The sequence below is a fragment of the Mesoplodon densirostris genome, chromosome 13 (assembly GCF_025265405.1).
Source record: "Mesoplodon densirostris isolate mMesDen1 chromosome 13, mMesDen1 primary haplotype, whole genome shotgun sequence".
Lineage (NCBI taxonomy): Eukaryota > Metazoa > Chordata > Mammalia > Artiodactyla > Ziphiidae > Mesoplodon > Mesoplodon densirostris.
Window position 1 is genome coordinate 3,947,970 of NC_082673.1, and position 144,179 is coordinate 4,092,148.

At 43.0% G+C, this 144,179-nt stretch overlaps 2 protein-coding genes and 1 long non-coding RNA gene across 5 annotated transcripts in view; all 3 read left to right on the top strand.

Moving 5' to 3' along the window:
• The first annotated feature begins 19,143 nt into the window (after positions 1-19,143).
• SOX17 (SRY-box transcription factor 17) lies at positions 19,144-21,548 on the top strand. The gene is made up of 2 exons (XM_060115886.1): positions 19,144-19,649; positions 20,236-21,548. Exons 1-2 carry the CDS (start codon positions 19,343-19,345, stop codon positions 21,162-21,164), a joined length of 1,236 nt encoding a protein of 411 aa, XP_059971869.1. The 5' UTR covers positions 19,144-19,342; the 3' UTR covers positions 21,165-21,548.
• A 7,107-nt stretch (positions 21,549-28,655) lies between these two features.
• On the top strand, positions 28,656-97,448 carry LOC132500987 (uncharacterized). 3 transcript variants are annotated; one of them, XR_009534105.1, is made up of 6 exons: positions 28,656-28,741; positions 79,159-79,336; positions 88,769-88,837; positions 90,662-90,801; positions 96,185-96,272; positions 97,195-97,448. It is a non-coding gene; the product is annotated as an uncharacterized LOC132500987 (long non-coding RNA). The 3 variants fall into 3 exon arrangements; XR_009534106.1 differs by lacking the exon at positions 96,185-96,272; XR_009534107.1 differs by lacking the exon at positions 88,769-88,837.
• A 42,054-nt stretch (positions 97,449-139,502) lies between these two features.
• The window catches only part of RP1 (RP1 axonemal microtubule associated), a 9,369-nt gene continuing 4,692 nt past the window's right edge, over positions 139,503-144,179 (top strand). Inside the window, exons 1-3 of the mRNA XM_060116243.1 lie at positions 139,503-140,141; positions 140,807-140,981; positions 143,087-144,179. The exon at positions 143,087-144,179 is cut by the window's right edge and continues 4,692 nt beyond it. Coding sequence (XP_059972226.1) covers positions 139,503-140,141; positions 140,807-140,981; positions 143,087-144,179 — 1,907 coding nt within the window. The remainder of the gene's footprint in view (positions 140,142-140,806; positions 140,982-143,086) is intronic.

Sequence of the window (144,179 nt, forward strand, 5' to 3'; positions counted from 1 at the left end):
CAGTATAGAACAGAATTCTGTTCTCCTGATATTCACCCTATTTGAATTAAATGTTATCTGATGCTATTAAGAGGCTTTGTTTTCTGAGATTAGGTATAAGCTTTAAAAAAAATCTGAATAACCAGAATAGTGTAGAGAGCAATAATTATGAAACCTTCCTCCACCAATTAACATTCTGAAATCAGAAATGGAGAGACTCTGTATATAATAAGCACATGTGATAGCAAATTTCTAACTTAATTTTTAAACTCAGATTTTTCACTGTGGATTTTTTTTGTTGGTTTGTTTGTTTTGTTTAAGAAACATAAAAGGAAAATGTCTTTTCTTGGATATTAAATTTTATTCATAATGTTTTTCTGTTTATGGTAGGAATTAACTGGTTCTATAAAAGTAGAGAATTCCATTTTTATGGGAAGAGGAAAAATAGGTTAAAGTGGGTAAAGGTAAATCATCCACTTGGTTATTGAGAAATCTTGATTCTTTTAAAGGCTGCAGCCCCCCTTTTTTTCCTGGCCAAAAATAAAAGTGACTAAGTTCCCCAAAGTGTGGGGTAATAAAAGAACCAAAAATGAGTAAAATTTTCATTCTGACTACAGTATACTGCTTGTTTTGATAGGAAAAAAACCCACAGATTTCAAAACTGAATAGTAAGCTTTTGGTTTGTTTACCAATAGAAGAACTCTTGTTTTATCTTCTAACAAGTGTTCCCAAACAGAAAACTTACCACAATCCATTTTAGAGAAATATTTCTCTTTGAGGCAAGAAGGACAAATGTGATGTTTAAACAGCAGCCGGTAAAGACCCTCGGTGTGGAGGAAGGAGGCCGATGTTCCCCACACCTGAGACGCCTCGCTTCACAGTGAAATGGCCGTGTTCTTGCACCCATGTAGAACCCTCTAGAAATTCCAACGTTAGGGCATATTGCCACGGACACCCATGCTTAAATCTGAAAACACTCTGGTTAGTATAGAGCTCGATTTGTAGAGAAATAATTATTCTCTTTGTCATTTTGAGTCCCCAGGCACCTAAAGAAAGCCTTTTCACCCAGAACATGGTCATGATCTTTTAAAATCCATTTGTAAAATTATTTCACTTCTTATGTAAAAAGATAAAATATTGACTACGGATGAAAATTTCCTCCTACACAAATATTTTTCAAGCTCATTTACCACCCCCCCAACCTTACTTAATATCACTAAACATTAAACAAAATTTTTCTGAAATATTTCATCAAGTCCCAAAACGAACAAGTGAGATTGGGGAAAATCACTAACCAGCACATATTAGAGAAGGGAAAGAAGGTTGTATGTTAAAATTTCTTGCCATTCCTACAATTACAAGTGTCATTTTCAAAAATTTAATCTTTATTTTATATTGGAGGATAGTTGATTTACATGTTGTGTTAGTTTCAGGTGTACAGCTAAGTGATTCAGTTATACATATACATATACATATAACCATTCTTTTTCAGATTCTTTTCCCATATAGGTTATTACAGAGTATTGAGTAGAGTTCCCTGTGGTACAGTAGGTCCTTGTTGATCATCTATTTTACATATAGTAGTGTGACAAGTGTCATTTTTAAGTTGATTAACTTAAGGTAAACTTATCTTTTTTCTCTTTTTAAAGTTCATCAGTGTTCCCACCACAAACCTTAACTGCCATTTAATCTTAGTAAGACTGAAAAGAGAGGGTGAAAACTCATTTTACCCATTCCAGGCAGGAGGGTGGGAGGAGAGGAAACATTTAGAATTCTGAAGTAGATTTGTAGAATGCTTTAAGGAAGCTCCAAAGTACCAATGAATTCAAGCTTAAAATAAGACATGAAATAGTAAAGTTTAAAAGCAAACTTGTCAGATGATAACATTATCCTGACTAATCATAAATCAATTAGTTTATGTGCTGGAGCCCTTTTCTATCAACTACCCTGGGAGAGAAGCTAATCCATTCATTGCCAAGTGGAAATGTGTCTGGGGAGGAGAACTGTCCCGATTGGTGTTGTCTAACATCTTCCAACCAGTGTTCAATTTCAAATAAAACGTTTAATATCTGAGTCTTTTCCAGATAGTCCCTGACTTCTAATTTTTTAAGCAAGAGCTTTATGGAGATATAATTTACATACTATACAATTCACCCATTTAAAGTGTACAATTCACCCATTTAAAGTGTACAATTCAGTGGTTTTTAATAAGTTCATTGTGCAATCATCACCACAATCAAGTTTATAACATTTTCATCACCCCAAGAAGAAACCCCATTCCAGCTCCTTTATTACTCCCCCCTCCCCAGCCCTAAGCAACTGATAATCTATTTTCTGTCTATGGAGTTGCCTATTCTAGACATTTCATATAAATGGAATCACACAGGATGTGATCTTTTGTGACTGGCTTCTTCACTCAGCATAATGTGTTTTCAAGGTTTAATGTCTAATTAAATAAAATAACTTTCACTTGGGAAGAATTTCAAACTTACAGAAGAGTTACTAAACCAAAAATTGTACAAAAAAGGGGGAAGGGAGTGGGAGAGGGATGGATTGGGAGCTTGGGATTCGTGGATGCAAACTATTATCTATAGAATGGATAAACAACAAGGTCCTACTGTGTAGCACAGGGAACTATATTTAATATGCTGTGAAAACCATAATGGAAAAGAATATGAAAAAGAATTATATGTATAACTGAATCACTTTGCTGTAGAGTAGAAATTAACACAATGGTGTAAATCAACTATACTTCAATAAAATAAATTTTAAAAAAATTGCACAGAAAAAGTCCATAAATCACTTTTCCATATTCATCTATTGTTAATCAGATGTCTAAAGGCTTTATGTGTCTGTTACCACAGCAATAAAACCTTTTTTTAAAAAGTTATATTTATTTAATGAATGCTTATAAATAATTTGGATTGACATTTTGAACCTTCTTAACATGACTTGAAACCCAGGGGCTAACTGAGTGGTAGACATGTGCTTGATACAGGCCAACCGATTTTTGTTATGTGCCCAGTGGTACATGAGATTGTAAGACTTTATAAACTGAAATGAACTGAAATGAACACACAAGAAACAGGATTTAAGGCGGCCAGGAAGATACCACGCCCCTTCCCACCATTCTTATCAGATTGGACTTACAATCAATCAGCATCTAGTAAGCATCTTATTTTGTGTCCCAAAGTGGTATAAAGTGATATAAAGAGGAAGAAGCCAGGTGGTCAGTTTTCACAAAAATAACCAACTGCACTATACTGTGACCTGAACTCTGTTAGCAAAATTATGAAAAATAGCTATGGGAAGCATAAATAATTAATTCTTTCTGGGAGGAAGATGCTGTAGGAATCACAGAAGGGGATGTACCTCAAGAAAGCTCTGAGACAATTTTTTTCCTACTGGCCAAAGGCACTAAAGATGGCCCAGGCTATGTCCTTTTATGGAAAAAGCGATAAGTTAAGTAGGTCTTTTCCCCTGAAGTTTTATTATTTTACAAATAATCAGGGAGCTAAGAACCTAGGGCAGCTTTTTTAGTTTGTGTTTTAGGAAAAATAGTACTCAGGGTACCCTAAATGTAAAATAGCATACATTACAGCCTTCCCCTGTGTTGCAACAATTCTAGTGCACACCATTTGCAGTTTACTACTTTTAATATGTTAAAGCAATGTTTCCCAGCCCTGGAAATGGCCCCAATGTTTCCCAGCCCAGGACCACTTGGATGCTTGTACTACAAATTCCCGGGGCCATCTCCAGGTTGAACAGAACCTCTGTTGAGAGAAGTCTGGGAGACTGTTTGGAACATGTCCCCCTAGGAGTTTATGATGATAAGCTAAATTTAGAATACTGTGTTACTATGTTCATTACCAAAACTTAGTTTATGGACATGAAAAGTGTTACTACAAAAATATTGAATAAAAAGCATGTTGTTCTAAGTCTTCAAGGCAGGCCGAGTACTCTAGTAACCTAAGGGAATTGAAGGCCTTTCCCGCAGTGCAGGAATCATCAGTGGCTAAAAGGAAGATGGTAGAGTGGCGTTTGTGCATGTGTGAACCGTGTGGACAGTGTGGAATGGTGGAAAAAGCATAAATTGTGGAATCAAACGATCTGGTCTCCTAGATTTGTGACTCTCATGAATCATTTCATCTCTCTGAACCTCATTTTCAGCTTGTGAAAAATAAAATAAAAGAAAGAAGTTTACAATAGCTAGGACATGGAAGCAACCTAAATGTCCATTGACGGAGGAACGGATAAAGAAGATGTGGTACATAGATACAATGGAATATTACTCAGCCATGAAAAAGAACAAAATAATGCCATTTGCAGTGACACGGATGGACCTAGAGATTATCATACTGAGTGAAGTAAGTCAGACAGAGAAAGACAAATACCATATGATATTGCTTATATGTGGAATCTAAAAAAGTGGTACAAATGAACCTATTTACAAAACAGAAATAGAGCCACAGATGTAGAAAACAAACTTTTGGTTACCAGGGGAAAAAGGGGGGAAGGGATAAATTGGGAGATCGGGATTGACATATACACACTACTATATATAAAATAGATAACTAAAAAGAACTTACTGTATAGAACAGGGAACTCTACTCAATACTCTGTAATGACCTACATGGGAAAAGAATCTAAAAAAGAGTGGATATATGTGTATGTATAACTGATTCACTTTGCTGTACAGCAGAAACTAACACAACATTGTAAATCAACTATACTCCAAAAAAATTAAAAAAAAAGAAGAATATTATAGTAGGGTCATTTTGAAGATTAAATTGAAGTTTTTATATAAAAATACTTTTTGAAATACTGTATAAATATTAATTATTATGTTATGTAAAACAACAAATCACTTTTCCACATTCATGTCCTTTAAAAAGCAATACTAACTTTTTCTTTTAAGGAACCAACACACCACTTTAAATGTACTATGCAAGTCCATTATATCTGAAAATAAATCTACAGAAGAAACAATTTTTCTTTTTGGTGTATTACTCCAGGTTGTAGCAGTTTTGATAGTGTCACAATTTTAGGTCTCCTCCTTACAGAAATTTCTTGCTCTAAAAGACTTGAAGACATTTGCAGATGCCTGGTTTAGAGAAAACCTACAGATACATGAAACAGTAAAATAAGAGAATCTGAAGCTCATTTGAATTCAAGAAAGCTATTTAATAAAAAATTTAAAACTGAGGGAATACCGCTAGACAATTCAAGCACCCTTGAGAGCCCAGCTAATTGCAATTTAGAATGGAAAAAATTTTGGAAACAGTATCTGCCTGGAAAATACAAATTCCCCTCAATTAACGATTTAAGACCCTCTGTCTGAACAAAGGCCTTAGTATGGTAATAATATATAAGTGATACCAAAAAAGTCAATATTTTATTATATGGAAATATTTTCAATACATGGAAACTTGGGATCACAGCTCTTTGTCGATAGGGACGGGAACAAAAGGAAGATGAGGACTGGAGGGGTTTGTGACAGCCAGGATTCCAAGCGTACTGGCCAAGTTAGAAGTCAGAGTGAGTTGGGGAATGGGGTGAGCAGAATTTGGCCAAAAAGCCTGATCCCGTTACAAGACGAAGGGCACCCCACAAGTCAGGGAGGGAGCCCGCACCGTCTACAGGAACGGCACTCTGCAGCCTGTGTGTTGTCATAGTTGCAAACACTTTAGGTGAAGGACTGCAGGCTTCAGCTTTGGCTTCTGGTACCAGATGCCCCAAACTGACTCTTAGAAACTTCAGTTTCTCCATGGGTAAAACAACAACAACATTGTGTATATATATATATGTATAGAAATTGTACTGTATCACAAATATTATATCCCATGTATTCTATTATCTACATGATGCGTGAGAGTAGTTACAGCTAATAATATAGCTGGCATCAGAAGAAAGAATTCACATCGGTGACTTAGAAGCAGGTCACCGAAAGGTGACGTGACCCTAAGAGGTCCAGCTGCCCGTGCTTTCCTCTTCGCCCCCAGTTCGCTCGCCAGGCTCCCTCTCCTGCCCAGACACTAGCCCCCAGCTGCGCAGCTGAGAGCGTGCATCCCCACTCACCACCGCGGCCGCAGGTCTGCCTGTCAAGGCAAACCACCCCGCTGTTCAGCAGTGAATAATGTCAATAAACGGCTTATTGTTGACTTGGTTCTTTACCAGTGAGAGAAGGTCTCGTCTAATAGCACTCTTATAATCCACTGAGTGTCTCCTTTAAAAAAAAAAATAAGGAACTGGGGACCTAAAACGGCTGAGTGAGGAAGGTGCTGCGGCTTTAAGGCCGGTTCTCCCTGGGGGTGGGGCGCGGCGCTGAGGTCTGCAGCCCCGGGTGTAGGGGGGTCGGGGCTGGGATGCAGGATGCGGATGCGGTACCCTGCCTGGCGGGAAGCAGCTCGGAACTTTGGGAGCAGTTTGAGGATAGGTTGATGTCTGAGGACCCTCGTAATAAAGAGTGTGAGCTTGTATTTTGCATGAGTTCGTTAGTTTATTTTTTTAGTGATTTTTTAAAAAAGTGGTATTTTAAAAATATCAACGGGTGACAGATTGGAAATAAAGGGAAAACCGGATCCTTCTGCACGACTACTTTGAGAAGCCCTGCTTTAGAGAACGGTTCATTTTGATCAGCATTTCAACAACGGAGTCATTTTCTCCGCAGACGAGTGACCCCGGGCGTGATGGGAGGGGGTGGGGAATGGGCGCGGGTACTCAGATCTCCCGCCTGTTTGCGGTGGGCGGTGGGATCTTTCTTAGTGAACCTGCAGGTGGCTGCGCAGAGATTCCTTCCTCCCAGCTCCTGGCTCCAGGTGAGCGAGTGGTCTCATCCCTTCAGCAAACACCTTCAAAGAGCCGGCTGCAGATATGAAGATTGGCCTTCTCCAAACACAGCGAGATCGGGGAGGGGGGAGGAGGTGAAAATCATATTCTTAATCACAAACAAACACAATTAACTGGCAACTGGATTAAGATACCTAATCAGTCCAAATTATCTAGAGGCTCTTATAACCATCACCCTTCTTTTGAAAGTTCTTAGTTACTCTGGGAGATAATGCTCTGTTAATGAAATATGTGTCCAGAGGGAACATTCCTCTTCTTAAAGTGACAGGATGAGGCTTCAATAAAAGCAATATGAACTCTAAGAGAAAAGAGTGTTCTCCAGAAAAAGACATGACAATGCACAAAGACCAACCAGCAGTCAAAGCGTCCACAGTTTTGGTCCCACTGAGGGCAGGGGGAATCCTCTGATGAGCTGTCTCAGGCCATCTTTCATTCATTCAGCAAATCTTGTTGAGGTCCTGTGATGTTCCGGGCACAGGGATCCAGCAGTGCACAGCACAGATGACATTTCAGGGAGCTGGCATTGTAACGCGGAGAGGGAGAGACAACAAACAGACAGATATACAATATGATGCCTGCTAAGAATAGGTGCTTTAGGAAATTATAAACCAAGTGGGAGAAGAGAGTGTGAGAAGTTTCTGGAGGCGGTGGCAGACATTGGCTGTTTTAGGTAGGATGGTCTCCCAGAGTAGGTGTCCTCGGATGAGGGAGCTAGCCATAGGAAAATCTGGGGGACCTCGGTTCCATGCAGAGGGAAGAGAACATAGGTTTCAGGAAAGAAAGAGCTTGGCATGTTTTAGAAGCAGCCAGAGGCCAGAACATAGCAGAGGTGGAAGAGAGCAGTGAGAGGTGAGAGTAGAGAGGTAGGAAAGAGCCATTGTATGTGGGGTGTATAGGGGCTGCGTGGGCTGCCATAATGGACAGGTATTTACACATGATTGAACTGGCATTGGTGATTATGTGTCATGTATGTGCATTGGAAATGTTCACTATTAAAGTGTATCCAAATCAAAGGCCAGGCAAAAGTTGGAAAGTATTTACTAATTATCTTTATAAATATCCTATTATAATTCATTTGTTAAACTGAATAAGTATTGGCAAAATCAAATTAGCAGAGGTCTTTGAACTACTGAAGACTTAAACTGCTCAAGAATTAAAGCTTCAGTCTGAACAACCATCCTGAAACTGAACTGGTATATTAGATATGTTTTGTAAGTCTCACTACATACAATGCCCAAACCAGTTAATACACACACGTATGAGTAATGTTTGTTAAAGCATTCATGCTTCAAGTCTTTGCCTAACCAGAGGCTGCCCCTTCTAGCTCTGGGATGTTTTATCATCACCCTTTCTGTAGAAATGACCCAGTAAGATTTTCCTGTTTTAGTTTTGGAAAGGGAGGAAAGCTATGCCAAGGAGAGAGGAGCTTGGTAGGTGTCCTTGGCTGTCCATGGCAGCTGAATTGGGACCTGCTCACTGGCAGGGTTTCAGGAGCTGCCAGGGGTGCATCTCCTGGGCTCTGCAGAGAGAGAGCAGCTATGGAGGGGGCAGTGTTTGGGGGTGCCGAGCCTGACTTGGAGGCTCAGGGGTTGGTTTTCATATTAATACAGCTCCACAGAACTCTCTCTCACGCCGAAGATGAAAATGACTCATGGGAATTCAGTCATGCATAGAAGCAGTGTAAATTAGATTGGCCAACCTCTGAACTTGGGGCAAGTCATGAAATCTGACTTGGTATGCATGAGTTTCTTCGTCTAAGATCATGGAGAGTAATGTGTGTGGGTGTGGCTGACAGAGGGGAGAGGCACTGTACTTATGAGGTATTTCCTCAAAGCTGCCACAAACTCTATGAACGCTTCTGGAAAATATTGTTTAATCCTTACTCCCCTTTCTTCCTTATCGTTTTCAGCAAAAGAAAGCCTACTAGGTCAAGCCCGTCTCTAGTTTGGCTCTAGCCATGACTGAACGCCCAAGAAACACTTTTTGGTACAATCTTGTACTTTCAAAAGTATGGGTGACCCCAACCCCAAAAAACAAAAATAGTGCCTTGGTTTTTGTGTGTGTGTGTCTTTAGTTGACTCCTGAGGAATTTGCCAGCAAGGAAAGATAGTAAAGAAGGAAATTTTGATACTATAGGTTATGGTCACATTTTATACTTAAAATAATTTTACAATAAATTTAAATGAGTCATTATTATTTCTTTGCTTTGCTTTTGAACATGAAAACAGTGGAGCATTGCAGGAGATCCGCACAGAGGTGCTGGTGTGCCCGGAAACCAAGCAAGCAGGTGGGGTAGCTGGGAGACGGATTACAGCCAGCAAATAACAGATATATTGAGAATAGTGGCAGCCGGTTCCTTACTGTCAGAAAAGGGATTTAAAAATACGGAAAGGAAGCAGGCTAGCGAGAATCCTGAGATGTTGGATTGGAATTGGAGGTATCTTCAATTAACTCATGGTTTTAATAGATATAGAAATAACTATAGATATATGTGCGTATGCATGCACACGTATGGATATGTTTCCTAGCTCTCTCTGCTGAGAGTATCTAGAAGCGATGATACCCCAGTACCAATGAGAACCCAGATTTTGGTTTCTAAACACCGTCCTTCACTAAAAGATGCTTTGACTCCTTGGAGAAATGACTGAATCAGGGTTGAGGCAGGAAAAATAAAAGATGAGCCTGGAATATCTTGTTATGCCAAAAACTAAGGAAATAGTCAAAGGATGATAAGGACATATCAAAAGGATACAGGAGCCATCTTGTAAGTTGCCCGACTGGCCAAATCAATGACAAGCAGACCACCCAAACAAATAATATAAGTTAAGGCTGACAAACCACTGAATAAAGAAGGAATCCATGAGCCCATACTAATCTAAAGGAAAGGAAAACTTCCTTACAGTAGAAGGAATACATAAATACAGAGGAATGATGGGAATACAAAACCACCACTCCTCACCCATGCAAGCAGATGCTAAGGCAGGTGGGTGGAGGCTTGATGAGGATATTAGCATAATATAGAGCAGAGTTCTCCCTACAGAAAACATTTATCAATTGCATAGGGAAAAATGGTGGCTTGAAGCTGGAGAAACTGGGCAGATACCAACCTGACCAGATGGTCAAGGTTAACTCAGCAGTGATGATGGGGCTGACAGGTAGCCCCCCTTATCATGCCCTGGGAAGGGCACACCACCATTTCTGTGGTTCTCCTGCCAAGAATGCAGGAGCCCATACCAGACAGACTGGTCCTGGGACCCCATTGGAACAAAACCCCTCACTCTTTAAAACCATAAAGGAACTGTTTCAGATGCAAACCAAAAGAGACATGATATCTAAGGGCAATGTGTGATCTTGGATGGAATGCCGGAACAGAAAGAAACAGTCTTTGTGGGAGCAGTTTGCAAACTTTTAATTGGGCAAGTGGCTCAGCTGGTAGTGATGTATGGTAGGAATGTTAATTTCCTGACTTGTTTGGTTATTTGATGTCTGGTTATATGGGAGAGTGTCCTCTGGAATCTTTAGAGTGAGTGAGACACCATGTCACAGCCTGCTCTCAAATGGTTCAGAAAAAGGCTAATGACACACATACAGACATACATACACATTTTTTTTTTTTTTGAGGTACGCAGGCCTCTCACTGTTGTGGCCTCTCCCGTCGCAGAGCACAGGCTCTGGACGCGCAGGCTCAGCGGCCATGGCTCACGGGCCCAGCCACTCCGCGGCATGTGGGATCCTCCCGGACCGGGGCACGAACCCGCGTCCCCTGCATCGGCAGGCAGACTTTCAACCACTGCGTCACCAGGGCAGCCCCATACACATGTTTTAATACATAAGACATAACATATTATAAAGATGTATTACATATTTATGTAGTGTCTACAACATATCGGTATATGTTAATATGTTCTATGATTAATATGATTACATATTTATATTGTTATATCCATTTACATATTTTTAGAAAAGGAGAGAGCGAAAATGTGGGGATTTTTTTTTTTTTTAGATTGAGATGGAGCAAAAGAGGTAAAATGCTAAGAAATTGAAGAGTCTCCTTGAAGGTGATACAGTTCTTTATACTATTCTTGCAACTTCTCTGTAAGTTTGAAATTATTTCAAAATAAATGATTTAAAAGAATGCTGTGTATTTACATAGCTGTATGAGTAACAAGTGCTGCATTCATATATTAGTGTAATATGTGATATTTCCTGTGTAAGGCATTCCTGTGTTTCCAAACTCTCACTAGGATAATTTTACAGAACTTGAAAAGCAGAGATGGGTTATCCCTGTGCTATACAGTAGGTCCTTGTTGATTATCTCTTCTATATACAGTAGTGTGTATATGTCAATCCCAATCTCCTGATTTATCCTTCCCCGCCCCTTAACAGCCTCTTTATATCCTCGAGCACACACAGTCCATTGGCATGTAATAAATGCTCAGGGATACTATAACGGTTGTCTTTGATCCGGTCATGCGGTCATCTTCTTTGGTGGCAAGGTGCTAAGAATTATCTCCACAGTTCTTTTCAACCCTAAGATTCCATACATGTCAGGTGAGTTCGATGGAAATGTTACATCATAAGAAAGTGTCAAAAAGAATGGGTTGTCTATTTGTCTCCAAATTTCAGTTTTAAATTAACCACTGGGGGAAAAAAAGAAAGAAAAAAAAATTAACCACTGAAATAATCTATATTTACTAAAATAATGGTTATTCAGTAAATCTATAGCCTTAGTTCGTAAAAACAGAATCTGATTTGCCCTGGATCAAAGGTGGGACCCTGTGTGCAGTAGTTTTTTAAAAAGTTTTTGCTCTCAAAGCAGCAGCATTCCATTATAACCCAGAGCAGTACAGTCTTCTTTACAATCCCTATTTTCATTTTATCTCAATTTGCTATTTTAGTTTCTGTACAAAGAATCTTCTCTAAATGCATATACACCCAGACATCTGCAGACACACACACTAGCCCAGTTTCACTGAGCACTTTTACTTTGCAGAACTTCGTGTTTATTTATTCTCTTCTTTATCTGGAACAGTTGGGAAGAGATCGGACATTTTCTTCTTCCTTTTTTGAGAAAACTGAGGATGAGACAGTTTACGTGACTGGCAGTTTACCTGGCAGCGAGTTACTGAACAACCAAGACTAGAATTTGGGATCTTTTCACAATGAAAGATCTAGACAAGGTTTGTACATTTGTGGGTTATTCTTCCTCTAAACACGAGTCCCGGCCATAATTATCACGATTGGACTTTGTCTCTATGCCTTTAGGAGAAGAACCTAACCTGACCCAGGTTAAATGCTCATCGCAAGGTGTCTTTGCATTTCAAAGATCTTTTAACGGAATACCGAATGCTCCACAATTCTATGTATTTGTTTCCTGGCCAGTCTTCACAGAGTTTTAGAAGGTTGACATGCACAAAACAAAGATTTTTATGTCACCACCAAAGTAAAAATGTTGACATTCAAATGTAATTAGAAAATGCACAATAGTTTACAGACCTCTGAAAAGCTTTTGCCAGTGTAACAGATAATTTTGATTAAAGCATGATAACATTAGTTATTACTAGTTATCATAGATGTTACAACATTAAAATATTCCATTAATTTTTTCCTTGAAAACATTTATCTGTTACAATGCATTAACCTTCAGTATCACAGTAGCCTTTTCTTATTTATTCTCCCAATATGTCTTCATATGCTAACATGCATTAATTTAAATTTTATTTTATTATTAAATACCTGGGTAATGCTTGCTATGTGCCAGGTCCTATTCTAAGCAGTTAATGAGCAATTAACTCGTTTCATCCACATAAAACTCTCTGAGGTCATTGTTATAATTACCCTTCACTTTACAGAGGAGATACAGAGAGGTGTAGCAATATGTCCAAGGATGCATAGCTGGTAAGCTGCAGAACTATGATTCGATACCCAGCAGTTTGACTCCCAAATCTGTGCCCATAACCAATATACCATGCTGTACTGAGCCGCAGACTTACAGGCGCTGGGGATATTTGTTGGTTAAATGAATAGATGATTATACTGATACTTGTCTCTTGTACTGATTTGAAAACATTAATCAAATTACCCAATTGCTCTGTGTCTCAATTTTCCATTCCATAAAATAGAATTGATAATATTTGCCATCCATTTCTCTCCCAAACGACAGTACAAGTGGAGCAATTTATTTTACCTAGCTGCGATGTGTATGTTTTTATGCACCCAAAGACTTGGTCAGTGGTACATCTAGAGGAGACCAACAGCACAGATCTTAAACATGTGACAAGACCACACAACTTGGTGTAATTAACTACATCTCTTTCAGTCTGAATGAAGTACAGGGGCAGAGTTTCAAACTTCCTTATATGTGAACTTTATCCCCATATAACTTTGGACTGTTTTCATTTTTTCAGCTGAATTAGAATTTGTAAAAAATAATACTCAAATTGAATGAGATGTCATCTACGGCTTAGATTATATGATCTAATAAAAATACCTAATTATAGATCTTCTAAATGAAAATGCTTTCTTGTTACAGCCCTGTATCTCTGTTACTAAAAAAAATTATTGTGACCTGGTTAGGAACCACACTGGAAGTTTCTGTGCCAAGAGTCCTTAGTCCATCCCTACCTGCCTGCTGGCTTTATTGGGTTCCTACAAACCCCTTCAGGTCCTTCACTGGTTACAGACATGGCATGGAAAGAAATTCAAAACAAGGCCCACCAGTATTAACAGCAAGGGCAAACAGGTGATGCAAGCATCCTGGTCATGTGACCTCAAGCAGGTGACCTATTCTTTCTCAGTTTCAATCTCCTCTTCTGAAAAATGGGGATAATAACAAAAGCTGCCCTGCCTACCACCAGGGCTGTGCTGAAGCTCTGACGAGTTAACGTACATGAAACTGCTTTGTAAACTGTAATCTATGAGTACAAACAAATTAATACTAAAGGTTTTGTTTTTGAAAAGTCCTCCAAAGATAGAAATTTATTTATGCATATAGCCACAAGAAAAAATTTCCATGTACATTCTTGGCGTGGACTTCCATGCTGAGTGGGTTCAGCAAAGCCAGAGGACTTGAGTTAAACCTCCGAAGAGGAGAAATTTCAGGTTCTTAGTGCCTGGACACTGAACCTCTGGGGAAGAAGAGGATGAGAGAGAATAGGGTAGGTCTGAAGTCTGATGACTGCCTGTCTACACAGATATGTCTTAGATGAGAACAGTCTTTACTGAGGTTTATGGAGATAATTCTTAGCGCCTTGCCACCAAAGAAGATGACCGCATGACCAGATCAAAGACAACGGTTATAGTATCCCTGAGCATTTATTACATGCCAATGGACTGTGTGCGCTCGAGGATATAAAGAGGCTGTTAAGGGGCAGGGAAGGAGATCAAGAGATTGGGATTGACATATACACACTACTGTATATAGAAGAGATAATCAACAAGGACCTACTGTATAGCACAGGGAACTCTACTCAGTACTCTATAATGACCTATATGGGAAAAGAATCTAAAAAAGAGTGTATATATGTATGTGTATAACTGATTCAGTTTGCTGTACAGCAGAAACTAACACAACATGTAAATCAACTATATTTTAAATAAATAAATAAATAAATAAATAAATAAATAAAATAAAGAGGCTGTTAAAGAGTGTTGACAAAGTTGTTGGCAAGGTTAAGAAATGGGCATAGAAGAAAATTCAGGTAACAGAGGTCAACCAAACACTGACTGCAGAGGAATCCAGCGAGGATTCCTAATATGTTCTCTCCTGTTTAGAAACCTTGGAAGCCAACTAGGGTACCATTTCAAAATCTGATATGCTTGTGGTTCAAGTTGCACAGAAAGGTGGATAATGAGTGTGTCAGGAGTGGCCTGTCCTATGACCTATTCACTTTGATCATTTCCATGATCACAGAATGCACACCTTGCCCTAACCAACCACCTGGCAAAATCCAGCCCTGCTGACAAGGGAAACTTGGCAAGCCAGAGTTTCCAGGGTAGAAAGGCCACCTATTACAGTACTTGTACTAGAAAAAAAAATATCTCAAAGCGCTTGGCCTCCTGATGTGAGGATCACCTTTACTTGCCAGGAACAAATGATTGCGGCACAGGGGGCCTAGAACCCCCGGCTGGACGTGAATCAATCGGAGAGGAAGGCTACTGGCACCGCGCTGTGCATTCCTCCGACGCAGGGGCCGTGTCTGCTCCCCTCTGGGGGGACTGCAAGTGTTCTGCTCACAATGGACATGTCGCTGATAAGACTGTCTGCTTAGTTGACGACACGACTCTACAAGGAAAGCCCTGGCCTCTTCTGGGTGCGAGGAAGGTGGGAAGGTGGGAAGAAGTGGGTGCACAGAAGCCGCTATTGAAATTCCCTTTAGAGTTGAGAGGCCGAGATGGAGGGGACGAGCAAGCCAGTGTGTGGCTGTAATCGGTCCTGGGGACGAGCTGGGCTGCCTCTCCTTCACCCCCAAAGCCCTCTCCCCGCAGAAGTCTGAGGTTCCCTACGTCGGGGAATAAAGGGAAGGAGCCGACACTCCAACCCCGGGACCCGAGCTGGGGCAGGAGGCGGGTGCAGAATATAAGAAACCCCCGCGGACTAGTTTCTGAGCAGGAAAGTGGACCGGGAACAGCGCATTTCCTGCTTCGCCTGTGCAAACCCCAGGCGGGGCCGAGCGGGAACAGGGTTACGGCCGAGGAGTCGCCGGCTGCCAGGGCGGGGTTCGGGGCGGCCTCGAGGGGGTCCGCGGACCAGGGCGAGAGGCCGGGGCGGGATGCAGGCGGAGGGCGTGGGAGCAGAACGCACGCCTCCCATCCTCGTGCCGAGCGAGCGTCCCCAAAGACACTCTCGGCCCCGCGGGAGAGGCGGGTGCCCCGAGGGGCAGCGTCGGACGCCAGATGCGGGGTCCGCGGGGCTCCGACCCGCGGGGGCCTCCCGGGCCGGAGCCGGCGGCCGCGATCTCTCGGGCCCTCCTTCCTCCCCACCTCTCCCATCCCGCCCGCGACTTTGGACCTCTCATCCCGGACCCGCGGGGACGGGGAGGAGACGCGCGAGGTACGCAGAGCCGGCCCGCGGCCCTACCTGGGCGGTGCGGAGCCCCGGGCGCGCTGCGTGCCGCGCGCCGCCTTCCGCTAGGCTCCCGGAGGCCGCCGCGGGCGCGCGACTTACAAACGCAAAGGCCTTCTTATTGTTCTCTGTTCCGGGGATACCACTGTCTGTCCGTTCACGGCGTCGGCGGCGCGCGCTCCCTCCCCGCTCCCGCGCACTAGCTCTCCGGAGCCGACCCGGATCTGCCCTGGTGCCCACGGCCTTCCCCGGCCGCCAGAGTGTCCTTCGTCCGGCTCCCGCTTCCCGAGCACCGAAACACAAAAGCCTGCCGGAAACCCCCGGCCTGTGCCTGGTCACTCAGGGGTCCGAGCCGCGGCTCGCCACCTACCCGGGTTCATTTCTGCGCCCGCCGGCCACGGGCCCCGAGGGGCAACGGGCACGGCTTCGTGCCGCGCTAGTCGCGTCCTCGCCCAGCCCTTGAGCCTCGGGTCTGGCCTGGGGACCGGGCGTGCCATCAGTAGCCAGGCGCCCAGAGATCTCGGTCCGTGCACTGCGGGCGCGCCCGGCCGGCCGCGTATACACGGCTCTTCCTCGCGCACTTGTTTGCCCCCCTCCCCCCGCGTAAATCTCTCGTGATGAGAAAAGCAAGGCTCGCAGGAAGCCACTCCGGATGTTTGCTGCTTTTCATGTGGCATTTGTGGCTGGCTCTGATAACGTCCTGAGCTCGACTTCCAACACCGCGTTTAGTAAAGGGACCGAAATAGAAGAGTCCACACACTGCGCAGACCGGTCTGCGGCGCCGCCGGCCCCAACACGCTCCCCCCAAATCTATGACAAGTGAAGGATCAGAAGAGATTAGATACAGGTAACGGTGTGGTATAGAAGGGCCTAGTCTTGGAAAGGCACCACAATTCCTTCCTGTAAATATAAGTAAATTGCTACTTCATAACTCCCAGGGAGGGTGTTATAAGCAGTAGGGGGAGGGGCGCTGAAATGTGTAGCTCCAGCTCCATCCTATGGATCCCGTGCTCTCACTTGAATTCTCAGTATCTTACCCAAGAAAAATCAGTTGTTAGTGTCCAGGAACAAGTGCAAATAATAATGGGGAAAACTGCCCCCCCCGTTTTTTTCCCCATCACTTTCTCCACCCTTGTGGCACCTCTCCCTGCAATGAGGTTCCGAGGAGGAACACGAGGGTGAAGAAAGCGTACAAGGGTAAATCCGTGCATATACATTTTTTGGACGCACACGTGGATTGTATTTCCTGTACCCTACGTTATTTTTTTTATGGAATTAGTCATATAGATTCATCCAGACAGATAAAATGTATTCTCAAACAGGGATTATTTTTGTTTGGTTTTCAATCTCTATTCTGAGAAAACTCCTATTTGTTCATAAAAACTTTTGCGCTGATAGAAAGTCCTGCTTTGAGATCTCTGAGAAGATATTACTTTGCAGCAAAGTTAGAGAAGATCACCAAGAAAACAAGCAGCCAGGCGCTGCGTGATAAATCTGTTCTCTCTACTTCTATAGTTTCCTTATCAGATAACCAGTTGTAATGCAGTCTTGCTTAATTTTCAAGCCCATATTTTTCTTTTTCAGAAAAATAAACTCTTAAAGGAGAAGTACATAATCAGTTAAATGTGTTTAAGATTATCAATTGCTTCAAAACCACCAATTAAAAATAACACCTCTCTATTATTTCCTTAAGCAGATTACTTTTTAAATTCTTGTCTGAAACTCAGCGACCCAGGAACTAGAACCACTTTCTGGCCGCTGAAGGTTAGGGAGGGCAGCCAGTGTCACAGATCCTCACGGAGTTCAAGCTGGCTTAAAACAAGTGTGCAGAAGTTCTTTGGAGAAATAGCAAAGTCAGAGAAACCGAAGGCCAAGTGTTTTCCAAGTTTCTGTTTCTTTGTTTTTATGAATGCCACTAACAAGCGAACTTGATAGATTACTTGTCGCTGTAATATCACACTAGAAGCTGCAGCACTTACCTCCCAGATCCCGGCTGTAAGCCCTAGATTTTCATCACCCCTTCACAGTAAACAAAGTCTGTTGTAGAGAGTGATATATTGGTTTCTTTGCAAAGTTATCTAATTACGCAGGAATGGCCGTGTTCGTTGCTGTAGAAAACAACGCGATACACAAACAAGTACACGAATACAACAGCTTGGCTTAAAGGTTAAGAGCTCCAAGTCTGAGGGCAGACTACTGGAGATGAATTCTACTTGCCCTGATCTTGGGCAAGGTCCTTAACCTCTCCGTGCCTCAGTTTCCTCTCCTGTAAGATATAATAGCCTCTACCTCATAGGGTTATAAGGATAAACTAGTTTGCTGACGTTTGGAAGGATGGTGTGCTGTATATAAGAGCAAGATAAGGGCTTGTTTACAAATCCCACTCAGAAGGTTTCTCAGATTGACACAGAAGTTTAACGGTCATTCAGATTTTCATCGCAGTCTAGAGAAACATAGAGGAATCCCCCAGTCATCTGTGAGGGTCACCACCTCAAGCTGACCCTCCGAGCTACAGTTATTTCGCTCCTCAGGAGTTGCTTTCTTTCCTCTAATCGGCAGGCATTTAGATAAATATCACTGCTGTCTTTACCACATTTTAGAAATCAAAACTAAGCCTTGCCTCTTTTACTGAACACATATGAGAAAACTTTGTTTAGTTTACTGTACATTTCACGTACAAATTGTCAAGGGTCGGTTCGTCTTTTTGGGTAAAGTTTTTCATTTCTTCGGAATGACGTTTGTAATCTTGTTTTAGAAAGTAGAATTTACCTCGGACATGGCATTTTGAATATAGTACAACAAGCACGTTGAGTCCTTGGGAAGAGAAAGTATTTTTCAATTTGAAGGCGTCCGTAGGTCTCTCGGAAGAAGGCTAGGTCACCCACGGCTGAAACACCCTCAGCTCCTGGTTTAGTGGATGCTTCGTGTGTTGATCCGAACTGCCGGGGGCCAAGTGCTTCTGTGCAGCAGTGCGATGAGCACCCGGGAAAGTTTTTCAGAAGTCCCCCTTCCCGGGTCGGAGAGGACGTGGCGCCTAAGCCCGGCTCCAGCCAGTTTTCCCGGGGGCAGGTGTAGCCCTGGGCGCGGGGTCGGGGCGGGGGAGGGGAAAGGGCGGGCGTGGGGTTGAGCTAGGACTTGGGACTTGGGCGGCGAGCTGGGCGTGGGCCTAGCGACGCCGGCCCGGCCCGCCCCCGTCGCTCCATTGGCCACGTCTGTGCAGAAAAGGCCCCGCGGCCTAAGGGCGCCCGCAGTGTCACTGGGCCGGCAGGGACGCTGGCTGCGCCGGGGCTGCGATCTGCCAGGGACGCCGGCGGCGGGGTCGGGCCGGGGGGCGCGAGCGGCCCGCGGGGCATCTCCCTCTCTCGCTCCCCACCCCCTCCCTCCCCCCCGGTCGGGGGAGGCGGCGTGTCCGGCGGAGGGTCGCGGGGCGCGGGTCAGGGCTGGAGCGCCATGAGCAGCCCGGATGCGGGGTACGCCAGTGACGAGCAGAGCCAGCCCCGGAGCGCGCTGCCCGCCGTGATGGCCGGGCTGGGCCCCTGCCCCTGGGCCGAGTCGCTGAGTCCCCTCGGGGACATGAAGATGAAGGGCGAGGCGGCGGCGAGCAGCGGGGCGCCGGCCGGGACGGCGGGCCGAGCCAAGGGCGAGTCTCGCATCCGGCGGCCGATGAACGCCTTCATGGTGTGGGCGAAGGACGAACGCAAGCGCCTGGCGCAGCAGAACCCGGACCTGCACAACGCCGAGCTGAGCAAGATGCTGGGTGAGTCCGAGCCCGGGACCCAGAGAGTGCGAATCGTGGAGCCGCTTCCTTGAGCCTCACGGGGTGTGGGCCTCGCGCCGGAGGAGGCCGGGGGTGCGCGGCCGCCACGTCCTTCCCTGGGGCCCTCGGTCCCTTCCCGCTTCCCGCTCTCCGAGTCTCCGAACGGCTTTGGGCCTCGGCGCCCGGCTTCCCCGGGTGGCCGGGGCGCGGGTCCAGCGGCTCCGGGAGGCGGCTTCCCCGCGCGTCGGAGTGGCGGCGAGGGCACCCTGGCGCGGAGCTGGCTTGGTCGCGCCCGTCCCCCCGACTCCTCGCCCGGGTGGGGACGCTCTCGGTTCCTCGGACGACCGCGAGCGGATGAGCGGGAAGCCGCTTCTAGGAGGCGACAGGAAGGCACCCGAGGCCTCGCGTCTTCCCCGAGTGCTCGGCCTCCGCAGGCCCAGCGTTCACCTTCACCTGGACCCCTTCCCCTCCCTGCCCGGGCTGCACAATCCGAGGTCGGAGGCGGGGGCGGTGGGTCCAGCTGGGGCCCGGGAGCGGGGCTCCGACCCTAAGCCCGCGCGCCTCTCCACCTCCCGCGCTCCCGCAGGCAAGTCCTGGAAGGCGCTGACGCTGGCGGAGAAGCGGCCCTTCGTGGAGGAGGCCGAGCGGCTGCGCGTGCAGCACATGCAGGACCACCCGAACTACAAGTACCGGCCGCGGCGGCGCAAGCAGGTGAAGCGGCTGAAGCGGGTGGAGGGCGGCTTCCTTCACGGCCTCGCCGAGCCGCCGGCGGCCGCGCTGGGCCCCGAGGGCGGCCGCGTGGCCATGGACGGTCTGGGCCTGCCCTTCCCCGAGCAGGGCTTCCCCGCGGGCCCGCCGCTGCTGCCCCCGCACATGGGCGGCCACTACCGCGACTGCCAGGCTCTGGGCGCGCCCCCGCTCGACGGCTACCCGCTGCCCACGCCAGACACGTCCCCGCTGGACGGCGTGGAGCCCGACCCCGCCTTCTTCGCCGCGCCGCTGCCCGGGGACTGTCCGGCCGCCGGGCCCTACAGCTACGCGCAGGCCGCGGACTACGCGGGGCCCCCGGAGCCGCCCGCCGCCGGGCCCCTGCACGCCCGGCTCGGCCCGGAGCCCGCGGGCCCCGCGATGCCGGGCCTCCTGGCGCCCCCCAGCGCCCTGCACATGTACTACGGCGCGATGGGCTCGCCGGCGGCGGCGGCGGCGGCGGGCGGCGGGCGCGGCTTCCAGATGCCGCCGCAGCCGCCCCCGCCGGGCCCGGGGCAGCCGTCGCCGCCGCCCGAGGCGCTTCCCTGCCGGGACGGCGCGGACCCCGGCCAGCCGGCCGAGCTCCTCGGGGAGGTGGACCGCACGGAATTCGAACAGTACCTGCACTTTGTGTGCAAGCCCGAGATGGGGCTCCCCTACCAGGGACACGACTCCGGCGTGAATCTGGCGGACAGCCACGGGGCCATCTCCTCGGTGGTGTCCGACGCCAGCTCCGCGGTGTATTACTGCAACTACCCCGACGTCTGACGGGTCCCCTCCGACCCAGCCTGCAGGCCAGAAGCACAAACAGTGTTACACACTTCCTGGAGGAGCTAAGGAAATCCTCAGCCTCATGTCGTGTCATGTTGTTTTGAAGTTGCCTTGGCGTATAATTTATGGTAATTTATTTTGTCTGCCACTCGAACACTTGGGGAGAGAAAAATGTGAGGTGGTGTTTGAAGATTGGTTCAGACACTTGTTTCCCACAGTTGCGTTGTCAAAACCCCATTTCCAAGTTCAAGTTCACCAGTTTTCAGTGGGTCCCGGAACAACTCGCTCCGTTTCCCGAAGCTTTATTGATCTAAGAAATTTTATGCCGGGTGTGTTCTTTCAATCTTAAAAATAAATAAACAAATAAAATCTGGAATCCTACTTTTTCAGTCTGCTAGCGCCTCTGTCACAAAACCCAATGTTTGTGATCAATGTTAAGTATTTAATAGAATTAGAAATATTTTTAATGATGACACTAAGTATATAGTCACTGTAAACCTCTCATTCTCCTGTAAGAGTAGACTTGAATGCCTTGAAGGAGAAGCCCTCAGATGAACATTTGGGCGTCCCAGATTGTCTTTGCTAGGGGAAAAGAAAACCTCACAGAATGAGCCTGCTGTGCATTTCAAGTGATCCTGGTTCCTACAAAGTAAATCGTTAACACTCTAAATATTTTCAATTTTAGTATATCATTTTCTAAATCAGAGGAGAACATCCAGGTAATTTCGGTTTTCTTGTTGAATCTTGAGATCTGACTAAAGAAGCTTTTGGATTGTCTTTTTTTCTTGTCTGTATTTCACCAAGAGTCTTCAAACTCCCTCTCGACACTGAACTCACCAGTCATCACACATCTACACCTTGGGAAGTAGTGTTGCTGGGTTTAAAATAATTTGAAGGAGTCACAGGAACTAATCAAAATAAAATGTGCATTGTGACCTCAACTGTTAATGAAACTTAGCAGCTATCATTTCAATGTGATATTTTGCTATAAACTGCGTACAGGGTCCACTGCAGGTCCTGGCACCAGCAGTTCTTAAGCTTGGCGGTGGGGGCTGGGGATCCAGGGATGATTTGCAGGCAGTGTGCTTTACAAATGCAGCTATAGCTGCAGTCCTAGGGCATCACTATCCTGCCCTTACAGGGAAGAAACTGAGTCACAGGTTGTGAAGCAGGTCAGCCTTGCTCGCTGCTGCAGCGCTAATTGCTGTGGCCCTTCCCATCACACTTTGCAGATGAGACATAAATGGATGGGTACAGACGACCTGTAATGGGCATTTCTTGGGCCAGGGGTTTCATCAGTGCCATTTGGTACTGAATTTGAGCCTGATCGAGCCTGTGAGATTAGGTGCAATTCTCCCCGTTTTGCAAGTGAGGCAAGGAGGCGCAGAGCCCTCACCTGCCGTGTACACATGGTGAAAGCCTGGTGTTGCAAGTTCTGACAACACAGTCGTTCACATTTGTGCAGGGTGTACCCGTGGGCACTGGGAGAACTTGCATTCTGGTGGTGAGAAGCTGTCTCATTCTCCATGCTGATAAATGCTATAGAGACAAGGAAGGGGAAGGAAGATGGCTTCAAGCATTTATCTTGAGGGTTATCTGAGCTGACATGGTTGGCTGGATTCTCTTGAAGAATGGCAGGGCGTGTTTTTTTTTTTTTTTTTTTTTTTTTTTACAAAGGGTTCTGGGGTGCTGGGAACGTTCAGGATGAAGGTTTCGGTGAGGAAAGGTAAGTCTATTTTGATAGGCGTAACAGAGGTTACCTTAAACATTTGAAATGAAAACGTTCACTCCAGGTTCTGGCTATCCTCCAATCCAGTTTCTTTGCCTCTGGTACCCTAGCCTTTTCCACTCTCTCTTCCTCTGACCCCAGACAGGTTCTGCTTCCTACATTCCTGGTGGGTAACGTGAGCAGAGGTACCTCCCTCACTCAGGTTCAAGGCTGTGTCTCCAGTTCAGATCACACCAGGCACTTCAGTGCATACGTGGTTGTGGCCCAAGGGGACTCCGTTGTATCCTCTGCTGCTGCCCCTCCAGAAAGTTAAGAAGATATGAAGTTCCCCAGGGGTCCAGTGGTGAAGACTCCGCGCTTCCACTGCAGGGGGCACAGGTTCGATACCTGGTCGGGGAAGTTCTGAGTGCCAGTGCAGTGCGGCCAAAAATAAAATAATTCAGAAGATACACAGGGTAAAGCGGAAAGGAGAAAAGCAAGTGCTTGGGGGAAGAAGTCCTGTGACGTTACATTCTTAACTGCTCACCAGGGACCTGTCAAATAACGAGGGAAAATAAGAGCTAAAATTGTTCAGCATTTCCAATGCCTTTAACCCCCCAGTGGAGGGAAATTAGTCCTCACAATAATTCTTGGAGGCAGAGACATGTCGTCCATCTCTTGTTTTTCCTCAAGCGGACTCAGGTGAAGCGACCTCAGGTACCAGCTAGTGAATGATTTTTGGTTTACCTTGGAAACAAATACATAGAAGATCCATTGCTTTCCCCCCATCTCTACTTCCGAGATACTTTAGAAGTATGTCAGGAGGTAGAAATCAGGGCAGCTCTCCTGAGTTGTAAGCACTCTTAGTTGTCATGCTTATTTGAATTCGCCTTAGATGATAGTCTTCGGAAAGCTAGGAATGCCCTCCCAGGGAGCACACACACGCACATGTGCAATATTTTAGACATAGTTTTAGGCAATTCATGATTCCTCATAACTCATCCAAAGTTTGTAGGAATCCGAAGCCCTCAGGTTTAGAAGCGCTGATGGAGAAGGTTTGTTGGGAAGCATGGCACCCAAGCATTGTAGCAAAAAGGTAGTTTCCCTTTATTTGAAAACACAAGGGGACATCTCAAGAATCCTCTCACGTTACTGAGTTGAATCAAGGAACGCAGGGTTGTGTCCCTCTCACAAAGGCAACTGTGATGCCCTGCCAGATGAAGATACGGTCTTTTCCTTTGTGCAGTGTGGTGGGTGGTGGCTTATCTCCCTACCTTGGGTATTTACATCCTTGTATCAACTCCTCCCACACTTAATCTGGGTTGGACTTGCTACGCTAACCCAATAGAATGCAATCGAAGTGAGGCTGTGCAGGCAACCAGGACCAACCCTCAGGAAGCCCAGGCAGAGTCCCTTTCTTGTACTCCCAAGAGCCCTGAGCTACTGTATAGCAAGTCCAGCTACCAAGGTGGTGAGACCACGTGCAGAGACCACTCGCCTGCCTGCGAAGGGAGGGCTCCCATCTCCTGCGACCATCCTGTCGACTGGAACGCAGGAGAGGCCAGAAGAACAGATGCCCAGACGAGCGCAGGCAATTCACAGGTGGGAGAGATTAAAAAAAAAAAAAAAAGTTGTTGTAAACCGGGAAGTACTGGGGAGCTTTGTTAACTTAGCAACAGGTTATTGACATGGGTTTTACCCTAAATGACCCTTTCTTATTTTGAAGTATAGGAACGTGGGCACTGGCGGAAAAATCAGGAAAAGAGTTTTGGGTCCTGTCAAATATATCAATAGTTTTTAAAGTGAGGGACAGAATGTCAGACTTGACTCAGGTTGGATGACCGTGGTGTCACCAGATGCGTAGACTCCTCTCCTCAAGCAGACGTGGATGAAGTGACCACAGGTACCAGCTGGTGACTGATCTTTTAAAAAGATTAAATTTCTCTCAATTTTTAATGGTTTCCTTTTGGGCACAAATACATAAAGGATACACTGCTTCCCCTGCTCCCTCCCACCCCATCTTTACTTCGGAGGTACCTGAGAAGTGTGTCATGAGGCAGGAATCCAACCATTTCATGGGCTGAGATATCCAGATTGGGTGCCAGCAGAGAGTCTACACACCTTTGAGGGACCCAGAAAAAGACGACGGTATTTTCTTTCCCACCGAGATACTGCCTGATCTCTATTAAAGCTACCAGGGCAGGTCTGATAAGCTACAAATAAACGTGTAAGCTCCTTATACAAGCAGCTACGAGACAATATCCCACTGAAACTATTTCCTTTACCTCTTATTCTTATCTCAGAAGATGACTGCACCTTTCATCTGAATCACACTGCAAAAGACTTCAGCTTCTTCTGTACATTTATGCTGATGTCAGGAAAAGCACATACAAGCAAAAGGAATTCAGAGAAAATGGAGTGGGTGCTATGAACCAAAAGGTATCATTGCTGTCTGACGTTCTTAAATGTCCCATTTCGTTTTGTTTTTAATACTCAGAGCTGTGCCGGTCACATAATAGATGTTCAACATTCCCTTCCTCCTATTCCCCTTTGATTTGTTTTGACAACATTGGCTGGGTGAGAGAGATTTTACATCCATTATTTCAGCATAGATTTTTTTCTTCCTGCTTACGAGGTGCTTCCTTCTGAATCCTGAATATTCACTCATCTGAGAAAAAGTGGCTTTGGTGTCCCTGACCACCCAGGTGGAGTAGGATGTGGAATATTCTGCTCATTCCTCCAGGGGATGAACCTGTGGCCTAAAGAACATTCCTTGGGTCCCCTGACCTGGGATCAAGCTGCATCTCCTTAATTTTTCACTGTAACACCTACCCCGACCTTCCCTCTAGTGAGAAAGTTGTGTGCTTTCTCCTGAATCATTAGACAGCTGCGTGTGAATCAATTTGCACCGTCCCCCTTACACAAACACTGAACCCTCACCACTGGCAATTCTCCCAGCTTTATTCAAGATTCTGGATATTAAAAATTCTTAGGGCAGTACAAAATAGTGTTTAAATAATAAAACAATACTTCTTAGCAAAATACAAAATTTCTTAGCACTAGTATACAGCAAGTGCTAAAGAAGTTGTTGCTACTATATTAATAATGTTCTTTAATGTAAACGTTCTCTGAAGCTCAGGTCCAAACAACAGTTTGGTTGAATAAAAAAAAAAATTAATCTTATTCTTGCTGAAGACAGTTTAGCTTTGAGGATCTTCTTTCCACTTTAGCCAAAGTCTCGAACGCTTTGTCAGGGTCGAAATCATAACAAGTATTCCCCAAGCTGATGTTGCTCAAAAAGATGATCTGTGAAGTTACACTCTGTGTGGAGATTCAGATGAGTATCAGTAAGTTGCAGTAGCCTTGCTGTGGACCCCGTTTTCTACAGGGTCATGGGCAGTGCCCTCGCACATACCTGATCTCTTGTTAGGCAAGGAAAAGAATGGTTAGCAGTGTTCTGGTTTGTCTGATCCCTGTGGCCACAAGGAGTGCCCCAGGGGACAAGGACTGTCTCTTCACTTTGTGTCACCTGACCTGGCACCCAGTAAGTGCTCAGAAATGGACTAACTGACTTGGTACCTCAGTTGAAAACCTCAGTTTTCCGAAGGAACTGGGAGTTCCTGCTTTGTCGCTCTTCTATTTGAGACAGTCCCCAATGGCTAGAACTCCTTCCTCTTGAATATGTGTCAGGACAGCGGACTCAACACAGAGCATAAGCTATTGGAGCAGGGCAGAGAATGACTGGATACGAGGTAGTGCTCCAGAAGGAGAAGACTCTACATTTTGAGTCAGAAGTACCCCCTGGCTCAGCAACAGATCATTGTGAGTTTGGAAAAGGCACTAATCTTTTCTGGTCTCTGGTCTGCTCATCTGTAAAAAGTAGGGGGAATGATAAGAGCCTTGTCTCCCTCACTGGATCGCGTTGTAGTGATGAATGAGATGGTATTTAAGGATGGCTTCAGGGCCGCAGGAAGCGCTCTCTTCTCTCTCCCCTCTCGACCTTTTGATTTTATGTATCTCTGTCTTTCCCAGCAGACTTGGGGGATTTAATTTCGTTATCCCACTGGGAAAGAGAAACAACAGTAACTCGCTTTCCCTGGTGCTTTTGCTTAGTGGATGGAACATTTCCCAGTCTTTTAAGTTTGCCCATATGAGCTGGAAACCTAGACCATCTGTGTTTCACTCCAAGCTTTGGGCAGCTCAGCCTCTCTGATTATAAAATGAGAATAGAAATAATTGTCACTTGAAGAAGAGCTTTGTACAGAATGCCTCAATTCACATGAACTCCCATTTGGCATGAAAATCTCAAGGTCTTTATAAAGGGACAGTTCACTGGGACATACTGAGCTCAATGTCAAGTCTGCTAATACTCACATTTCAGTCCAGCCCTTTTCCCCACCAGTCATAGTTTCTCAAGTCCTGAATCACATTTCCATGTCATTTACTTTTTAAGGACTGAACAGGGTTGGAATTCTTGAGGATGAATAAGCAGAATGGAATGGGGGAGGGCCGCACATGAAGAAATAAATTCTGGCTTTCAGCAGTTCCAAGTAATGTTGAAACTTCATACCCGGGACTTTGAATCACTCACTCTTCAGAAGTTATTTCCCCAGGGCAGTGGTGGAGGGGGTGAAGAGAAGAAAATTCTGACACAGACATGAAATGAAGAGACAGTTTTATAGGTGTTCCCTACATAGTGGATTCTTCTGCTTATTTTAAGAAATCTGGATGTTTGAAAACAATACTTGGGATCGTAGGTGCACACCCCCCCAAAAAATATTAAACTGCAAAGGGAGACTACAGGAGGGAGAAATAAAATAGAAAAACAAGTTCGTTGTTTCAGTAAAAGGACTGTGGGTATGGGAAGTGTATGGTTTTATTTATTCGTTTAAAATAATTTAAAAATTTAAAATGATGTGCATGCTTACAAAAAGAAAAAAAAAAAAAGAACACAACAACAAGAGCAACGTTCCAGAGGGGCTTGTAATATAAACTAAGAGCTGTAGGAAGATCTCGTCCCTCCCCAGCCCCCCTTCCACGTGTTAGTCAATCCCCCTGCCCCTCTTTTGCTCGAACTGGGCTTTACCTACACTAATAACTGTTCCTCTGGCAGTTCATTAATTAACATGCCTGCGAGGCTAATTCCATATTTATCAGTATTAGACACTGACTTCCTGCTATAATAGCCAAGTACGTCCTGCGTTCCTTCGAACGTAATGCTAGTTACAGCCTTACGTCCATTTCTTCTATTGATTACCGCTGCCTTCTACAGTACTGGGATAACACACCCTTTTTCTTGTTTCATCGCTAAGGCTGGAAGCCTTGACTCCCCACTGTGAAATGTGAGGATACCGGTGCCCCCATCTTTCCCAGGAGCTCCCCTCTCTCCGGCGGAGGTGGATATTTTGGGATAAATTTTCTGGGTGTGGCGGGTGAAGGGAGCAGATGGAAGAGTGATGCACGTGTTATTACAAGGAACAGCATCCGCTTCACGGCATTTCAATCAATCCCAGACAATCCGGACTGCGTCCCACCGTGGTTGTGATTTTTAGGCTCGGTCTCCTCTTACACCCATTAGGAAAGAGAAGTAGTGTCCCTAAACCTTTACACAAAGAAAAAATAAGATCGTGTCAAGGGGCAAACGCTAAACTCGGCTGTCGGTTTCCACGCCCACCTCCACCCTCCGCCGCGCGCGGGTCCAGGTCCCGGGAGGCGGCGACGAGTCCCTCCCGCGCGGGCGTCTCCGGGCCCAGAAGGCGCTGGAAGCCGAGGGCGCCGCGCTCCCCTCTCCGGGAACCGCGCTCCGGCTGCTACTAATTCAGGGGAGGATGTCAACCAGACTCTGCAGTGACTTGCAACTTAGAAGGTAAAAAGCTCTTAGGTTTGGTGCGGGTGGAGGAGAGTACGGCCACCCTGGTGACTGGGACAGAAAGACCGCGACGTCGTGCGCTCGCTTCGAGGCGTTTCGCGCCCGTGACTTTGCGCCCCGGTGCCCGCCCAGCGCCGGTGTGCGCGGCCCGGGGCGAATCGGGCTCGAAGGGTTTCCCTTTTGTATAGTTCAGGAGATGGCCTGCCGCGCGGGGACCTCAGAAGTTCCAAACGTGACGTCCAGGACTGACTCTCCTCCGAGGCGGGGAGGGCATTTGGGTCTCGGCCTGTGACCTTCTGCCGGGGAGAAAGTAAACCCGTAACCTTGCGCCGCGCCCTAGTGAGCTGTGGCCGCGCGGCGCGGCGCCCGGCGCCCGGGTTCTCGGCCTCGCGGGTGCAGCCGGCGGCGGGAGCAGGGCTTCTCGAAGGGCCACGTCTGTGCGATAAAGGCCCCCAGGCCCGGGGGCATCCGCGGTGTCACTGAGCCGGCGGGGGCGCTGGCTTCGCCGCGGGCTGGGGCCGAGGGACAGGGTCCGGCCGCGGGGAGCGAGCGGCCCGCGGGGCATCTCCCTCCCCACCCCGTCCCGTCGGTCGCGGGGGGAGGCGGCGTGTCCGGTGGAGGGTCCCGGGGCGCCGGGTAGGGCTGGAGCGCCATGAGCAGCCCGGAAGCGGGGTACGCCAGGGACGAGCAGAGCCAGCCCCGGAGCGCGCTGCCCGCCGTGACCACCAGGCTGAGACTCCTCGGGGACGTGAAGGTGAGGGGCGAGGCGGCGGCGGGCGGCGGGACGCGGTCCTGGGGCCTCGGGCCGAGCTGAGGGCGAGTCTCCATCCGGCATCTTCGAGGTGTGGCTAAGGCGGAGCGCGGGCTGCTGGCGTGGGGACCCGGGCCCGCAGGGCACGGAGCTGCGCCGGCCGCCCGGGGAGGCGCCGGGAACGCAGGAGGGAGCGAGGGGAGGCGGCTTCTGCGGGGGAAAGGCCGGGCTCGGAGAAATCCGCGTGGGTTGACCACCGCTTGGGTCCGTGGCTCTACCTCTGAGAACTCGCTTGTGCCGCGAATTTTACACGTAGGGAAACAACTGGCAGGTGCAGAATCGTCTTGGAGGCGCGAGATGAAATTAGGCCCAAGATCAAACTGTTCACCATCTCCAGGTGTACATGAGAAAGAATACAAAATTTTGCGGTCTTGGGAAAGGTTTTAAAGGTGTCCTCTAATCAGGCAAGGTTCTGTACAAAAGAAAACTCGAACGCTTTTATTCCAAGTTTTCAAACAGGGAGCTGATTCCTTCTTTATTTTTTCAGGGAAGAAATTTAGAGACTTAGATAAGACTGCCGATCATTAACAAAGCTGGAAATGCATTCAACAGTACCTTTCAGAAAAACGTGCAAAGCTTTAAATTTCAAGTGATACAGGCTTCTGTCTTGAGGTCTGTTTTCGATGCTGAAGTTGGTGTTTGAAAAGCCAGGAGACGTGGCCTCTAGTTGTGAGGGGTTCAAGCTCATTCTGCTTTCAGTCTTCCGAAGTTGAGGGAGAGTTGGCTTTTCTTTTCTTTTTTAAAGAAGGAATAAAATGGCCAGGCTTTATTTTCATCTTACCGATGCAAAATCATTTGTCTCCTGCGTAAATAGCGTCATTAAAAATTTTAATTTCCTCTTTGTTTCATAAAAAAATTTAAGCAGAACATCAAGGGAAAACTAGTGACCGCTTCCCAGTCCTGTTTTCCCTTGCACTCGTTTTCTCTGCATACACAATCATAAAGACTCGCAGGGTTTCCTCTCCCCTCCACCCCCACTAAGTGGGATCACATTTCCCTACTAGTCTGCAGCTTGCCTTTTCAGATTTATTTATGTATGGTGTTCCTGTGCTCCTAGAAGCTGAGCCTCTGTTTACCTGGTTGATGGTCTTCTCCGCTCTTCTGCGGTGTCAGGCCCACTTGTCCCGTCTCCAGTCCCATGTAAGTTTGTATGTTGGCTAATCCTTTCATGTACAATTACAGTCCTAAGGCTCCCTCACACTCATGCAAAGACTGAGTTTGTGAACATGAACGGAGAGGACCTGCATTTAAAATAGAGCGGACCTGGCCGGTGGGAGAGCACATCTCACCCGAGACGAAAGAGGTAGAAACTGTGCGCGTCCCAGGTGCAATCTTTAACAGGACCGGTTCTTTCCGTATCGGATCCCAGGGGTGCTGGCAGCCCAGCGGTGGATAGAAAACCCCGCCGGCGGTCCTCGCTCCTGGTCACCGTCCCTAAGTTGCCCGCCTTTCTGGGGCAGGGGTTGGCCTGCCGGGGGGGCTTCGTTGGCCCTTCCAGGACCCTAGTATCTCCGTACTGAGCCCGCGTCCCGTGAAGCCGATTCGGTCGCGGTGGGTGAAATCGGCCGCAGCACACACTGGCTGGCGGAGTCCTGGTGTTCCTGGTCAGGCAAAATCGTTAATATTAACCTCCACACGGTCTTCACTCGGATGATGGCGTGTGCGGAGCGCCGCTTTGCCTGCCTCCTGCCGGCTCAAGGGAGGCCCGCGCTCTGAGGGTCCGGGAGCGACTCGTTCCGCAGCTAGGCGGGCGCGGGCGGAGGGGCGGCCTTCCTGGAGGAGGCGGCGCTGCGCTGGGCCCTGCAGGACCGGCCGGGCGACGGGACCGATCCCCCCGTCTCTGCCAGGCTCTGGGCGCGCCCCCGCTCGACGGCTACCCGCTGCCCACGCCCGACACGTCCCCGCTGGACGGCGTGGAGCTCGACCCCGCCTTCTTCGCCGCGCCGCTGCCCGGGGACCGTCCAGCCGCCGAGCCCCTGCACCCGCGGCGGGGCCCGGAGCCCGCGCGCCCCGCAGCCCGCGCGCCCCGCGGTGCCGGGGGCCTCCTGACGCCCCCCAGCGTCCCGCACACGAACTGCGGCGCGATGGGCTCCGGATGCCGCCGCCGCCGCCCCCGCCCCCGCCCGAGGCGCTGCCCGCAGAATCCCCGCGGAGCGCTCAGCTGCGGTGCTGGCTTGAGGGCCTGGGCTCTGTCCTCGGAGTTCCGTTGCCGTCACCGTGAACTACAGCCGTCACAGTCCATGAAACTTTCCTATCTTCCTCAGGATGAACGTTCCGGTAGGAACAAGGGTTAACACTGTTACCACCTCAAAGGAGGCGGCGCAAGACGTGCTCTTCTTCAGTGTACGTACAGCCCACCTTCCCCCATTTTCTGTATATGCACCTTATTCTGACCTGAAAGTGTGATTATTTTTATAAAGTGAAAAATTAATGAACCGGGGTAGAAAGCACTTTTTTCTTCGAAAGTCATCTCATCCCAGTTGGTTTTAAACATTTAACATTTATTGTGTATCTTCTGAATTTCAAATCACTGGTCCTAGACTTTTTGGTTATTGACGCCTGTACATTTGTAAACGAAGCTTAAAAAGATTCTCCGTATATGGAGGTTTTATATTCTTCCGCACAATTAAGTTGCGTCTGTGTCAGTCGGGGTCCCTCAGGAGACAGATGGCATAATTCAAATGCTGAATGGAGAAAGATCAAGGAGAAAACAGAGCGTTTATATAGGGGACTCCGCAGAGACGCTGGCAGCTTCCTAAGTCGGGCAGTAGCTCAGAGCGTCATCCATCAGCTGTGCCTGGGAAGAGGGAGAGGCAGTTACTGGAGCCCAGGGTAATGGTAGCCTTAGGGGTCCTGCCAGCCAGCGGTCTGGCTTGGGGAAGAGGAATGAAGCTAGGCCAGTTAGAGCCCAGCGGGATGGGGCCAGAAAATAGATCCTGGGAAAAAATCCCGTTGCTCTCCCGACTTCCGGATAGTACCTCTCCTTGGCCAGACCTGATTACAGAACTAGAGGTCAGAGGGCCTGTGGATGCTGCCATGGGGAGGGGGCGGCGCCCACGTCTCCTGGGGTAGAAAAGTCTAGGCTTTCCTAGAATCAGCTCCGCAGAAGGGAGTTCAGCACAGCACTTCAGACTGAAGTGGATAAAACTGACTGCCATACTGTGTGTGTGAAATGTAACGGATGGCAGGAAGGCATCTCAGCTAGCTGCTACCGTTCTCAACCTCCGGGATCCCGCTCATGCTGCGGAGGGAGACACCCGGTGGAGTGCAGGCGAAGCCATCGCCATGGGGATAGAGCAGGGCCACCAGGGAACCCACGTTCCAGGCGACAGCACTGAGCCTGAGTGTCCAGGCTCCCGGGAGAGAGTGAGCCAGACCTGTGAACTCTTCAGTTACGTGAGCGGATGCGAGTCGTTTACTGTTTAAGCCCCTTGGTGTTGCTTTTCTTCTCACTTGGAACCCAGGGATTCCTAACACATACCCCGGGGGAAGGCAGGCTGAAGATAGGACGGCCCACTCCTCTGCTTGTCAGAGGGAAGTACCGAATGTGGGGAGCCCAGGGCAGCAGCAGCAGCACGTGCCTCGCCTCAGAGCTTGTTAGCAATGCAGAGTCACAGGCCAGGGCGCCTCGTCTGCATCCGGTCTGGTCTAGAGCAGAGCTTCTCAAACGTGAGTGCGCTTGCCTCTCGGTCAATAAAATGCAAATTCTGACTGAGGAGGGCCGAGACTGCGTCTCTAACAAATCCCCAGACAAGGCCGACACACCCCGCTTGGAGTGTCCGGTCCTAGATCCCTTATCCACACTGACTTCTTAGGGACCGTTCACGACTTACAACATGTCAAGTTCAGGAGCAAACACAGAGTCATTTCAGAAGAGCCACTGGACAGTTCTGGCTCGTTTTTGCCTAGTGGCCACATCTGCCCTGCTCTTTGCCTCCCCACACAGCCTGCCCCTTACAGCTCGCTGTGGTTATCTTGCTTGTCTCTAAGTCCTGTAAATGGTCGACTTAGAAGCACAGGTGTGATAGCACTGGGGAAACATGATGCTGCCTGAAGGCACCAGGGCAATGAACAGGGAGTATCTGGACTGCCAAGGCTGCGAACCTGACGGACTTGAGCTGGCACAGCCCTGGTGTTGGAATCATTCCCCCACCCACTGGGCATTTCCACTGATCTCACCCCAACTTCATCATTGTTTAACACTGCACGAATCAATTTCTTGTTTGCTTGTTTCTTACTAGATTACAGTCAGGCATTTCCTGTAGTACAACATGAGAATTCCATACCTTCTAAACCTTCTGAGTCCACTGCCTTCCACAAGCCAGTGATTACCAAAGCGAGCTGCACTGTACAGTCAGTCTTTCAGAAGGAAGACTGAGGCTTGATCTCCCCCTAAGAGATTCTAACCAAATTGGTTTGGCCTGCAGTCAGGGTGTTTACAATTTCTAAATCTTTTGAGGTGATTCTGATCATGGCTAGGAAATAGATGAAAATACTGACATCAGAGCTACCCGAGAAGTCAGTTATTTATGTATTTATTTCATTGAATGTTTATTGAGCATCTATTAAAGGCCAGGCACCCCGACTGTTTCCAAAGATGAACAAAGCTACATTTCCTGTTCTCAAGGAGCTTGTGGTTTTATATGTGGGAAAGGCATGTAGATAAAGAATTGATAATGTGTGGTCAGTGCAATAAAGTATTGTTATGGCAGAAAGCAGAGTGATGGACGCTGTGTGAAGGGGCATGGATTAAAAAAAATAATAGCTGACCTGCACTGAGCACTTCCTATGGATGCAGAGGCCCCAGGGAAGAGCTGATGTTTACCTGAGGCCTTGCAGGAAGAGGCAGCCAAGTGGGGAAGGTGGGTCGGGGTGGAGAAGGTATTTCTGAGTCCAGGTTGGGGGAGGTGGGGATGAGAGGGTGAGGAAACTCGGGGAGGTGACTTCTGTTTTTTTTTGTAAAATCAGGGTGGAGTCGAGACCTGAGAGGATGGTAGGGGTGCGGCGAAGGGTGGAGCCCTGGATTTGAGAAGAGCAGCTCCAGGCAGAGAGCCTCCGTGCACTGTTGAAGGCCCAGATGGGATGGGGTTCCACAGACTGGGTTCCATCTTCAGGGCTGCGTGCACAGAGCTCCAGTGTAGACACAGAGAAATGCAACAGGAGGATGCTTTCAAAGCTGGGCTTTTGGAAGCCGTGGGGAAGACAGACAAGATGGCCAGGGAGTCTTGGTCAGATTTTGGCTGGAAGGTTTAATGGAGATGGGTATGGAGGAAATGAGGTCTGGAGAGAGCTGTTAGGCTTGGGGAAAAAAAAAAAGCAAAAAAGAAAAGAATAAAAAAAACACGAAGGAGAAGCCAGAATGCTAGGGGAATCAGAAGGGACTTCCAAGATGCTATAGGATATGGGTCAGGGTGCTGCTAGTGAGCCAGATGGGGCTGCTGGAGCGGGGAGGTGAAGGGCGCCGGGGCTGTGCAGCCAGGGGACCTGGGCCGGACCCCGCATGGTCACTGGAACCCCGCAGGGGGAGCGGAGGAGGGAGGGCTGAACCCTCTCAGTGCAGAGTTCCTGAGCCCCAGCCAGCTGGTGGGAGTGGATTTAGTCATGTCATCCGGGGTATAAAGGAGGGAAGTTAGAACAGAAGGCAAGGAGCTTGCCATTGAAATGCAAAATGGAGCGATGGTGAAACAGGAAAACCCCCGCTCAGACTGGAGCAGACTTAGGAAGACGTGGCAGCAATTCCTAGTGATAGAAGCAAGTTTTCCACCTCCCCCTGGAAACCTGGGGCTGGATGTGTTGAGTTTAGGGGCAAAAGATCCAGAGCTCAGACATGTTGCTGACAGCAACAACAGCTCAAGGCCAAGCAAAGGAGGTCTCTTATCAATTTTGTCATCAGGGACGGGTTTACAGATAAGTGTTGTGAGCAGTGTCCTGCTTTTGAGAACTTCCTGTTTGAAATAATTGTTCTTGATCACTAGGTGCTAAACCTGAAAAATCATTATTAACAAAACTATTTTCCCCCCTCCTATCAGCTCCATATTGATAGTTGAGGCAAAGCCTCAGGCTTTGGTTAGGGTTCTGCTCAGCCCAGAAGGGGCCTGACTTCCCACCCTTGACCTCCAGAGAGATCCTTTTATTCCTAATATTGAGCAACTCTGCCCACGTTCCTTGAGACTGCTGTACAGGCATAAGGATGATGCCCTGTGTCAAGATGGGCGCTACTGACCTGAGGTCTAACGGCAGGTTCGGAAAGGCTGTCGCTTCCGCAGAGTTTCCCAGGAGGGAGGAGAGCCCTGCAGGGACATGGAAACGTGGGTTCTCTCCAATCCTCCTTCTCCAGAGACGTGTCACAGTCTCCAAAAATACTGCCCCAGAGACCTGAGAGGTGCACCCCTGCAGAGACAGACAGCCACCCAAGGACCTTCAAAGCCAGAGGCCACGATCCACGCATCCCCGGACAGGAGCATCCCCCATCCCCGACCCCCAGTGGCCGGCGCCACGCCTCACTCTGGGGTTCATTACTAAGGGCTGAGACGTCTAAGGGCCAGAGAAAGGGAGCCTCCCAAGTGGGCCCCGCATCCGGTGCCACTCACGCCACTCAGGAGAACCCGAAGGCTGTCCCCAGCGGTCCCCTGCGCTGGATCACTGCGTGGCTTGCCCGCCCCTCCACCCCCAGACCCAGTGGGGTGCACGGCCCCTGCTTCTCGAGGGGAGCCTCCGGGCCGCCAGCCTCTGGCATTACTCATCTCGCTTGGCCCGGCTTGAAAGCGTGAACAATCTCTTCCAGGCAGTCCCCGTTCTCACTTCCCTCTGCCCAGAGGGCCCCTCCTCGCGTCTGACCCGTTGGGGTCAACATCCTCTCCGGCCGACCCGCCCCGCTTCCTCCCTGGGGCCGCGCTCCAGCCTGTTTTCTTGGTTCGGGGGCTCCCGGAGAAGTGTTTCCTCTGCCCCCCTCCACGATCGTGTCAGACGAGCTGGCGTCAGGGTCTTGGGTTATTGGGGACTTGAGAGCCTAAAGATGGGGGGAACCGTGGGGAGAGACGTTCCGGGAGAGGCTGGGAGCAGAGAAGCCCATCTGGGAAGCCGGGCAAAGGGGGCCCAGAGGAGGGACCAGCCCGAGGCGGTGCGGAGGGCTTGTGAGGGGCTCTGAGGAGAGTCAGGGCAAGCTGCTGCCGTGGTGGGCAGGGCCCAGGCGGACAGGTGGGTCGCAGCCCAGGGAGACCACTGTCACCCAACCGCTCAGAACGTCTTTTTCCTCTTCTACAAAATGTGGATAATAGAGACTACCTGCAGAGTCATTGCAAGGGGTAGGAGTACTTGTAGCGTGCTGAGCCGAGTGATGGGATTAGGAGGACATCTGTGTCCCTCGGACCTGGTGTATCCTTGTGGGTTGCGGCAGAGCGTCTGCACCGAACCCCGTGGCCCGAGCCTATAGTGACCAGGTAACTGACCAGTCTCATTTCCCTGGGATACAAACGCAGAATAGTTTGGTGTTTCTCTCCAAGTATGGCTTCGATGATGCTCTCTTAAATTCTCTCTGACTTGCTGTTTAATGAATTCTTGGGACGAGTTTATTATTTCTAGTTACGTTTAGTTGTTAAAATCTAACCCGTTTTACTTATTTGGAGAAAGAAGAATGTAAAAGGTCAATTCACTGTAAAGCTTCACTCTTAGTTGAAACCTTATCCCTTCCATGCTCCTCCCCGAGGGCTTAAGCAGGGACCCTATCTCGGGCCTGGTTGTCTCACAGATACGCCCTCTCGAAGGCCAGCTCCTGCTGTGTGTGTTGGGGCTGGGGGAGTGTGGAGGAAGGCGGGGAACGGGACCGATGCCTTTGTACTTACCTGGCCACTGTTGGAGTTCTCTCTCTGGTGCTCCTCCGGAAATCATTTACTGGTTTAAAAGCCCCAGCACCACAGGGTTTGGCTCTCTCATGGGCCACAGGGAAGGCACAGAGGCGGGGCCTCCACCCTGACTCCTTGCCTGAGTGGGAGATGGATTGTGGCTGGAAGCATCCACATCCACTCTCGTCGTAACCCCTGCCCTGGGCAGTGAACCCACAGACTCACCGGGAAGGCAGCTTTCTCTGCGGTGCAGCAACAAGAGGGCTGAGGCACTCTGCATGGTGCCCACTTGGCCCGGGGACCTTCATGCATCTATGGAGTTCATGAGATTACCCTGGGCTGCCTCTGCTGCCCCCCTCACCCTGCCACTTCCTGCTACTTCCCCTGGAATTCTCTCTCCCTCTGATGAGACAAGATCTCAAGTCTGATTCTAAACCAGATGTCAAGCCAAGAACCAGAATTTAACTCTCCTTTATTACATCCCTTGCAATCTCTGTGTTCCTTTGAAAAATGTATTTCACTTAACATTGTTTATTATGTGATAGGTAAGACACTCAAAATTACATAATAAATTGGACACAGGCGATAACAGATACTTGTTCACCACCACTCATCATAAGAAGCAAAACAAGACAGCAAATCTCCTTGCATGAGTACTTTTCAAGCCTATGTTTGGGTAATACTGGACATCGCTTTGTCCACTTTAAAAATAATAGGAATTCAAAGTGGAATTACAGTACATTTGTACCTTACTTTTGGAAAGATTTATATTTTTTAATGATGCACTTCTATTCTAATATGTATATAGAAAAGCAAGGTTCCAAATAGCTGAAACAATCTTGAAGAACAATAACAAAGTTGGAGGAATTACATTTCCTGAGTTCAGTTGTCTCTCAGTATCCGTGGGGGATTAGTTCCAGGACTTCCCTCGGATTCCAAAATCTGCAGATGCTCAAGTCGCTTATATAAAATGACATAGTGTTTGTGTATAACCTATGAAATCCTCCCATATATTTTAAATGATCTCTATCTAGATTACTTATAATACTAATATAATGTAAATGTTATGTAAATAGTTATAAATACAAAGTAAATGCTATGTAAATAGCTGCTAGCACATGGCAAAATTCAAGTTTTGCTTTTTGGAACTTGCTGGAATTTTTTTCTTTTAATATTTTCGTTCTGTGGTTGATGGAATCCGTGGGTGTGAAACCCAAGGATACAGAGGGCCTACTGTACAAGACTATAGTCTGGTACTGGCATGAGGATAGACCTATAGATCAATGGAGTAGAATTAAAAGGCCAGAAATAAACCCCTACATCTATTGCCAATTGACTATTTTTAAAAAATATTTATCTATTTATTTATTTTTGGCCACGTTGGGTCTTCGTTTCTACGTGGGGGCCTTCTCTAGTTGCGGCAAGCGGGGGCCACCCCCCATCACGGTGCGCGGGCCTCTCACTATCGCGGCTTCTCCTGTTGTGGAGCACAGGCTCCAGACACACAGGCTCAGTAGTTGTGGCTCACGGGCCTAGTTGCTCCGCAGCACGTGGGATCCTCCCAGACCAGGGCTCGAACCCGTGTCCCCTGAATTGGCAGGCAGACTCTTAACCACTGCGCCACCAGGGAAGCCCACCAAATGACTTTTTGACAAGAGTGCCAAGACCATTCAATGAGGAAAGAATAGTCTTTTCAACAAATGGTGCTGGGACAAGAGGTTATCTACATGCAAAGGAATGAAGTTGAATCCTTACCTCACACCATATACAAAAATTAACTCAAAATGGACCAAAGATTGAAGCAAGAGACCTAAAATTATACAACTTGTAGAAGGAAATATAGGGGTAAATCTATATGATCTTAGAATAGGCAATGGTTTCTTAGATATGACATCAAAAGCACAAGCAACAAGAAAAAATAGATGAATTGGACTTTATCAAAATTAAAAACTTTTGTGTATCAAAAGACATTATCCAGAAAGTGAAAGGACAACCTGGGACAAAATATTTGCAAATCACGTACCTGATAATGGTCCAGTATCAAGACTATATAAAGAACTCTTACAATTTAACAATAAAAAGACAAAGCAGTTTAAAAATGGACAAAAGATTTGAAGAGACAGATTTGAATATAGAAATAGACTTTTTTTTTTTTGGTTCTGTCTTTGTTTGATTTTGGTATCAGAGTAATAATAATTCCATAGAATGAATTGGGGAGTATTCCCACCTCTTCTGTTTTCTAGAAGACATTGTGTAGAATTGATGTTAATTCTTTTTTTTTTTTTTTTTTTGCGGTACGCGGGCCTCTCACTGTTGTGGCCCCGCCCGTTGTGGAGCACAGGCTCCGGACGCGCAGGCTCAGAGGACATGGCTCACGGGCCCAGCCACTCTGCAGCATGTGGGATCTTCCCAGACCGGGGCACGAACCCGCATCCCCTGCATCGGCAGGCGGACTCTCAACCACTGCACCACCACGGAAGCCCTGATGTTAATTCTTCATTAATTATTTGGGAGAATTTTCTAGTGAAACCATCTGAACTAGGAAATTTCTTGTTTGTTTAAAATATTAAACAAATTTCTTGTTTAATATTTTCAGACCTCAGTTGACCATGGGCAACAGAAACTGTGGAAAGCAAAACCATGGATAAGAGGAGACTACTGTATTGCTAATCTTTGTTTTCTGTCTTTCTTTGTCAGTCTTGCTGGAAGTTTGTTAATTTTACTGATCTTTTCAAAGAACCAGCTCTTTGCTTCATTGATTTTCTTTATTATTTTTCTGATTTTAATTTTATTGATTTCTTGTTTTTCCCCCTGTCAGTAAGGTATTCTTTTTCTCTGGTTTTAATGCTGCTTTCAAAATGTTTTCTTTGTCTTCGTTTACTTTATCTCATCACATAGGCACAGGTCCCTGAGACTCTGTTCATTGTATTTTTTAAAATCTATTTTCTCTGTTGTTCAGACTGAGTAATTTGTATTTTTCTGTTTTCCTGTCACTGATTCTTTCCTCTATCCCTCATTCTGTGGTTGAAACTTTTTAATTTTGTTTTGTTATTGTATTTTTTGGTTCAAAATTTCTCTTTGGTTTTTCTTTATATTTTCTATGTCTTTGCTGCATGTTTTACTTATTATCTGAGGCTTTATATTTTTTTCATTTGTTTCAAGCATGTTTGTAATTACTCATTGAAAGATCTGTATCATGACTGTTTTAAAATCTTGGTCAGAGAATTCTAATCTCTGTCACCTTGATGTTGGCATCTACTGATTGTCTTTACTTACTCAGGGCAGTAGGAGGAACTTCGGAGGATGCGACCGCTGGTTGACCCCAAGTTGGACCAGGGCACTTGGAGGCTCCTCCCCCCTCCCCCCGCCCCCATCCGTGGAATGTATGCTCTGCCCACCATTCCCACCGTGGGAGCTGTTGTCAAGGTCACAGCCTTGAGAGAGCACTGTTTTTATTTTAATCAATTTATTTATTTTATTTACCTATTTTTGGTTGTGTTGGGTCCCTGTTGCTGCGCACGGGCTTTCTCTAGTTGCAGTGAGGGGGGCCACTCTTTGTTGTGGTGTGTGAGCCTCTCATTCTGGTGGCCTCTCCCGTTGCGGAGCAGGGGATCTAGGCACGCAGGCTTCAGTAGTTGTGGTGTGCAGGCTCAGTAGTTGTGGCTCGCGGGCTCTAGAGCTCAGGCTCAGTAGTTGTGGTGCACGGGCTTAGTTGCTCTGTGGCATGTGGGATCTTCCCAGACCAGGGCTCGAACCCGTGTCCCCTGCATTGGCAGGCGGATTCTTAACCACTGCGCCACCAGGGAAGCCTGAGAGTGCTGTTGTTGAGACCGTCTAGGCTGAATATGCAACTGGACCTGTTAAGGCCGTGACATAAATTTTTAATATTCTGGCTGCTGGATGCAGAGACGTACTGTCTTTCCAGCATCCCAAGACAAGCCTCGAATGCAAGTTCTCTTGCTTATTAAACCTGTCACCTGTTAGTCTGGCATACCCTGCCTCTTTCTTCAGTCTCTCCTTGCCCTCTGTATGGGGGCCAATTTGTGAACCAACATTCAGTTTGAGATCTTCCCACTTCTTGATATGATGAATGATTTTCAGTTGAAACCTGGACACTTTCATGTTATATTATGAGACTGGATTTTATTGAAACCTTCTGTTTCAGCTAGCTTTCTTTTATACTGTTCTGTCTGGGAGGAGAAATTAGAGCACCCCCTGCTTAGTGCCCGGTGGGGTATAAGTCCACATTCCCCATCCTGCCTCTGTTGACTGAGCATGGAATCATTGCTGCTGATTGGGGGTGAGAGTTCTGGCTCCCCACGTGGATCCAGCTGACCCTGCAGTGGGGAAGTTGGCTTTGTTACAGCTGGGCAGCTGTGAAAGTCCTGAATCCCCAGTAGGGCTCCTCTGACGTCACTCCAGTGGGAGAGGGGTGCCTTGCTACTGCAAGGGTGGGTGGGAGTCCAGGCTCTCTGTGCTGTCTCCACTGACGCTGTGGGTAGAGGGCTTGTTCCCAGCTGGTAGGGATGAGAGCTACGGCCTCCAGCAGTAGGGTGTTGGCAGAGCCTTGAGAGAGAGGAGCGGAGACTGCCCACATGACCTTCACTTGTGGTATTGTGGTGGGCCATGTCTTCTGTTTGTTTGTTTTTGTGTTGTTTCACCGGAGTACTGTGCTCATTGTCTGAAGGTTGTCTGTCTTGCTAGGCTGCCCCTTTCTTGTCCTTTGGCTGGAGAGAGCAGGTGTTGTTGTTGTTTTGTCTGTGTCTGTTGACACTTCTGTGCTGTTAGCCTCTTCAACTTGAAGTCTGGGGTATATGAGGCAAAAAGAAAACCCAGGGAACTCACCACCATGTTGTTTCTTGGGTCCTCAGGTCTTTGGCCAGTTTGCCTTTTTCTTTCCACCTTTCAGAGTCTTCTTCTGTTTGTCTTGTATGTTATGTCCAGGGTTTTGGTTACTTTGCGGGAGGAATAAGGAAAAGTTTGTCCACTCCAACTTATATGTGCAGAATCATATTAAATTTACTCTTTTACGTCTGGCTGCTTTGCTCGGCGTAATGGTTTTGAGATTCATCCATGTTGTTGCACATGTCAGTTGTTCTTTTTATTTAACTGCTGAGTAGTTAGTAATCCATTGTTTAGCTATACCACAATTTGTTTATCCTTTTATCAATTGATAGACCTTGGGGTGATTTGCAGATTTGGCTGTGATGAAGAGACCTATTATAAACATGATCATTATGTGGAGACACACTTTTGTCTCTCTTGGATAAATACCGTGTGGAATTGTATGGATTGTATGGTCAGTATATATGCTTAACATTTTAAGAAACTGCCAGACTATTCTTTTTTTTTTTTTTTTTTTTTTTTTTTTTGGCTGTACGCGGGCCTCTCACTGTTGTGGCCTCTCCCGTCGCGGAGCACAGGCTCTGGACGCGCAGGCTCAGCGGCCATGGCTCACGGGCCCAGCCGCTCCGCGGCATGTGGGATCTTCCCAGACTGGGGCACGAACCTGTGTCCCCTGCATCGGCAGGCGGACTCTCAACCACTGCGCCACCAGGGAAGCCCTGCCAGACTGTTCTTGAACATGCTTGTACCACTGTATATTCCTGCCACTAATGAATAATAGCTCTGATTGTGTCAAATCCACTTGAACAGTTGCTATGGTGTTTTAAAAATTTTAGCCTTCTAATAGGTGTGTAGTGGTATCTTATTGTGATATAATTTGTATTTCTCTGATGGCTAATGATGTTGAGGATTTTTCATGCACTTATTTGCCATCCATGTATCATTCTTTTTTATGTGTCTGTTCTCATCTCTTATATCCTTTTAAATTAGATCATTTGTTTTCTTCTTATTACTGAGTTGAGAGTATTCTTTTGTATATTCTGGATACAGGTCTTTTGTCAGATATTTATACTGCACATATTTTCTCCTAGTCTGTGGCTTGCATTTCTGTTTCTTTTTTTTTTTTTTTTTTTTTGTGGTACGCGGGCCTCTCACTGTTGTGGCCTCTCCCGTTGCGGAGCACAGGCTCCGGACGCACAGGCTCAGAGGCCATGGCTCACGGGCCCCGTCGCTCCGTGGCATGTGGGATCTTCCCAGACCGGGGCACGAACCCATGTCCCCTGCATCGGCAGGCAGACTCGCAACCACTGCGCCACCAGGGAAGCCCGCATTTCTGTTTCTTAATGTGTCTTTTGAAGAAGATACATTTTAAATTTTGATGATGTCCAATTTATCAAGTTTTTATAGTTTGAGTTTTTGTTTCCCATGTAAGAAATCTTTGCCTAACAAAAGCTCACAAATATTTTTCCCTCTATTTCCTTCTAGAAATTTTATAATTTTAGGTTGTACATTTAGGTTTACGATCTATTTTGAGTTAATTTTTATATGTGGATTGAGGTTCACTGTTTTACCTATGAATGTTCCATTGTCCCGGCACTACCTGCTGAAAGGACTATCTTTTCTCCATTTAGGTATATTGTCACCCTTGTTAAAAACAAAACAAAACAAAACAGTTTTTTGATTATACATGTGTGGGTCTATTTCTGGCTTTTTGTTGCATTCAAGTGATCTATAACAAACAGATACCACACTGTTTTAAATACTGTAGAATTATAGTAAGTGTTGAAATTAGGTGGTATGAGTCCTTCAACTTTGTTCTACTTTATAAAAAATGTATTGCCTACTCTAGGTCTTTTGCTTTTTCCATATAAATTGTAGAATCCAATTGGTCAATTTCATTGAGATTGAGTTAAATCTATAAATTAATTTGGGGAGAACTGACAATCTACCAATATTGAGCCTTCCAATCTATGAACATATGTCTCCATTTATTTAGGTCTTCTTTGATTTCTCTCATCAGTATTTTGTATTTTTAATCACACATATTTTGTTAGACTTATCCCTAAAATATTTCATGTTTTCTGGTGCTGCTACAAATATTACTATATTATAAATTTCAATTTCTGATTGTTTGCTGCTAGTTTATAAAATACAGTTGCTTTTAAAAAATTGACCTTGTGTCTTATGACTTTGCTAACTCACTTATTAGTTTTCTTTTTTTCTTGGTAGATTGAGACTTTGTTCATAGACAGTTATGACCTCTGTGAGTAAAGACAGTTTTATTTTTTCTTTTCAAATTTGGATGCCTTTTGTTTCTTTTTCTTGCCTTGTTGCACTGGCTAGGACTTTGTGTACAATATTGGAAAGGAGAAGCACCTAAGAGTCTTTCTTCTTTCTCTGTGACACATCATTGACAAGTAATCTCCCAAGAGGGTGAATGGACACTTTATGTTTCTGGGATCTGTCTCCTTTACACCCCACCTTTAGAGGCAATCAAACAACTCAGTGTGAGAAGGGAGTGGAATGAATTTGGTGGTTTGGGAGCTGTAAATGAGGGTGACTCAACAGCAGTGGTGGCTCTTCACCCTGGAATGGACCTCTAGTGATTAGGGGCCCCTAATAGGTGGACCCTAAACTGTCTCTGGGGCAGCTGGGCTCAGAGGGGAATGGCCATTCTTGTAACTAGGAGGACTGGATGCTTAGGTTACGACTTGGTAAATATAGTAAGAAACTCTTTGAATCAGGTGTGGCTTTGAGGAAATGAAGGCATACAGGGGCAACATTTACCTTCACAAATCCCTGCCAGCCTGTGCCAGGAAATAGGGCAAGCCAGCCTTTGCTTTGGGACAGAGGCAGGACAGATTTGAAGGCAGTCCTGGATGGCAGAGATTATGGTAACCCCAGCAGCAATGGTTTGAGAGACCCAGGGGCTCTTGCCCAGTTGGTAGTGGATGTCCAAGGGGTCTCTTGGGACTGTGTAAGAGCTGGGAGTTCATGGATGATCCAGAAGAGGATAAGGGGGACTCCTAATAGGGTGAAATTGTACTTCTTGTTACACACACATGGGGAGTCAAATCAATTTTAATTTAATTGGAGGAAATGAAATAAATGAAAAGTACTTGAACTCCAAGTGTTTAGCGTTTGTTTATATTGATTACAACGAGTCAAGGTCAGATATAGAAGCTTTTGAAAATCAGCTGGATGTGTTTGGACTTTAATTCTGTAGGCAAGGCGGAATTATTAAATGTTTTTGAGGAAGGAAACAACGGATGTGTGAAATATTCCATAAGCAACTGTATACTAAGAGCACAGTGTCCTCACAGGGGATGAAGCTTAGAGTGTGTATGCAGCCTGAGGGGTCAAGCAGACAAGCCACCCAGCCTGTTTGGAGTGGAGGAGAAGTTATAAAGCACCGGGAAAGAGAAAGTCCTGAGCAACACTTCTGAAAAAAGAACTTTCCCACAATGAGTTAAAGATTCCAAGATCTGAACATATATCCACTCTCTTTCTTATCAGACTGAAATGCATTTCAGTGGATATTTCTTGGAGTTATCAAGGGAATAGGCTTATTGTTCATGTAGAGGGTGGCAGCGCTGTTTACCAGGGACAACTTATTTAAGAGTCTTGGGCTCTTTCCAAGGCATTGTAAAAGTACTGTACAGTGTCTGATTTACTTTAAAGCTCCTTGTTTTTGCAGTTGAGAAGCAAAATGTGTCCTGCACACATCCTATTTAAAACAGAATTTTCTCCTCTGTTAAACATAGATAAAGAATGCAAGAATATGAATTTCATAGCATGAGTTTATCTTGATATTAGATGAAAATGAGACCTGGTGCTTTTCGGGATCAGTTTCATGGCAGAAGGGGGTACAAATCAAATATACACTTGAATATGTGATTTGATTATGTCGTGAGTCGTCTAATGAGGGTGGCAGTCAGTTCTTAAGAATATAAAATGAGGGCTTCTCTGGTGGCGCAGTGGTTAAGAATCTGCCTGCCCATGCGGGGAACATGGGTTCGAGCCCTGGCCCAGGAAGATCCCACATGCCGTGGAGCAACTAAGCCCGTGTGCCACAACTACTGAGCCCACATGCCACAACTACTGAGCCTGAGCTCTAGAGCCCGAGCTCCACAACAAGAGAAGCCACCACAATGAGAAGCCTGCACACCACAACAAAGAGTAGCCCCCGCTCACCGCAACTAGAGAAAGCCCACGCGCAGCAACAAAGACCTGACGCAGCCTAAATAAATAAAATAAATAAATTTATAAAAAATATATATATATAATTAAGGAAAATCCATGTCTTTTCCTCCTCTTTCTCTTCCATCTTCTTCTTCTTTAGAAATGCTGCATGTACAAGTATTTATGTATAGCATTATGATACTACTTAGACATGTAGAAACCGTTTTCCCTCCATCTACCACCCCGGCTCAGGTCTTGTTCTAATTTATAATTTGGTGAAAATGTTAGTTCCATGTAAACAGAAAATCCACCCCAAATTTGCTTAAGTAACAATGATCTTATTCACTCACATTAACTCAAATGTTTAGCAGTAACACTTGTTTCAGGCATGGCTGGATCTAAGCGTTAAAATAGCCACAAAACCTAGAAGTTTCCATGTGTCTCTTTGTAGTCCTTCTTTCCTGCCTCTCTTCTCATCCCCAAGCCAGCAGGAAGAACCTGCTTTCTGTCATTATAGACTAGCCTTTGATTTCTAGAGTTTTATGTAAATGGAATCACACAGTAGACACTATTTTTTGGTCTGGCTTATTTCATTTGGAATAATGATTTTTGAGATTCACACATATATTTGTATGTATCATTCATCCATTCTCTTCTTTATTGTTGAGTAGTATTGCATGGAGTGGATAAACCACAATTTGTTTATTCATTCATCTGTTGTTGGACATTTTCTAGTTTTTGGTTATTACAAATAGAGCTGCTACCAGCATTCTTGTTCAAGTCTTTGTATAGATATATATTTTCTTTTCTGTAGGGTAAATATATTTAACTCTGGAAGAAACTGACAGACTTTTCCAAAATGGCTACAGCCCTTTCAATTTCTACCAGCAGCAAATGAGAGGTCTAGTTCCTCCACATTCTCACCAACACTCAGTATGTTTAGCTGTTTTTTGTTTGTTTGTTTAGTTGTTTTGATGTTAGGCATTTTAGTCATTCTAATAGGTATGTACTGGTATCTCATGTTTTTAATTCGGACTTCCCTAGTGGCTAATGATGTTGAGTATCTTTTTGTGTACTTGTGTGCCACCTCTATGTGTTCTTTGGTAAAGTATGTCCAAATCTTTCCCCATTTTTGTGATTATTTGCTTTCTTTTTTTGTTTGTTTGTTCTTAGAGTTCTTTATGTCTTCTGTATACAAGCCCTTTCTCAGATATATACTTGCAAAGATCATATTGTTTATGGATTATCTTTTTGCTCTCTTACGGTGTCTTTTTTCAAGAGCAGAAATGTTAAATTTTGAAGAAGTCCAATTTTTCAAAATTTTTTAAATAAGAGCTTTATTGAGGTGTAAGTGACATATCATATTATCCACCCATTTAAACTGTATAACTTAATGGGTTTTAGTTTATTCACAGGGTTGTGCAACCATCACCACAACCAATTTTAGGATATTTTGATCACTTCAAAAAGAAGCCCCATGCCATTAGCAATCACCTCCTATTCCCCCCTGAAACTTCCCTGCTTCTGGAAACCATTAACCTACTTTCTCTCTCTATAGATATGCCTGTTCTGGACATTACATACAAATGGCATCATGCAATATGTGGTCTTTTGTGGTTCCTTTACTGAGCATGTTTTCAAGATTCATCCATGCTGAAACATGTATTAGTACTTCATTTCTTTTTATTGTGAAATAGCATTCCGTCATACACCACATACCTATTTTCTTTCTTTTTTATTGTGTAAAATACACATAATATAAAATTTACCATCTTAATCATTTTTAAGTGTACAGTTCAGTGGTATTAAATAAATTCATGCTGTGCAACCATCACCACCATCCATCCCCAGAACTCTTTTCATTTCTTAAAAAATATTTATTTATTTATTTTGGCTGCACTGGGTCTTAGTTGTGGCATGCATGCGGGATCTAGTTCCCCTGACCAGGGATTGAACCTGGGCCCCCTACATGGGGAGCTCGGAGTCTTACCCCCAGACCACCAGGGAAGTCCCTCTTTTCATCATGTAAATTGAAATTCTATACCTATTAAACACTAACTCCCCCTTCTCCTCTCCCCCCAGTCCCTGACAACCACCATCGCAATGTCTGTGTTTATGGTTTTGGCTACTCTAAGTACTTCATACAAGTGGAATCATACAGTATTTGTCTTTTTGTCACTGGCTTATTTGACTTAGCATAATGTCCTTAAGTTTTACCCATGTTGTAGCATACTGCAGAATCTCCTTCCTTTTTAAGGTTAAATGATATTCCGTAGTATGCATATATCACATTTTGCTTATCTATTTATTGGTGGATGGATACTTGGGTTGCTTCCACATTTTAGCTATTGTGAATAGTGCTGCTATGAACATAGGTTTATAGAAATCTCTCTGAGACCCTGCTTTCAATTTTTTTTGGATATATACCCAGAGGTGGAATTGCTGGATCATGTGGTAATTCTAGTTTTAATTTTTTGAGGAACAGCCATATTGTTTTCCACAGTGGCTGCAGCATTTTACAATCCCACCAACAGTGCAGAAGGGTTCCAATTTCTCCATATCTGCATCAACACTTCTTATTTTCTGTTCTGTTTTTTTTGTTTTTTGATAGTTGCTATCTTAATAGATGTGAAGGGGTATCTCGTGGTTTTGATTTACATTTCCCTAATGATTAGCAATGTTAAGCATCTTTTCATGTGCTTTTTGGTCCTTTGTGTGTCTTCTTTGGAGAAATGTCTATTCAAGTTCTTTGTCCAATTTTCAGTTGGGTTGTATTTTTTTGTTGTTGTTGAGTTTTAAGATTTCTCTGTATATTCTGGATATTAACCCCTTATCAGACATATGATTTGCAAATATTTTCTTCTGTTCTGTGGGTTGCCTGCTTACTTAGTGGATAGTATCTTCTGATGCACAAAATTTAAAAATGTTCGTGAGGTCCAGTTTCTCAATTTTGTTGTTGTTGTTGTTGTGACCTATGTCTTTGGTGTCATATCTAAGAAAGCATTGCCCAGGGCAATGCTGTGAAGCATCTGTCCTTCAAATTTTGTTATCTTCTAAAGGTTTTATTGTTGGAGGTCTTACCTTTAGGTCCTTGATCCATTTTGAGATAACTTTTGTATATGGTGTGAGGTAAAGGTCCTACTTCATTCTTTTGCATGTGGATATCTAGTTTTCACAGCACCATTTGCTGAAAAGATTGTCTTTTCCCCACTGAATGATTTTGGCACCCATGTCACAAATAATTTGGCCATGTATGTAAGGGTTTATTTATAGGCTCTGTATTCTTTTCCATTGGTCTATATGTCTGCCTTTATATCAGTACCACAATGTCTTGTTTACTGTAGCTTTGTAGTAGGTTTTGAAATCAGGAAGTGTGAATCCTCCCGTTTTTTTTCCCCCAAGATTGTTTTGTCTGTTTGGGCCTTGGGGTTCCTTTAACTCCGTATGAATTTTAGGATTGGTTTCACTATTTTTGCAAAAAACATTATTGAGATTTTGATAGGGATTGTGTTGAACCTATAGATTGTTTAGGGTAGTATTAACATTTTAATAGTATTAATTTTGATTACTTTAATTACTGTTTCTTTCCTAATTGTTCTGGCTGCAATGTCCAGTACTATGTTGAATACAAGTGGTGAAAACGGGCGCCCTTGCCTTGCTCCTGATCTTAGAGGAAAAGCTCTCAGTCTTTCACTGTTGAGTATAATGTTTCCCATGGGTTTTTAACATACGCTTCTTATTATGTTGAGGTAATTTCCTTGTATTCCTATTTTGTTGAGTGTTTTTACCATGAAAGTGTGTTGATTTTTTTCAAATGTTTTATCTGCATCAATTGAGATGACTATGTTGTTCTTTTCCTTTATTTTGTTGATGGGGCATATTACACTGATATTCATTATATTGAATCGTCCTTGCAGTCCAGAAATAAATCTCACTTGGTCATGATGTTTAATCTTTTTATTATGCTGCTGAATTCTATTTGCTAGTATTTTGTGGATGATTTTTCCATCAGTGTTCATAAGGGATATTGGTCTGCAGTTTTCTTTTCTTGTGGTGTCTTTGTCTGGCTTTCATATCAAAGTTATGCTGGCCTAATGGAATGAGTTGGGAAGCTTTCCCTCTTCAAATTTTTGAAAAATTTGAGAAAGACTGGTATTAGTTCTTCTTTAAATGTTTGGTAAAATTCACCAACTGTCAGGTCCAGGACTTTTCTTTGTTGGGAAATTTTGATTACTGATTCAATCTCCTCACTAGTTATAGATCTGCTCAGATTTTCTATTTCTTCATCATTTAGTCTTGGTAGGTTTTGTGTTTCTGGGAGCTTGTCCTTTTCATCTAGGTTATCCAATTTTTTTTTCGTGTACTGTTGTTCAGAGTACTCCCATAGAATTCTTTTTATTTCTGTAGAATTGATAGTGATATCTCCAGTTTCATTTCTGATTTTAATATTATGAGTCTCCTCTCTTTTTTTATTAGTCCATCTAGCTAAAGATTTGCCAATTTTGTTGATCTTTTTCAAGAACCAACCTTTGGTTTCATTTATTTCTTTTCTTGTTTGCCTATTCTGTATTTCATTATTTCTGCTGTAATCTTTATTATTTCCTTCCTTCTGCAAGCCTTGGGTTTAGTTTGTTCCTTTTTTTCTAGTTCCTTAAATTGTAAAGTTGGGTTGTTGATTTGGGGTATTTCTTGTTTTTTTTTTAATGTAAGCATTCATGGCTTAAAATTTCCCCTTAGCACCCTTTTTGCTGTATCCTATAAGCTTTGTTATGTTGTGTTTTCATTTTCATGTGTCTTGAATAATTTTCTAATTTCTCTTGTAATTTCTTTTTTGATTCATTTGTTGTTTAAAAGTGTATTGTTTAATTTATACAATTTGGTGAATTTTCCAGTTTTACTTTTGTATTGATTTCTAACTATCCTGCCATGGTCAGATAAGAAACTTTGTATGATATCTATCTTTTTAAATCTCTTGAGGTTTAATTTGTCATGTAACATATAGTATATCTTGGAAACTGTCCCATGTGTATTTGAGAAGAATGTGTATGCTGCTGTTTTTGGGTAGAGCGCTCTGTATATATCTGTCAGGTTTAGTTGGGTTTTGTGTTAAGTCCTCTATTTCCTCGCTTATTTTCTGTCTGATTGTTCTATTATTTTAAGTGGGGTACTGAAATTTCTACCTATTGTTGTAGAACTATTTCTGTCTTCAATTCTGTCAGTTTTTGCCTCATCTATTTTGATGGTCTGTCATGAGGTGTGTAATTTTTTTTCATTTTTTAATTTAAGTATAGTTGATGTACAATATTACATAAGCTACAGGTGAACAACATAGTGATTCACAATTTTTAAAGGTTATACTCCATTTATAGTTACTACTATAAATACTGGCTATATTCCCTGTGTTGTAAAATACATCTTTTTAGCTTATTTTATATATAATAGTCTGTACCTCTTAGTCCCCGACCCCTATACTGCCCCTCCCCACTTCCCTCTCCCCACTGGTAACCACTAATTTGTTTACTATATCTATGAGTCTGTTTCCTTTCTGTTAGATTCCCTAGCTTGTTGTATTTTTTAGATTCCACATATAGGTGATATCATACAGTATTTGTCTTTCTCTGTCAGACTTATTTCATTTAACATAAGTCCATCCATGTTGCTACAAATGACAACATTTCATTCTTTTTTTTTTTAATGGCCTAGTCATATTCCATTATGTATATGAACCACATCTTCTTTACCCGTTCATCTGTTGATGGATACTGAGGTTGAGTCCACGTCTTGGCTATTGTAAATAATGCTGCTATGAATATTGGGGTGAATGTATCTTTTTGAATTAGAGTTTTTGTTTTTTTCAGATGTATACCCAGGAGTAGAATTGCTGGATCATAGGGAGGTGTGTAAATGTTTTTAACTCTTATATCTTCTTGCTGTATTGAGCACTTTATTAACATATAATGTTCCTTTTGTCTCTTTTAACCTTTTTTGATTTAGTCTATTTTGCCTGATATTAGTATCACCACTCCTGCCCTCTTTTGGTTGCTATTTGCATGGAATGTCTTTGCCATCATTTATTTCACTTTCACCCTGTTTGTGTCTTTGGATCTCAAGTGAATCTCTTGTAGGCAGCAACTAGGGTCATGTGTTTTTATCCATTCTGCCAAGGCTGTCATTTGATTGGGTAGTTTAATCCACTTACATTTAAATTAGTTACTGATAAGGAAGGACTTACTTCTGTCAGTGTGCTATTTGTTTTATATATGCCACATAGCCTTTTTGTTTCTCATTTTCTGCATTACTGTTTTCTTTTGTGTTTACTTATTTTTTTGCAGTGAAATGTTTAAGTTCCTTTCTCATTTCCTTTTGTGTATATTCTATAGCTGTTTTCTTCGTGGTTAACTCTTTAGGATTTACCATCCTAGAGTTATAACACTCTAATTTGAGTTTATGGAAGATTAACTTTAATACCATTCAAAACAGCTCCTTTACAGCTCTGTTCCCACCTCTTCAGTTGCTGATATCACAAGGTTTTATCTTTATACACTGTGTGCCCCTGAACATAAACTAATAGTTCTTTAAAATGCACGAGTCTCCTAAATTATGTAGAAAACAAGGTTTGAAATTACAAACCAAGGACTTCCCTGGTGGCGCAGTGGTTAAGAATCTACCTGACAGTGCAGGGCACACGGCTTCAATCCCTGGTCCAGGAAGATCCCACATGCCACAGAGCAACAAAACCCATGCACCACAACTACTGAGTCTGCTCTCTAGACCCTGCGAGCCACAGCTACTGAGCCTTCAATGAAGAGTAGCTGCCACTTGCCACAACTAGAGAAAGCCTGTGCTCAGCAACAAAGACCCAACACAGCCAAAAATAAATTAATTAATTAATAAAAAAAGAAATTACAAACCAAAGTTACTGTAATACTAGCTTTTACAACAATAAATTTTTTTTACATGTATTAGTCTCTTAAATCATGTAGAAACAAAAAGCACAGTTATAAACCATTGTTACAATAACACTATCTTTTATAATTGCTCATGCATTCACCTTTATTGAGATCTTTCTCCATGTGGTTTTGAGTTACTGTCTAGTGTCCTTTCATTTCATCCTGCAGGACTCCCTTGAGCATTTTTTGCAGAGCAGATCTAGTGGTCATCAACTCCTCAACTTTTGTGTATCTGAGAATATCTTAATTTCTTCCTCACTTTCGAAGAACATTTTTGGTGGATGTAGGAGTCTTGGTTGACAGATTTTCCTTCTTGGCCTACTGTCCTCTGGCCTCAAAAGTTTCTGATGAGAAATATACTCATAGTTTTATTGAGGATCCTTTGTATGTAATTATTTGCTTCTTTCTTTCTGCTTTCAAGATTTTCTCTTTGTTTTGGCTTTTAAATGTTTGATTAAGTTGAGCTTCTTGGATGTTTATATTCATATCTTTCATCAAATTTGGGAAGTTTTCAGCTGTTATTTCCTCAAATATTCTCTCTGCTCCTTTCCCTCTCTCTCTTCTTATCATGGGACTCCCATGATGCATATGTTGGTCTGCTTGATGGTGTCCCACACTGGTCCCTGAGGCTGTATTCACTTTTCTTTAACCTTTTTTCTTTCTGTTCCTCAGCCTTAATAATTTCCATTGTTCTATCTTTAAGTTTACTGTTTTTTTCTTTGCCTGCTCAAATTTGCTTTTGAATCCATCTAGTGTATTTTTCTTTTCTGTTATTGTGTTTTTCAGATCCAGAATTTCTTTTTTTTCTTTTGTTTAAGTTTTATATCTTTTTATAGATATTTCCATTTTATTCACACATCATTTTCTTGACTGTTTCCATGTCTTCCTTTGGTTTTTAAGCATCTTTAAAACAGTCATTTCATAGTTTTTGTCTAGTATATCTGCCATTAGGCCTTTTTCAGGGACAGTGTCTGTTGATTTATTTATTTATTTTCCTTTGAATGGGTCATAATTTGCTTGTCTTTGTATGCTTTGTGACTTTTGTTGAACAGTAGACATTTGAGTAGTGTGGTAGCTCTGGAAATTAGATTCTCCTCATTCCCCAGGGTTTGATTTTTCAAAAAATTAATTAATTATATTAATAATTAATTAATACTCTATTATTAATATTAATTATTATATTAATAATCTTAGTTGCTGCCCATGGGCTTTCTCTAGTTGTGGCACACGGGGGCTACTCTTCATTGTGGTGTGTGGGCTTCTCGTTGTGGTAGCTTCTTTTGTGCGGAGCACGGGCTCTGGGTGCACGGACTTTGGTAGTTGTGGCGCACAGGCTTAGTTGCTCTGTGGCATGTGGGATCTTCCTGGACCAGGACTCGAACCCATGTCCCCTGTCTTGGCAGGCAGGTTCTCAACCACTGCACCACCAGGGAAGCCCCCCAGGATTTGCTTTTTTAAAAATGTATTATTATTATTATTATTATTATTAATTTAATTTAATTTATTTTTGGCTGCGTTGAGTCTTTGTTGCTGTGTGAGGGCTTTCTCTAGTTGTGGCGAGCAGGGGCTACTCTTCGTTGTGGTGCGCGGGCTTCTCATTGCGGTGGCTTCTCTTGTTGTGGAACACGGGCTCTAGGCGCGGGCTTCAGTAGTTGTGGCATGCAGTCTCAGTAGTTGTGGCTCGTGGGCTCTAGAGCGCAGGCCCGATAGTTGTGGCACATGGGCTTAATTGCTCTGCAGCATGTGGGATCTTCCCGGACCATGGCTCGAACCCGTGTCCCCTGCATTGGCAGGCGGATTCTTTACCACTGCGCCACCAGGGAAGCCCTGTTGTTGTTTTTTGATTGTTATAGGCTGTCTTTGTGCTGAGGATCAGCCTGAGGTGTAAGCTGAATGTCTTCTCAGCTCTTTTCTGAGCCTTTCCTTGGGCATATATGGTCATTTTCTAATTTTTCATGTATATACAGTTGATTTTGAATGTGTTAGTCATTCACGTCTGGCTCCCAAAAGGAAAAAGCAAAAACTTAAGGAGGGAAAGGGGCACAGGCATATTAAATCTCCCAGAAGTAATTTCAGCCAGAGGGAGAGGGGCTTGCAACAGCCAGGGGAGGTGGAACAACAAAGGTTGCCAGCTTCATTGTCTTACCTCCGTGATCAGAAGGAGCAATTCATGATCAGAGCACAGATCCCCAATATTTGTAGGAAAGAATACTTTTGTTCACCCTCGCTCCCACAGGCTGTGTGTGAGCTGCTCCAGGAACACATGCACAGCTTTCTGCAATGGAGGAGGGGGATGGGCAGCTAGTACTGTGCCAAGAAGTGAAACTGACTGAAATTAATAGCAATTTACTGTCCAAGTCTTCCCCTGGAAGTAGCAAGCTTTTAATAGATTCCAGAGTTCAAAAATAGTTACATCAGATAGATTTGGCCAGTGTAGTTGTTGTCTATGTGGGGAGACAGATTCCTGATGCTTTCTACTCTGCAATCTTCCCAGAATCCCCCCCTCAGTTGTTTTTTTTTGTGTGTGTGTGTGGATTGTGCTTTTAGTGTTGTATCTAATAAGTCTTTGACCCAGGTCATGCAGGTTTTCGCTATTATTTTCTTCTAGAAGTTGTATAGTTTTAAGTATTACATTTAGGTGTATGATCCATTTTGTGTTAATTTTTTGTATATGATGTGAAGGTCATTTTTTTTTTGCCTGTGGATATCAAATTGTTTCAGACTATTAGTTGAAAATGCTCTTCTTTCTCCACTGTATTGCCCTTGTGCATTTACCAAAAATCAGCTTTCTGTATATGTGTGAGTTTATTCCTGGATTCTCTATTTGTTCCATTGATCTATTTACAAAAATACCATGCTGTTTTGATTAATGTAGCTTTGTATTAAGTCCTGAAATTAGATTATGTTCATCTTCAAACTTTGTTCTTTTTCAGAAATGTTTAAGCTATTTTAGGTTCTTTGTATTTCCATATGTATTTTAGAATGAGCTGGTGAATTTCTACAAACTAGTCATCTGGGATTTTCATTGGTATTGCATTGAATCTGTGGGTGAATTTGGGGAGAATTGGTACTTTAGCAATACTGAGTCTTCAAGCCATAAACAATATATATCTTCCAATTGATTTAAGTCTTCTTTAATTTCTGTCAGCAATATGTTCTAGTGTTCAGAGTACAGGTCTTTCAGATTTATCTCCATCATTTTTTTGATGCTATTGTAAATAATATCTTTTTAAATTTAAATTTCTTATTTTCCATTGCTAGTATATAAGAATACGATTGATTTTTGTATATTGATCTTGTAACCTGAAATCTTGCTAAACTCACTTATTAGTTCTCTTATCTTTTCTGTAAACTCTGTTAGATTTTCTATATCAATGATTATGTCATCTGTGAATACATAAAATCATACTTCTTTTTTTCTAATCTGGATGATTTTATTTCTTTTTCTTGCATTATTGCACTGGCTAGAACTTCAGATATCATGTTGAGTGAAAATAGTGAGAGCAAATATTCCTGCCTTGTTTCTTATCTGAAGGGAAAAGCATTCAGACGTTCAACATTAAGAATGATGTTAGCTGTAGGTTTTTTTATATATGTCCTTCATCAGGTTAAGAATGTTCTCTTGTAATCCTAATTTGTGAGATTTTATATCGAGAATGGATACTGAATTTCATCAAATGCCTTTTTTTTTTGGTATATGTGAGATGATTATACAGTTTTTCTTTTTTAGTTTGATAATATCATGAATTGATTTTTAAATGTTAAGATAGCCCTGTACAGCTGGAATAAACCCCACTTGGTCCTAATGTGTGATGCATTTACTGTATTGTTGAATTCAGTTTGCTGAAATTTTTGTTTAGAATATTTGCATCTATGTTCATGAGGGATATTCATTTGTAGTTTTCCTTTCTTATAATGTCTTTGATTTTCTTATTGGGTAAAGGTGACTTCATAGACTGAATTGAAAAAAATTCCTTCTTCAATTTTTTGGAGGAGTTTGTTTAGAATTTGCATTCTTTCTTCTTAAAATTCTTTTGGTAGAATTCACCAGTGAAGCCATTTGATTATATAATTTTCTTTGTGGGAAAGTTTTAAACTATAATTTCAATTTCTATAAAATATTTAGGATATTTAGGTAGTCTATTCCTTCTTGAGTGAACTTTGGTAATTTGTGTCTTTCAAGAAATTTGTGTATTTCATCTAATTTGTCAGAGATATTGACCTAAAGGTGTTTGTAAGGCCTAAAGGTGTTTGTAATATTTCCTTATTATCTTTTTAATAGTATCTATAGTAATAATATCTATAGTAATAACACCTGTCTCATTGATATTGGTAATTTATGTTCTCTTTCTCTCTTTTTCTGATCAAGCTGGCTAGAGGTTTATCAGTTTTATTGACCTTTAAGAACCAGTTTTTGGTTCAATTGCTTTTTTTCCTATCATTTTCTGTTTTTCTAGTTCATTAGTTTCCACTTTTTTCCTTACTATTTCCTTTCTTCTGCCTACTTTAGGTTCAAGTTATTCTTCTTTTTCTAGCTTCTTAAGGAGGAACTGAGGCTTGGTTTCTGATTTGGAAATTCTCTACTATCTTAGCACTCTGTTGCCTTCAAGTAGAAATGCTGTTCCCAATGTACCTAGTCTGTAGTCACTAGAAATGGATGCCCTAACCACTCTCTTTCCACATCTAGGACTTCAGGTGTTGGAGGACTAAGGCTTTCAGGTTTCTGTGTCTTGGGAAAGAGTATCAGAATTAAACCTCCAGATGATACAGAGTGATGGAGGTGCCTGCTTAAGGCAAAAGTGGAGATGAAAAAGAACATTCTCCTGTTGCTGATGACCAGAAGCTCCAGTAACCCTACTTTGCTGCCAGGGAAGAAGCAGGTGGAAAGAGGGGCACCCCTGCCTGTCCCTGGCCAGAGCCAGGCCTCTTTTGGGCATATATTCTCACATTCACATATGTACCTGTTGGTGGGTATCTCTTTAAACAAGCTGATAGTTACAGAAGAGAACTTGAATGAAAAAATATTCGGAAAGCTGCTGCTTGACAAGTTTTAAAAACAATGAGAGAACCTTGCAGAAAATTTCCAGCATACGTTCATTGTTCAAATCACCAGCGTTTCTGATTCTGAATCTTCAGCTCACACAGAGGAGGTGATCCCTCCTGAGCCCTGCCTGGGGAGGGCGGCTGGGATAAGAGTGTGAGCGCATCAGTCAGGAGACCTTTGAGCTTCACTCCAGCCCTCAGACATTTTGCCTCTAGGTCCTAGGAATCACGCTGGGAGTTGTGTCCGCCGGTATCTAACCGTGCTCTGCCTTGAACGGCTGTGAGATAGTAAGGGAGAAAGCAGGTAATCTTGTTTTAAGAGCAAGAGGTTAGGAGATTTTTAGGTGTTTCCAGACTTGGCTGCTTATTCAAAATACCCACTGAGCTTGTAAAAAAATACAGCTGCTTTTAAAAAAATTTTTTATTGGAGTATAGTTGATTTACAATGTTGAAAAAATACAGGTGCTTGAGATGTACCCTCCTCCTGATGTTTCCACCTCAGGCCCCAAGCTCCTGAGTCAGACCAGGTATATGTATGTGTGCATGTGTGTGTGCATGCGCGTGCATATATTTCTACTAGTGGTGTACAACAATCACTTATTATTATTATCGTTACTATCACTACTATCTTTTCGCAGTTCTGGGGGTAGACTGAGCCCAGCTAGGCAGGTCCTGCCCTGGGTCGCTCATGCGGGGCAGTAGGAAGCAGCTGAGGCTGGGCTCATTCTGAAGGCTTCCTTCCTCACATGTCTGGACTGTGGCTCAGGACACCGACACTCGGCTTCTCCTTGTGGCAGGGAAGGAACCTAACATTTTTACCAACTCCCCAGGGTGATTCTTGATAAGCTAGGCAGTGATTTATGGTTACTTTGGGGAATTACTGGACAACATGACCTTTTTAGTCCTTTAAGTTGTAAAATTCTAGAATTCAAGCCATCACTTGCCTTTCGACCTAAAGAATATCTTCTAAGAGAACGCAGGTGTTTCTCAAAGCAAAATGTCTCGATAAGACAAAATTTCCAAATATAGGCTTATCAGAAATTCTAACAAAAAGTTAAGAGAATGCAGTCTGATGGAATTCTGTTTACTCAGTTGGACATGCCTTTACTGAGTCATGCCCATGACAGACACTGTTCTAGGAGAGGGTGTAGCGTTGTACTTATTTCATGGCTGCTAACAAAGGTTACACGTTATCCAGAGTAGTAACACATTGCAGCTGGTTCTGTATTTCCTTGGGACTCCCACTTCTCCTGCTGCCTGTGGGAATTGTGAGTCTGGGGCAGGAGAGGAAGTGAAAGCCTTTATAGTGAGTGGAACTTCCTGCTACCTGCTGTGTTTGGCTCTGGACTGCCTTGTATGTTGGGCCAAGACTAGACATAGCTATAAAAGCATCAAGTCTGGGGATGTTTTACTCTCCAACATTGTAGGGTGGGGTCTATATGACCAGTGCATTGGTAAGTTTGTGTCACCCACCTCACAGGCATCTGCTTCACTGTAACATGATGCTAACTGCTTTTAGCATTTGGGTCCAGTTGATATCTTCACTGGATAGACATTTTGGACCTTTCTAGAAAACACTTTTAACTGGTTCCTAATTAACATATCATAAGGCAAAATCTGGTTCTTCTTTGGGTCTTCTGGTCATTTCAAGCATTAAAAAGAAAATTAACAGAAACATAGTAGTCAATTGTTACTTCTCATCTCATTAATTTACAAACATAAGTTGATGGCAGATATCATAACCTTTTTCTTTTTAATTTTTGGCTGTGCCACAAGGCACATGGGATCTTAGTTCCCAGACCAGGGTTCGAACCCGCACCCCCTGCTTTGGAAGCACAAGTCTTAACCACTGAACCACCAGGGAAGTCCCTGTCTTAACCTTTTTGAAAAAGATGGACAGCTCCCAAATTGATTCTTACTGAAATGAGTTTTTAAAAAGAGAAACTAGAAGCTTCCTTATATTAAATGGAAATAGGCCAACTTAGTAAAACCTAAGTAAGGCCGAGTGATGAATAACAATGTTGTGGTATTTCATGTAAACAAACAACTCTGTTGTTTAATGATTCTCATTTCCTAATTTAGAATTGCCACAATATCTAGGAATTCTCACTTTCTGGTGTAGAATGAGACAATTTTATGGGTTTCCATGATTCAGTTTAAAGCAAAAGGAAATGTGTTATAGACATTTTCCTTGAACATTCTCTTTCTGGGCAGGAAGTGGACAATGTCAACCGAAAATGTGATCATCAGATGGAGGAAAACCTGCCAGTGTGACAAAACATCTCTCTCCCCTCTTGATGTGCTTTCTTCTTTAACGTTTCTTACTTAAAACTCAACCAAAGCTCAGTGGCCTTTCAATATCAGGGAGAAAGCGGTCGGACTGCAGCTGAAAGTGATTAGGGAGGGAATTGTGTGCTCGCACCCTAAGCCCTTCTTACTGAGATAAGAGCTTCAGGAGCTGCTTTCTCTTCAGAAACAAAAGAGAGTCCCATCTATAGGAGCAAAGGTTAGATAACAGCAAGCTCTGTGGCTCACCTTTGGGTGCCTTTAGGTAAATTTCATCTGAATTTTTCCATCTTTATAATGGAGATAACAGCATTGAAATTTCTGTAACACTAACATGAGTTAATTTATTGGAAATTTTCTTAAATTCTCAAAAAATACTGTATACATCTAAGACAGCAGTACTCAAACCACCCTAATAAAAAATGCATTTCTGTTTTATTTGATAACAGTCTCATATTTGCAAATAATTCTCTATAAATTCGGGTCACTGAAAGCAATGCAATATTGGAGGAGCTCAGTTTGGGTGTTTAGTCTGCATTTCTATGCGTTCTTAATTCTGATTTTTTGTAAGTTTCTTTTTCTTTTGTTGCTAAAAATACAGCTATTCATTAAATAAATAATTATCGATACCTATTATGTGCAGGACTGTGTACAGTTCATTGTGGGGCACACAAAAATGATAAAACACTGTTGGATCCTCACAGAACTATTCACATTATCTGGGAACTTTACAGTTTGCATCATTAAACTGACTCATAGATTGCATAGGTATGCTTCCTGAAATCATTCCTTGTGTAATGAAGAAAACTGATCGTCACTTGTCAACCGAGGTTTTCAGTGTAACAGCTTTCATCACGTGTTTCTTAGAAAGGAAGTTCAAAAGGACCAATTCTGTTAGATTGCTGACCTTGACCTCCTGTGGCCAAAAATCCTGTTTCCCTGTGTTTTTAAAGGAAACACGTTTTGAGAAAAGCTCCCAATCCCAGATTCAGTGGTTTTCCTTAAAGAGAGACAACAATGGAATTCTGGGAGAGATCTGACATTAGCGGATTCATCTGATCCCTCTCAGGAGAGAGCAGTGTTTGTTTACTCTGCTCAGAGAGCTATATTTCTATGCATGTGCTATTATTAGAGCCCTTTGAAGTAGAAAAGTCATATGTCACAGGCCTCCTTGTGATTAAAAACTTTAAGGCTGTTTATCTGATGTGTACATAGAGTACATAGGAAAGGAGAAACACCTGTTTGTTGAAAATGGACTCTGAGGAATTAGTGAGCACACATTTGCAAATTTTGATTCTCCGTACAGCGTCACGTTTGTTTATCTTACATCATAGGCTGCTCTTTGGATAGGTGGTTTTAAAAAGGAAAATATGAGTGCATCGGGAAGACAAGAAATGTATATAAAAAATTTGTGTGATATCTAGAAACTGTGTTGGACTGGAAGGTAACCAGGACTAATGCCTGCTCTAATTATATATATTGTGAACATCCAATGAGAGAAGCCATATGAAGTTGCTTTCAGGGCATAGCTATTGAAAAACTAAAAGATTTCTTATTTCTCTGGCTCAATCATCACTAATTTATTTTTAAACTCTTTTAAAAATTCAAAACAGAAAAGCTCAAAATATTTTTTAATTGTTTTAACCTGATCACAATGTGTATTAAACTTTTTTACACATAAATTTATCTCATTTTTAAAGGGCCTATGTACTATTTCCTTGTGTGAAAGTAAAAATCCATGTCCTGTATTGATAGATATTTAAATAATTTTGTTGAGCTACTAAAACGTCAGAGCCACAGTGAGTATTCATCTTCCATATACATTTATTCATTCTCAAACATCTCTTATTGAAGGTAAAGTGTGTGAAAAGAAAGGAAAGATTTACTCAAGATGATATGCTGTTGAAGATGTGAGCTAATTATGTTTATAGTTATGGAATAAAATTTTGTATCAGGCAATAAGAAAGTTAACTGTAAGGGTAAATGCATTTCAGAATTGTTAAAGACAATCTATCTTAACTTCTGCCTCTAGGAAGATGGAGTAGACAGCCTTTTCCCCATTCCTCTTGCTAACTAAAAGCACCTGACATTTTATATAACAAATATTAGAAGACTCTGAAAGATGGAGAACAAAAGGTAGACTGGCTAGGGACCTTGGGACCTAGGTTTTACTTTGTCTCTTGTATCCCAGATCAGGCATCAGAGAAACTGGCAACCTGGAAATACCAATGGACTCAGACTAAAAAAGCCTCAAGAAAAGTCTGCAATCTCTACACAAACGTCCAAGAAAAGGGCACCCTAGCAAGAAAACTGTTAGATAACATCTGCTCTACTGCAACCAAACACCACAGAAGAAATTTTCGTCTCATCTCCCCTCCGTCCCCCCATTGCCCTGCCAGCAGAAGCCTAGACTTCCGTCCCTGCCATGCTGTAACAAGGTGCCCCACCCACTGATGTGGCTTTAGTGAGGGCTGAGTGGGGTGTTGGGACTTTTACACCCCACCCCAGCCCCCTGCAGCGTCAGTGGAGACAGCATGGGGTGACTGGATTTCCACCTCCCTCTCCTGTTGGGGTGGTGTCAGAGGAAGCCAGGTGAGAGTCAGGCCTTTCACTACTGCTAAGTGGTAATGAGCCCACCATCCACAGTGTGGATGCAGACCAAGTGGGGAGCTGGCCTGAAGAGCCTTCCCCCCAGGTGTCAACAGAAGTGAAATAGAAAACTTTGTATTAATGAGTGGCACCTTCCTTCTTCCACCAGAATGGTGTCAGAAGAGACCTGCTAAAACATAAGGTTTAAATAAGATCCAGACTCTATAAAATAATACCCAAAATGTCCAAAGTTCAACTAACTATCACTAATTATAGGAAGAACCAGGGAAATCTCAACTAGAATAGAAAAGGCAATCAAGGAAAGCCAAAAATGAGATGATACACATATGAGATTTATCTAACAAAATTTTTAAAGCAGACATAATAAGTACATTTCAATAAGCAATTACAAAGATACTTGAAACAAATGAAAAAAAAAAGTCTCAGCAAAGAAATAAGAAATCTCAGAAAAGAAAGAGAAGATATAAAAGAGAATCAAATGGAAATTCTGGAACTGAGAAATTACAATAACCAAACAATGAAAAAACTAGCAATCAACCAAATAAACCAACAGCAGAATAGGGAATACAGGTGGAGGAATATATGAACTTGAAGACAGAACGATAGAAATTATTTAATCTGAATAAAAAATATAATGCTAAAGCAATTAATAGGGCTTCAGTGGCATGTGGGACTATAATAAAGATCTATTATTCATGTCATCAAAGTCCCAAAGGGAGAGGAGAAACCAGGTGGGGTTGAAAACTATTCAAAGAAATAATAGCTGAAAAGTCCCCAAATTTGGCAACAGACATAAACCTACAGATTAGAGGAACTGAGAAACCCACAAACAGGATAAACTGAAATATTTCTGTGCCAAGACATATCCTAGTCAAACTTCTGAAAACTAAAGACAGAAAACTTGAAAGCAGGCAGAGAGAAATGTTGCATTACCTATAGGGCAATAACAATCCAAATGACAGTGGATTTCTCATGAGAAATGATGGAGGCCAAAAAGTATCTCAGCATTGTCAAGAGCTGAAAGAAAAGAACCGCTAACCCGGAATTGTATCTCCAGTGAAAATATCCTTTAGGAATGAAGGAAAGGATATAGAGAAAACCGCTGCACCCCAGACTGGAGAGACAGACAGATGAATACAGTGTTATGGCTTCTTGGAGCAGAGACTTCAGTGCTAGGGAAGAAAAACTGAAATGTAATTGTTAAATTGCAGGAGGCTCTATGTGATGACTCTGAGAGTTAAAAACTCCAAGGAGACCCACGATTTTGAGAGATTTACCTCCAGGAGCTTGATTCCCATAGTATCAAAGAAAAATCCCCTTGTGCTTCCAGCAGGGGAAGGAAAGAGGAACCATTCTGAAATACACCAGATGACTCTGATTTCTTTCCAAGACCTGCCCTCAGAGGAAACTAGTTAACTAGAGCCTAACCAGGTGAGATAGTATCAGAGGCTAACTGACTGGGGGAGGAGACATACCCAACTGCAGTCTACTCTAGCCATCCTGTCCCGTCTAAGGGGAGAGAAAAAAATGGGAAACTCTTGTGAGGTTCATGGTCCAGAGGCATAGGCTCACTAAAAAACTGAAACCTAATCATGAAACTATAGAACACTTCTCTTCTTCCCACACCTCACCACCACATTACTAAAGGTCTATTTACAGCAGTTACTTTCATCCAGTATGTCATCCAGCTATCAAGAAAAAATTACAAGACATATTAGAAGGCAAAAATATGAACAAAGAACAAGGGCAACAAATAGAAAACAGTGACAATTATGGTGGATATTAATCCAACTGTATCAATATATCACTCGAACATCAATGGTGTAAATGCACTAATTAAAAGACAGAGATTATCAGAATGGATCAGCTATATGTTGTCTACAACTATGTGTTGTCTACAAGAAACCCTCTTTAAATATAAGAACAAACATAGATTAAAAGTAACTGAATGGAGAAAAATATACCATGCTGACACCAATCAAAAGAAAGCAGGAGTGCTACAGTAATTTCAGTCAGAGTGTAGACTTCAAAGTGAGGAAAGTTGTCAGGGATAAAGAAGGGCATTTATAATGATGAAGGTATCAGTTCTCTAAGAAGACATAACAGGCCTTAATGTGTATGCACATAACAACAGTGTCAAACTATGTGAGACAAAAGCAAATAGAATTGCAAAGAGAAATAGATGAATTCACTATCATAGTTGAAGATTTCAATACCCTTCTATTAGAAATGGACAGATCCAGCAGGCAGAAAATCAGTAAGGACATAGTTGAATTCAACAACACTATCAATCAACTAAATATAATTGACATCTATAGACTACCTCATCCAGCCACAGCCAAATATACATTCTTAAGTTCACATGGAACATTCACCAAGGTAGACGGTATTCTGGGCAATAAAACACAGCTTCTCAAATTTAAAAGAATAAAAATCATGCAAAATCTTCCCTCAGAAGGAATTAAACTAGAAATCAATAACAGAAAGATAACTGGAAGGTCCCCAAATATGTGGAGATTAAAAAGCACACTTCTAAATAACATATGTGTCAAAGAAGAGATATCAAGAGAAATTTTAAAAATATTTTGAACCGGGCTTCCCTGGTGGCACAGTGGTTGAGAATCTGCCTGCCAATGCAGGGGACACAGGTTCGAGTCCTGGTCTGGGAAGATCCCACATGCCGCGGAGCAACCAAGCCCGTGAGCCACAACTACTGAGCCTGCGCATCTGGAGCCTGTGCTCCGCAACGAGAGGCCGCGATAGTGAGAGGCCCGTGCATGGCGATGAAGAGTGGCCCCCGCTTGCCGCAACTAAAGAAAGCCCTCGCACAGAAACGAAGACCCAACACAGCCAAAAATAAAAATAAATAAATTAAAAAAAATATTTTGAACCAAATGAAAATAAAACCACAACTTATCAAAATTTGTGGGATGCAGCAGAAGCAGTGCTTACAGGGAAATTTATAGCACTGAATGAATATATTAGAAAAAAGAGAAATCTAAAATCAATCATCTAAACTTCCATTTTAGGAAACTAGAAAAGAAGGGCAAATTAAATCCAAAGTAAGCAGAAGAAAAGAAATAAGACTTAGAGCAGAAATCAAGGAAATTTAAAACAAAATCAATAGAGATAATCAATGAAACTAAAAACTGGTTCTTTGAAAAGATTGATAAAATTGATAAGCCTCTAGCCAGGCTAATTACAGGAAAAAAAGAACACAAACTACTTGTATCAGAAATGAAATAGGGGGACATAACTAGAGATCCCATGGAAATTAAGGGATGATGAAGGAAAACTATGTACAACTCTATGTCCACAAATTTGATAATCTAGATGAAATGAACAGATTTCTTGAAAGACAAAATCTGCCAAAATGCACAAGAAGAAACACATAATCTGAATAGAACTATATCTGTTAGATAAATTTAAAAATTTAAACAATAATTAATAACCATTCAAAACAGAAAGCACCAGGCCCAAATGGGGTTTGTTGGTGAATTCTACACAGACACTTAACAAAGAAGTTATACCAGTTTTCCACACTCTCCTTCAAAGGATAGAAGCAGAGGAAATACTTTCTAACTCATTCTATGAGGTCGGCATTACTCTAATACCAAAACCAGACAAAGACATTGCAAGAAAAGAAAACTACAGACCAGTATTTCTGATGGACATAGATACAAAAATCTTCAGCAAAATACTAGCAGATCTAATCCAACAATCTATAAAAAGATTTATACACTATGACCAAGTGGAATTTAATCAGGTATGCAAGTCTGGTTCAGCATTCAAAAATCAATTAATGTAATCCATTACATCAATAGGCTAAAAATGAAAAATTACATGATCATAGCAATGATGCAAAAAAAAGATTTGACAAAATCCAATGCTCGTTCATGTTAAAAAATCTCAGTTAACTAGGAATAAAGGGTAATTTCCACTTGATAAAAGAATATCTACAAAAAACCTACAGCTAACATCATACTTGCTGGTGAAAAATTTAAAGGTTTCCCACTAAGATCAAGGAAAATACAAAGCAAGGAAGTCCCCTCTCAGCACTCCTTTTAAACATCATACTAGAAATCTTTGCTAATGCAATTAGTCAAGAAAAGGAAATAAAACATATACAAATTGGAAGGAAGAAATGAAACTGTCTTGGTTTGCAGGTGACATGGTAATCTATGTAAAAAACCTGAAAGAATTAGCAAAAACAACTCAATAAACAAGAAAAACAAAACAAAACAAAACTCCTGAAACTAGTAATCAATTATAGCAAGGTTGCTGGGTATAAGATTAATATACAAAAGTCAACTGCATTCTTTCATCAAGGAATAAGTGGAATTTGAAGTTAAAAACACAAAACCATTTATTTACTTTAGCACACCAAAAAATAAAATAGGTATAAATCTAACAAAATATGTACAAGACCTATATGAGGAAAACTATAAAACTCTAATGAAAGACATTAAAGAAGAACTAAATAAATGGAGAGATACTCCTTGCGCATGGATTGGGAAACTCAATATTGTCAGGATGTCAGTTTTTCCCAACTTGGTCAACAGTTTTATTGCAATCCCACTCAAAATTCCAGCAAGTTATTTTGTGGATATTAACAAATTGATTCAAAATTTATTTGGTTGTTAGTTTTCCCTTTATTATTATTTACCTATCCAAACTTCTAAAGGTGGCTAAGCCCCTCCCTAACTAGATCCTACAACATGAGCCCTGAATGAATACATTGTAGGAATTTGATACATTTCTGAATAGAAAGTGAATATAGTGATAAATAGTTGACAGTTTTTAAAGAAGAATTTAAGTTCTTAGAGAGCAGGGATGACTAATAAATTGATACATATTTATTGAATGTCTTCTTCAAGCTCACAATTATGATGATGTGAGGAATAAAAAGATGCTAATATATAGTTGAAAGTTAAGATGGGGAGGAAAAAGTATTACATATAAAGCACTGATAAAGAACTCAAGGAAATATACAGTGAATCTTCCTATTATATGATATTGTAGGGATTTTGTATGCTTTTGTATAATATGTGTTTAAGAAATTGCTTGTAACAATTGACACAACGTTTTTTCTAACATAAAAACAGAATCATCTTCCAAATCATATGCTAGATTATGATATGACTGCTGGGAAGTGGCATTGTTCAATAAGATCAGCATTATTATTTATATTTGAGAAAAGAAAATTTATCTTCTTATTGTTGAGGTTTTAGGTCACATAGAAGATTAAATCTCATGAAATATTTAAAACATTGGACTCAGAATCGGTATGCACTTTATTTTTTATACTATCTTTTTGTATTGGTCGTATAATATTACACAATGTTGCTATCCCATTAATTTATTAAACCATTTCTCAGTTCCTGACCACAGGTGGTTTCTAGTTGTTAAGAGTTAAATTTTTATATTATTCCAGTTAAATATGACTATTTAAATATAGCACAACTAGGTAGAGTTTATGGAAGAAATATAAGATGGTTCATCATTAGAAAATGTATTAAGTTTATTCATTATTTTAAAAAGTTAAGGGGAAAAATCATGATTATATCAATAGATGACAAAAGAAAAGCAAATAGTCAAATTTAGAAGTCAATTCTAATTCTTTTTTTAAAAAAGGTTTAAGAAAAATAGGAACCAATGAAAATTACCTTGGAAAGAAAGAAACAAGTTATTAGTTTCAGATAATATGATAAATTTCCTAAAAATCCAATAGATTCAACAGAAGTTGTTAAACTATTAAGAGAATTAATAAGGTGTCTATATGTAAGACAAAATACAAAATAAATATTACTTTCCTTTTTATTAGCATTGAACAATTAGAAACTGAAATGAGAAAAATTGTATTCAAGATACTATCAAAATTAGCCTGTAAAACACCTAAGAATTATTTAATAAGAGAATTATATATTTTTATTAAAGGAAATAAAATAGGACTAAAATAAGTAGACATATCATAATTCCTTATGGAAAGACCAATAGCGTATAGATGCTGCTTCTCCTCAAATCAATGTACAACTATAATGCAAATCTGACTAGTATCCCAAGGAATTATTTTGGGAAATAAACACGTTGATTCTAAAATTTATTTGGAAGAAAAAGTGTTTGAAAAAGAAGAATCATGAGGAGGAATTTGTTTTCTAAAATATTAAAATATATAATTATTTACATCAAAATAGTTGGGTCATCGTACAAAAGCAGATAGCTATATCAGTGGCACATTAAAGTGAATGCAGCAATAGACACATTTGTATATGTGGGTTTAATATTATGATAATGAAGGTATTTTGAAGAAAATAAAGTTACTCCCACATTGCACACTTATAAAAATTGTAGATGAATTGAGCATCGAAATGTAGAAGAAAAACTATATTGTTATGTTAAGGTAACTATGTTTAGCAGCAAAAATATCTTAAGATCACAGGAGCTTAACATAGGAGAGCATCTTGATTGTGCAAAGTCTGAAGTGAGTTTGGAATTCTCCAGGGCACCCCTTCAGGTATTGATATTGAGACTGTTTCCATCTTCTATGCAATTTGGAATATGTGGTTTTGAGCTGTGCTACTGAAGGAGAAGAGAGAGCTGGAGTGTCAGACAGGGGTACCCACGGTCAGGGGTAGAAATGACAAAGACTGTGTGAGTCGCTTCTGTCCACATCCTGTTGGCTAGAACTAGTCATATACCTAGAACCTAATTCTAAAATGTGCTGGAGCCCATGGAGATTTAGTCAGGATTAAATGTGTACATCAAAAAAGTATTATAGTCAAATTTAGATACACATTTTTATAACCTCAGGGTTGGGAGAACATTTCTTACAATTGTCTAGAAAAGAAAAAACAATAAGAAAAAAATAGATTTGACTACAAAAGAGTTTTAAGGCATTAAATAGTGAAAGATGCCAAAAAAAAAAACAACTTAAAAGGGAGCGACAGATTGAGAGAAGATATTTGCCACATACATAAATGGAAAAATATTAAAATTCCTACTGTGCAGTTTTTATAAAGAAAAAATGACAAGCCAATTAGAGAAGATAGCAAAGCATATTAAAAATTTAAAAATGCAGATGTTCAATCACATATATACCAGGAAGTACATTGCAGTATTCTTGGTAAAGGCATGAAAACTGAAAATAATTTTCAGTTGGAGTCTGACTGAATTGCATATGGTGTACCTATATAGCAGAATACCATGCAGTCATTAAAAGAGAACAGGATAGATCTCTACACTGATATGAACAGATCCCCTTGTTATATAAGGGGAAAAAAAGAGATGTAGGTCACTATGGGCAATATGATTATAATTTGGGGAAAAATTAAAATTAATTGAAAATATTAATCATATAGATAGATGATTGATAAATAATATAGATAGATAAATTAATAATACAATATAATATGACAAAAGAATATGGGAAGAATATGGACAAAACTATCAACCCTTTTCTTTGAAAAGCAAAGGAGGGGACATTCACTCTAATTCATACAGTTTTCTAAATGGTAACTTTGATCTTTTTGAGGTTTTTTTTTTTACATCTTTATTGGAGTATAATTGCTTTACAATGGTGTGTTAGTTTCTGCTTTATAACAAAGTGAATCAGTTATACATATACATATGTTCCCATATCTCTTCCCTCTTGCATCTCCCTCCTTCCCACCCTCCCTACCTTTTTGAGTTTTTCTTCATTGTTTAAATAAAAACCCATGAATAATATGAATTAATTAATTCATTTATTCCTCCACTCATGTACCTGTCCATCCATCTATCCATCATCTACCCATAATTCCATTCATTTGTTTTATCGTAGCCAACCTACAGTTAATAAGGACCAATTCTCAGACATGGTGTTCGCCGTGCACATTGCAGTTAACATTGGGTTGAGCTCAGCTTGGAATAAGGAGGATGCCCAAATGTTGTTTCCTCTTTCTTGTTGACCATTGATTTAAAAACAAAACAAGAAGAGTCTGGCCCTGGGCTTCTTGAGCGCACCATCTGGCATAGCTTCCCTCGCTTCTAACCTTTGTCTGCCCTGTGGATGACAGATTAGTGGGGAACATCCTTTATAGTAGGAAATGGAGGTCAATAAAATTTGCACCAGGCTTTCCAATTTAGTATCATACCAGTCAGGACATCCCAAAATAAAATTTGTTTCAAAAATAGATCTAGGAGGAGAAAAAGTCAGGATTGAAAACAAACAATTAATCCTCTTATGTCACTGATCCTGTGAGAAAGCCAGATTAAAAAAAAATCAGTTTCTTGTTCAGGTGCAATGATTTTGCTGATCAAAAAAAAGCAAAAGAACAAAAATAGTGCAGAGAGTCCAGTGTGGTAAACGATCCTATAGAACAAAACAGGAAGTTGTTTAATGGAAGAGGGTAACTGACCTCAGAGCCTGAGATGTGAATGGCCCCTTGGATACAAAGGTTTTTGCATTTCCAAAGTGTTGTAGTGATGCTTTATTGATCAGCACTGAATTGTACACCATGTGTTCTTTTGTGGTGATTCACTGGCTTATCAAACAGCTGAAGAGGTGGAGCATCCACTATGTTGAATGATAAAGCATTCCAGCTGTTACATAGGAGAGGGAAACACATCAGTCTCTGTTCTATACATGTATTCAATACTTCTGAATATGCATATTTTTGTGAATGCATGCATGTGTGCATGCGATTTTGTACTGTAGGGATATTTTTTAAAACTGAAGTGTTGTTGATTTACAATGTCGTGTTAGCCTCAGGTATACAGCAAAGTGATTCAGCCATATATAAATATAACTTTTCCCTTATAGGTTATTACAAAATATTGAGTAAAGTCCCCTGTGCTACACAGTAGGTCCTTGTTGTTTATCTATGTTATATATAGTAGTGTGTATATGTTAATCCCAAACTCCTAATTTATCCCTCCCTGCTCTTTCCTCTTTTGGTAACCATAAGTTCGTTTTCTATGTCTGTAGGTCTATTTCTGTTTTGTAAATAAGTTCATTTGTATCACTTTTTTTTTTTTTAGATTCCACATATAAGGGATATCATATGGTATTTGTCTTTCTCTGTCTGACTTACTTCACTTAGTATGATAATCTCCAGGTCCATCCATGTTGCTGCAAATGACATTATTTTATTCTTTCTTATGGCTGAGTAATATTCTATTGTATATATGTACCACATCTTCTTTATCCATTCCTCTGTTGATGGACATTTAGGTTGCTTCTGTCTTGACTATTGTAAATGGAGCTGCAATGCACACTTCTGTCTTGATTATTGTAAATGGAGCTGCAGTGCATACTTCTGTTTTGACTACTGTAAATGGAGCTGCGATGCACACTTCTGTCTTGACTATTGTAAATGGAGCTGCAATGCACAATCACAGTATGCTGCACTGCATACTGTAGGGATCTTAATTGGTTTTATGTGCAATTGGACAGAGATCCCAAACCAACTTGATTTTTTTCCTTGTTATAATCTTAAAAAGAATAGCTTCATTATAGAAATAAATATATTTTCCTATTTTTTCAAACTGTTGGGGAATGTATGTTCAAAAGGTATAGGCTTGAATGGGAGAAAAATATTTCTTCCTAATATTCCATATGGTTGGTTCTTCTTATATAGTGCTAATCTGAGAAAATATCCACCTAGAGGAGTTTCCTGTCAGAGAGCTTGTCTCAATGCCAAGAAAAACTGTCACTCTTAAAAATTCTCCTCACACAACAAAGAGAATTGGATATTTTAAGTCCATACTCTGATAATTCAGGCAAAACTTCTCCTTAAATGAAGCAGAGGCGAGTCTGTAGGAAGCTACTAGGAGAGGTTTTATTTTTATCTTCTTTCCCGTTTTCCAGGGGAGCAAAGGAATACTCCACGAGATTCTGTAACTTGTTCAAGATAGAGCTGGTTAGTAGCAGAGCTGATCTTAAACCAGATAACGCCATCCTCCAAACTCTGTCCAAGTGTGGTCTTGCAGTATGATCCAAAAAGCTTATTTATAAGATCTGTCGACCTCTGTCCCCTGTGATCTCAGCTGTCTGGACTGACAGACTCAACTTGAGCTCATGTAGACAGCAGGGAAGTGATTCCAGGATTGAGGAGTTAGGATCCTTGGAAGAGAAGAGTGCTGCTTTGTTTTCTTTTGTTTTGTTAGTTGTTGTTTTCCTGGGGTTGGCCCTTGTCATCACTTTCAAATACACAGAGGCTGTTTTCTCTAAGTTCATCCCTGAGAAGGACCTTTCTTGCTTTCTACCTTGCTTTCCTGGGGCTGTAGGCAGAGCCTTTGCTGGAGGGGAAGGGGAACGGGCATCCCTGAGGACCTGCCCTGTCCAAGGAGAGAAAACCGAGCAGATGGCAGCTGACACGTACAAGGGCACTTTGTAGGAACACTGGCCCCGAGCAGGCTTCCTGAGCTGCAATTTGGGGTCCCTCCCTTGCAAGGCAGCCCAGAGGAGTCTGATGACTTGGCCGAGAACCAGCGGGCTGGTAGCCAAAGGGCAGTAAATCAAAGTGAAAAAGAGGTGATATTTTAAAAGCAAACGACACTTTTGTTTGTTTGTTTTAAAGGGCAGAGAGAAATAAGTTTTTGTAATGGTAAAAGGGTAGAAGATATAAAACAACACTGCTATAGAATAATTCAAAGTTATTTGTTTGTGAAAGCCCTTTCTGTAATGAGTATGCTCTATTTTTATTAAGCAAGATTTTCAACATTTCTCTAGAGGAGGATGTGATTTTTACCTGGAAATTGGTGATCCAGTGTTAATGAGGTTCTTACCAGGTTAAAATAAACAAACACTCTATTTCATAATATCCTCGGGGAGATTAAAATGTTTTCTGTGTAAAATTTCTGGAGCCAAACTCTTTCTTGTTTTTTAAACCCTAATTCAAGTTATGTTTCTTCTGTCCTTGATGAGTTTTTTCAGTTGGACACTCTAAGGTTGGAAACATGTTTCTAAATACTCACCTCCTGCAGTCCACTGAGGATGGCTCTGTGTCCCAGAGGAAGACTCTTGGGGAAATCAGAACTGGGTCTCGAGAAGCAGCATCACAGGACGGTGGATCTGGGGCTGCGTTTCCACAGAACCCAGGCGACACCTAGGCATTCACTTGTTTATTGTGATCATACCTTTTAAGAGTTTTTAATTATAAGTATAAAATGTTTCCAGAATATAAAAAATATGTATAAAGAGTAATATCATGAACACCCGCTCACCACCCTGATTACAAAATAAGGCATTACACTAATTATAAGGGAAAAATACAAAGTCACCAAAGCATAAATTGAGAGCAATACATGACAGAGTGAAAAGAACAGTAGCTTTATTGTTCCTTTAAATTTACCAGCAACCTTGATTGAGTTCCTGTTTGTGCCAGGCATGGAGGTGGCAGAGATGATGAATACCCTTGCTGACCCAGGTGTGATGGGAGACCCATACAAAAAAAGAAAAAAAAAACACAACATAATACACGCCAGCCAGGAAGGGCTACAGCAGGTAGGCGCTCCGGGAGCTAAGAGACCACAAAGGAGGAGAATCTAACTGAGATCAAAGGTGGGGATGGAGCTGAGAGGTCAGTGAAGGTTTCCCAGGGAAAGTGATCCTTGAGCTGGGTCTGGACGGAGAGGGTTTAGCCAGCACCCAGGAGGAAAGCTGTGTCAGGCAGGGAAGCAGCATCTGCAGGCTCAGAGGAATAACTGCTAAGAGCAACTCAGAGCAACTGCTAAGACTTAGGTTGGCTGGAGTGGGCTGGACTAAGAGCTGAACTGTCAGGGGCGGGTTCAGATGGTCCCGTCTGCGTGTTAGAACAAGCCTTCTGCTCCAAGATCAGCTGGTGGCTCTTACCTGGAGGTGTCCAAGGAGGGCTTCAGAGGTGCTATGAACCCTTTGAAATTGTATGGAATACGGTAGAAATATGTGAGCGTGTGTGAGTGTGTAAATGAGTGTATGTGTGCGTGCGTGTGTGTGTTTTCCCCTGGGAAGGTCCAGCTCTTTCCTTCCATCTTACAATGTTTCTTAACTCTCAAAGAAGGTAAAGGTCTCTACTAGGCTGGAAGAAGGTGGTCCTATTGGAGGGTTATTGTAATAGGTGGGATGACAAGTGATGAAGTCCTGGACTGAGAGATGGACCCTAGGGCAGAAGGGAGGACAATTTTGGAGATAATTAAGGGACCTATTGACAGGATTTGTTATCTGATTGGATTTGCAGGGGGAGGAGGAGGGCACAGTCCAGCGCAAGGCTTCTCAGACTTTAAGGGGGTCCTGTACTAGATTCTGACCAGTAGGTCTGGGGAGGAACCAGAGACCTCGCATCCACGGCAAGGTCCTTGGTGCTGGTGGCCATGCTGTGGTCAGGGGCTACCTTGTGAGCAGAAAGACTCCACATCCAGGTTTCTCAGCCGCAGCTGTTGACTTTTGGGGCCACACAATTCTTTATTATGGGGGGGTGTACATCCTGTGCATTGCAGGCTGTTTAGCAGCATCCCTGGCCTCTGGCCACTGGATGACAGTATCACCCCCCAGTGGAACAACCCCAAATACCTTGGCATCACTAAATAGGGGGTGTGGGGCACTGCTCCAGGGGTTCACAGCCCTGATAGATAAATATTAAAATGGTCTGGGGAGCTTCAGGACTTATCAATGCCTGGCCTCACCCAGACCGATTGTATTCTAATCTCTGATGGAGGTGGGGCAGGACACTCAGGCAGCTTTTGGAAAACCTGACATTCAGCCAGCCCCGCAGTTCGAGGCTGTGCACCAGGTTGGGTGCACAGCTGTTCCCTGTGCAGGGAGCGGCAGGTGGAGGGAGGGGTGAAGATAAGATTCCAGATTTAAATGCTGATGAGCTTGACATGCCTGGAGGTCATTTAGATGAAGAAGATGCTCACTTTGATCTTCTTGGTCACTGACAAGCTGGGTGTCCTTGGGCCAAATATATTCCCTGCTTTTTATTTTCCTCATCTGTCTACTCTGATAATATCTACTCTGTCTTAAGAGTTGATGAAAAATAAGATACATTAATGGATGTGGAAGAAAGTAAAAGCCATCTCACACTTACAAACACACACACACTCAGTTTAAGATGGATCTTCAGAATTTTATTTGAAAAAAACATGGGACAACATTTTATCATGGCAGGGCAAGTAGTAATTTTTGGGGAAAAAAAGAACAACAAACACAAAAAGCACAAATCATAATTAATAAATTCAATTCAATTAAAAATTAAAATTTTAGGACATCAAAGGCACCATCAGCAGAATTAAAAGACAAACTAAAAACTGGAAAAAATATTTGCATTGCACAACTTGACAAAGCTTTAGTATAAAAAATATGCAAGGGCTTCCCTGGTGGCTCAGCGGTTAAGAATCCGCCTGCCAATGCAGGGGACACGGGTTCCAACCCTGGTCCTGGAAGAGGCCACATGCCACAGAGCAACTAAGCCCACGCGCCACAACTACTGAAGCCCGTGCTCCGCAACAAGGGAAGCCACTGCAATGAGAAGCCTGCGCACCACAACAAAGAGCAGCCCCCGCTCGCCACAACTAGAGAAAGTCCGCACGCAGCAACAAAGACCCAACACAGCCAAAAATAAATAAAATAAAATAAATTAATTTAAAAAATATATAATAAGTTCCTAAAAGTCAAGAAGAGAAAGACAAACAACCCAAGAGAAAATAGGCAGGAGATATAAATAAGAACCAAGAAGAGGGTGTTGGAATGGCCAATAAACATAATGCAAGAGGCTCCCCCCACCCCGCTCCAGTTTTTAGGTAAACAAATGCGAGTTGAAAGTGCAGTGTGTATTATTTCTCATCCACCAGATGGGCAAATATTTACTGAATTGTAAGGCAAAAAAAAAAAAAAAAACTCAGGCTGCTGGTGAGGGTATCAATTGGTGCTACTACTTTCTGAGCAATTTGATACTATTTAATAAAATTAAAGATGCCCTATAACCTATAGGTATACTTTTATGAAAATAAATAAACTATAGCTTTAAGTATTAACATAGATAAATACCAGAGGTGATGTTGGGCAAAACGGTTACAGAAGTGTGCAGTCTCTTGTTTATTTAAAGTGTAAAAAATACAAAACAGAATTATATTTTATTTACAATTATATGTATTCTTACTTAAAAAATGCACACATGGGAGTTTTTTTTGCGGTACGCGGACCTCTCACTGCTGTGGCCTCTCCTGTTGTGGAGCACAGGCTCTGGACGCGCAGGCTCAGCGGCCATGGCTCACGGGCCCAGCCGCTCCGCGGCATGTGGGATCTTCCCGGACCGGGGCACGAACCCATGTCCCCTGCATCGGCAGGTGGACTCTCAACCACTGTGCCACCAGGGAAGCCCCACATGGGAATATCTGAAACCAAATTGGGGATTTTGGGTCTCTGCAGGGGAGGGAGAGGAATGAGATTGGGAGGGTGACACAAGGTGAGGAGGCTGAATAACTTGCCCCTCCCCACCTCGTCGAGAGAATGGCAGAGCCCGAATTCCACCCTGGGATGTGGTCCAGCCCCTGTATTATGCTCTGCATCCCTTTTGCTCTGTGGTGCATCCTTATTTTAAGTTCTCATCCCCATATTTAAACGAAGAACTTTTTCTGGAGGAGCTGTTGTGCTCAATCTGTTTACAATGATTTATTTGAGGGAAACTACTGGCTTTGCCAAATAATCTTTTCACTTGCGTGACTTAATTTTAAAATATTTAAATATTAAAAATATTTCAGGCACAGCATATCAGTACCAGCATATGGTGTAACTGTGTGACTACTACATTTTTAAAAACTATATTTGATGTATAACATATTGATAAAGATGTAATTCCCTATCACTGAAGGTTAAAGATTCAGTACAATTATGCTTCTTAAGTTTAAAAAAAATCATCTATTTATTCGTTTTTTATACCCAGCTTTTTTTTTCCCTACTCTCACAAAATTCTAGTCTAATGAGATTACATTTTGTGAGCTTTACGAAAAGTTTTTGTACTGGAGGGAAGAAAGAGGTCCCTAAGTCTTCAGTCTGAACCCACGATATGGTTTATTGGCCCCTAAAAGTGTTTGAAATGGGAACCAACATTGACATGGAGCTTCACTCTTTTGAAAATTTTCTTGAATATGTTCTAGCCCTCAAGCCGAAGGACTCCTTTTTTTTTTTTTTTTTTTTTTTTTTGTGCTGTACGTGGGCCTCTCACTGTTGTGACCTCTCCCGTTGCGAAGCACAGGCTCCGGACGCGCAGGCTCAGTGGCCATGGCTCACGGGCCCAGCCGCTCTGCGGCATGTGGGATCTTCCCAGACCGGGGCACACACCCGCATCCCCTGCATTGGCAGGCAGACTCTCAACCACTGCGCCACCAGGGAAGCCCAAGCCGAAGGACTCTTTGAGGTCAGTAGGTGCATATAGTTACTCTCATCAATTTTCGAAGAGACTAAAGTGCAGTGGTTTTAAGTGATTTTCTCTGAGACCCACTGATCTTGTGGGTCAGAATTCCATGTTCAGCCCCCGCTGAATTCAACGGCAGCTTCAGGAGAGATCTCACAGGAGAACCGCCCAGAGGAGCCCAAGTCGACCCACGGAGCTGGGAGATCATGTTACATTTTTGTGTTAAGTCACTAAGTTTGGGGGTATTTGGTTACGCAGAACAAAAATGGCAACCTGGGGTTTGCTGACCACGGAGCGATCTCAGTGGACTAGCGGGGATGGAGTGGAGTGGGGTGCTGAGGGCGAGGGGTATGGCGTGGAGTCAGGGACTGTGGACCACTCTCTCAGGAGCTTCGCTGTGAAGGGAACAAAGACATGGGGGGAGAGCTGAAGCTGGACTTGGGAAGAATTGAGGGATTTCTCTTTCTTATTAAAGACAGGTAATTCTAGAGCATGTTTGATACGACAAAGGAAGAGAACAGTGGACCTAGGCTGCAAATGGAGCTCAGAAGTGGAAAGGCACCGGGCCTTCGATGGAGTATTTCACTGAGAGCAGTAGGTGGAGCGCACAGGATGGTACAGAAGCACGTGCCTTGCTCTTTGGTGGTTGGAAGGTGAGATCCCCCTGCGTGATGGTCCCCGTTTGCTCCATGACGCAAAGTTAACATCCGATGGGGAAGGGATGTGTATTTTTATAAGAAGTTTGAGCCAAGAGGGACAACAAAAGGAAGGAAAAACTCTCCCTATTTCATTTTTATTGTATGAGCTGCTCAGGCTCCAAAAATACTAGTGGCCATTTTTTTTTATATCAATCAAAAAATATTAGAATTTGAATCAGAGCGCAAATATATTTTTCTTACACTTTTACTAAGCTAGGTTTCTCAATTTACTTTATTGTTCTTAAGATTCATGTATTTTCAAATTTTTATGTTCAGTGAAAAAAATATGTAAGTACATTCCAAATTATAGTGTTCTGAATTTTTAAAAATGTAGTTTATTAAGAAATCATCACATGGAAGGGCTTGTCATTTATGTTTAGTAACTAGAATCCCAGTCCCTACTGCTCTCCATTTTAATGGGGTTTAGAATGAGATTTTCATGAGAGCCAGTGCAGTGTTCATACTTGTTTATGGGCACGTTTGAATTGTGTAAAGGAAATATCCATGGATCATCAGGCTTTTAAAAAATCACGTGTTGGAATACCACCGCTGAGTCAGCTAAGATATGCTAGAGGCCATTACGTGCATCTTAGAGTATTGTTTTCTCCTTTTTTTGTGTGGGATTTGAGATGTAGAGTTTTGCTGGATCACTTGTAAGAGTGGGTCAGAGTATAAAAGTGTCACGGTAAGTAAGAAAATACTCATGAAACAGTACATTCATGTCCTTGCAACTTTCTTTTTCTTTTTTTTGAAGATGTTTCTTAATAGAGATGAGGATTTTAACATGCTTTACTTGGAAGGAGGAAAAACAGAACAAATGAATTTTGGTTTCCAATCGTGCTCATAATGAGGGAGAGTTCTCTGTGTGCAATTCCACACTTCTGGTCCCCGCATAAGCTACTCAGTGTCAGGCTGCAGCTGTGTGAGCGGTTAGCTTGGTACCTTGCGAGCATCCTGTTGTTGTTTTTATGCTTCCAGGGTTATCCACACGGAGGACATCAGACTGCACACCAGTGTTCTGAACAGCTTTTACTGCGAGAAGCTCTCAATGTTCTAAAGCTTATTTTTCTTAGTTAATATTTTTGAGAAAATGGGGTAGGGTTCTAGTTTTGACCCTGAATGTGATACTGCAGAAGCCACTTTGTAGAATGAGGGGCTGTGTCTCTTCCACTTCTGTGGTTCCAGCCCTGTATAAATCAAATTCCATATATCACCCAAATACCAGAACTAACTGCCAAAGTTATTCTGCATTTGCCAATCTGACTCACACTAAAATATTAAAACCCGAAAGTTGCTGAGTAAATAAAGTATTTGAAATAAAAGACTAGAATGAAAAGGGGAAGGACATCTTGACCAGATTCATCAGAGGAGCTCTAGGGTTCCACTTTTGAAGGGTATAAAAGGGTATAAAAAAATGATGTCTCAGGTTATCATGAATTAGCAAAATCGAGGAAGGACCCATGTGTCTGACAGCCTGTGTGCCCAGCCGTGGCATCTAACAAGGCTCCTCTTTGAGAGAAGCAAGGGCCATGGAGGCCCAGCTCTCACCAGGCACATGAGCCAATTGTTCAGTTTAGATTTTACAGACTCAAAAACCCGAGGAAGATCCTGAGACTTATATTGTTCCTGTTTTAACATTGCAGTTAGGAGGATTTCCTGGTATGTTGCTTAATTATGCCTCAGTTTTCTCATCTGAAATATTATAATGTTTATAACATAAATATTATAAGGTAGTGATACCTACTTCATAGGACTCTTTTGAAGATTAACTGAATGTGCTTATATTATAGGTAAAGATTTTAGTATTAATATTATATATTATTATTTATCCTCAGTACTATTTCCTTCCTCTTTGAAATAATGTGTATTATTGCATCATAATTATATAGGTGTTTGTGTACCTGTCAACAATATGTGCTTTAAAAAGTTATGTAATTGTTGTAATACATATTTTTTATAATGTTTTCAGTCTGCAAAATGTTTTTGAGATTTGTTTATATTGATATACGTACATCTAGTTTATTGATTTTCCCTAATGCATGACACAGAGTTTACTTACCCATGGCCGTATTGATGCACATTTAGACACTTCATGTTTTTGAACTCAGGGGACCAATGGTTATCTCTAAGCTGTCTGTCTAGAAGTGGATTTGTTGGGTCATAGGAATTGCATATTATCAACCATAATAGAAATTGCCACATTGCTCTCCAAATTAATCACAGTCACAATTCCCACAGCAATGCCTGTTTGAGAGTTCTATTTTCTCCTCTATCAATATTAGTATCGTGTTTTTGCTAATTTGATAGCTGTGACAAGACAGCCTGTGGTTTTATTTTGCATTTTCCTTATGAATGGAGAAGGCTGGGCATCTTTTCATACTTACTGGCCTCCTGGTGTCTTCTGTGACTTGCCTCTTTGTCTGCTTTGCCATGTTTCTATCAAGTTGTTTCTCTTCCCCTTTTGATTTGTGGATCTTTATATTCATGAAAGTATGGTCAATTCTCATTATTCTCATTGTTCTAGAAAGTCACCGCGAACACTGAATTAGCAAATACAGAACCATGGCTTCTAGAGGAAATACGGGGTCAGGTTCTTGTGAGCCTTTGGCTGCTCTAATTTTGTCAGCAGATCAATACATAACCTTGTTTTATGTGTGTTTTTGTTTAAAGACACCTCATTTATATTGTTGCTTCATTAATATTGAGCTCACAAGCAAGGGCCCCATAACTCATGCCTGAACAAAGCTTCTCTAATACATGGATTACATATGTTTTCTCCTTAAGTCACATCACAGCCTTTTTGCACCTAGGACACTAGATAGCACTTCAGCTTGGGAGACATTTAAAATCATGAATTCACCAACAAAAGTCACAAAAATGAGAAAATATGGCACTAAATAGGCTTCAAAAAGGACTCATGTACGGTATGAGTGTTGAAATAAGAAGGCAGAATGTAGCCTTGTTTGGCCTCTGCTGGGAATGTATGTGTCAGATTAGTCAAAATTTTCACTTCTCTGTGCATGGCTGGAATGGCTACGAAGGCACCAGAAGTATGGATGTGCGGGTTACTAATAAATATTAGCAAATAGGTGAATTCACACACATGGAATCTTCAAATAGTGAGGACTGACTGTAATTCTTTGTCCATTGTACACAATTCAAATATTTTCTCCCAGTTTGTAATTTGTCTCTTAACAATGTTTATGGTGTTTTTCTTCATACGGGAGATTTTATTTTAACTTTGTCAATTTTACTAATCTTTCTTTTTTATGGTTTATGAGTTTCATCTTGTTTTGAAAAACTTTCCCTACCCTGATGTCAGAGATGTATTCTCGTATACTGTGTTCTAAAAGTTTTCGTAGTTTTGCCTTTCCCATTTAGATCTTTATTAGGATTCCTTGGAGTAGAAGATGAGGTAGGAATTGGCTAAACCATTTCCTGAAAAAATATATTGAATAAAGCTTTTGATTAGATTTGCAATGCAATTTCCATTATATACCAAGTTCCCGTATATACAACGGTCTGTTTCTAGTCCCTCTATTCTTTTCCAAGCTTATTTGTGTATACTTTCATGAACTCTACACTTTAAAAAATTTATTATAGCTTTATGATACGTCAGTATTTGGTAGGGAATTTTCCTTCTTTCTTCCTTCACCTTACTCTCCAAAACTGCATCTTACTTCTTCAAATGAGTTATTAGAGTTGTCTTTGAAAAATGTGGTTAGTATCATGATTAGAATAACATTACATTTATAGATCTATTTTGGGGAAATTATCATTGTTATGATGTTGAGCTTTCCTTTTCATGAACATAGCATTTTTCTTATTTACTTAGGTCTTCTGTAAAAGCCTTCAAGAAAGTACTGTAATTTTTCTTAATACATATCTTATACATCCTTTTTTAGATTTCTTTATGGGTACCTTGTAGTTTTGGCTGAACTTTGAATGAGATTTTTGAAAGATGACATTCCTGATAGATTTTTGTAAGTATTTAGTAAATCATGAACTTTTATTCAGCAATCTTGCTGAGGAACTCATTAGTTCTAATACTTTGTCTATAGATCCTCTTGGATTTTTATGTAGACAATTATATTGTCTATAAATAAAAATACTTGTGTTTCCTTTTCAGCACTTGGTAATATTTCTTATTCTTATTTTATTCTGTTGGCTAGTATTTTTACCTTGGTCCAGCTGTGCACCTGCACTGTGTCAGCTCTATGTCCTCAAATGATTAGTTGGAACTAAGGTTGTCCTCCACTGATGGCCTGCACTGAGCTTCACTACTACAGAACTCTGGAGGACTGCTTGAGTTCATGTCACATGCAAGTTACTTAACTACCTGTGCCTTAGTATCCTGACTGATAAAATAGGCATAATAATAGTATCCTCTTGATAAGGCTGTTTTTAAATAAGTTAGTACTTATAATACCCTTAGAGCAGGGGAGGCGGGAGTTGTTATTTTGTGGGTGTAGTTGCAGTTATGCTATATGAGTTCTAGAATCTGCTGTACAACATGGTACCTGTAGTTAACAATATGGTGTGTGCATTCAGAATTTGTTAAGAGGGCAATACTCATGTTGTGTTCTTACCACACATACACACACACACACACACAATTAAAAAAAAACCAACAACAAAAGGATACAAGAAAACTGGAAGGTGATGGATGTGTTTATTACCTTGATTGTGGTGATGGTATCATGGTGTTTGCATATGTCCAAACTCATCAAATTTTATTCATAAATATGTGCAGTTCTTTGTATATATATCAATTATATCTCAATACAAAAACAACCAAAATGCCATTATAGCAGCATCTGACACCTATAAAGTTCTCAGTAGATTTTATCCATTAGTACTATTGCAACTACCACAACATAAAACTGAGATCAGCCGACAAGCTTCCTTTCTCATGCTATTCCATCTGTTTTTGATATCAAGGTTTATAAATGTCAAAAAAATGAGTTTAGTCTTCATTCTTTTTCTGTTTTCTTGAGTGGGTTAATGTAAAGATAGGAATGATCTATTCCTCAAAGTTTTGGTGAAACTCGCCTTTAAAACTGCTTAGGCCTGGAGATTTTCTGACATTGATGACTCATTCAGTTTCTTTAATGTTTTATGTCTATTCATACTTTCAATTTCTTTTTGAGTTAATTTTAGCAATTCATATTTTCCACTCCATTTAAGTTGTCAGGTTTATTGCCATAAAGTTGTTCGGAGTATTCTTTTATGATGTCTTAAAAGTTTTACTGTGTCTTTTATGACCTGTTTTTTCATGGAAAGAGTAAAATCTGTTTTATTGGTTTGTTGCAAAGATTCAGTCTTTGCTTCTATCTATCCCTCTTTTCTTTAATTTCCTCTTAGTTCATCATGTTTCATTATTTATTTCATTTTCCTTTCTTTGGGTTAACTGTGTTCTTTTAGAAACTCCTAGAGTTGTATGCATAGTTTGTTCATTTCCATTTTTCCTAGTATTTATACGTAAGCATGTACATTCTCTCTGACTATTGATTTTGTGGTAGCCCACAGAGTATTACGTGTATTTAGCTTCAAGTATCACCAAGAATTTTAATACAAGAAGCATTCCCTTTCCACTATCCCCGTCCCTATTCGCCGCAGTCTACAAGGGCAACTGGCTTTCAACGTTCTAAACAGTTTCCTCTGTGTTTATCTCTTGATTTCTAATTAACGTGATGTATTCTCATGGCTGGGTGTTTCAGTTTATTATCTACTGACCTCCGGCTGTGGAAGATAGTAGGTGCTCCCACATCCTTCCTCTCCCTGTGTCCTCCTAGAGCCTCCATGTCACCATTTTACATTAAATCTATACTCAGTGTTTACACTATTGTATGGATATATAAGGATTATTCACAGAAGAAGTATGCAGTATACTGTGACTACAGTTCCTGTTTCACAATCTTTTTCCTCCCTCAAGTTAATAATAGGCTTTTGATTTTTGTTTTCCTTGGTTTTCTACTTTCTTATCCTTCTTTCCTTCCCAAGGTCTCCTCTGTAAGTTTAAATCTCTTCTCACTGGCCACACACATCAGGTATTTGATTGATTTTATCTCTTTCTCAGAGATAACCCTCCTAGAATCCTCTGTCTGCTTCTTCCAGTCTTTACTTCTTGTGCTCTAGGCTTGCTCTGGGGATCCTGTCCAGGGATTTCTCTTCACTGTTATGCCAGGGACCAGTGGCTTGAACACCAGAGAAAGGCAAAGGGGACTTTCTCCAATGTTCTGCCACTGGTCCCCACATCTAGTTTTTACCCCTCTGTTTATGCTATTCTTTTGATAGACTGCATTCTTCAGTGGCTTCCTGAGAGGGGTGCCTATTATTCCTGATCATTTCACGATTCTTAAAAGTTTCTGAAATATATGTCATTTGTATCTGTCTCTATTACCTGCCTTGGTGTGGGTCTTTTTCTTTTATTGTCCTGGGAGCTTAGTAAAAGCCCATTCAGTTTGGAAACTCATTTCGTTCAGTAGTAGGGAAATTTCTGTAATTATTTCTAGGATAAAACCATCACTATTTTTTATGTCTTTATGGAAAAACTATTATTCAGATGTTAGCACTCTTGAACTTATCCTCTGTTTTTTCTGTTTCTTGTGCTTTGTCTCTTATTTTCCATCATCCTATTTGTGTGTGTGTGTATATGTATTTACATATTTTAAAGTATGTATTTATATTTGTATAACACGTTTATATGTGTGTATATGCAAATGTGATGATGGAAAAAATATATATCACTTTCACCCTCACTTAAATCTAAATATTTAGTAATTTTTCTTATGATTCCTCCTTTGGTCCATGAATTCTTTAGAAGTGTGCTTTGTAGTTTCTAAAGAAAAGTATGTGTGTTGGGGGGTATGTGTGTCAGTAACCTTTTTGTTACTGATTTTTATTGTTACTGAATTTTGATCCGACAATGTGGTCAGTATATAATTTAAAAAATATATATTGAATTTCCTTTTGACTTAATGTGTGTTTATGTTTAACTTTCCAATATCTCATGTATGCTTGAACCAGAGAAGTATTTCCTATTTGCTGGGTGCAATATTTCACATGTACTTCCCTTAGATCAAGCCTATCAATGGAGAAAACATTTATTAATATTTTGTCATCTTGACCTGCCATTTTCCAAGGAGACTTGTGTTCAGTGCTCCCCTAATAGTCCCTGTGTGGCCCCTTCAGTTAATCACTCCTTCTACCTTTGACTCCTGGAAACCACTGATGTGATTTATGTCTGCACCGTTTTGTCAGAATGTCATATACATGGAATCTTACAGTATGAAGTCTTTCAGGACCGGCTTCTTTCAGTTAGAAAAATTTATTTAAGGTTTATCCTTGTTGTTGCATGAGCTGACAGTTTGTCCTTTGTGTCCGAGTAGTGCTCTGGTGTGTGCACATAAACAGTTTGTTTATCCAGCCACCTGTTGAAGCACATTTGGTTTGTTTTCCAGTTTGAGGATGTGAATAAAGCTGTTAGAAACATGTGCACAGAGGTTTTTAGGGGAACACATGTCTTCAGTTCACTTGGGCAAATACCTAGGAGCGGGATTTCTGGGTCCATGTGGCAAGCATGTATTTAACACTGTAAGACATTGTTACACTGTTTTCCACAATGGCTGTGTCACTTGTGTTCCCACTAACAGTGACTGAGGGTTCCTGTTGCTCTGTATCCTCACCGGTCTTGCAGGGTTAGTTTTTGAATTTTAGCCATCCCAGGTATGTAGTGGTCCCAATTTGTGATTTTAGTTTAACTTTTTTTTTTTTTTTGCCTCACCATGCAGCATGCAGGATCTTAGTTCCCTGACCAGGGATCGAACCCGGCCTCTTGGCAGTGAGAGTGCGGAGTCCTAACCACTGGACCGCCAAGGAATTCCCTAATTTAACTTTGTTAATGCATCATTTCAAATGCTTATTTGCCATCTGTATATTATCTTTGGAGAAGTATCTTTTCATGTATTTTGCTCATTTTTAAAGGGGGGTTGTTTCTTATTGTTGAGCTTTAAGGGTTCTTTATATATTCTACATGGATATGAGACTTTTATCAGATATAGGATACATAAATATTTTTCTCCAAGTCTGTGGCTTGACTTTTCATTCTCTTAACAGTGTCTTTTACAGAGCAAACGTTTCAAAATTTTTAAGGGTACAATTTATCAAATTTTCTATTATGACTCATGTTTTTAGAATCACATCTAAAAACTTGTCACCATACCCAAGTTCACACAGATTTTCTTCTCTGTTTCTTCTAGAACTTTTAAACTTTTAGATTTAGAATTAGATCAATGATTTATTCTGGGTTAATTTTTGTACACGGTATGAGGTATGTGTCAAGGTTCTTTTTTAAAAAAAATTTTAATGAAAATATACATATATTTTTAATTGGGGTATAATTTTAAGGTTCTTTTTTTTTGACTTTTTTGCACATGGATACTCAGTTGTTCCAGAAACATTTGTTGAAAAGATAAAACTTTCTTCATTGAATTCCCTTTGTACTTTTGCCAAAAGTGAACTATGTTTGTGTGAGTCTATTTCTGGGCTTTTTATTCTGTTCCATTGTGAAATCCACATACTCTTTCACCAATAACATACTGTCTGGATAACTGTAGCTTTATCATAAAATTTGAAGTCAGGTAGAGTGAGTCCTCCAACTTTGTACTTCTTTTTCAGAGTTATTTTGGCTTTCCTTTTTCCTTTGACTTTCCATTTAAATTTTAAAATTAACTTGTCTACATTTACAAAAACTTGCTGGAATTTTGATTTGGACTGTACTGAATCTATTTATCAGTTGACAAGATGGATATCTTAAAATACTGAGTCTTTCAATCCATGAACATGGTAGATCTCTTTATTTAGATCTTTCATTTCTTTCATTAGTGTTTGTAATTTTTAGCATACAGACTCTTATTAGATCTATACCTAAGTATTTCATTTTTAGTGCTATTGTAAATGGTATTGTTTTTGGAGTTTTAAATTCCAATTGTTTATTGTATATAGGAAGATGACTGACTTTTATATATCGGCCACGTATCCTGTGATCTTGTTAAATTCACTTTTTAGTTCTAAGAGATGATTTTGTAGATTGGGATTTTCTTCAAGACCATCATGTAATCTGAGAATAGAGGCAGTTTTATTTCTTTCTTTCCTATTTGTATGCCTTTTCTTTTTCCTGCCTATTGTAAAAACTTCCAGCAGAAGTTCTAGTCTTCGAACAAGATATTGATATGGAACAAGAGTGGTGAGGGAAGATATCCTGTCTTTGTTCCCATCTTAGAGGGAAAGCATTCTTTTTTTTTTTTACCATTGAGGTTAGTTGTAGGTTTTATGTAATATGTAAACGCTTTCTATAAGGTTAAAGAACTTCTTTTCTATTTCTAGGTTGCTGAGAGTTTTTTATCACGAATAGATGTTGAATTTTGTCAAATGCTGTTTTTGGAAGCTATCAAGGTATCTATATGGTTTTTCTTCTTCAGTCTCTTAATATCATGAATTACACTAATTGATTTTAAAATATGTTGAATAAGCCTTGTATTCTTGGGATGAATCCTGCTTGATTGGCATGTATAGTCTTTTGTATATATTTCTGGATTCAATTTTCTGAAGTTTTTTTTGAAGAAATTTACATCTAGGCTCACAAAGAATAGTGGTTTGCAAATTTCTTTTCTTGTAATATCTTTGTCTGGTTTTAATATTAGCTTACTTCCAGCCTCATAAAATGACTTGGAAATTGTTTCCTACTCTTTTTTTCTTCCTGGAGGAGATTGGGTAGATTTGGCATTATTTTTTTCCCTAAATGATGGTGGAATTCACCAGAAGCCATTTATGCTTGGGGTTTTCGGTGTGGGAAGGTTTTCAGTTACAAATTCAATTTCTTTAATAAATATAGTACTATTCAGACTCTATTTCTTTTTCAGTAAATTTTGGTAGTTTATGTCTTTCAAGGAACTGATCTATTTCACCTAAGTTGCCAAATTTATGAGTCTACAGTTGTTTGTTTTATTCTCCTTTATCCTTTTAGTGTCTGTGAGGTTGAGAGTGAAGTTCCCTCTTTCATTCCTGGTATTGTTATCTATGTCTTCTCTCTCTTTTTTTTTTCTTGGTCAGACTCACTAGAGGTTTGCCAATTTTATTGATTTTTTTCAAAGAATCAGTCTTTGGTTTCATTGGTTTTCTCTATTGTTTTTCTGTGTTTTAAAAAAAATTCTTTAAAATTTTTTTTATTTTTAAAATTTTTGCCTGCGTCTGGTCTTCATTGCTGTGTGAGCTTTCTTTGGATGTGGCAAGTGGGGGCTACTCTTCATTGTGGTGCGTGGGCTTCTCATTGTGGTGGCTTCTCTTGTTGAGGAGCATGGGCTCTAGGTGCGTGGGCTTCAGTAGTTGTGGCACACGGGCTTAATAGTTGTGGCTCATGGACTCTAGAGCACAGGCTCAGTAGTTGTGGTGCATGGGCTTAGTTGCTCCGTGGCATGTGGGATCTTCCCCAACCAGGGATCAAACACGTGTCCCTATATTGTCAGGTGGATTCTCAACCACTGCGCCACCAGGGAAGTCCCCTGTTTTTCTGTTTTTAGCTTCATCGATTTCTGTCTTCATCATTATTCTTTTATTCCTTCTGCTTGCTTTGGGTTTAATTTACTTTTCGTTTTCTAATTTCTTAAGGTGAAAATTTAGGTCAGATCTTTGTTCTTCCTTAATATAAGCATTTAGTGCTAAGAATTTCCTCTGAGCACTCTTTTAGCTGCATCTCACAAATTTTGATGTGTTGTGTTTTAATTTTTATTCAGTTCAAAATATTTTTCAATTTTGGTTGAGACTTCCTCTTAGAACCATTTCCCCCCAGTATTTGGGGTTTTGCCCAAATTTGTTTCTGTTATATTCTACTTTTATTTAAACTATCAATGAAGAATATATTGTTTTCTTAAACATTCAATTATCTTTAGAGCAATTAAAGTGAGAAAAAATATTTTATTTGAACTTTGTATTTTCCATTTCTCTTTTTTTGGGGAGGGGTATCATTTTTTTTTTTTTACAATGTTGTGTTAGTTTCTACTGTACAGCGAAATGGAGTGGAGTTCCCTATGCTCTACAGCAGGTTCTTATTAGTTATCTACTTTATACGTAGTAGTGTATATATGTCAATCCCAATCTCCCAATTCATCCCACTCCGTATGGTCCATTTCCAATACTCTTCATTTTTTTGTGTAGATCCAAGTTTCTTACCTATATTGCATTCCTTCTGACTGAAGAACTTGTTTTTAACATTTCTTGTAGAGCTGCCACCCTGCTCCGTCTGCTGTCTCCAGGGTCTCCAGGTCTCCCTCAGCCTCCACACTCAGCTTTTAGCACGTTATTACAAGTATCTAGCTGAAGCTTCTTATTGACTCTACAGCCTCTGACAATATCTGCCCCAGGTAAGGAAAAGCATGGGTCCTGTTTCTCGCTACAGGCACCTTGCCTCTTTGAAGATTTCCAGTTAGCTATTTGCTCTTGTGACCTTAGTTCTCTAAGGGGGACAAGGAAAGTAATTAATTTGCAATTTGTCCAGCAGTTTTCTTATTGTCAGGGTGGGTGTGACTCTCTTTCCAGCTCTCTGTGTCGCCATGCTGAATCTAGAAATCCAAAGAATAATTTTTTGAATTCCTACATTTCATATTTGTTTTTTTTCAAAAATTCTTGATCTTTTAAAATGCTGTCCTGCCTTTTGTTATTGCTTATGTTAATCCATGCAAGTTTAAATGTATCTTTTTTTAGTGGTGTCTTTCAGGTTTTTCCATTTCCTCTACTTCTTGAGGGCTGATTCTTCCTGTGTCGAGTCTGCCCATCTGTCTTTCACGGCGCTTCCTCATGTAGCTTCAGTGGTGTTTGCGTGAGGAGTTTCGATCATGTCACTTTGAATTTTGATTTGCTGTCAGCAAGGACTATCCTTTCTATGGAGGACCCATAATGCCATGTGTTGTGTGCATTTTCCTACGGAACAGCTTTTCATTTGTTTTTGCGGGGGTCTCAGGATTTCACTGTCCTGGACCAATCTTCATGTTTAACTCTTGAGTGTGGTTCCTGCTCCCTTTGGGTGGTGTAAATTCACATCTGCACAGGGTATAGTCTGAGGTTTTGATTTCTTGCAAGTCATTTTTTTAATACAAGGTACCTGGAGACTGAAAGTTTCCTTGCTGCTTCCTGGGACGAGGACAAAGAATTTTCTTGTCTGCCTCTCAGGCTGGCCGGCCTTTTGACACATCTGGGTCTTGAGCAGCTGGCTCAGTACCAGTTCCCTCTTTCGTTCTTCTCCAGTCCTCTCCCTGGAATTAAAATCCCAGCTTTCAGGCCAAGTCTGAAATCCTTGTGGGTCTCCATGGCAACAGCGTCTACACTCTGTTCTGAGGCTTCTCTTCGTTTCCAGGAATTTCTATCCCCCAAGTACACTGTTAGAGAAAGTGATATCATACCAGACAATTCTATTAGTTTGTTTCTAGAGGGTCCTTCCACTCCTCGCCCCCAGCTCTTCCTCCTCTCAGCTTGATCAGCCATGTGGCTGGAAGCAGACTAAGTACAGCTCTCATGTGACTAGAATTTGGGTGACCCCCCAAACGCAGTGTGTCTCCCTCCAGTTTCCTTAAGAAAGAGAGATTTAGGTCAAAGCCAATTTGAACCCTCACCCTCCTTAGTTATATGGATTATAGAATTTAGTGATATCTAATTTCTGTTCTTGACCACTTGAATGATTTGTAAATACGATGGCTACACATGTTTTTTTTATTGTCCGTATGACAATGAAGCCAAGGCGTTTTGCTTTATATTCAGGGAGTTCATATTAGATCTTTAGTTATTTTAATGCACATTTAACTACTACTAATGCTTACCAAAGTCAACTAAGTTGCTACTTACATTAAGGGGAAATGTATGAAAAAATGTCACTTTCCCAATATCACCGACCATTCCTATTGGTGATGCTTTTTCAAATTCCCAAATAGTCACCAGCTGAGGAGCATTCTGAATTAAGCATCTCAAATTTCTGCACTTTGCTTTCAAGAAGAATGCTCTACCCCTCGATGATGTTCTAGAGATGCCACCAATGGAAGATGAAATGGAGGAGAGACTTAAGATATTCCTAGATCATTACCTTAAGTTCCCCAGTGAAATAAAAAGAGAAATGTTAAGTGAAAACATTCTCCTTAGTAAGGGATTGCGTTTCTTGTTATTTCATTAATTACTAAGGTACTGACTGTATACTTTTTACTTTAATAACTTTCCTCCAGTAAAGGGCAGACCTCCAAAAGGCATTTACTGGGTAAAGTGACCGGTCTTTAATATGTAAGATGTGGTTTATTTCTCTGACCCCTCGAAGCAGTTTCATGGAGCAGTAAGCTGCAAGACAAGCATCATAGCCAGCTGGTGTAAGAAGTGTAAACGCTTTGCACGAAGATGCTGTTTTATCAGCCAGTCTTTTTCTCACCTGTAAGGTTAAGGTGCTCTATTACATTCACTCTAAGTTTGTTTCAAGGCTAAGAAAGAACTATAATCAAAATTCCAGAGGTGTTATGGGGTTGAGATGCTCCAGCTTTGGAGTTTATAAATTGATGGTAGAGAGGATTGTCAGATAAAATGCATCCATTTGGTGGTTCCTGAGAGGAAGTCACACCAGGTCTCACTCCTGCCTGCTCTTCTTTCAAAGCATCCATCGCAAGAGTTTTAGGAACACGTACAGCTACTTATTCACACGTCAGCCTCCTTCCAGACAGTGAACCTCTGGGCAGGATTCTGTTCTCCCTGATTTCGAAACATACCACCACTGTGTGTACGTAGGCCATGTAAATGACGACACGGTTTTTCTCATATTTGCCCTTTCAGGTTTTGAGCTCTGAGTTTGCTTTAGGAAACACAGTCATACTCCTGATATTATGATCCCAGGGCACTGCTGCTTCTCATTCTTCTTGCAACTTTCAGGTCCCTCTGAACCACCCTCAACCCCGACAGGCCCTACCTGTGCAGCGTCAGCTGATCCCTACCCCCCAGCTCAGACTGAGACAGGATCATTTAAACTCACATCAGAGACTCGTGCCTGCTTGTGTGTTTGAAACACGCCCTTGGTCCCAGCTATCTCATACCCTAGGAGGGAGTAGACATCTGGGTGGATTGGGGAAGGCAGCATCACGTCACACCTGGAGGAGGTGGGATCCAGGTGTGGGAGAAGCAGGCCCGTGTGACCATGGTGTTCGTGCTGGCGTCGGTCCTGGGGATCAGGAGGAAGCAGCCTGGCTAGGGCAGCAGTGCCTCCTTCTTCACAGACGCCCGCATTAAATCCAGGGTTCCTTAGAGTTAATTTCCACATCGTGAGCAAAAGGAAAGGGAATTTTCATTTCAGATGTAGAACTATGGATGGAAGAAAGTATTATAAAAATTTTGTCTCTTTACCTAGGTAGCTCATTAAAAAAAATTTTTTTTCTGGGCCATGCAGCGAATAGGTGGCGTTACACTGATTGAATTCACAGTGGTGAACCAAAGGAACAGGGCCAGTCTGATTTACTTTGAGACGTGATGAGGAAAAAGGATTCACTGTTCAGATCCAGAGAGTGAGGCCAATACCCTCTAAGCTCGCAGGTGCTGTTACGCCCTGTCTGTCCATCCAGCCTTCCCCCAGTTCAGCATCTCCGCGCTGCAGGCGCACTGACACGTGTGCACCACAAGATGGAGCCCTTACAGCAGCTCATCTCCCAGGGCTTCCTTCCACCCTGTTCACACTCTGGAAAGTGAAGCCAACACGGCCGTGAAGACGCGCACAGGCCTTGAGTGGATTAGAGATTGTTCTAGTCATTGTGCCTGGGAGCAGATCTGTCCTCGGCCCCATCTCGATCAACGTCCTTATCAGCGTCTTCCAGGAAGACACAAAAGACAAACTTTAGCAGGAGGGCGGGTGATGCAAAACCAGGGAGGAGCCTGGGGGCCTCTGGACATATCGTAAAGATTCGGTGGGCTTTTCCGCGGGCTGCCAGTGGATGGGGTGGAGGCACAAGGTTGCCTTTGATGGAGCAGCAAAAAGAGCTTTGGACAGTGAAAGGGCAGGTCTGGAAGAGCGTGTCACGATAGCTGTGATGCTGATAACCGTACCGTCTCACGCAGCGCTACTCAGCGTGTGGGCCATGGACCGCCCGTGCTGTCTGTCCTGGATGAGGGCAGGTGCTCCTGCCAGGTGTCAGTGAAATTCATCACGAAGCACATTGCTTAGTGGAGCCAAACAGGTAAAACTCACCTGCTGAGGGAGGCCGGGCATCCACCCGCATTCCGGCACCAACCCTCCATCTTGGGAAGGGCCTGCCTTTGAGTAGCACTGAACTGCAAAGGCTCCTTGGTGTCAGTACTAAGTACTTAGTACTAATGGCGCTAAGTACGTTAAGCGCATCCTCACCTTTGGATAGAGGCACAGTGGACTTAGGGCCAGTGTCGTGAAAGGTGGACGTTCACATGTTGGACCAAACGGCCTCACTCTCCTCATCGGATGGGTGGAGGCAGTCATATCGAACACAAAGCGCTGTCATGCTGGAGGTCAGGAGCATAATGCAGGCAAAGTTCATGGCGCGTTTCCCGGCACATGGTACAAATGTGCTTAGTCCCTGCAGGTGAGAATCAGTGTGCTTCTCCTTAATACCTCTCGGAGGAAAATACTGTTGTTTTCCCTGTTTCATAGGTGAGGAATTGAGCTGAGTTTCAGTGAAGCGTAACAGGGTCCTGTGGTCATGCCGTTCCTGCATGTCAGGGCCCAGGCTTAAACCCAGGGATTTTCTGACTCTAGATTCCAAGCAGGTGCTTGTTGATCATAGCACACTGCTCATTCCTGGCTGGACTAGACCAGTGGCTTTTAAATTTTTTGACCAAAGCTCAACTGTAGTCATAACCCAGTACCACTGCCGCCCGCCTCCCCCCAGGTACACAGACACATCTATGACCTGAAACAAAACTTACATGAACGAATGCTGGCCATTCATTAATGCAACACACTCTGCTATCTTCTAGTCCATGTTATTTCATTTTTAAAGAAAAAGCTGGGGCTTCCCTGGTGGCGCAGTGGACACGGGTTCGTGCCCCGGTCCGGGAAGATCCCACATGCCAAGGAGCGGCTGGGCCCGTGAGCCATGGCCGCTGAGCCTGTGCGTCCGGAGCCTGTGCTCCTCAACGGGAGAGGCCGTAACAGTGGGAGGCCTGCGTACCACAAAAAAAAAAAAAAAAAAAAAAAAAAAAAAGCCGGTGGTGACCTATTGAACTGATTTCCTGGCCCACACATGGGCTGGAACCCACAAGGTGAAAATGCTGTAATAGCAATTTCTATGAACTCGTCAGTTGTAATTTTCTCTGATTCTCCAAAAAGCAAAACAAAACAAAAAACACAAACAAAAGCCTTCAAACCCAATTCCCTTCATCCAGACAGAAGACCTGAACATGGGAGCAGTTCATGTGGAAAAGAATAAGGATTTTAGCTGAGGCTGAGCTGTGGAAACACTGCAAAGGTGAGGGCAGAAAACTTGCCTTCAAGGCCCGCGCAGGAGCCCTGCATTCCCTCTGGGTGCCAAGTTTTAGGAGAAATCAACCACCTGAATAGGTTCGGAGAAGCGCAGTCAAGGTGGAGCCAGGTCTGAAATTGTTCAAGGAGCCAGGCATGTTTAATCTGATTTTGATGGGAAAGAGTCTCTAACCCATAAAAAAAAAAGTATATTATGATAATAGGTCTGTAAGGTAGTTGAATAAGTCTTGGCCCGTCTGATGCATTATGTCACATCGAGCTTATTTTTATTGGGTTTTTAGATTTTGTGTCTAAACTGAGAATCATGCAAAATGATTGTTACTGCACTTCCGTCCTGTGAAAGGCAGGCAGGAAACCGCCCCTCCCAGGGTAAGTGGAGGAGCTCTCAAGCTTGCCCTTGGCCAGACGTTTGCCCGGCTTCAAAGGGGTTTCAGAGGGCGGGACCCACTGCAGCCCAGGCTGTGCCTTGGAACTCAGACATTCCTCTCCTGGAGCCTGGCCCACCCGGCGGGAAAGCCCCCTGTTCCTGATGCTCTGGGCTGGTGGGAAGCTCTTGCCCGGTTGTTTCCCTCCCTCCTGGGCTCCAGCCGAGAGCCCATTCCCCATGAGTCAGGAAAGGAGGGAGTGAGAGGCTGAACGGCCCCTCCCCGGCTTTCACGGGGCCTCGGGGACGCCTGGGGCTGGAATTCCCCCTGGAAGGTGGCTCCAACAATAGACGTTTGCGCTGTGTGGCCGGTAGGGCGTTCTGCTGGAACAAGTAGCAGCAGGTTTGTTGGTAGTTTGTTAGATTCAGGAAGGAAAGGGGAGAGGGGAGTCAAGAATGACTCAAGGCTGTGTGGTTGGGAAACCTCGGAGCAAAATCAGGCCACCAGAGCCCAGTGGGCAACCTGAAGTGGTACAGACCGGGGGCGGGGGGAGAGGATGGAAGTTTGGATGGTACTTCGTTTGTGGCTTAGAGTCGGAGCTGTGTCCCTGAAAGTCTGTGTTAATGAAAGCGGGAGGGGTTAAAATACTCTGTAGATCTTGCTGCTCAACTGTTTACCGTCCAATGTTAAATCCTGGTCCTTGGGGCGAAACGTGGCCATAGTTAAGGGTGAAGTGGGTCTTAGGGATGTTGGAGTTGGGCTGTTGTCCTGGATGACATTTATCTGCTGGCATCCTGGATTGAGTTCCACTTTTAGGATATAATTGACACATGCATTTTTGGTGGTTCTTTCAGTAGACTTAAAATGAACGGGTTAATGAGGTGCTGTCTGAAAATGGCTGTCTTCATTTTATTCTGCTCTCTCAGGTGGGGAGAAACCGGTGGACCCCCGCAGCCCAGCACCCCATCTAGTTGATGGAGATGAAGGGAGGAGCTGCTGAAGCAGAGGAAGCTGTGCGCATGCGTGCCTCGGTGGGGGCGGAATCGGGAGGGACGGAGTGATGGAGCGCGATGCTGACAAAAGCATCACTTGTCACGTATGGGGCATGCCCTATGCAGGAGCAGTGTTCTAAGCACTGTATATGATGGTCTCATTTGATTTCAACAACCCAATTAAAGGATTACTATTACTGCCCTCCTTTTATAGTTAAAGAAACTAAAGTCAGGGAGGCTGGTGGATTCACCCAAGGTTGCGGGGCTGGGATGGCCTGACCACCAAGCTGCACCATGAACACTTCCCAGGCAGGTACTGTCTTCACCTGGCTTGATACACCAGCAGAAGGCGGGAGAGTCAGAAGCTGGAGAGACTGTTTTCTAGGGGGGGCAGTGTTGCTTCAAGTGCCCGGGTGATAAGTTGCGATCCAACGTCAGGGAGAGACACATGCTTCTCTCTATTTTCCAAAGGCCATGGGGACGTCAAGGCTTTGGGTGCTTCCACGGGGAGGGCCATGGCCCTCTGAGAAGATACACACCCTGGAGCGCCGGCAGCCCTGCGGTCGAGCCGCCCTCAAGCGCTCATGTGCAGTGGATTTCCGCAGGGAAGCGGGGTGGACCATTCAGGGGGACGGCAGGGGAGGGCACTTAGGAACTGGCCAAGGACCAAGGTTCTGCAGCAGCTCAAGGGACACCACCCAAGCCAGCTGAGCTCAGGAAAATGCAACCTACTTGTCCCCACGGGCAGGTGAGGTCAGGAGAGGTGCTGAAGGAGTGAGGAACCTCCACTCGAAAAACAAGTCTTTATTCAGTTTCTTTCTATCAGTTCCAGAACCTGTTCAAAGCACAAAGCAGGGGACATTTTCTACCAGGAAAGTAAGCTCACCTCAGTTGTCAAGGGTTTGTGGAGGGGCAGGAACTGTCTGGGATCTGCTTCTCAGCCAGGCTTGTGTCCCCAGAGTCAAGGGCACATAACAGATGCTCAACCAGTGTCCCCCAGCCTGAGCATTCCACACGTGAGAGGAACAGGCCGTGTCCGGTTTTTAGGGGACAAATGTAGGGCTTTTCCTCGAAGCTGTTTAGATGCTACATGAGGAAATGCAAATAGGAAACATCTGACAGTAAAACAACAAGCAATTATTACCTAAAGATGAAAAATTCAGTCCCTGGAATAGAACAGCACATAGAGATGAGACGCAAAGCTTAAAGCCATGAGAAGGAGAAGAAAAGCAACGGCACCTTCAGATACTGCGGAGAAATGGCCTTGGGAGAGAATTTAGGTTTTACAGTCTTCACCCCAAATTCCAGTGTCCCCTCTCGCTCTGACCCTCTGTCTGTCATTTTTCAGTCTGCAGCCCGTTGGTGATGGTGATGCTGCTACTGCCTGGACCGTGCGGGGCCTCATACCCTCAGTACCAGTGCTGCGGCGTGGCTGGACCACGAGGAGGGTGGGTAAGGGGCAGCACGTTTTGCGTGGTTCCTTTTGCTTGGCAGGTTGGAGCACAGACTAGAATGTTTTCCAGTTACTTTGCTTGTTGCCTCCTTCTTTGTTGTGAGTTGCCCTTGAGATTCTGACTTCACTGTCTGGTGAGGTTGCTGATTCTTAAAGTCACAAGTTATGCACTATGTAAGAGTACGTGGAAGCATTTTACTGGGAACTCTTTCAAATAGTCACTAAACGACTCATTCTAATTCAGGGAAGGTCTAGTGGGCCTACCCTCCTAATGATTGATACTTTGCTGGGAGCTTTCCATTATATTGTTCAAGAATCCGAAAAAAATTCCTGCAGGGAGGGATTATTAGCCCCATTTGAAAACTGAAGTTTAGAGAAATTAATCGTCTATTCCTTTTACTGAAAGAGACAAATGGTCCACATATGTGATTTCTTTAACAAGCTGCAAAATAGATAAATAGATGCATAAATCCATAAATACAAACATGTTCAGTACCTAACACTGATTAAAAATACTCTTCAGAACATCTTTGGAAAATAGGTCAGAAATAGTGTTTCATTCTATATCTCGCAGTCCATTTTGGACAAGGTAGAAATGAAATTGTTTGCACACCTGCATATCAATGGAAAAACTGGCCATTTGGGGATTACATTCTTACAAAATAAATTAGTAACATTGTTTCAGCAGCACTAAATGCTCCAAGGAGGATAAAACAGAGTGACCTGCTGCGCAGTGACTGGGGTAAGGTGAGCTGACATTACAGGGTGGCCTCAGAAGGGCTCTTAGCAGAGACATCAGAGCTGAGACCCAACTGGGAAGGAGGAAAGAGCCCTGTGTGTGACTGGGGAGCAGCACTGGGGCATGCAGAGCCCTTATGGGGTCAGGACTGGGCAGGGAGCGGGCTGGGCAAGGGGGGGATCGGAAGACTTAGCACCATTTGAAACAGTGTCACTTGTGAAATTACCTGTGAATTGTCTACCATCCTCTAAGACTGTAAACTCCAAATGGCCAGGGACTCATCTGTTTACTCTTGTTTCCTGCTCTAATCTAGCTCTGGCACGGCATCTGGTACATAGTAGGTAGGCAGTAATATTACTCAATGAAAGAAAAAAAATGCTACTGTAGTCAAGTCTACCCAACCCAGGTCCTTACTTTGCAGATGTGTTAGATACTCAGCAGAGGGGAAGCTACTTCCAGCAGGATGGGACCTACACTGGGTTTCGGCTGGTCAGCCTCTGATTCTCCACTGCACCATCCTGCCCCCTGCTGCTTAGTGTATCAAAAAAAAAAAAAAAAACCCAAAAAACTAAAAAAGCAAAGCAAAACAAAAAAAAATGGTCCGTGTTTCTAAAGGCACAGTTTCTTCTGGACAGAATTTCTCACTCTCCAGAATTGACATTCTAAGTTACACTCGAAGGAACTTTGTTTCTTGTGTGTTCCTCTCACAAAAATGATATTTTCTGTATCAAGGAGGAAAGCAAACAGACTGTGCCTTTTCTCTGAGCATTCAAACAAATGTGAGACCACAACGCAATAGCAAAATACCCCGAATAAGCCAATTATAAAGTGGGTAAAGGATTTGAACAGACATTTCTCTGAAGAAGAGATACAAATGGCCAACAGGGATATGAAGTGGTGCTCAGCACCATGAGTTATCAGGGAAATGCAAATCGCAACTACAACAAGCTGTCACCTCACCCATGTTAGGATGGCTATTATTTTTTAAAAAGTGTAGGTGAGGTTGTGGAGAAGGGCAACCCTTGTACACTGTTGGTATTAAATTAAAATGGTGTAGCTGCTATGGAGAAGAGTATGGAAATTCCTCAAAAAGTTACAACTAGAACTACCGTATGATCCAGCAATCCTACGTCTGGGTATTTATCCAAAAGAACTGAAATCAGATCTCGAAGAGATATCTGCCCTCCCGTGCTCATGGCAGCTCTTTACACAATAGCCAAGATACGGCAGCATCCCAGGTGTCCACTGACAGATGAATGCATAAAGGAAGTGAAGTCCGTACACATATGAAAAAAGAAGAAAAGAAAAGAGAAAAGAAGAAAATCCTGCCATTTGCAGCAACATGGATGGACCTGGAAGATGTTATGCTAAGTGAATCAAGCCAGTTACAGAAGGACAAATACTGCATGATTCTACTGACATGAGGAATCTAAAATAGTCAAACTCATAAAAGCAGAGAGTACAAGAGTGGTGGCCAGGGCTTCCCTGGTGGCACAGTGGTTGGGAGTCCGCCTGCTGATGCAGGGGACACGGGTTCATGCCCCGGTCCGGGAAGATCCCACATGCCGTGGAGTGGCTGGGCCCGTGAGCCATGGCCGCTGAGCCTGCGCGTCCGGAGCCTGTGCTCCGCGACAGGAGAGGCCACAACAGTGAGAGGACCGCGTACCGCAAAAAAAAAAAAGAGTGGTGGCCAGGGGGTGAGGGAGGGGAAAGGAGAGCTCTCCAGTGGTTGTAAGGTGTCAGCTCTACTTGATGAGTGAGTTCTAGAATCTGCCGGACAACAGGGTGCCTGCACTTTACAGTGTGGTGTGCACTTCAAAATGTGTTACGAGGGTCGGTCTCATGGTGAGTATTTTTACCATAAAAACAAACAAACAACAAACAGAAACAAAGGGACACAAGGAAACTCTGGGAGGTGATGGATCAGTCTCTTACCTCGATTGTGGTGATGGTGTCATGGCTGTTGTACAGATGTTAAGACGCATCAGATTGTACACATCAGATACATGCAGCTCCTTGTGTCTCAGTTACACCTCAATAAAGCTGTTAAACATAAAACAGTACGAGACCCTCAACCAGGGGCTCTGGTGACCGAAATGAAGGTAATGAAGAGGACAAGGGATTTATCACCCTCCGGGGCCCTTACCTCCCTGGGCTACTGGCATCGCTCAGAGCTCCTCTCTGCCTGGGCTGAAGACATACTTACCTGGGTGTTGAGAGAGTGACAAGTGAAGCTGATGCTTGCATATTAATAGTCTAGTACAAAAGATTACTGGGTTGTGACTGTTAGAAGTTAGTTCCCCCCCCCCCCCACCGCAGGCCCACATCTTAAATGGAGCAGGCACTTAACAGATGTAGGTTGAGTTAAACCAATCTACTTGTTATGGGGACTTGACTTCCACTTCATGGTGTCTTATTAAACGAAAACATAGTTTTCAAGATAAATATTCAAAACATCAACTTCAAAATAAGGTGAAAAGCTCCCATGTTCACATGTCACATTCTATTTGTATGCCACAGACGGTCTATTGAACAAAATGGGTTATTTTGTTGGCCATTTAATAAAGTTTTATTGAAAGTAGATTATTTGGTTGGATGGTATAGGCCACTAGAAAGGAAAAGCAGTTATAGGTGCTGTAGTCTGGATGTTTCTTTATCAGAATAGGAAGAATGTGCCCTCTGATACATCCTAAGAGTCGTGAATCTCAGACGAGCTCTGGTCTTCGCTGGCGTGCGCTTGTGAGTCACATGCAGTGTTTGCTGTTGCTCCAGGTAATCCGGTGATGATGCAAATGTCACTGTTCCCTCTGACCAGCACAGGCAAGAGCCAGGTTTACTCCCAAGCAGTGTTCCTGAGCCACAGGCTCCCTAGGATGCCAGGCCCTGGACTCTGATTCTTCCGAACTCCAGCCCTTCCTTTAAGAAATTCTGGAGGCAACTGAGGAATTTCGTTTTGGAAATTACAGGTAAAATATATCCTTTTTTTCTCCTTGCCCTTATAAAAACAGGAAATGGTAATTAAAATTTTAAGCTTTATAACTGGGTTTTTAAAAGGGAGGATGTCTTAAACTTTTGTTGAAATGTGGAAGATTGCTTAATTGTGTGGAAAATACGCCAACGATGGTAAAGAAAGCAGGAAAGGCCGGAGCTAAATCATTTTTAGTCTTGGTTGCTGTGGGGAATGAACTTATTTTTCTTGTGGGGAACTTTTGCAGATGTTTCTAAGGAATTCTAGCTTTCAGAGATTGTTTGGACAACTGTTCTCAAGTTCAGGAACCTGTGGGCCGTGCACAGGACTTGGAATCGATCCTCAGGGCCCTCGGGGACCCATGGAGGGTGGTCAGAGGATTAATATCAGCAGCCTTAGGTTTTAGAAAGAATAACTGACATTTTTTAAACTATGGAGGCAAACAGGAGAGTGACTTATAGTAGGGCCAGACCAGACGGAGGCCTGACGGCCAGTGAGGAGGCCTTGGAGAAGTCTGATGTGGGTTGACTCCTAGGGAGGCGAAGGGCCAGATGGGAGAGCACGAGAAGGATCTGCAGAGCACGAGAAGGAGCAGTGACGCGTGTAGGACTCAGGCTCCAGCGGGAGAAGCAGAGTTTGACACGGCTCTGCGCTTTCTAACCTGGAAGACATTAACTTCTCATGTTCTCGCAACTGCAGTGCTTCATGTTCCGTGAGTAACACTGAAGCGGCAAACATATTCCTAGTGTGCAGAACAGGTAAGCTGAGAGGAGAAGCTTCCGGGGCATCCTGGCGAGAACGTGGGACGTGGAGCGGGGGGCACCCCCTGGGTGTGTACCTGCGGCAGCCTGAGGCCGCTACGGGCACGTCAGCCGTTGTCTTAGAGGATCTTCTGGCTGTCCAGGCGGAAGTCCGTTGTCATTTCGCTGAAGCTCCGAGCTGCTCTGTGTGCTGTGGGGCCGGAAGGGCATCAGGAATCCACGGCCCACCTCCTCTCCCCGCCAGCTCACACCACACGTGGACAGGCCAGAGTCTTGGGGTCTTCTGGCCGCAAGAGCGCCTGTGGGGAGCCCCTCCGCTCTCTCTCAGGGCTGAGTCCACTGGACACGCTCCCCAAGGGAGGAGGACGCGGCCGGTGCTGGGTTTCCCGTGAGGCAGCATTGCATCGTGGTCCAGGATGCCTGCCCCCGTCCGTCCACCCAGGGCAGATTATTTCTTCTCCTCCTCCTGTTTCCAAATCTGTCCGTTGGGACCAGTAACGGTAGGGCTGGGCAGGGCCCCACGTACGGTGGTCAGTACATTGTGAGGGCCCAACACGTGAACAAAGATCTCGTTTCTTCTGGTCTGGTAGGTCGATGTCATTCAGGTGGGGAGACCCACGTGGCCAGTGGCACATCTGGTGTCATCGCTATTCAGTGGCTTTATGTGGTGCTAGCGCGGGAGCCTCCGCGTGGGCATGCAGGCTCTAGCACCCTTCCCCCAACGCCCAAGCATTGGGGATGGGGCCACTCCGCATCCTCAGGAGGTGTGATGCAGAGTTTGCATGCTGAGAGACCACAGCGGATTGCGGGGAGCGCCAGGCAGGGAAACTCTTTGAGCCCCGTAATCCCAGGAGCTGGGGATCCTCAGAAGAGGGTTTTGTCAAGCTGGCCCCACTCCTGAACTTGTTAATAAATCCTCAACTTCCTTATTTCATTTGGCATATCTGAAATTAAGGCCATAACACTTTCACAGGAATATACCATGAAATCTCTTTCTCCCTTTTGGCCAACCAGAGTTGATATATTTAAAACCTGTGATGTGGGTTCTGAATAAATGCAGAGCGACTGTTCAAGTTAGTTGCCATCAGCACTGTAGCAATAGGTGTTCAGTGTCTGTTGTTGACATTTACTTTCTTTAGTCTCAGACAGATTTCATAGCAACATAACACAAAAGCCGAACGGCATCCCTGGAAACTTGTAAGCACAGCGAAGGCCTGGATATATCACAGTGGAAGGATTCCTCAGTACAGGGAAACGCTAGAGAAGTTTGGCAAACATGACTTAACCAGTCAAGATGTGTAGAAAGGAAACATCGCAGATGGTCAGCTTTTAAAAAATAAACTGTGACTTTTCAGGTGATTAATCGGCAGAGTGTGTAAACTGTGGCCATTGGTTTATCTTATTCCAGGTTAATCTATATAATCACAAAATAATTTTAGCAGTTAGAAAATGGAGAAAAGATCAATGACAAATATCATTGCTAGAACATTCTATGAGGAATGTTGGTGAATGCCATATTCCAATTATTTATATATCCTGATAACATATGAATTAATACCATGGTGTTGTACATACAATAACTATACTCAGATAATGAAAATACACTCAAATGTAAACAAAAATAATTTTTGATTTTTTTTGAGAAGGTATTTCAAATTTTTATGGCATCTCAGGGACATTAACATAAATATCACTTATCGCAATAAAGTACCGTAGCTACAGAAGGCATATGAGATTGGCTGCCGAAGAATAGATGGTCCCCTCACATACCTAGAGAAAGATAAGATCTTAATAGTTAGTATTAAGTAATTTAAAATGAAGCTTTCTAAAGTATCCACAGCTTTTCTATTACTCAAATGATTCAAAACTCAGAGTTTCAAATTTCTTGTCTTAATTACGTTCATCTATGAAACTAGTGAATATGGGTATAACATTTTTACACCCATTAAGAAAATGATGACTGATTGATGATTGCTTTTTATTAAACAATTAATAAAGCTACCTGACATTTCAGAGAAGGCATCTTTGGATATTGAAATGATAACATTTGTCTATGATAAATAAGCCAGTCTCTGAAAGAAAAGAAAGATTTTTAGTAATGTTAGAGCTGGTAAAGTGTCACTATACATTTATATAAAATGACATATATACATTTATATTGTCATCTAAGATTTCAATATTGATCAGAAAAGCATTTTCATAGCAGGTACTAGACACATGGCATCTTCTTCAACATAGAAGAGAAAAGCAGGGTTTCAAAGGTCTTTGAAGGTCCCCAAGGGAGTTCTGTGCAAAGAGCACAGGGCCAGGCAAACATCTCCTATTTCTGCAGATTTTGCCCTGGCTGGTGATGCAGGTGCTTGTCAACAGGCCTAACCCTAACCCCAACCCCAGCCCTAACCTAACCCTGACCCTAACCCTAACCCTTTCCGAGGCCCCTGTAGGCCCTAACCCTGACCCTGAGCCTAACCTAACCCTGACCCTGACCCTAACCCTGACCCTAACCCTAACCCTAACCACTCAAGGTGGCCCAGCGGTAACTGTGGACTCTTTCCCTTACGTCTGCCCCCTGTTATCTGCCCCCTGGTCTCACCACTCAGACAAGGAAGGAAACCAAATCCCAAGAAAGAAAGAGGAAAACATAACTGGATTCCCTTTATGCCCGGGGCAGAAGGGTCAGCCTGGGGGCTGGCTCTGCTTGCTGGGGGGCTTCCTAAGGAGATAGGAGATCAGGAGAAGGCCGAGACGGGGGTGCTCCCGGGCCTCCCTCACCCTCCACACTCCCCCCCGGTCACACTGGGAAGCTGGGTCCTGAGATACGCTTGCGTGTTGGGGTGGGCCTCTGAGAACCCCCGTGCAGAGGACTGTCTTCCTCTTCTCAGTCTCCATTTCCACGTGTGTGCTGCAGAGCAAGGACCTCTTCTGTGGGCTTGTTTGATTTTTAAGAGTCAGCACATTTTAAATGCCTTACAAGCATTAGCTGTTGTTATATCTTTTTTAACAGTTAAATCTTCACACCATGACTCCAAGGCCCATACATTTGTCCAGCAAATGGAAAGGGCAGGAAAGGACTAACCTGGAAGCAGTAATGTTGGCTATTTCATCAGAAATGTAAGCTCACCCCAGGAGGAGCTACCTCAGGTTACGTTGATGTGACAGACTTGATGGCCATGGCTTTCCCTCACAGAAATGGTGACTCTCCCTAGAACATTCCGGTCCAGGTCTTCTGCGGGTGGGGCTTGAGGCTTCCATCCTGCCCTGTATTCATGACATCAGGGCCGGAAAGCACAGGGAACACACAGCGTTCTGTGCACAGATGTACAGCAGTGGTCTTCGGCCTCTGGAGGCCTGTTTCTGAACGCAGACTTTTTGGCTAAGGGGATTTCTCTCATTCGGTCATTACAGGGTCTGATGGCCACACTGAAATGGATGTTGCCATTCTGGGGGGACCTGGGGGTGCCAAGCACCTGGCCCGTTTCCCGGCAGAGGGGTGAGGCTGGGCTCTGGAGCCAGGGCCTGGCCTGGGCCTGAGACCCAGACCCATGACTTCCTGGCGCCGCCTGGGGGAGTTTCCCAAGGTCTCTGAGCCGCAGTTTCCTTCCTGGTACAACAGGGCGGGTAGAGGAACTGACCTCAGATGGTCGTGGTGAAGGAAAGGCGCGCCCAGCACGTGTTAGCGGGGCCGTGTGGCACGTCACCTTCACGAGACCCACAGCTGCACAGCTGCCTTCTGAGGTCAGGTCCGCCCCCAGGGCCCCAGAAATGGCCATTTAGTGGCGCCATCAGAGCCTGCAATGACAGGGCCCTAGGGCACTAACTAATACAGGTGTCCACCTAACAAGACACTGGGCCCTGAACGAGCCCAAGCAGGCAGGCCTGTCTGGAGCCTAGAGCCCCCCAAGCCCGGCTCTGTGCCCCCAGAGAGCAACCGTGAGGGAGCGCGTTCCTGCCAAGCCTCCACTACACGTCTTCTGCCGACGGAGCGGGTGAGCTCTCTCCTCCTGTCCGGACAGAGGCAGCCCTGATGTCTGGGGGAGTCCCTACACGCCGATGGACAGCGGACGGGCTTGGCCTGCTGAGGTTTTAGCTGCCTGTGATGGGCACGTCGTCCCGTGCCCGGCAGTCTTCCTGGCACCTCGCACACCGAGGGCTCACAGCGCTCTTCTTTCTGAGACCCGCCTAAGAGGTCACACGCTCTACAGAAATCCTCCGCCACCTGCAGACCCCGTCCGCCGACACACGCACGTCCGCTACCCTTACTCCTGGGACGCTGGAGGCCCCCGGGGTCCCCGTCCACACGCTGGAGGACTCGGCCACCTCCCGAGCTCCGCAGCTTCTCCCCAGCTCTGCCCACCCTCAAGGAGCCGGGCCAGGAGTGCAGAGCCCGGCCCGCCGCCAGGACTCGGCCTGGGTACCCGCCTCGCGTCAGTGAACTCGGCCGGCTCAGGACACGGGGCGCTGGCAGCCGGGGAAGCAAGTTCCAAGGTTCCAAGTGGACGTGGGCCCCGAGCACAGCCCCTCCACGGACCCGGTGAGCGCCGCGGACTGGGCCGCGTCTCTGATCTGGTTTCGCTGTCTGTGCAGCGGCGCTAAGGCCCCATTGCAGGCCCTCCGCCCTCGGCCCTCCCTCCCAGTCAAAGGAAAATGCACCTTTCAGGCTGTGGAGGACGGAGGATCCCCAAGGAAAGGCCCGCTCACCCTCCTCCCCGCGGAAGGACCGGCCAGAGCAGGTGCTGCTCAGATCAAAGCCGTCCACTTCGAGCATCTCCTTTTTAAAATAATTTAAAACTTTTATTGGAGTACGGTTGATTTATAATGCTGTGTTCCTGCTGTACGGCAAAGGGAATCAGTTATACATATACATACATCCACGCTTTTTTAGATCCTTTTCCCATGCAGGCCATTACAGAGTATTGAGTAGAATTCCCTGTGCTCTACAGTGGGTCCTTACTAGTGATCTGTTTTATATATAGCCGTGTGTATGTGTCAGTCCCAGTCTCCCACTTGGAGCATCTCCTCTTGGTGGCTGCTTGTTCCTTCCTTCTTAGGGGTGTCTTCGTTCACTTGGCTCCTTTCTCCCTATCTGAGCTGTGACTCTGTGACCTGTGCTGGCCCAGGAGAGCTCCGGTGGTGACCGGGCAGTAGAAAGGGTCAGCACTGAGCTCAGAGCCCCTACCATCTCCCCAGACCCTGGCCCCCCCCCCCTTGTTCCAAAGTGAAGGGGAAAAGATAAGAGATTACATGCTGAGGAGTTATCTACAAAGGGATCAGATCAGCAAGTGCTACAAGCCACAGAGACAAAACAACCTTACAGGACCAGGAAAGTGCTGAGGTGTGTGCGCCTACCAGAGGAGGGTTCCAAAGCCCGATGGGGTTGGGGATCCCGGCTGAGTCCATGGTGGAGGTGAAGCTCGGAGGCTCGCCTGGTCCCACCCTAGTATAGGGGGAGGGGGTTAGAGCCGACCGGTCCCCTTGCAAGTTCTGCCTGGAGCTCTGGGCCCACCCTTTGTCCTGGGTTTTCCCTGATTTTCTTACAGTTGATCTGAAATCCATGTAGCTCAAAAGGCAATCTGACTTCTGCTTCTCCAAAGACAAATCTCAAGGGAAAAACTCTTCAATATAGGCAATTATTTTGTCTCCTTACATCTAAGTGCCTATTTGACATATTTTGTCAAACTTCCTTTAGTCACAGAATGTAATATTGTTATTCATCAGTTAAGGTCTTTAGACATACAGAGGGATGCCTACACCTGGCAAAATGAGTAGAGAACTTCCATTATATTCTGGTAAAAGGGCCAACTTAATATGGGCATCAATACCTAAGCAATTTTTTTTATAGCCTTAGATCCAAATACCTTTCAGGAAACTACAAAAGGCTTTATTTTTACAGCTTAATTCAAAGCTTATCAAGGTCACAGGCATTTCACTTATTATCAGAGGGCTTCCTGAGGAAAAGTAGAGTAAAAATAGAGGCATGCAGGTTGCACAACTTTACTTTTTAATAGGTGGGAAGGAGAAGGAAAAATATTCCTACTGGTTTGAGGTAATTATTTTCAGCGTAATGGTCTTTGAATGCAGTAAGCAATGGGAAGCAAAATGACCTCACTTTGTAGATTCAGGAAAAAAAAAATCACTCTTGTGGGAGAGGAATCTATTATAAAATATTGGATTTGAGAATGTTTCACAAAATTTCAGGGTCCTCTGAAGCATTTCTGTAAAGTCTTTAGGAGTAATGTTTGTGGTTGGTGTGATGTATCTGTGATTATTGCATTTGATCAGGCATTGCCGAAACATCCAAACTATTTATTTTACTGTCTGAATGTGTGTATTGGGGGTGGGGGAGGTGGAGGGAGATTTGTTTCAAGACCAGTGCCTGGCACACAATAATGCTTCTCTCAGATAATTCTGGCTGCACGTAACTGAAACATGAAAAACAGATATAAATATGTTTCTTTCTTATTAACAAATATGAATCCACAGTGCAGGGCTGATGTGGTGGATCTACAATGCGAGACCGAGGATACTTCTATCTTTTCACTCTGCTGTGACTGACTACCATTCCCTTGGACCACCCTGTGGTCCAAGATGGCTGCTGGAGCTCCAGCCATTGAACCACATTCCAGGACAGAAAGGAAGAAGAAGGAAAACAAAAAGAGAATCCCTCCGTATTTAGGAGTCTTCCTGAAAGAACCATACAACACTACTGCTTCCAACTCTGTGGTTAGACCTGGAAGCAGATGGCTGTGATGGACATGGGCAAATGTGCTTGGCTTAAAGTACTTAAAGGGCTGGAGTTTTAAGGAAAGAAATGAATGTGAAGAGTATGTGCCTGGCACATACTAAGTACTCAATAAGTATTAACGGTAATTATTAATAATGCAAAGAGCAGAACAGAAATCTTAAAAGTGATGTGGAAAATCCAGTGGCCCACATGCCTTTCTTCCTGGGTTGTCTTGAGGGCGGGAAGAGGGCAGCTAGTATCAAAGTGTTAATCCTCGCAGAGTGTGGTCGTCCTTTTTCAGAAACCAGTTTGATCAGTATTTAATGGTCTGTGTCTCTTTCCTTTCGTATAGTTTGCAGTATTTGTCCAACTGTTCTCAGCGATTTTCAAACAAATAAGCAATGCACAGAACACGCCTTCTCCCAGAAAACTAATAAGCAAACGTTGTTGAAAAGGAAAACTGACTTTCGGTCTAGGTGAAATAATCCGTGCTTAGTCATCAGTTCTGCCTTCGGCCTGCTGTGTTGCAATAAGAAACAGAAAGGATGCCATTAGGCCCAACAGAACTCCAAATATAACTGAGGTTTGGAAGTGACTCATCAGCGGAGGGTTCCTTTATGACGTGTGCTGCTGCTACTGCTCCAGACATTGCCTCCCCAGCCCTGTGTGGCCTTGACCAGATGTGTCACCAAGAGCCCTCTGTCTCTCCTCTCTGCCCGGGTAGGCGGTCCCCTCCCCTGGACTCACTATGAGCTGGTCTTGCTGGCACGTGACACCTCCCTCCCTGACCGGCTCTGCTGGGGCGCTGACACTCTGCCCTCATTCCTGTCCCCTCCAGCCCTCCCCTGGCCCATGGACCAGTCCAGTTTCCCCAGGGCGGCCTCTGTGTTTCTGCAGCCTGCACCACACTTGTAGTTACTTGTTGAGAGCTGATCTTCCCTGGGAGACGTGAATTCCGGTCCCAGGGACTCTGTCTTCCTGTTCACGGCTGTGTCCCATACCTCGTGTCCCCTCCCATGGCCGTAGAAAGGTTCCAAGGCCAGGCATGGACTCAGGGCCTCTGTACAGTCCACGCCTACACGGACCCTGGGGAGTCTGAGTGGGAGGGCCAGTGAGATCAGTTAGTTCACCCGGCCTTTTTCAGATGAGGCAACGGTACTAGCTTGGCCTGTTGAACAAAGTGCCACAAACCTGGTGGTTTGCACAACAGAAATGTACTGCCTCACAGTTCTGGACACTGGAAGTCCAAGGTCAGTGTCAGTGGGGCTGGTTTCTACTGAGACTGTGGTGAAGGGTCTGTTCCCTGCCGCTGTCGCAGCTTCTGGGCTTTGCTAGCAGTCTCTGGTATCCTTTGGCTTAGAGAAGCATCTCCTGATCTCTGCCATTATCTTCACGTGGTGTTCTCCCTGTGCCCACATTTCCCTCTTATAAGGTCACCAGTCATACTGGGTTAGGGCCCATCTAGCACCTCATTCTAACTTGATCATCTGCAAAGACCCTGCTTCCAAGGAAGGGACCATCCACAGGTACTGGGGGTCAGGACTCAGCATCTCTTGGGGGGAAACAATCCAGCCCAGAATGATGTCTAAGGTCATCACACATTGTCCTCTCTGTTGAAAGACAATGCTCCTTACCCACCATTTTTAAAATCTGGGGGTTGTGTTATTTCCCTAGGTTTAGTCTTATTTGTGTGGTTTTTTTCTTCTTTTTTTATGTGAGCAAGAACCATAAGTCAGAGGAAAACCTGGGTTATAAATTAAGAGGTTGGTTTGCTCGGGTAATGGAGCTTGTTTGCTAAGTTTGGAAAATTGTCTTCATATGGTGCTTTCTTTTTTTGTAAAATTAATTAACTATTTTGGCTGTGTTGGGTCTTCATTGCTGAATGTGGGCTTTCTCTAGTTGTGTCGAGCAGGGGCTACTCTTCGTTGCGGTGTGCGGGCTTCTCATTGCGGTGGCTTCTCTTGTTGCGGAGCACAGGCTCTAGGCACGTGGGCTTCAGTAGTTGTGGCTCGTGGGCTCAGTAGTTGTGGCTCGCAGACTCTGGAGCACAGGCTCAATAGTTGTGGTGCACGGGCTTAGTTGCTCCGTGGCACGTGGCATCTTCCTGGACCGGGGCTCGAACCAGTGTCCCCTGCATTCGCAGGCTTATTCTTAACCACCGCTCCACCAGGGAAGTCCCCATATGATGCTTTCTACTGACATTAGACCCATTTGGTTGCATATCCACGAAGAAGGGCAACCACAGGAGTGCCTTTGTTCTCATGGATCAATAAACAATTATTTAGAGAAAGTGACCTTGTCCACAAGTTAATGAAAGTCACCCAACCTTTGAAATTAGGAGTAATTCAAGTTTTGCCCTATATTAGCTGTGTGGCCCTCAGCAAGTCGTTTCATTGTCTGGACATCAGTGCACTGTCTGGGACATTCTGGCACTGGATCAGGTAACCTCTAAGGACCCCTCTGGCTGGAAGCTTCTGTGGATTATGTGGTTCTTTTAGTGTTGAAAGCAGAAAAGTTCTGTGAGGAATTGGGCTGTGCAAGTATAGAAAGGGATCAATCAAGCGCTTTTCCTATCCATTATCGGTGGTAGACATGAGCTGGCTCTAGCCTCAGCACAGAGGGAAGAGGCTTGGTCCCTGCCTTCGACAACTTTTATGTGCTCAGTGTCTATTCCCTGCAAGGGACAGCCCAGCACGTGGGACACGTGCCCTCTGCTAGCAGCACTGCTCCCCATCCGACCCCAGGGGTCACACGCTGGTGGGTTTGTGGTGTCAGAATTCTTAGGGGTTGAATGTGTCATTTTCATCCTCACAATGACCAATTTTTCAAAAAGTTATTTCTGTAAGTCTCTGATAACATCTTCAGGAGCCTACGGAGGCTTCAGGGTGTACACGCTCACTCTTGGTAATCTTGGCATAAAAACTCCTGCTAATGATAGCATCTTTACTATAAATAGAGGTTTTTAGATGCCCTCTCCCCCTATTGTCCTATCTCTTACAATACTCAATGCATCTTAACCCTCTTTCTTTATTTCATCATAAAACCGTGACCCTCGATGGTTGGGAGGATAACACAATAGGCCAGATGTCTTAACCATGTTTGGATACATCAGTCATCACCTTCTTCTGCCAAGAAACATGAGGCTGAGCAGCTTGAGTGAGGCGTAGACTCTGCTTTCCATTCGGGCTTTCCAAAGCAAACAGAAAGAGGAGGTAACCGTCTGCTAGCTGTGCCGGGTCAGTTGTGAGGAATTGGGTTTAAGGATGGGCAACCATCGTTATTGTGAAAAGAGAGGGAGGCCACACTGTCAGTGTTTCGTCTCATTTAAAATTGAGACTGAAAATAACCACCTCAGGAGAAAAGAGGATTGATTCATGACCTTAGTTCTAGTTTAAGTTTGAGGGGAATATAGATGATATACGAAGCTAGGGAGACAGGCTCTCAATACAGTGGCCTTTCCCTCAGATTGAAGAACACTTAGATTTACATTTAACTAGTATATGATTTCAGAACTTTGACTTTTACAAAAACATATGATCTATGATGATGAGGCAAGGGGTGGATTTGTAGCAACACACCAGTAGAGTCATTCATCACAGTATCTCGTGTTCTGCGATGTGCATCAGTCACTGGACTGGGTTAGGTGTTGAGCACGCACGATATCATTCAGCGCAAAACAACCTTAGGGCATCAGAACGACTCCAGTTTACAGTTGAAGAAAATGTAACATAGAGGGGGTTAACTAATCTCATCTTTGTCCAGTTAGGAAACAGTATGCTCGGGATTCCAGCGTGCAGTAGGACCATTTGACCCCAGCCCTGAGCTCTTTCCGAAAACCCTGATGTCCTGTGAGTAGGGCCTTGATTTGGGCAAACGCTGTTGTCACACAGTTTTCGGGGCGTGAGCATCAGATGAGTACAGAGCCCTTGTTCTGACACGGATTCCCATGGCATCATTAACCTAAGCCAGGCCAGTCCTGGCGCAGTGAGAAGGAGAAGGATTGGAAATAGGCCGCCGGCGGCAGGCAGGGATGCAGGAAACGCAGTTCCTCAGAGCACTGCTAGGACGACCCTGAAAATACACACGTCATTATGATAAAGGGGAGAATAAAGGTGTCATGAACAATTTATGAAAGAACGCCACTGGGGGCCTAAGGAGGGAGAGATCCTGGCGCCAAAGCCCCTCTGAACTCAGATCCACAGACGGCTGTTGACGGTGGGGGGGCTGTATCACGGGGCGAGAGCGTAAGGACAGACCTGTTAGAGGAAGGCACGTGGGGGATGGGCCTGAGGATGGTCGGGGTTTGGGTGAGAAGAAGCGCGTGTGGGACATGGCATTCCAAGCAGAGGGAATGATAAGCAAGAGGCATAAAAATAGGAACCTCACGGGGCTTCCCTGGTGGCGCAGTGGTTGAGAGTCTGCCTGCCGATGCAGGGGACACGGGTTCGTGCCCCGGTCCGGGAGGATCCCACATGCCGCGGAGCGGCTGGGCCCGTGAGCCATGGCCGCTGAGCCTGCGCGTCCGGAGCCTGTGCTCCGCAACGGGAGAGGCCACAGCAGTGAGAGGCCCGCGTACCGCAAAAAAAAAAAAAAAAAAAAAAAAAGGGGAACCTCTTCTGTAGAGAAGCTTTGGGACAAATACTGGGAAAAGCAGCCCTAAGCTCGTAAGACTGGGGCCTGGGAGCATTGCCATCCAGGGATTTCAAACTTGAAGCCCATTCCTAGCTCACTGGGAAGCCTCGGAATGGGCCTCAGTTTGTCTATGACGTTTTATTGACAACTTGAGCGCATGCCCATGTTTCGGTTATTTTTGCTACATGATGAGCCACTCCGATGCAACTAACACACTGACTTAAAACAGCAACAACTTATTGTTTCCCGTGATTCTGCCATCTGGGATTGTTCAGCCAGGAAGTAGAAATTTGCCCCAGAACCCCAGCCTGGTGTTTGGGGCCCTGTTGCCTATTTTGAGGCCTCCTTTATGTTTTGTGCCTGCCCTCCTGCTGAGAGTTTGAAGTAACAGCTAACCTGTCAAGGGGCTCCCCACCAAAGGCCATCTCTGGGGATATTTCCACAATTCACGTAGAAATTCCCATTGCTGTCAAGCACAGAATTTATAGAAAAGAGTGGACATGGGACTTTCCTGGCGGTCAAGTGGTTAAGACTCTGTGCTTCCATTGCAGGGGGCACGGGTTCGATCCCTGGCTGGGGAACTAAGATCCCACGCACCACACAGAGAGGCCAAAAAAAAAAAAAAAAGAAAGAAAGAAAAAAGAGTGGACATCTTGAGGACCAGTTTGATTCTTGTATCTGGAGCTGTCTAATTATGGGCTTTGTCCTAAGCCAACACGCCTCCACTTTTAGATGAACTGAAGTAGCGGATGCACGACTGTGGCTCAGGGATTCTGCAGAATCAAATCTTTCATTCCAAAACTCTATTCCACTAGACGATGGTCTTATGATGACTTGGAATTAAGGGTCCTGAGTTAGTTTTTCCCTAAGGTACCCAAACTGTGGAGATGGAGAAAAGCCAGTGAGGCGGTCTGGAAAGAGCAGTGTACTTGACAACTGGAAGCATGGAAAACGTCCAGTTCTGTCGCACCGTGACTGACTGGTGAGAGGGGAGTTCTTTCTCACCCAAGGGTGTGGACAGAGAGAAGGAGGACGCCACATTCTCAATCACTCTTAGCTGCTTTAGGAGGTTCCCAGCCTATGTGCTATTTGCACGTCCTAAGGAGAAAATGAATGAATGAGTGTCAGCCTCTTACCGCTAGTCAGTGCTGGTGATGACCTGGCAACAGCTGTTCGCCTAACAGGTTCATCAGCAGCTGCGCAGTTGAATGTTTCTGCTTCTCTTGCATCACTTAGTGGCAACCTAACTGACACTGGGCCTCTTCTCACGCTTTAAAGACATTCTTCAAAGGTACAGTAGATACCAGAAAAGTCATTGTCAACTATGTTAGAAAAAAAAAAATGATGCCCCATGGGTGACAGTGACAAGATTCTAACTTACAGCTCCCCATTTTTATTTGGGATCAGAGTATAATTGATCATCTTTGTGATGGATGTGTAACACTTCTGGTCATATCCAAAACTGCAGGGAAAATGTTAGAAGTCTGGAAGTGAAAATACCGGGAAGTGATTTATTTCAGAGCCAGAGCTAATCTCTTTCCACTTTGGGTCCGGAAATTCCTGGGCTTTGCGTCCTTGATAAGACTCCAGGCAGCGCAGGCCGACAGGGATGTGGCCGTGAGGCAATCTAGGTGTGGATGGTGTTATCAACAGCCCCAGGTTAAGTGTGATAGACATTTCTGAAAACCTGGCTGGATTCAGTTGGTCAGAATATGTTTTAGATTTCTTTGCAATGCTGTCATTTCTAGTTGCTCTATCTACTACTCTACAATTTTAAATATGAAATGAAAGCTCCTTTAAATATGAGAAAGCTATCTGAGAGGATGGGAAAAAACTGCCTATTTTTTGGTGTAAAGAATGTCAGTTATTCATATGTGATTTCCATGTAAGGGAGAAAATGTCACTGTCGTATTAAGTAAAATGTAAATGCAGGAAGTAATGAATCTGCATTCAAAATTTATAGCCCATGTGGTTTTCCTTATATGAAAAAATACTTTTTTCCTTATGCAGTGTTGAGAAAAATGTATTATTAAGTTCACATTCCCTTCTTACCTGGTACGTACATTATGGAGCAGTCACGGATGTTATAAATTGCTTATTAATAATTACGGCTAACATGATTTCTTAGTAGGTACTGTGCTACTTTATCTCATTTAATCTCAAAATAATACTGTAAGCCATATACCATGATGACCTCCCCATACTGTAGATGATGAAATGGAGGCTTACACTGTGTAATCACCCAGGTCGCACAGCTGGAAGGTGTACAGGTGAGGCTCAAGTACAGGTGTGCGTGTGTCAAACCATGCATTTAATCAGTGTGCTCCACCAGCCTTACACATGGTGCCTAGATGACCTCAGACTTGGATAAATTCCATTGATGAGAAGGTTGGTAGACATTTCCAGAAAGGAGGAGGTGGAAGCATTTTCTAATTATAGAGTGAGGAATGGCTCAGAGTAATCCACTAATTTCTTAAAGAATTTTAGTTGACACAGATCAGTTGAAATTTTGCAAAAGCAATTCTGTGTTTCATTTCTTTTTACCTCTGATTTTTGCTCTGGAAGTGAAATATTTTAGAATTTCTCACAAAGGTCCTAAGATGATGTCAAACTTTTCAAGTAAAAATATCCTCTATTATGGCTTCACAAAGTGAGCTGCTGTGTTCTTTTGTCCTGTAATCAGAGGAAAGACTCCAGTTTGTTAAGCACAAGACACGGTGCTGGAAGCAGGTTACTTCATTTAATTCTCACCCACGCTGTGTGAGCTGGGTTTGAGCGTGGCCGTGCTTCAGCTGAGGAAGCTGTCTCAGGAAGGCTAAGTGCCTTAACAGGACTTGTACCTACTGCAAACCATAGGGCTGGGATTCCAACTCTGCCGCATGCCCTTCTTAGAAATAGATTTATTGTCCCTTGAAAAGCGAGGGAAATCCGATTATTTCCCCATATAAGCAGATTCTTAATTAACCTTCCAATTCTCTGTTTCAGTGCTTCATCTCTGTGGTTGGGTTACAGAGTCAATAGGAGTCCCAATTCAAAATCTGCTGCAACTTCGAAAAGCCACGTTGGCTGTTGTTTCAAGCACTGCCAATCTAATCAACATAGCTTTGTCTAGGAAGCTGAAATCAGGGCCTGAAGTGTCCAGATTTCCATTCTGTGTTATCTCAGTAGACACACAGCTGCAAATCTGTAGCTCCAGGCAGGCTCCTTTGATGATTCTCGACATTTCCCTCCAAATGAGAGGGCACACGGAGCAAGCTGCTGATGAGTCCAGTCAGCATGTTTTACGCATAAAGATTCCAGAGGCTGAAACGCAGGCTCAGTTCCGCAGGCCGGAGAGCAGAGAGGTAACGATGGCTCGCCTTCCTGCCAGGCCTGCTCCTGCCCCGTCACTTTGGTTTAACGAAGGTTGGGTGTCAGGGAATTCCAACCCCCCTCCCTTCGTTAAGTCTGGGGCCTTTGCGATTATTGAGTCGACTTCAGGAACGAGTCCTAATATTCCTCGTAGGAGTTCTGGGTCAGGTTCTTTAAAACATCCTGTCCCATTCGTCTGTTCGGCTCCTGAATCAAAGCCCTGGATGGTCCAGGGTCCCTGAAACCTCTGTGGAGCAGTCATCAGGCTGCAGGCTGAGTATCAGGCGCTGCTTCTTTGTCCCGCTCTCTCCCCAGTTAGGGGAGCTGGGCTCTGTCTCTCCCACTCTGTACCCCGGTGTCCCCCGAGCCTCTGCACCGGGGCTCCTCATTCCTGTGAGTTGGCGCCAGGCACCAATCTCTTCTTCACCGTCAGCCTGCGAGACTCCCCGCCTTCTCCCCAGAGCCCCTAGAGGCAGCTCATCCCCTGGGAAGCGTGGAGCTCTGTTTCATCCTCATCCTCACATTCTCACATTCAGGAGATACCTTCTGACTGGACTTGACTGAGGGCTGACACTCTCTGACCAAGGTGCTGTAGTAATGGCACAGGGCAGCAGAAAAAGCAAGGGTTTCAGCCAGATGGACTTGACCGAGACACTGGTTCCAACCTGCCTTGAACTTGCCATCGGACCCTAGACAAGGGCTCCGTTTCCCCAGGGTTGTTGTAACGTCTGAGTCGATGCATATGAAGCCCCTGGTGTGAAACCTGGCGTGTGTTAGCCATCACTACTTGGTAGCGTTGATGGTGTCTTTTCAATGAACTCTTTGGGCTGTTACAAATGTAACTTAGATGTTCTTAAGCCGCCCGGGATAGTTGGTAATCCTGGAAACAAAGAGATCAGGACTCAAGTTCTCCTCTACCAGCCCAATGACCTTTAGAAGATGCCTATCTTGATTTTGATGAAGTTTCACCTTTCTTAGGTATTTTAGAGGTAGATTGATATGGAAGAGAAAATTCTCCCTTTAGCACTATATCTGCATGTTCAGCCAGGGAAGGCCAAGGGAGCCTTTGGAACTTACTGGAATGTTGGAAATTTAGGCTAAAAGGCTGGAAGTCTTGACAACTTGTGAAGGTCCATTAGACAGCAGGATGATTTTACACAGGAAGGGCCTAGAGTCAAGACTCTTGGGTCATCGAAAATTAGACTGACGAACACTCATGAATGAGCTCTGCTGGCCCGAAATGACCAAGGTGGCTGGAGGACTTTTTCTGTTTCTAATTTCTGTGAGTCTGTGGAAAGGTCTCTTTCTTTTTTGTATTTTCTAATATATGTATATTTTTTCTTTTAGCCTTCTTGGCACTTTTTTCCCTCACATATATTTATAGATTCTACTTACAAAGCTTAAAACGACAAAAAAATGCCATTTCATACACTAAGTTTAGTCCACTTTAAATCCTGTCTTGCAAATTTCTCCTCCTACAAAGCAAAGCTGTCCCATCCTGTGGCCTTCTGTCTGTTGTTATTTTTGAATTACATTTACAGAAGAGTTCATCCACCTTTGATAAGGAATTTAATACCATTGGCAGGTCCGCTTGTGACTTTATCCCGTGACTATAGCTGCAAATTACGGAGCATCTTTCCATTTTAGTTATTCCCTGGGACAGAAAACCGGTCCAAAGGCAGAAGAATACTTTGTGTTATAAGGACTAAAGAAGTCATTCTACAGAAACAATGTTCCCACGGTGGACAATGCTTTCAGGGAGGTATGTCACAGAGGAGTGCGATTGGTCGTGCTGTATGGAAGGGAGTTCGGTGCAAAAGAGCAAAAACGAGGCTGGAGAAGCAAGGGAGAGACCAGGAGGGGACTGAAAGGGGCCCAGAGGAAGCTAATCTTGACATCGAGGTCAGAGTCAGGCTCAGAACCTGGGCTAGTGCAGGAAGCAAGTTTTGAAGGTTAGAAGAAGCAGGTGGGCAGGAGTTTAGGAAAGCAGTTGCAGTATTAGGATCTCACCACAGTAGGAAACAGGACCCAAGAAGGAATTGGACAACAGGCTTTGGCAACGGCAAAGGCTTTGGACACGAAATTGACATTTCAGTTTAGCCTGAATTTTTTTAAAAATTTATTTTATTGAAGTATAGTTGATACACAATGTTGTGTTAACTTCTGCTGTACAGCAAAGTGATTCAGTTATACATATATCTATATTCTTCTCACATTCTTTTCCATTATGGTTTTTCACAGGATATTGAATATAGCTCCCTGTGCTATATGGTAGGACCTTGTTGTGTATCCACCCTATATATACTAGTCCGCATCTGCTAATCCCAGACTCCCAATCCACCCCTTCCCCGCTCCCTTCCCCTTTAGCCTGAAGTTTTGTAACTGGCGCCTTAGGTCAGAAGGTGCAGGGGTAGGTAGGTGAGAACACTGGGGGAAACGTCATGGAGGGGGATTTGCGGGAAGAAAGACAGTTGCTTATTTTACAACATCTCCAGATATTGGTCTATCTTGATCTCAATATCCCTGGATTTTCAGCTTTTATTCAGATACTGGATCTTCTCTCTGGGAAGGAAGATGAAAGGGAATTAGGCAAACCCTGCTGGAATGTCTACCATTTAAAAAGTACCTGGCTTGGCAGTTTATGTACACTCCTCGTCCAACTGTTACCGCAGCCTATGAGATACTTATTTTTACCTGTGTTTCATAGACGGTAAGGTAGGTAAGTTCACCCGAGTGCACATGGGCTGTTAATAGTGGACTTTTTTGAGGGGGCTGTGCCGTGCGGCACGCAGGATCTTAGTTCCCCGAGCAGGGATCGAATCCTCACCCCCTGTGGTGCAAACATGGAGTCTTAACCACTGGACCACCAGGGAAGTCCCAGTGGTGGCCTTTAGCCATTGATTCTAAAATCCTGTTCTTTTCACCTTACATGCTGCTTCCTTTCGGTGCCCGGTGGCTCTCAGTAAGTATTACATGCTGTCGGCATCCTGTCTCCCTGCATCTCTTTCTTTTTCTCCTACTAATCTCTTTAAATCCACTTTTCTATGATGTTTAAAAATAGGCTTTATTTCTAGAGCAGTTTTATGTCCACAGCATAGCTGAGCAGCAGGACAGAGATTTCCCATTACTGCCCCAGTACCTGCCTATCAAGGCTCCGGCCTCTGTTCCTGCTGCAACCAGGGTGGTCTCTCCACGGTGTAAACCTGAGTTCCTCCCCACAACAAACTCTGAAACCCTCACCACGGCCTGGAGCCCTACACGCCTCCGGGCCTGGAGGCACGGTGCCTCCTCCTCCTCTGATGTTACCTTTCTTCACTCTCCACTGGGCTTGTATTTTCCAGCCTCTCTGGCCTCATTTCTGTCCCAGGACCTTTGCATGTGCTGTCCCTGCTGTTTGGCATATGTTTCTTCTACACCTTGGAATCGTTTTTTCTCCTTCAGATTTAGTTTCTTCTTACACAGCCCCTTGTCAGAGAGGATTTCCCCAAGAAATTGACTGATCTTCATCACTTTCTACCAAATTACCTACTTTATATTTTTCAAATCACTTCTGTACCTGAAATTATCTTATTTACTAATTTTCTTTTTTTTTCCTTTTTCTTTATTGCTGTCTGTAGTTCCATCAGTTAGCTTTTACAGCATAAAAAAATCACCCCAAACTTAGTGGCTAAAACAAGCATTTATTTATATATATATAAATTTTTTTATTTTTGGCTGCATTGGGTCTTCGTTGCTGCACGTGGGCTTTCTCTACTTGCGGCGAGTGGGGGCTACTCTTTGTTGTGGTGCACAGGCTTCTCATTGCGGTGGTTTCACTTGCTGCAGAGCATGGGCTCTAGGCGCACGGGTTTCAGTAGTTGTGGCACATGGGCTCTAGACCGCAGGCTCAGTAGTTGTGGCACACGTGCTTAGTTGCTCCGCGGCAGGTGGGGTCTTCCTGGACCAGGGCTCGAACCTGTGTCCCCTGCATTGACAGGCGAATTCTTAACCACTGTACCACCAGGGAAGTACCAACAAGCATTTATTAAGCTTACAGTTCTTTGGTTGGACTGGGCTCGGATGGGTGGTCTTCTGGGTTAGACTGGGCTTACTTAAGTGTCTGTAGTCAGGTAGGCAGCTCTGTTTCTGAGGGTCAGCTGGCTGTTGGCTGGCGTGACTGGAGCACCTGGACTAGGTTTCTCGCATCACCCGGCAGGCCAGCTTGGGCTTATTCACGTGGATAACAGAGGAGTCTCAGGAGAGCTGCGTGTACCCGTTCTCTTGAGGCTTAGCTTTGGTGCTGCCAAAATGTCCTTCTGCTTCATTCTATTGGTCAAAGCAGCCTAAATTCAAGCAGTGAGGAAACAGACACCACCTCTGAGGGAGGAGCTACAGATCACATTGTAAAGGGGTGAGGATGTAGGGAAGGAATAAATGCACTCATTGTTGCAGGCAGTCTCTACCGTAACAGCGTATATTTGCAAAAGTTCATTGTAAATTATTCGCACCTGCACCTTTTGAGTTTGGGAGATGACCCACCTTACGCATCTTTGGAGAGCAAAGAGGATTTCTTCCTGTAGGAGCCGAACGAGCTACATAGTTTCTGTCTATTTCTTTGCACTAAGGGCATAGGTACTTGTGCAGGTTGGCAGTGAGCAAGGGGCGACAGCAGGCTCCCTGGGGACCTGATTCTCCAGTTAGGGTGACAGCAAAGGGGACTGTGCTAGGTTGGTCTTTTTTGTTTTGTTTTGTTTTTTCCATACACACACACTGTATTTTATTTTTACAAGAGATAAATGAACTGACACCAAGCATTGTAAACGGATGACCACCACAAAAGCAGCAATGAGTACAATTACCAAACACGAAACACACTCACACTGTATCCTAATATTGACATTCAGTCCAGGAATCCTCCACTGTAACAGCTCCTTTACTTTGCAGTGAAAATTGATTTGTATATTTTTTGCCTCTGAGTCCTTGTGGGATTTTTTTTCTTTTTTCTTTTATTCAAACAGAAAGTCACAAAAATTATAATCATCCTCATCAGTTCACTCAGTCCCATGTAATTAATTTTTTTTCATCTTGATCTTTTGTTAGCACTTTTCTGAGTTCATCAGTTTTCCATAGAGTTCTGAAAATGCTTATTCATTCAGTTCAGCAGTATAGTCAGTTACCTAGGTTGGCCTTATTTGCAGTATGATTGTGTTCCTGGTGGGAAATTGGCAAGCTTACCAGCCATAGCAGCTTGGGGTCTGTGGCATCCAGGTGATTTCTTCATCAGGCCAGTATGATGAAAGGTTCTGTATGTTTGTTTCTGAAACCTTAAGTTTGAGCTGTATTCTTTATACCTCTCAGAGATTCTGTGAGGCATTCAGTAGTCTTTCGATAGACTCCTTTTGTGTGTAATCCCCAGGATCAGATTTAGTTGTTTGCCAGGGAGGGTTCTGTTCCAGAAGTCGGTGTCAGGAATAGGGTTAGTTCTTCCTACATAATGAGAAGAGTCAGGAGGTTACCAGACTAGCCCAGCTGCTCACGGAGCCCTCAGGACCACGCCTCTCTTTCGACTTGGCCATCCTCTGTGTGTTACTGTTTTGTCTTCATATGTGTTACCTCTTATAGCTCCCTGTACTACTTCCAAGTTGCAAGCAGGAAGAGGGAAAATGCGGTGGCACCTGCTGTGTCTGTTTCCTTTGTCGAGAAAGCCAGAGTTTCAACAAGAGCTCCTTCAGATCTTCCCTCACACAGCTTCGGCCTAAACAAGATCACCTAGATGACTGACGCGAGAGGCTGGGAAGTATCCGGCTTCTTAACCCCTGGGAGGAAGGTATGAATGGAGAGAGCTTGGGAATGTGTGCCGAGTAAGATGATGACCATTGGCTGCTGCGCCATTAGCTTCCCCCTTTAGAAGGGCGGTTCCTGGCAGGTAGGGTTGAACTTCACTCACTGCTGTCTCTCCCGCGCCTAGAACAGGGCCTGGCAAACACAGGACCTCAAAATTCATTGACTAACTGATTTTTAATCTGCTACCAACAGCCAGAGATTCTTTCTTCAAAATCTGTCTTGTATTTTGCTTTCATGACAGAACCCCTATTTTATTCTAGGCCAATTAGTAAAGATTTATTGATTAGAGATTTGTTTCCATCCTATATCTCTCTCCCCAGTCTTTTCCATCCCTTGTCTACATTACATTCTGCCACTAGAAGATCATCTTGAATGCCATTTTTGTCTTGTCCTTTTCTTTCTCAAAATTCCGTATTAGTTCTGTGGTAGTAAATGCAATCTCTCAGCCTGGGAGGCAACTCCTTGCATTAGCTGTCTGTTACCTCCCCACATCACCAGCTTAATTGGTAATCACTCCCAAATACGGCTAATCTCTCGGCCATCTGGTGTAGGCTGCCATATCCAGAGTATGCAGAGGACAGGCTGCAGGGCTCGCTGGGCCAAGGCAGAAGGCTGTAGAGGGAAGCGAGTAAGCGAGACCTGATTTAGGGAAGACCCTCAGCATTAGGATGGGCTGCCATGCTGCTCTGTTGGAAGGGGTGGGCAGTCGCCATTCACTTTGACCTTGTGTTTAGTCTACAGTCTCATCAGTGGAAGTTATAGCAGGCAGGGGATCTGATTGGGCTGCAAGGCAAGGGCTATCTCTGTCCAATCAGTGGGGTCCACTGCAGTCTTTTTGCCCCAGAGAAGGGGAGCATGAACCAAGGTCAAGAACAGCAGATTGAAACACAGTCTGGCCCACAGGGAAGGCTGAAGTTCAGGGCCCTGTCGCTGAGCAGGCACTCAGCCATTCTTAATCCTCTAGAGAGGATGAGACCATGGAGGGTCAGCCTGGGGAGGCTGAGTCTGCACTTTGCTGTACCTCAGTGTGGCAGCCAGGCCGAGTCAGGTCAGGCGGGGACTGGTAGCCCCACCTGCCTGCCTTCTTTGTACTTATACAAGTGTTGCACTTTTTGTTAGAAACATATTCTTTGCTGCTGTGCTTAGAGGGAGATTCTGAAAAGCCATGGGGGGCAATTCTGATACATCTCAATTTATTTGATGAAAAGAAACTTGAACCATTTTTATAATGAAACATTACAAAATTACAATATAAAATTGTCATGCTGTTTTTCAGGCAAAATTAAAATTTCAGTTTCAAACTTTGATTAAAACTCCAGTCTATGATTACGTATTCATCCTCCCCTTTCCTTAGAGGTACTAGGATGGAAAGAACTGAGAAACACAGAATTCGAAGACAAGTAAAGGGCCGCTAGAGGGCCACTGCAAGTGTTATGAAAGTTGTTAATTAAAGATGTATGTTTTTACTTATATGTGGAATCTAAAAAAACAAAAAACAAATGAACAAATATAACAAAACAGAAGCAGACTCAGAGATACAGAGAACAATCTAGTAGCTGCCAAAGGAGAGAGAGGTGGGGAGAGGGACACAATAGGTGAAGGTACAAAACCAGTTATAAGATAAATAAGTCACAGGGATGTAATGCACAGAAAAGAAAATATCGCCAGTATTTTATAATAACTTTACATGGTGTGCAATCCCTAAAAATACTGAATCATTATGTTGTATATCTGAAGTAAGTAGGGTAAGTCAACTACCCGTCACTAAAAAGTACATGTGCTAAGAACTTAAACTAGAAATCAGAAATTTCCATTTTTAGAACGAATTGAAAAGACCGTGTTTGAGATTTAAAAAAATTTTCTTCAGCAGGAAGAGAAAGCTCCTGATGATAGCATTAGTGGTAAGGGTTAGCATGAAGCTGCTATTTGGAGACACTATCCAAGTGACTTCCTTTTTAAGGTAAAAATGTCAAGTCAGTCGAAAAGAATTTCAAGGTGTTTTTCTCACTTTTAAAAAATAACCAACATCTATCTTAAAATAAGTAAATCCTTTTGCATAGTGCAGTTTTATTCAGGAATGTCTATGTCCCCTAAGAAATAAAAGATCTTTCCACAGGCAGTTGTTATTTTAAAATAACAACTTAATCTAATCACACGGACAGAATGAAATTTTCCACTTTTATCTCTTGCAGCAAGTTGGAATCTTCGAGCATCTAAATACTTCCCTGTGGCAGCGTGCTAAGAACACACCATGGGATATTTACCCCAAATCGCTTTTTTTTTAAACTGGCTGTTTCCCATCATTGATGTGAGATCCCAAGAACTGCTTATCAGCTGAGAGAGCAAAGTGTAAACTGAGGATCTACTTACCTGATTTTTCTTTTTTTTTTTTTTTTTTTTCTTTTTGCTGTATGCGGGCCTCTCACTGTTGTGGCCTCTCCCGTTGCGGAGCACAGGCTCCGGATGCGCAGGCCCAGCGGCCATGGCTCACGGGCCCAGCCGCTCCGCGGCATATGGGATCCTCCCAGACCGGGGCACGAACCCGTATCCCCTGCATCGGCAGGCGGACTCTTAACCACTGCGCCACCAGGGAGGCCCCTTACCTGATTTTTCTAAGCAGAGGTTTTGCTTTTTGTTCTGTCAAGACATTTAGAAATACGTTTTTTTGGATTGACTTGTCTCTAACCTTAGCTTGGTTATGTACATTTTGATGATAGCTGCATTTTCTGTCACTAATGATGAAGTTATTCCTTTTTTGGTAAAGTAAAATATACCCCTTTACAGTGCTTTGAACACTCTTGAGGACTTTCTGGAAAAGGTGTTTTATCCCTGACAGGCAAATTTTTTTAAAGCAACCCATTTTTTTTTCAGTCTTTCATTTAGTAAATAGTACTTATCAAATTCTGACCAAGAGATTATAACTCATTAATTTGTCCTGAACTAAAAATAAATATTAGTCACAGAAATGATAAACTTCAAGTTAGTATAGTTTAAGAAATTCTTGGAATACATAGAATTCTGCTTCAATAATACTATTTCTCCATAAGACTATAATAGGCTTGAAGATGTTTTAATCGGGATATTTTGAATTTTAATCTATGGTACATCTAGATCAGTTTCATCTGGTCAGCCAATGATGGAAATGTGAAATTCTACTGTGAATTTGGGGTCTTTTTGTTATCTCACCATAACTTAGACTATCAAGTCCATCATGGGCTCTGTCCATATCACAACTGTAAATACTGTATAACTTCTAGAGTTTGCCCGTTTCATTACATGAATAATATTTACCACTTTCACAATTATTTCTCTCAGTGATCCCAAGACACAAATTACAGCCCCTACTTGAAATGCCTCTAAAATCTCTCTTCTTCTGATCTCTCCCAATCTTGAATGTCATATTAATAACTGCTTTTTGGACATCACTACCTGGATCATTTCTGTGACCTCAAACTAAGTATGTTAAAAAAAAAAAGAAATGGAATGGACTTAGACAATTCCTGACTTAACAGTCTCTCCTCTTATGTAGATTTATTGTTGTTATTGACATTACAGTTTTTTCCAGGCTTGAAAAACTTGTTACCCATTTAAACGAGGCTACAGCAAATACTTGATAAAAAGCCAACTCCTGTTATCATCTTTGCTCTGCCTGCTTCACACAACTTTTGCTGAACTATGCTCTGTACTGGCTTCTTTAGTTACAGTAGATTATTCATTTAAAGGATTAAATAAATTACCTATCTCCTTGCCTTCCACAATCGACCTATTGTTATGTTATTTTGGGTCTACCTCTGAAATTTTTGGAAATAACTTCCTTCCTTTCTATTTCTATTCTCATTACTCTAAGTCAGACCCTCAGGAGCTCTTGATTTAACTATTTTTAGGGCCACCTCCCCAGTTTCTGTCACCACAGCCTCCACGCTCCAAATCATCTGACTTAGCAATGTCAGTGAAATGTTGGGTTCTGATGTTGTCATTTCCATGCTCAAAAGTCTTCAGTGCATTTCCATGTTCTACAGAATAGAACAAAAACTCCTTAGCCAGGCACTTAAAACATTTTATTTTATTCAAGTATAGTTGATTTACAATGTTGTGTTAATTTCTGCTGTACAGCAAAGTGATTCAGTTATGCACATATATATACATATATACATTCTTTTTCATATTCTTTGATTTGTCACAGGATATTGAATAGAGTTCCCTGTGTTATACAGTAAGACCTTGTTGTCTATCCATCCTGTATATAATAGTTTGCATCTGATAATCCCAAACTCCCAATCCACCCCTCTCCCACCCCCCTCCCCCTTGGCAACCACAAGTCTGTCCTCTATGTCTGTGAGTCTGTTTCATAGATAAGTTCATTTGTATCATATTTTAGATTCCACGCATAAGTGATATCATGTGGTATTTGTCTTTCTCTTTCTGACTTACTTCGCTTAGTATGATAATCTCTAGGTCCATCCATGTTGCTGCAAATGGCATTATTTCATTCTTTTTTATATTAGCCAGGTGTTTTTGACCCTCCACAGTATGCCCTCAACACACATATAGACTTTAACATTAGATAGAGAACATTACTGCAAAGTGGTTAAGAGGTTTCACTATTTACTAATTATGTGTCCTTTGGTAAAATACTATTCCTTCCTTGACCCTGGTATTCCTAGCTGGAAAACAGGGATAATAATAGTACATACTTCATAGAGTTGTTGCGAGGATTGAATGAAATAATTTAGTTAAAGCATTAAGCGTGGTTCCTGGCACAAAGTAAGTAATCAATACGCTTTATTATTATTATTATTGTTACTATTATTGTTCTTGTTACTACAGCACTGCTAGATGGGTAGATAAATAGATGCTGTTTATACATGGAATTTGGTATCAGTTCAGTTCTCTATAAATTTTAGAAGCTGGAATGTGAGTCTGCTACAGCACCGGGAATTATGGCTCCCATGTCATTTAGTTCCCGTGTATTTCTCATTAGCAATTATTTCCAGACGGAGGCCTATGCCTGTTGTGTTGTATGGAGCACATTAAAAATTGATGTGACTGCTTGCTTTACAGGATTAGTAATAAAACCTAAATGTCCATCAATTAGTGAATGGATAAACAAAATATGGTATATTCATGCACCACACCAGCACTTGGCAATAAAAGGAAACAATGTACTGATATATGCTAAAACATAGTTGAGCCTCAAAAACATCATGCTATTGATAAATAAACAAAGCCAGACAGAAAAGACTCCATATTGTATGATTCCGTTTATATGAAATGTCCAGAATAGGCAAGTCTGCAGAGACAGGAAGTAGATTAGTGGCTGCTTTGGGGTATGGGTGGAAATGAGAAATGACTGCAAATGGGGACAAAGTGTCCTTTTGGGTTGATGGAAATGTGTGTGTCTGGTTCTCTACCATTTCATCACATGTGTAACCACCCCACAATCAAGACACAGAACTGTTCAGTCACCACACCCACCATTCTTCCACACCATCCCTAACCCTGACGACCACCAATCTGTTCTGTAATTTTGTCATTTAAAAAATGTTATATAAACAAAATCATACAGTATGTGAGGCCACTTACCTTCAATCTAATTATTGATATCTTAGGGCTTAAATCTGCCATATTATTTTTTATTTTTTGTTCTCTTTGTTTTTTCATTTCCCTGTTTTCTCTTTCATGCCTTCCTGTGGGATACGTGAATGGTTTTTAGAGTTTCATTTTGCTTTTTCTATATTGTTTTTGAGCATATTTCTTTGTGTATGTTGGTGGTAGCTCTAGGTATTACACTGTACATACATAATTATCAGTTTACTGATGTAGACATTTTGCCAGTTTAAGTGTAGAAAACGTAGCTCCCCTTAACCTCCCCCATTTATCTTTAATAGTTCCTTTACATACATCGAGAACCATGTAAGACAGTATTATGCTTTTTGCCTCAACTGTCAAATAAAATTTAGAAAATTCCAGAAAAGGCAAGTCTATTGTATTTATTCACATTTATGGTCTTTCCATTGTTCTTTCTTCCTTCCTGACATTCCAAGATTCCTCTTTTCATAATTTCCTTTTTATTAGTTAACTTTCTTTATAAATTCTTTCAGAGTAAGTCTGCTGGCAAATTCTCTTAGCTTTCCTTCATCTGATCATGTTTGGGTTACTCTTCATTCCTCAAGGATATTTTCACTGGGTATAGAACTCTAGTTGACACAGCTTTCATTTTAGTACTTGAAAAATGGTTATAACTTCCTTCTGGCCTCTGTGGCTTCTGATGAGAAATCTGCTGTCATTCAAATTGTTTTTGTCTTGTACATAATATGTCATCTCTAGTTGCTTTCAAATTTTTTTCTTTGTCTTTAGTTTCCTGAAGTTTGATTATGATGCATCTTGGCGTGAATTTCTTTGAGTTTATTGTCTTTGGGATTCAATCAGCTTCTTGTATCATAGTTTTTCTGTTGTAAGATATGGGAAATTTTCAGCTGTTATTTCTGGGAATATTTTTTTTCAGCTCCACCTACTTTCTCTTTTTCTTCTGCAACTCTTTTTTTTTTCATACACACACACACTGTATTTTATTTTTACAGGAGATAAATAAACTGACACCAAGAATTGTAAATGGATGACCACAACAAAAGCAACAATGATTGCAATTACCAAACACAAAACACACTCATACTATGTCATAATATTGACATTCAGTCCAGTAATCCTCCACTGTAACAGCTCCTTTACTTTGCAGTGAACATTGATTTGTATATTTTTTGCCTCTGAGTCCTTGTGGGATTTTCTTAGTTTTGTTTTTATTCTTCTGCAACTCTTGATGACCCAAATGTTAGCTCTTCTGTTATAGTCCTAGAGGTCCCTGAGGCTCTGTTAATTATAAAAAAATCTATTTTTTTCTGTTGTTCAGATTCCAGAGATAAAGAATCCATAAGTTATGAATTGTGCACCATTCTGAGTAATGTGATGAAATCTGACACTGTCAGCTCCATCCCACCTGAGACATGAATCATCCCTCTGTCCTGTGTGTCCCAGCCATTAGTCACTTAGCAGTTGCTTGGTTATCAGGTCGACTGGCATGGTATCACAGTGCTTGTGTTCAGCTGACCCTTATTTTACTTAATAATGGCCCCAGAGCACAAGAGGAGAGATGCTGCAATTCAGATATGCCAAAGTGAAGGTTCACCAGGAACCACATTGACTGACGCTTTGATCTTGGACTCTCCAGCCTCCAGAACTGTGAGAAATTATGTCTGTTGTTTAAACCACCCACTTCATGGTATTGTTACAGCAGCCTGAACTATGACAGATGCCCGTTTCAAAATCCAGGAGATCAGTAGTGTGGGAAATTGTTTCCAAGGTAGAGACCATCCAGGTTTAACATCTAGTAATTTAACTTCATCAGAATGGACCTTACACAGAGTTCCATGTGGGCTGGATGGGAATGACAAAGGGCATGTTCCATACTAACTGCTCCAAATGATTATGCTTCCTGAGGAAATTTGAGCCCTTCCCTGGGCTCCTTGGATCTGCCTAGAGAGGTAAATTCTAGCAGTTAAAATGAGGCAGGGTTCTTCAGGCATATATATCTCTATAACACACTGCATTAAACCCAAGCAGAGGATCATTCCTTTCGCAGATACTTATCGAGTGTCTGCTGTGTACGAGGCACTGAGCTGTTTCTAGAAATTCTGAGGGAATAAATTAGTTACACTTCTGGTGCTTAATGAGCGTACTGACTAAGAAGCCACCAACGGCAGTGTGGTGACAAGTGTGAGAGAGAGTATATATTTATACAGATAAGTGAGCACAGTGGAGGGTATCTATTCAGCAGAGAATACTTGCATAGTGGGAAGGCAAGGGTGAAAGAAAAGTTCCTGAGATGAGCTGAGTATTGAAGGAAGGGATGGAAAGGTGGACGGTAATGTAGGGCAGGGGGTTAGGGCTAGAGAAGGCATACCGAGTAAAAGATACAATGTGTGCAGAAGTGTGGAGCCACATTTAAGAAATGTCAAGTGATTCAAACTGTTGAGTAAGACACATGAGATGAAATTGGAAAAGTAAGCTGGAGTCAGACCACAAACGGTGTGGTACAGTAGGATGTGGGAGTATTTACTAAAGGATGTGAGAACAATGGAAGTGTTTTAAAAGAATACTGACATGGCAAAATAAAAATTTACATTTATTGAACACATTAGGACATTAGGCACTTTGCCTAGCATGTAATATATATTTTAGTCTTTACAACGAGCCTAGAAGGTGGGTGTTTCCGGCTATTTTACGGCCAGGGAAACAGTCACAGAGGAATTAAGTGAATGGTCTGGAAGGAAGAGACAGGATTTCAACTGAGGTCTGACTTTAGAGCACACATGCTTAACCTCGGTGCACTGGCTCCCTGCGATCTGGCTGCTTGGTCAGTGGTGACCAGACAGAATGGGACAGATATCCCCAGGTGATCTGTGTGTATGATCAAGCTTGAGAAGCGGTGGTTTAGACTTCCTACAGTGGCGTCTGCCAGAGACAAGGGATGCTGGGAAGACAGCATGGTGGCATGATTGGGCAACCGGTGTACTGGTCCCTGTTCCTGACTGGAGTCATGGGAGTGGAACGTGTGTTGGGGGGGATGCTTGGAAAGGGAGGGCCCCTTCATGCTGACTTGTATGTATGAAATTTTACTTTTTCTAGAAATGCCCCAAAGGAATTCCTTTAGTTGAAATTCCTTCATTGTTGAAATAGAACCAATGGATGTGAATGGTTTATCTGAATGGATTATAGGATTCATTGGTCCTTAGCTATTTAAGAGCAGATTATATCTAACTCCAAACTTTTAAAATTGACACTTCAATTTTGAGCTGGTAATAATGCCATTCATGCCTATTGCTACCCTGTAAACATGCATTTTTTTTAATGATGCAATTGCCCTGTCTTTGTGTGGTGGTGATGGTTATAAATGGAGGTCTGTATCAAGTTAAACACTACCGTTTCTCTTTTCTACTCCCCTCCCTTCCTTCCCTCTGTCTTTCCTTCCTTCACTCAGTGCCTCTCTCTCTCTGCCCTCCCTCCCTTCTTCCCTCCCTCCCTTTCTTACTCGTTTTACTTTTTAATTGGTCACTTGTTACAAAGGCAGCACTTACAAGGCAAACCGTGCAGCTTTATAATCTTTTTCCTTTTGTGATCTGTTTGGAGGCAATGTCTGGCAGCACAAGCGTGAACCTGGTCCTTCTTTCCCAGAGGACCTTGTCTTTGCGGTTCAGAGCTGAGGCGGGAAGCCTGGTAAATCTGATTAGGTGAGGTATCTTCAAATCAGATTAGGCTACAGGTAGCCATCAGAGGCAGTGCGTGTCATCCGGGGACTGCACGTGGGACCAAGCCCTGAAACACGTTCAAACCCCATGATGATTAAGCAGAGCGGTGGGAGAGCTGTGTGTGTGGAAGTGCCACATCACTTCTCGGTGGTGCCCCTCTCATGTGTCCCGGTATGCTGAGTAGCCAAATTGTTACATTTACAGCCATTTTCATAGAACTACATTGATACCATAATAAGCAAGAGTGCTTACATTAAAAACAAAGGCTGATTGTATATTTTGGAGATTAATCCTTTGTCCGTTGCTTCATTTGCAAATATTTTCTCCCATTCTGAGGGTTGTCTTTTTGTCTTTTGTTTATGGTTTCCTTTGCTGTGCAAAAGCTTTAAAGTTTAAGTAGGTCCCATTTGCTTATTTTGTTTTTATTTTCATTACTCTAGGAGGTGGGTCATAAAAGATCTTGCTGTGATTTATGTCAAAGAGTGTTTTTCCTATGTTTTCCTCTAAGAGTTTCATAGTGTCCGGTCTTATATTTAGGTCTTTAATCCATTTTGAGCTTATTTTTGTGTATGGTGTTATGTAGTATTCTTTTTTTTTATTTTTATAAAGTTATTTATTTTTGGCCGCATTGGGTCTTCGTTGCTATGCCCTGGCTTTCTCTAGTTGTGGCAAGTGGGGGCTACTCTTCGTTGCTGTGTGGGGGCTTCTCATTGTGGTGGCTCCTCTTGTTGCAGAGCACAGGCTCTAGGTGCACGGGCTTCAGTAGTTGTGGCTAATGGGCTCTAGAAAGCAGGCTCAGTAGTTGTGGCACACAGGCTTAGTTGCTCTGTGGCATATGGGACCTTCCCGGGCCTGGGCTCAAACCCATGTCCCCTGCATTGGCAGGCAGATTCTTAATCACTGCACCACCAGGGAAGTCCTGTTAGGTAGTATTCTAATTTCATTCTTTTACATGTAGATGTCCAGTCTCTTATTGAAGAGACTGTATATTCTTGCCTCCTTTGTCATAGATTAGGTGACCATAGGTACATGGGTTTATCTCTGAGCTTTCTATACTGTACCATTGATCTATATTTCTGTTTTTGTGCCAGTACCATACTGTCTTGGTAACTGTAGCTTTGTAATATAGTCTGAAGTGGGGTGTGTGTGTGTGTGTGTGTGTGTGTGTGTACACACACACACACACACACACACACAGTGGAATATTACTCAGCAATAAAAAGGAACGAAATTGGGTCATTTGTAGAGATTTGGATGGATCTAGAGTCTGTCATACAGAGTGAAGTAAATCAGAAAGAGAAAAACTAATATATATTAATGCATATATGTGTAATCTAAACAAATGGTACAGATGAACCTATTTTCAGGACAGGAATAGAAACGCAGATGTAGAGAATGGATGTGTGGATATGGTGGTGGGGAAGAGGAGGGTGGGATGAATTGGGAGATTAGGTTTGACATAAATACACTACCATGTGTAAAATAGATAGCTAGTGGGAACCTGCTCTATAGTGCAGGGAGCTCAGCTTGGTGCTCTGTGATGACCTAGATGGGTGGGATTGAGGGGGGGAGGGAGGCCCAAGAGGGAGGGGATATAAGTATACATATAGCTGATTCAGTTCATTGTACAGCAGAAACTAACACAACATTGTAAAGCAATTCTACTCCAATTAAAAAAAAACCTAGAGTTTTAAAAGTAAAGCAACAAAACAAAACAAAACAAAAGCAAAAGGCTTAGGTCCTTTTCTTTTTAATGACTACCATGAGTAAATACTGACTCAGACTTGCTTATCAAAGAATGACAAAATGTCATTTTTAGCAGCCTAACAACATTTTCTCTTTAATAAAAATAAATGAGGACTTAAGGCTGTCTGGGAGGGAAATGCTTATGAATTGGTGAAGTATTTTCTCCTGAGAATGATACTAGGTAAGTAAGGTGCAATGCAAGGGCAACTAATTAGGAAGATTTCAGAAGTGTGGAGCATGCTGGGAACTGGCTTGTTTCTGGCTATGGTCCCCTTAAGGTGAATTCTGTCTGGTGATTAGCATCACCTCGGATTAACTTAATTGGCTGTACTCAATCCCTGAGTGGATGCACTAAGAATAAATCCGAAGACATTAGTTTCCTTGCACGAAACAAGCAGGTTACATATCCGGTAACACTTATGGGAATTTTTCAAACAACTTAACCCATCTTTTCCTTTATAAGGGAAGATTCAAGTTCTGGTAAGTACAAAACTATTTAAAATCTTTATTTTGAAAATAATCTGTTTTAGCCAGTTGTACTTTACTTTACATATCTAGCCTACATGTTTGTGTTCTGTATGTAACCATTAGAAAAACTATTAAACACTGCTCATGTTATCTTTACCCAAATATGCAAGAAACCTTCACAATATGCTGATATTAAAGTAGGAGGGAACTTCAGTATCAGGAAATCAAGCAATACGAGTGTATTAAAATATGGGTAAAGTTTTGTTTACTTCTGATTATAAAAGCTCTATTAACTCTTTAGAGCAATCTGTGCAATACTTTAAGGAGAAAGCTGCTTGTGCTTCAGCACTGCTGTGGCTGCCGTGTAATTCTCTTCTGAACCCTCACCCCCAAGGCCACCCCACAGCGTTATGACCTGTGAGATGAACTACTTTTTCTTGCAGCATCAGATCTGAATTGCTATAGAACATTATGAATATACCTCTCTTATGTTTTGTTTTCTACTTCATTTTTCTTTCTGAATTGCTTGAATTCCTACTACATGCTAGAAAAGTAAATTAAAAATATAATTAGGACATGATGCACCTGCATCTTGTGAATCCGTCATCTGTTTTGTCAAGGGAGTAGTGGAGAGAAGGTACAGCCCTCTTAGTAGAGGCAACTATTTAGCTCTGAGCAGCACTGATGATTCAGACCAATGAAGGCACGGATCAGCATAACAATGGTTGAACCTAGTGAAACCAAGGGTGTTAAAAAAAATCCGCTTTATGTTAAAAAGCAATGCAAGTATCCATGACAGGCCCGTGGTCTGACTGTAGGCAATGAAGAGCTTGCAGAGAAGTGGGGAAGATATCGTCAGGCCATTAGAAGATTTCAATATAATTTGGGCTGGAGGCAAGAGACTGTTAACTGGGTCCTTTGCTACCTCTAGGGCGGTCAGTGGTGAGGAAAGTAGAGAGCCTTAAGATCCTAGCTTCCTCTTTTCCCTCTGTCCACCTCCCCTTCTCCTCCTTCAGCATAACCTGCTGGGAGAAGAATTAGACCACTTTAAGTACTCAGTTTTTTTGTTCCCTACATAGCCCCTAAGTATCCTACTGCATTATCCGATTTCAGAGGGCAAAGAATAAACCTTGTTATCTAAAATGTATGTAAAGGAACATTAAAATTTTTTCCATCCAAATAATTCCGATTAGTCTTTAAAGCTGATTACGAAAGGTGCACAACTAAGACAGGGTAGCTAAAAGTTGTGGAGGCTGGTAGCTGTTTCACAAAAGCGGACACCCTACTGTCGAGGCTGACTGACCGCGTCGCTGGTCTGCTCGCGTGCACTGGCAGAAGCTGCGCTAATCCTTGCCTTCTTCCTGGAGGGCATCCCCCCACTCTGTGCCTCTGGCATCTCAGCTGTACACAGCTCTTCCTCTGGAGACCGCCACCTCTTCCCACCCTCAGCATCTCTCCTTGATGTTTTCATGGTACCGTGACTCTTCCTCAGTTGTGCTACTGAATTACTTTGTGATTTTCCCATGGACACTGTAGGACATACATATGATGACGTCAAGGCGAAGGCTGAAACACTCCCTCTGGAACGAATCAACTTTGCACTCTGTTCCCCAGTGACGATACTGCACACTGTATGCACAGAGATCCTTTTATTCACCCGTAACACTGACTCTTCACCATGCTCTGTGCAGTGCCCACCTCACCATAGGCTCTTAAACCCTACCCACATGTATGCAAAATCTCAACCCTCTCCAAAACTTCCCCTAGTGACTCCTAGGAGTTCCCAGAGATCCTCTTACACGCAACTAGGACCAGAGGAACTTGTATTTTCACTTTGCTTTTGCTACAGCTTCCTCCTCAAGGTGCCTGGCAACTACCCTGCTGCAAGTACTTGCTCTGTAAATGCTCCTCCACTGCTGGGCATATGGCATCTTCCCAGGATGTGGTAACTTTAGCTTCTTCCCTTCATGCATCAGGTTCAAAACCAATGATCAGGACTGGGTAGCAGTGGGATAGGGACAATGGGGGCCATTTCTTCCCTCCAGTTGACCCTATCTTCCATGGTCTCCTTTCTGGTCCCAGCACAAAATCTCCTTTCTCTTATTTTAGCCCAAAACAAAGAAATCAAAACCAACAAAACCCCCCAAACAAAATCCTTAGCATATCGGCTCACATAGCTGTGTTCTCAACATGACGACCAGGTCAACAGCTCTCCAAATAGTGAGATCCAGGCAGAAAACTACTGGAATTAAAAACCTCACTACGCACTTCCATATAGATAAATATAATTTCCAAAATTAGGTGAAAAATGTGTCTCAAACATTATTCATGTAAAATATTTTCAAATAAATACTAAGTAAACCAACCTAAAAAGTAGTTAGAGGCAAAGAATTCTGAAGTCTTTTGTTTAAATACTGAAGGAATTCATCCCTTTCACAGTTGGTGAGGGCCTGGAGATTCAGGGCGTGGCACAGTTTATCAACTGAGGATGAGGGGAGATTGAGGTTTTGCTGACTCCACTGCAAACCTGGATTCCCCAGCTCCTGATGCGCATGCCTGCTACAGCTGCCTTTATTGTCTTAAGTGTTATCATTACTTTAAACTGCTTGGGAAGAGAGAAGGGGAGACACATCTAATTTCTAGGCTGATCTTTGAATGCATTTTCCTAAGTTACATATAAATGAGATTTGTAAATCATATTGGAGATAAATGAAGAGTCTTAGAAAACAGCTTGCAAACATTTAACTAGGTGATTTGGGCCAGATTTATAGCTGATTTATAATGACAGACATGCCTTGTTCATCTCTGTAATACTGATCATATTTATTTAGTTTGTTCAGTTTGTCTTCAAGGCTGCAGGGCATTCTTACTCTGTCAAAAGACACCAATAATTACATTGACTTAAAACAACAGAAAATAGCCACACTATGCTACCAGTGAAAAACAAGCCCAGCATCAGATAAACCCTCCCACAAGCTGCTCAGTTGTCAGTCAGACTCTGGCTTCACTTGGAAAGTGGAAGAGAGAAAAACCTCAGTGATTGGTGAAAATGGCTCTTAAATTCCCCCCCTGAAGTGCTCACTTTAGAACCACTATGGGGAGTAGTAACCAGATTGCACCATTTTAAGCAGCCCATAGTAATGTCATTCATTCTAAAAATATTTGTTTAATGCAGCGTTTCCCAAAGTAAGATTAGTAATGTGTGAGATAATTTACCTGCATGTTCTACTATCTGTAATGGAAACGTCTTACACTACCTTAACATGGCCCTTATTTAAGGATATATATGATACATTCCTTCTAGAATTTAATGTCAGGAGCCAATTTCCTCTAGATGAGTTCATTTGATTCCATCCAACAGACAATTTGAACTTTATAAACATTTCCTGTTTTCTCCCTTTTCTTTAACTGCCAGGACATGCAGAACTAAATTGATCAGTTGCAAAACTCTCTTTTCTCATTGGATGATGGTTTCTGATTTTTTTTTAACTGTTCAATAATACCTGCTAATTTTAAAGATTCACAAAATCGGGGCTTCCCTGGTGGCACAGTGGTTGAGAGTCCGCCTGCCGATGCAGGGGACATGGGTTCGTGCCCCGGTCCGGGAAGATCCCACATGCCGCGGAGCGGCTGGGCCCGTGAGCCATGGCCGCTGAGCCTGCACGTCCGCAGCCTGTGCTCCACAATGGGAGAGGCCACAACAGTGAGAGGCCCGCGTACAGCAAAAAAAAAAAAAAAAAAAAAAAAAAAAAAATTCACAAAATTTGGCAATGTATAAAAAACACAAACATTATCCATAGCTCTGCCATCAGAGATAACCACCATCAACAATGGGCTGTATATACTTCAGACTTTCTCCTTCTAGTATAATAAATATTGTACACATTGGCAATGGCATAGCATGTGTATCCTATAAGCTGCTTTTTCACTTAGTAATAAATAGGTCATGACCATTTTTCTATGCCAATAAATAAAGCCATGTTCAACGGCTCATAGTTTTCCATGGGTGTATAAATCATGATTTATCTACCTAGGCCCTTATTAGTGTCTTTAGGTTGTTTTTAATGTTTCAATTATAACCCTTACTTAACTGCTGCTTTTATGTCCTATTTTAAGCCCCGAAAGTTATCTTTCAAAATAGGTAGGTATAATGAATGAATCAATGAATGAATGAATGAAATTTGAGGAACAGCTATCGGTAGCTGGCTTTAGCATTAGCACCTAATCTTCATGGTGTGAAGATGAATAATTTCCTTCCCTCTCCAGGTCTCAACCAAAATGAGTGAAACTCCTTCCACCAGTTTTTCCACGATTCGTCGGATTTCTTCTGAAAGTCAGGCTCCTTCTCCTCGCCAGTTGGGCGTCACTCAGCCTGTCGTGGCCAAAAGGATCAGCTTCTACAAGAGCGGAGATCCGCAATTTGGCAGTGTCCGGGTGGTGCTGAACCCTCGTTCTTTCAAGACATTGGATGCTCTGCTGGATAACTTGTCGGGGAAGGTGCCTCTACCCTTCGGGGTGAGGAACATCAGCACCCCCCGAGGAAGGCACAGCATCACGCGCCTGGAGGAGCTGGAGGACGGCCAGTCGTACCTGTGCTCCCACGGCAAGAAGATGCAGCCGGTGGACCTGGAAAAGGCCCGCCGGCGCCCGCTTCCCTGGCTCAGCAGCCGGGCCCTCAGCACGCACGCGCAGCGCGCACGCGCCGCCGCCGCTTCCTCCGCTTCCGCCGCTCCCGCCGCTCCCGGAATGCTGCGCGCGCCGCGGCGGCTAGTGGTCTTCAGGAATGGCGACCCGAAGACGAGGCGCGCAGTTCTCCTGAGCAGGAGGGTCATGCAGAGCTTCGAGGTCTTTCTGCAGCACCTGACGGAGGTCATGCAGCGCCCGGTGACCAAGCTCTACGCCACGGACGGAAGGAAGGTGAGCATCGTGAGGGACGTGATGGCGGCCCCGGGGAAGGAAGGCTTTTCCCGCGCCTGTGCGTATGCGTGCGTCCGTGCGTGCTCCCTGCTTCCCGACCCCACCGTGGCTGTTCTTCGTTTCCGGGTCAATGCAACGAGGCGTGGGCCCCGTGGGCCTCTTTTTTTTTCCTCGCATGCTCCGTTCCCTGAGTCTCGCGTTATAGAATGTGTTGGCACAGAATCTGTCTAGACGATATTTCTTGAAAAGGCGTGGCCAAGAGTGACATTCTGTTGGGTACAGAAAGCCTTTTCCTGTGACTTGTGTGTCACTTTACCGGTCCTGGTGTGTCCGTCAGGCCCTTTCCCAGCTGGATGCTTGGGTGGGGAGGACAGGGGCAGTACTGTGTACCCTTTAAAGGTTTCTTTGGTTATGATGGCAGAAGACCGGTCAGCCTGTGCCAGCTGTGGGCTGAAGACGGGTGTTGGTCTAACACCCCCTTCCCTCTCCCCCTTGGTTCTTCGGTATTTTGTTTACGTCATTTGGTGCCCAGCGAGTGGTGGGTGATTATTACTTTCAAACCCAGGAGGCTGTTGAGTTAATCAGTTATAAACTCACCATATGGAAAGAACAAAACTTCGTGCTGCTCATGTCAGGACCATAACTCTTTGATTTTTCCCCCCTAGGTTCCCAGTCTCCAGGCTGTGATCCTGAGCTCTGGAGCTGTGGTGGCAGCAGGAAGGGAGCCATTTAAACCAGGAAATTATGACATCCAAAAGTACTTGCTTCCTGCTAGAGTACCGGGGATAATCTCTCACCGTGTGTACCCCAAGGGAAATGCTAGGTCAGATAGCAGAAAGAGTAAGTCACTTAAATATATAGCCCTTATTTTTAGCCCTGAGTTTATTTTTTTTTAAACCTCAACAACAACAAAAATTCATCTTAAATGACCGATTTCCTTCATCACAGAAAAGGAGAGGATCAAAACCTTCTAAACTGAAATTTGTTATATTTGTACCTGGAGAGAGTCGTAGAGATCATCTGATAATTTTTTTAAAAGATTTTTTTGAAGTCAATCAGTCAATGATATATCTGTTTAAATTGATGAGGTTTTTTTTTTTTGTTTTCTGTTTTTGTTTTTGCATCTAATACCTAGATAAAAGATCGAAGTGCCACCATTGATTTAGAGAGGAATCCTAAATTCCATGGAATATGTCTAAGTGACTCCCTGGTAGTTGCAGAGTTTTCTCTAAATAATACCATGCAGATGATAGCTGAGCTCAGGTTATTTGATCGACGTATTTAAAAAAAATCTCTGGAAATTCCCTGGCTGTCCAGTGGCTAGGACTCCACACTTCCACTGCAGAAGAGGGCACGGGTTCAAACCCTGTCCAGGGAACTAAGATCCTACATGCCGCACTGTGTGATCAAAAAAAAAAAAAAAAGAAACCTCTAACTACATACATGCTCTACTTTCTGAAGTTATTCCAGTAAAAATCACAGGCCCTTAAATCCACTTTTTATTTATTAAAAAATAAAGGTTCATATAACCAGTTCATGCTGGTTAACAGTACTCTGGGTTGATAGTTCCTTAGGAAATGCCGTCCAATGAGATGTTATCCTTTGGATAGGGGAGGAGTGCCTCTTGACACCCAAGAGTGTGGGATAGGCTGTAAATTCCCTTTTTCAGGTAGAGCTAATCTCATTATTTACAGTGCTCAGTATTTTAGCTCTAGGCGAACGTGTTGATTGCCATTTACACTTCCTTTTTAATTTTTATTTTATGTAAACATGGAATGATACACATTTTAAGTGGTGTTAATTCCTTTACTTATTGCTAAACTAGGCAGACTCAACTATTCCTTAGTGTTGTTCTTTAGTTATTTCATGGATATACTAAATAGCCAATTGTTCATGTGTATGTTTCATAGGCATCAGCTGCCCAATATCTTATGTGCAGGGTAGTGCTAGTTCACCTTGGTCATTTCATCAAAATGATTTTATTGTCTTCTGTCTGATGTGGGTTTCTGAGCATGATTTTTAATGGCTTCAGGGAATCTGAGGGCTTTGTTAAGTTTTACTTTAAAAAATGATGAGTGAGACATTTTCATTTATAATTTTGGTGAACGTATACTAAAAATAAGAGGAAGTATCTCTAGGCTTATACTTTGAAACTAAAGTATTTAATTGATGGTAAGCATGTGCACATCTATACAAACGACTAATTTGACTGAGTTTAGAAAGCATGAGTTCCAAGGTTATCTCTAGAGGTACACATTAAAAAAAATACCTAGATATCTGGGTCTTTGACTAGCTCTGTTCTCTTTTGTGACTGATATTAAATTAAATGCACTGATTATACAAAATGAATGCTAAATTAATAATTATTACTAGATTAACCTAGCCTTTAAAATATATTCTAAAAATGTTTTTTACTTTCATAATGGTATAGATATCTCCCTTCGATATACACAGGTAGGAAAATGAATACCACCATAAATTATTACTTGCTTATATGAATCGGTAAGCAGCACTTGATTAAACCCCAATTTCAGTACTGGTGAACAGAATAAAACAACAAAACCAAATCCCACAAAAATCTATTTTTGCTAGAATCCTTAGCAATTTCTACTTTATACTTTCCTTTTTAAAATTGCCTTATTAAACTCGATAAGATTAAAATTCTGTGAATTTCCTCATTGAAGTAGAGTTATAAGTTCTCTTTTAAAGAGTAGTTTGTAGAAATGTACCAGATATTACAGTGAACTAAATTGACCCATGAATATATAGAGGTGAGAAACTTATTAACAACATCTTACTATGCAATTTAGAAAATATGTTATTTTTCATACTAATTATTTTTTGTTTTCTTTCTTTGCTGCCTCTTCTATTGGATATTTATAACTTCTCTGTCTTCCACATTATATTTTGATGTGGGGCATCTGTTACTTTTAAAATCTTGAAAGTGAGCACACATGTACCTTCAAGCCCAAGGTCTCAAATTTATTCTGTTTCTTCTGACAAAATGCAGAGTAATGATTGCTACTCAGACCATTCTTTTGCTTCTGAAAATTACTTGGCCTTAGAAAAAAATGATTCTCAGAATTTATTGATATATCCTTCTGAAGATGATGTTGAGAAATCAATTATTTTTAATCAAGATGGTACTATGACAGTTGAGATGAAAGTTCGATTCAAGATAAAAGAGGAGGAAACCATAAAATGGACAACCACTGTCTGTAGAGCTGATCTTTCTAATAATGATGAAAAGAGTGAGATAAGCAGTTTCCCAGGAAGAACAGATGATGGATCATCTGGTTTAAAGATTACAGCATGTTCATTGTCTGCCGATGTCTCACCTCTGGAGAAAGGCAATAATCAAGAGGGCAGTTTGGCAGAGGAGATCAATAGTCCAATGAGAGATCAGGATACTGAAACTTGCAATTCTGCTAGTTGGGAGAATGCTGCTATGGACACAAATGCCACCCTGGGAACTCAGGATCAAGTGAAACATCATTTTTATAGGCCCCCTACACCTGGACCAAGGAGAGTCAGACAAAAGAAATCTGTGATAGGGAGTATGACCTTAGTATCTGAAACTGAAGTGCAAGAGAAAATGATTGGGCAGTTTTCCTATAGTGAAGAAAGGAAAGATGGGGAAAACAAATCTGAGTATCACATGTTCACACATTCTTGCAGTAAAATGTCATCAGTATCCAACAGACCAGTACTTGTTCAAGTTGATAATAATGAGCAGGTAGAGTCATCTTTAGAAAGAAAAAAGGAAAGCAGACTGCTCAAATCAAATGCACTAAGTGCTGGTGTTGTAGAAATTACAAGTCAGAAGATATTAGAGATGTCCCATAATAATGGCTTGCCACAGACTACATCAGAAAACTCAGTTGTGGAGGAAGGTATAGTTGATAGTGTAACAGCAGACAACAAAACTAGTGTCAAGAATTTAAGAACTTATGGTAACACCAATGATAGATCCAGTCCTTTTTTAGCAGATGCAACTCATTCTTCAGGTAACAACTCTGGAACTGACAAAACTATTTC

Coding starts and splice junctions, on each gene's coding strand:
- SOX17 (XM_060115886.1), top strand. CDS start 19,343: ATGAGCAGCCCGGATGCGGGGTACGCCAGTGACGAGCAGAGCCAGCCC. Junction 19,650..20,235: donor CGAGCTGAGCAAGATGCTGG/GTGAGTCCGAGC, acceptor GCGCTCCCGCAG/GCAAGTCCTGGAAGGCGCTG.